The sequence below is a fragment of the Magnolia sinica genome, chromosome 7, assembly GCF_029962835.1.
Source record: "Magnolia sinica isolate HGM2019 chromosome 7, MsV1, whole genome shotgun sequence".
NCBI lineage: Eukaryota > Viridiplantae > Streptophyta > Magnoliopsida > Magnoliales > Magnoliaceae > Magnolia > Magnolia sinica.
The window spans coordinates 32,916,122-33,060,300 of NC_080579.1; the positions used below are offsets into that span (position 1 = coordinate 32,916,122).

General features: G+C 38.6%; 1 protein-coding gene and 1 long non-coding RNA gene across 5 annotated transcripts; both read left to right on the forward strand.

Moving 5' to 3' along the window:
- The first annotated feature begins 10,808 nt into the window (after positions 1-10,808).
- On the forward strand, positions 10,809-16,257 carry LOC131251278 (uncharacterized). The gene is made up of 3 exons (XR_009173713.1): positions 10,809-15,559; positions 15,850-15,899; positions 16,053-16,257. It is a non-coding gene; the product is annotated as an uncharacterized LOC131251278 (long non-coding RNA).
- A 4,171-nt stretch (positions 16,258-20,428) lies between these two features.
- Positions 20,429-94,531, forward strand: LOC131251279 (phosphomethylethanolamine N-methyltransferase-like). 4 transcript variants are annotated; one of them, XM_058251904.1, is made up of 12 exons: positions 20,429-20,496; positions 57,180-57,298; positions 68,291-68,428; positions 68,548-68,685; positions 72,749-72,892; positions 86,660-86,770; positions 86,914-87,055; positions 92,960-93,240; positions 93,624-93,785; positions 93,913-93,966; positions 94,066-94,140; positions 94,239-94,531. In XM_058251904.1, exons 1-12 carry the CDS (start codon positions 20,475-20,477, stop codon positions 94,335-94,337), a joined length of 1,485 nt encoding a protein of 494 aa, XP_058107887.1. In that variant the 5' UTR covers positions 20,429-20,474; the 3' UTR covers positions 94,338-94,531. The 4 variants fall into 4 exon arrangements, with proteins under 4 accessions (XP_058107887.1, XP_058107886.1, XP_058107889.1 ...); XM_058251903.1 differs by lacking the exon at positions 20,429-20,496 and adding an exon at positions 42,210-42,266; XM_058251906.1 differs by lacking the exon at positions 20,429-20,496 and adding an exon at positions 42,210-42,266 and having other exon boundaries at positions 92,960-93,075.
- The last annotated feature ends 49,648 nt before the right edge of the window (positions 94,532-144,179 follow it).

The window sequence follows — 144,179 nt, forward strand, 5'->3', positions numbered from 1 at the left end:
TTTATGTAGTAAATGCATATGTATAATAACATGTTTTATGTGTTTGATAGAATGCTCAAATGAGATTCGTGTTTGAATTGTTTGTTAAATGCTATTATGATTATCACATGTGACTATCTATTGTATTTGAGTGTGATTGGTACTACTACGTAGTCCAGGCAATCGGTAATAGTTTCTGATTAAGTGGCCGAACTAGCCTCGCCACCTTAGGCACGTTCGATGAATCTGAGTCGTACGATGATTGTGGGCAATGGTTAGGTCACATGGAGAGCTTATGCACTCCATGTCAATTAATTCAACGTACGCTCGTACCAATCGAACTTGTCAAATAACCCGATTAGCCTAATGTGTGTTTACCATTTATGTACACTACTGCTTCAATCTAAGGTACCACTTACTAATGCGAAGCCCGTTTAACCATAGTACCAAGATCCGCTAAGACTCATGAGGCAGACATGGTGGTGTATGGGACACCGTGGTCAAGCTGTCGGCCTACAATGGAGTGACGAGCCTCCCTGTAGTAACCAGTGAGCAACCCAAACTCATGAGTCGAATATGGTGATTTATGGGATACCGTATTCGAGTTGTGGCTTACGTTCAGGTGATGAGTCTCCCGTAGTGACCCCGAGTATAAATTTTAGGCCTACACTGAGGTGACGAGCCTCCCCATAGCGACCTCGAGTGTAAACTCATGAACTTACCTATCCACTGCTTTTCATCAAGGATGATGCCTTACAAATTGCCTATCATGTGTGTTTAAATAAGATTGACGACCCTAAATGGATCATTATTTGTGTAAGTGATATAAAAGGAAATACCTTAGCTTCTCGAATTTGCTGTATAAATAAGCCTAATAAATTACTTGGCTAACACGACCATGCACCGCATTGCATGTGCTTTGGCGAGGAAGCGCACGTTTAGGGAGTTTTCCATGCGCGACCGTGAGATGAAGTCGTTGAGGGAGTGCAGGCGAGGGCATGCATCATTACGCATATCATTCCTGTATTAACAAGAGGACTTAGGACATGATTGTTGTATTTCTTTATCATTAGTGCTTGACTAAATTGATAACATGTTAACCTTTGCCTTATAGTACCACTGAGTTGATCACTCACTCCCACTCTGGGACGGTGTTTTAAAACATCAACCAGACTCTGATTTAGATGCAGGTAGTGATGCGGCTTACATGACGGAGCCGGACTTCATGGATGAGGAGGAGGAATTCTCCTATATTCAGCTATCAGGCAGGTCTCTGTAGACCTTGTTCTGATTCGTTGGGATTACAGGGACACATGGATTAGTTAGACAGTTACATTTTGAAATTTTATAAATTTTAGAACAAACACTTGTATATATTTAGCCTGGAATAGATTCATACTCCGGATAGTGAAACACTTTCATGTTTAATTCAAGTACTTAAGTCTTCCACTTGCTTAATTTAATTGCACCTGGAGTATGATATGTTATTTTAGAATAATCTCACTCATGTTTCATGCACTAATATGGAGAACATGTAAACATCATTATCTACGTTGCATAAGTGATGCATCGGATCTCGGGAGTCGAGCCTTTGCTCGACCATCAATTTTCGGGGCGTTATAATTAGTCCATACATTACCCAAATCAATAATCGACACGGGTTAGCATGCATTCATTTATGCATTACACAAATCATTATTCGGGACAAGTTAGCATGCATTCATTCATTCATAACATAAATCATTAATTGTGATATAGGGTTCGATAAACGGAAACATAGGGGTAATGGTCTACACCTTGGGTGTTGCACTAGGTTTTAGGCTTGCTCATAGGGCTAAGGTCCTGAGGAATTTGCTTGCCTGCATCTTGTCCTAAGACGGATGGCTTATAAGGTCTCATGCATTCAATTCTCAAAGGAAAATCTTCATGAAAGGGTTTGTTATTTACCTTAAATCGTTGCCGGGGAGATTCCGGCAATGCGATGTGGTGCGGCGATGTCACCAGCTAGTGGCGGCGAGGAGGATCCTCGAAACCAACTCCTCTCTCACACCTTCTCCCTTCTCTTCTATTCTCCCTCTCCCCTTTCTTACAATAGAAATTCGTATGGGAGTGGGAGTGTGAAAATGAGGGGCTATTTATAGTGCCAGAATGTGCACAAATAGCTCCGGTGTTCCATTAAGGTTGCCCTAGGAGATGTTGTTTTTGACTTACAGAGCCTCATCGGAGGCCCAATGGCTTATCTACACCATGGGGCAAGTGCCCTGCTATAAGATCTACATTTCATCACAACCGAACGGCAATCGGAAGCTCCGATTAGTCGTAGGGACCTCACTTGCGATGAACATTCATCGATGATCGATCGGGGCCACAGCCATATGGATATGTGTGAGGAAATATCCTCAACTGACACTTTGAGTTTGGTTGAAACTCAATGGTCGGAAAGTCGTAAGTTTGCAAAAGAACAGAGAGCCCAATTTACTTAACTTTCAGGTTTCTGCCTAGGGCATTTGCACATCCCATGCACTCGGCCTTGGGTCCAAGTTGAGCGATTCTATACATTATCCCAGATCAACATCCCCGATGGATGTCAAGCCCGGTAAGATGGTCATTATTCTATAGTTTCAAGTCTAGTGGCCCACTAATGAGCAGTATAAAACTTATTCGAATAATCAAGGCATTTTTGGAATGAATTGGGCAATGAGATTTCTTATACACATTAAATGGGGTTTAGATTAGCTAAATTCATAGTAGGATATGTTTGCAATTGGCAAAAATGGTGATTCGGCTCTAATCACTCTAATTAATGACCATAATTCAACTATACTCAAAGCTATCTAAATTAGTAAAATATACTAAAAAATAAAAAATATTAATTTAATTAAATATGAAGATTCCTAGTATGATTAAAAGTAATTCCTAGGAATACATCGAGCACAAGAACTCTAAGATGAAAAAGATATGCGCAGCACGTCGACAATGTGTAGTTGTAGAAATTTTCAGTTTAAATACGTATATTTCATATAATATTTTTGGTATTTTTAGCTAATAGATTATTTTAATTAATTTTTTAGTATTTCATCATCAAGTATATTTTATCCCCACCAAATTTCATCTCATTTCGAATTATAGAAAAATTCTAAAAATTTTGGGAGTACCAGCTGCCTGAAACCAATAATTTTAGTATAGTTTCCAAAACATCCTAAAATTAATATACTTTAAGTTTTTTTATTTTTATTTATTTTTCATAAAACTAGACTCATCAAACTTCAATTTGAATTTTGAATCACCTTAATCGGAGTTGTAGAAAAATTTATATGAATTTTTGAAGTCAATACACTAAAACTGTCAAAATCTAAACATGCAGAATATTTCTAAAACCCTGCTGTCCAGATTTGCTCGGTTGCTCAATGTTTACTGAGTACTACTGAGTAGTGTTGCCCCAGTATGCTCGGTGCAACCGAACCTTACTGTCCATATTCTTCAAAATTCTCAAATTTCACTCAGTCAGGTGGTTTTAGTGGATCCAATGTCACTCCTTTTGGCCCTAAACATGAGTGAATACACACACGGACATACACTCAAGTCTAGAATTCAAATGTAACTACCCAAGGATATCCAATTCCCAACTGGCAAAAAAATCTGGGGTGTTACAACTAACATCCTAGAACAAAAGAAAAATATAAATGACTAAATAAAATTAAATGATTGAAGAAGAAGGACGGCTCCGTGGAAACTCCGCCACCCCTAGGTATTTCTTCTAAGCCCTAATTCTTGTTTAGAACAGCTTAAAGCACCTCCTTAAATAGGAAAAACTCTCACTGACTTGAAACCGACTTCAGAATTTCGCACTTTTGTTCCACTTCAGTCTCACCGACTGTAGCCATCGGTCACACCGAACTTCACTTTGGTCGCACCGAAAGAGTCTCTCGGTTGCAATCAAATTTCTTTTAAAGTCTCTGTCTCCCTCATGTTGCACTAAACCCTCCTTCGGTGGCACCGAATGCACCTTCAGTTGGACCAAGTGTCGAGTCGAATTATCTCTAAAAATCACTATTTATCGTTGGATTGTTCTATGTCAACATTCAGTCGGACCAAACCAACCTCGGGTGGGACCGAACTGTCTGTTTTTTTTTATTGCACATTATGATTTTTTAGCTTTTTATCATCCTTTATCCTTGCTTTTCTTAGATCTTTGATACCTGAAGTCTTCAATATTATCTTCCAAATTTCTAATTCTTCATCACCTTCAGCTTGATCTCTTTTTTAGCTTTAATATATCCTTTTAAGCATGTATTCATCTATCTAAAATCACCTCGCATATAGAAAATATATATAATTAGATCAAATTAACACCTAAATAGAAGAAAATTTAATGCATTTAAGAGAATAAATATGCAATATTTTGGCGTTGTCAGTATCTATCAGATTCGTATTGGCATTGATTGCCAATACAATCTAAAATTAGAATAATTGGAATACATCTTTTCTACATGAGAAACTAGAAGAGTAGATTTACATGAAGCAACCTGAATGGTTTGAGATACAGGGAGCAGAGAATAAGGTTTGAAAGTTGAAGAGGTTGTTGTATTGCCTGAAACAGTTGCCTAGGCAGTAGTATAAAAACATTGATCTTTCAAGTTGAATCAGTGGTTTATCATAAGTGAGTTCGATCACTATGTCTATTTCAGATCACTGAACGATGGGAAATTCATAATTGTGGTATTGTATGTTGATGATATACTTATTGTCAGCTATACTACCAAAAAAATGAGCAAAGGCTGCGGACTATACAGATCTATGGCTACGGCTTTAATCTGTAGCTAAATGGCTACGGATTTAATCCGTAGCTATAGGCTACGACCCACCACCACACTTTTATAAATTGACGGTCGCATAAGGGTCTTTGTGGGGCCCATCGTAATGTATTTGTTTTATCTAAGTTGTCCATCTATTTTGATATTGTATTTTAGGGTATGAACCCAAAAAAAGAAGCATATTGAAGCCTCAAGTGGACCACACAATAGTAAACATTGGAAATTATGTGCATATTATTGAAAGTTATTTTGGAGTGGTGTGGTTGACTTGGGCCTTCAATCTGCCTTATTTTTGATTTCATGTCCTATCCATGATTGCCTAAATGAATGGACTGTGTGGATAAGTCACATCCATCATGGTGGCCCCCACGAAGCCCCCGAGATCACTGTTCAAAATAATAGCCTAAGAAGCGGATTGACTGCTGTCGCACACGCCGCTGATGTGATTTGGTGTGTTAATGTCATCAAGTTTTGTGGGTCCCATTATGACGTATGAGTTATATCCAAACCGTCTGTCCACTTGGCAACCTCGTCGTAAGGCTTGAGATGAAAAATAAGATAGATCAAAAAATCAAGTGGACCACACTGTATAAAGCAGTGGAGGATTGAACGCCTGCCATTGAAACCCTTTTGGCGGTCATGGAAATTTTGGATTCCGCCTAAACCCTATCTCTCTCCTCTCCCTCTCGCTCCAAAAGAAAAGAAAAAATCCCTCTCCCTGTCGCTCTTGCTCTCGCTCTCTCGTGCTCCCTCGCCATCTCCCTCTCCCTCTCGCTCTCTCGTGCTCCCTCTCTCAATCTCGCTGCCACTCTCCCTATAAATAGAAAATAAAAACCCTACCCTCCTTGCCCTCGACTCTCTCCCTGACTCCCCGCCCCCAAAGCTCACCAAACTCTCTCTCTCTCTCTCTCTCTCTCTCTCTCTCTCTCTCTCTCTCTCTCTCTGCAACTTCGCATAACCCATCTTTGTTAGGGGCCTCTGGGCCTTTTGATTTGGTTATTGGGTTACGTTTGAATAAGTCTGCTAGTATTGTTAGCAGTCCGAGTCTTAGGCAATATTGTTAGTAGTCAAAGTCTGTTGGGATGAGTAGGAGACGTGCTGAGGTATGGGGTTGTTAATTGCTTAAAGTTAGCAAGTATTACGGGTGTTGTTAGTCGTCAGAGTCTATTTATATTCTCTTTTTTAATGCAAAGCATCAGAATATTTTTCCAGAAACTTATGTGTTGGAGGATTTAGCCCCCTCGAAGTGGCTGATTATCTATTTCACTTTATCACACGCCTTACAAGTGGTATCAGAGCCGGGGTCCATATGGCTGACGGACAGGGCCATAACACACGCTTTTCCCAACTGGCTGACTCAGTGGCATCATTGCGTACCACCCAGGAGACTCAAAATCAGAATCAACAACTACTGCAGCAAGCAGTGGATGGTCTAGCCCAACAACTCCAACTTGTTGTGGCTAATATGGAGACGTTGGTCCATGCACAACAAAAGTCCAAAGAAGATTCAAACTCAGCTTCAACTTCACATGCGAACCCACTGTTTGAGGAGCACGGAGGCATTCAAACTAGGGTGATTCATCTAGAATTTCTAAAGTTTAATGGAGACAATCCTCATGGCTGGATCTATCGCGCACAACAATTTTTTACATACCATCAGACCAATCCTCACCATAGGGTCCTTTTGGCCTCTTTCCATATGGAGGGGAAGGCACTTATTTGGTTTCAGGATTTGGAGGCATCTGGAGGGATTACTAGCTGGGAAGGATTCACTAAAACTCTCCTCACATGGTTTGGCCCTACTATGTTCGATGATCTTATGGAAGCCATAACTCGGTTGCGGCAGACTACAACTGTGGAGGCCTATAAAACAGAATTTGAAATCCTATCTAACAAACTCAAAGGATTAGTTGAGCCTTACAAGCTCAGTTGCTTCTTAAGTGGGTTACGTGAGGATATCCGTTTTATGGTACGTATGCTTAATCCCTCGAATCTTACAATGGCTTTTGGTATGGCTAAGATGCAGGGGGAAAACGTTGCTGCTTTTCACCAAAATAACCGTTTTGGTTCTGCTCCTACTCGGCCTATTGTTACTTTACCTTCACACCAGGAGGAAAAGGCTATTCTTCCAGTTCAGCGATTAACACCAATACAGATGAAGGAAAGACGAGAGCGAGGACTTTGTTATAACTGTGATGAAAAATGGGGGCCAGGTCATAAGTGCAAATCTGCTCGCCTCTTTATTATGGAATGCACTGAGCCTAGCGATGATGATGAGTTTCAGCCCAGCACGGAACTTCTTAATGAGAATGATATCACTAATTTTGGAACCCTTGACACCGACACTGCTGTGCCCATACCAGGTATTTCCATTCATGCATTATCTGGATCTCCTAGCTCTAAAACCATGCGCATTGTGGGCAAAGTCTGTGGCTGTCCAGTGATGATTTTGTTGGATACGGGCAGTACTCAACTGCTTCATGGATTTATCAATTCAACAACGAGCTCAGTTACATTTAGAACCAATAGACGGACTTCAAGTTAAGGTGGCTAACAGTGACATTTTATTAAGTGAAGGCAGGTGCTTAAATATTTCATTTGTTATGCAGGGTAACACTTATCACACTGATTTTTATCTCTTAACACTGGAGGGTTGTGATATTGTGTTAGGTGTCCAATGGTTGAGTACATTAGGACCTATCTTATGGGATTTTGACAAATTACGAATGGAATTTACTTTGTTTGGGCATAAGAATGTTTTGCAGGGCATCACACCTACCGAGGTGTCTCTAATGGAGGGAGAGGAGTTTGGTCAGGCTTTGAAACAGGACAGGAAGGGTTTGGTTTTACAGCTTCTTGAATCTCATGATCATACTACTTCTTGCTTGGATACAAACCCCCTCATTCTTCCCTTGTTGGATCAATTTCAGCAGGTATTTCTGGAACCCCTTGGCCTACCTCCTAAGCGTGACCATGACCACCATATCACTCTTCAACCAAATGCTAAGCCAGTTTGTGTTGGTCCTTATCGTTACCCATATTTTCAAAAATCTGAAATTGAAAAACTAGTCAATGACATGCTCAAATCTGGAATTATTCGACCTAGTCAAAGCCCTTTTTCCTCACCGGTGATCCTTGTGCGTAAACAAGACAGTAGTTGGCATCTTTGCGTGGATTATCGAGCTCTCAATAAGGAAACAGTCAAAGCTAAATTCCCAATTCCTATTGTAGACGAACTTCTAGATGAACTTCATGGTGCGACTGTTTTTAGTAAATTGGATCTCCGATCCGGTTACCATCAAATTAGGGTGTACCCCGAATATATTCCAAAAACCGCCTTCCAAACTCATGAAGGTCATTACGAATTTCTAGTAATGCCCTTTGGTCTCACAAATGCCCCCGCAACCTTCCAATCTCTCATGAACCACATTTTTAAACCTTACTTGCGTAAATTCATATTAGTCTTTTTTGATGATATTCTTATTTATAGCAAGAGTTTCAATGATCATCTTGAGCATTTACAGGTTGTTTTAGAGATTCTGCAACATCACTAGCTTTTTGCCAAAAAATCCAAGTGTTCATTTGGGAATCCTGAAATTGAATACCTTGGCCATATTATTTCCAAAGATGGTGTTCAGGCAGACCCTAAAAAAATTGAATCCATGTTATCTTGGCCATTTCCTACAACCATTAAATCCTTACGGGGTTTCCTTGGTCTTATGGGCTATTATAGGAAATTTATTAAGGGGTATGGTTCTATTGCTGCTCCTTTGACCTCTTTACTTTAAAAAAATTCATTTGAGTGGACCCAGCCAGCAAAGGAAGCCTTCACTGCCCTTAAAGAAGCTGTGGCCAAACCCCCCATTTTGATTCTTCCTGATTTTACTAACTCTTTCACCATTCAATGTGATGCTTCTGGTTGTGGTGTAGGTGTTGTGTTAATGCAGAATGACAGACCCATTGCTTTTATGAGTTAAGCTCTCCGTGGCAAGGCTCTCCATCTCTCTACTTATGAGAAGGAGCTGATGGCTTTGGTTATGGCTGTTAAGAAGTGGCATTCCTATTTGCTAGGTCAGACTTTTCGCATACAAACTGATCATCAATGTCTTAAGAAGGGGAAAGACAATTTGGTGGCAGATGCCTTATCCAAAAAGTGGGAGGAGGAACCACAGTTGGCTGCACTATCTTTTCCAGTGGCAGGTTGGCTCACTGATCTACGGGCATCCTACTTAGAAGATGCTATGTTGCAAAAGTTGTTAGCTGACTATGACAACCAGTTGTTAAACGAGATAAAATATAAGAAGAAAGATGGGCTACTGTTTTACAAGGACAAGTTATTGATTGGCACATCAGAAAATCTTAAGAATCAATTACTACATTTGGTTCATGGCAGCCCTCAAGCTGGGCACTCCGGTCTGCACAAAACTTTACATCGCGCTCAAGCAAATTTCTACTGGACTGGTATGAAGCGTGATGTCCGCAATTTTATTAAGGAGTGTGAAGTTTGTCAAAGGAATAAAGTTGATACTCTACATCCAGCAGGTTTACTTCAGCCTTTCCCTATTCCTAAGAAGGTTTGGTCTGATATCTCCCTAGATTTCATTGAAGGGTTGCCCCTTTCCTATGGGTTTAGTGTGATTTTTGTGGTTGTGGATCGTTTGAGTAAATGTGCCCATTTTATTCTGGTATCTCGTCCTTATACAGCTCTCAAAATAGCTCAGTTATTTACTGTGAATATTTTCAAACTGCATGGGATGCCTAATTCGATTGTAAGTGACAGAGACCCTACCTTTACCAGTCAATTTTGGCGCGAATTATTTAAGTTACAGGGTACGACGCTTAAATTTAGCTCTTCCTACCATCCTCAGACGGATGGTCAAACGAAGGTAGTGAATAAAAGTGTGGAACATTATTTGAGGTGTTTTTCAGGTGACAAACCGCGGGAGTGGTCTACATGGTTGCCTATGGCGGAATGGTGGTATAATACGAATATGCATGCCTCAACAAAGTTTACTCCGTTTGAAGTGGTTTACGGGTACTCACCGCCAGCCTTGTTGGCACATACCCCAGGAACAGCTTCAGTGCAGTCAGTTGAAGAAGCCCTTCGATCTCGGGATTTAGTATTGCGACGCTTGCGGGAAAATCTGCACATTGCCCAGGAGAGGATGAAAAAATTTGCAGATTTTAAGCGAACTGAACGAAGTTTTGAAGTGGGTGATATGGTTTACCTGCGCCTTCAGCCATATAAACAGCAATCAGTTGTTCAACGCCGATATTTGAAACTTTATGCCAGATTTTTCGGACCCTTCAAGATTTTGGAGCGGATTGGCAGTATAGCTTATCGTTTGGATCTTCCTCCTGATTCTCTCGTGCATCCCGTGTTCCATGTGTCTTGTTTGAAAAAGAAACTAGGGCATAAAAATGTGTTGTACCCTATACTTCCTCCATGCGACACCAGTGGCGCTTTCAAAGCAGAACCTGAAGCAATTTTACAGCGCCGAATGCGTAAGAAGGGCAGTACGGTAGTGAGCGAGTTACTGGTCCAGTGGAAGGGGCTTGGAGTTGAAGATGCTTCGTGGGTGGAGTACGAGAAGCTGTCCAAAGAATTTCCAGACCTTGAGGGCAAGGTCTTCTAATGGGGGGCCTCTAGGCCTTCTGATTTGATTATTGGGTTATGTTTGAATAAGTCTGCTAGTATTGTTAGCAATCCGAGTCTTAGGCAATATTGTTAGTAGTCAAAGTCTATTGGGATGAGTAGGAGACGTGCTGAGGTATGGGGTTATTAGTTGCTTAAAGTTAGCAAGTATTACGGGTGTTGTTAGTCGTCAGAGTTTATTTATATTCTCTTTTTTAATGCAAAGCATCAGAGTATTTTTCCAGAAACTTATGTGTTGGAGGATTTAGCTCCCTCGAAGTGGCTAATTATCTATTTCACTTTATCACACGCCTTACAATCTTCCCCACGGGCGTTGAACTTGGTTAACAAGCTTGACTTAAACTTTGTTCTGAGTGTAATAGATTTGAAGGACAATGACTTAAGAGTAAGGGGATTAGAGATTTCAGTGCCATTTTTGCAAGGTTTATAACTTTAAGAGAGGTGTTTTGTGTGGATGTTGCTGATATTTATAATACAATCTCCCTCCTGTATTTCATGCATGCTAACTATTTGACGAAATGTCTCAACAAGGAATGTTTTGTGTGGGTGTAGCTGATATTTATAATACAATCTCCCTCTTGTATTTGATGCATGCCAACTATTTGATGAAATGGCTCAACAAGGAATGTTTTGTGTGGATGTAGTTGATATTTATAATACAATCTCCCTCTTATATTTCATTCACGCTAATTGTTTGATGAAATGGCTCAACAAGGAATATTTGAGGGTTTGGATTCAACATTGGTCTGATGGAGCCACCATCCAGCTCTTCATATTTGCTGTCCAATCTGAGACTTAATACTTCTAATTTTAGTTGTTCATCATCTTTATCTTTGCTACAACTTCTCCACTTAACTTCCTTCTTGTGCCCACTTAAACTTGTTCCAAGGCTAAGTGAAACAAGTTCATGCTCTTCTTCAATTTCATTGAACTGATTGAAGTGCTTAGAGGTGTTTATGCATCCGTTTGTTTATTGCTCAGGTGTTGCAATCTTGATTTGTGTAAATAACCTAAGGGGCCTTGAAGATTCTCACTGTTCTAGCAGAGGGGTTACAATCTTAGATTCAGCCCAGCTGCTGGATGCTTTCAACAGGCTGACATGTCATAAGATGTCTGTGAAAATTCACAGTGGAGAAACATAATGATACTTTTAGACATAAGATGCAGTCATTTATGAGAATCATCTTTCTTTTCTAAAGTTCATCAAGATTGATAAATTTTCCTTTTGCAACAAACCATCCAAAAAATAACCACCTTTCTTGGTACCCTTGGGAATTGCCAAATGTGTGCATCTAATTCATGATTGAAAGCCTTGATGTGAAGGTCCCATTAGAACCCAACTCCCATCTCCACCTATCTCTCTTCCCCGAGATAGAAACAATGTTGTTGTTGTTTTTTTTTTCTTCTTCTTGTAGTATGACAAACTCCTGAATTTCTGTTTCCATTAGGTTCATGGGAAAACAAGGATTCCATCTAAATGCACCTCCCTCTTAACATAAAACAATCTGCTCTCCTTAAAAATCTCCTGTCCAAGTTTGTACTGTATAAATTTCAGAAGAGGTAATGTATACTACTCAAAGGTAAGTCTTCTTTCATTGCCCATATAAAATTACGTAATTCCTCTTTTAAATTATGAAATTACGATCAGTGAGTTGATTTAGCCTTCACATATTAAGGGCATTAAAGTATTTTTCTTCTTGTACAGGTGTAATTACAAATATTCCCTTTGAAAACAATATTTATGAAATTTATGTTATTGAAATTTATATGCTTTCTATTTTTCCTGCAAGTGTTTTCATTTTCTTATTAGAATTGACTCTTACTGAATCAATGCCTGAGCGGTTAATGGGGACGGATTACAAATTCACTGGCAATATGTCTACATTGCCTCGAATCTAGCTAAGTGTCATTGTCGTGAAGAGAAAACCTTGATACTCTGGAAGAATGTGATGTTTCATACACATGCACACAGAAATTGTGATGTGGTAAAGAGGTAACCAGAACTGAACTGTGCAAATCAGAGCCCACTTTACATGGGTCATGAACAAAAATTTGATGGAACTGATATGTTACCTGGCCAGTTGGTTACTTCTAAATAGAAGGTTGAAATCCAAATAGTCAACTTTCCAAATTTGGCAAACAGATGTGTATCAATACAAGGATTAGTCTCTCCTTTTAAGGTCGTATTCAGCTTTGTCATGGCACTGTATTTTTATAGTTTTTTTTAGTTTTTTGTGTTGTATAGCGGTTCTATATGATGATAGGTGTGGCCTGTTCCTTCTTGAGGAGCCCACCCAAATGATTATACAACATGTTTTTTTTTTTAATAAAAAAGAAAAAAAATTGAAACTCATCTGAAAATCAGGGTGGGAGATGTTCTTCCAGTGGTCCAGTATCATCTGAAGGTTAGGCTGCAAGTTTCAGTTATGTTCCTACAAAGTGTTAGGCAACTAGTCGTTGCCACTTTCAGAACCTGTCTTTCAGCAAACTGGCGTGCCCATAACCATGATGTGAATGTTCTTTTGTTCAGACTGTCGTTCTGTTTTGTTCCCTTGTGTAGCAGTATAGATGGTTGCAGATAGGAGTGGGCTGTTGTGGACTGATGCGCTGCTCTGATCTGCTGATGTTCATAGGGATGGCTATGCTATGCTAATTGAATTTATATATAAGTGTGTGTGTGTGCGTGCATGCGCCTTTGCTGAATTCTTATCTGCGATTCCTTTGTAATTCCCTCTCCTTCTTGCATGCCATGTGTGTGTGCCTTTGCTAAATTCTTATCTGCGATTCCTTTGTAATTCACTCTCCTTCCTGGATGCCATACTTTATGACAATTACTTGTGTTGGTTCTCAAAGGTTCATAACCACTTGCCAATGAGTGCCCAATTAATGATTGTTAAGTCCTTCATGCATATATGACTTTTCTATTGAGGATGGCAGGCTTCCTTCCAATTAACCAAATGATAAGTATTTTGATTGATGACATGGAGTAAATTGGCAAATTTGAGAGAGCTTCCTTTCTTTATAAGAGTGAATGTTCTACCTCCTAATGATCACGATGATGTTGCAGCTTGTATTGTCAGGCTTCGGTCTGCCACAACCCAAACATATGGTATATCAAGAGAGAAGTAGCAACTTCCCCACTGTTTTATATGAAACACACCATAATTTGATTAATTATCCTTTAATTAAACAAAAAGAGGAACATTTCATATTTTATTTACTCTGTTTTCTTTCTTTTCTTCGTAGAGATACAAATTGGGGATTGCAAATCAACCATTCAATTTCAAGCATGGCAAATGTGGCAAGGAGTTCTGTAGTGCCACAAGGTAGAGAAAGAAGGGCTAGACTGGTATGTTAGTTACACACCATTTAAAAATGGCGGTGACTCTTCCAATCTACATATGGCATAGTTGTATTGCTATCCGGACCATGCAAATCAATGACGTAACTGTGGATAGATCATAACAAAACCATAGTGCCAACAAGATGGAAAACCATCTTATTTTTCATTTGAATTTGGATCACTCACTATTTTACTTTTAACCATTCATTTGTTAGCCATTGATTGGATGATTAGGATTGTTTGATTAGTGTCATGTTTACAGATTGATCCATGGGTCAATGAGGAGGATCCATGCCTGCCAAACAGTGGACATCGGAGGCCTTTTTATGATGGGTTGCTGACATCATCATTTGCTAGTGATGTCGGAGCCCATGGGTCTCCAAACAGTATGCACGTGCTGTCTTCTTTTTTTTTTTTTTGCAGCACCCTGCATCATTTCTTTCGTATGCATGTGTCTGCAGTTGGGGAGAGTCATACTTGTGCTCTTTCTCTGGACATACAATAGCATGCATGTGAGATGTTGTTTTCTTGATGTTCTTTTGTTTTCATATGTATTTGAGGGAATGGGTATTGTATGTTGGAACAAAAGGTTGCTGATATCAGGTATCTCTAGAGTCGTTCCATGCATTTCCATTTCATCTCCACTGGGAAAGGCCAACTTTGTTGTAGTGACGGCGCAGAAAATATGCCAAAGATTGGATTGATTTGGGATGAATTTCTTTTTATGCTAGGGGAGGTATTTTGTAAATGGGCTCATATGATAGGCAACATCCCAAGGTTTTAATGGGATCATGCCGGAATGTAGCAGTCTTGTTACAAGTTTGTTAATAAATAAAAAAAAGTTTATGTTGAAAAAAGGAAGAAGAAGAAAAGAAGATAAACCCATGCCTAGCCCATTTCAGGCTGGTCTCGTGTACCATTGGGTTACCATGCCCATAGCGACCCTTACTCTTGACTAAATTTAAGAAATTTGTAATTCTTTTTAATAAATTTTTCTTATTCTTAAAAACACTATAACAGGACAGTATTTTCTTAGTGAAATGTGTAAATTAGCAGCAATACGATGAACTTTACTATGATGTCTTGAAGACCCATTTACGGTTGATATTAGATTTCGAGTTTGTGATGTTATTTTCATTTTTACTACATTTTATCTTTTAATTGGGTGTGATCCAAATTCATTTGAAGGCACTGCATGGGTTCTTTTTCTTTTTCTGTTTTTAAATTCCAATTACCTGTACAAGCCCCATTTTGCTTCTTCTGTAAATCTTGTGGAATTGGGCTCATTTAACATACAATTAGTTTAAATTCTAATAATAGTGTTGAACTTGTCTATGTTCTTTTGCGATTCTCTTTAGATTTTGATTGAATGGTTATGGAATTTAGTCATTTCTTTCTTTCTTTCTTTCTTTTTTTTTTTTTAAAAAGTAAAAATCTGTTTGACCACGAGTAGGATTCTAATCCTACTTGCATGAATTGCCTTCACATTTCTCTTCGCTAGTTTGTCTGCGTCCAACAAAAACAAGGTTAGAGTTCATGTATTTCGGGGACGTTACGCTAAATTAGGATAGTAATCCATGGCCTGATCTGCTTCTCATTTATTCTTGGACTAAACTCCCTAAGTATTATTGCTTTCTTTCTCATTTTAGTTTTTTACTCTTATAGGCTTTAAATTTTGTTTTCTTTTGTGCAGCATTTCAAAAAGTTATGTGTGACACCAGCTTATTAGAGACCCGAAAAAGCGGCTGACCACCTATGAATTTCGGTGTGAGTGTTTTTTTAGCTATATCATGTTTTATAATTTAGAGATCTTGATAGTGGTGAAATATTTATGACTGTGAAAAAGCTTTCAAGGTTAGCTCATTTCTACTTAAAACATTGAATAACTAGATAAATTAGCCAGTATGTACATTGATCAGTTGGTAATTTTTTGGCTTTATCTTGTTAATATTGTATTCATTATATTTTCTAGAGGCAAATCATCTTTCCAACCTGAGTGGATGTTGCAGTTGGATATAGACTCATTGACTTGAAGCTGATTTTTTTCTCTGCCTTAGGTAAAAGATACAATAAAAGTGGATTTTTTATCTCCTTCTCATGATTCCAGGTATTTTCGTCATCTCTCTATAGCTTAATTGATTTTAGAATTTTTCTTCTTTTCATTTCTCTTGCAATTTTATATGATGAACTATCATTCTGTTCATCTTTTCAATTTTGATCGATTTTCTGCTGTTTCTCTACTTGGAATTTGGGAATCAAGGAATATCATCTCTTCTTGAGGTGAATGTAGAAGGACATCAGGTTTCGGCTACTGGATTTCAGAAGGGTGTTGCAGGGAGCATAGATCTATTGCCAAAATATCAGATCTGAGGTTACATGATTGTCTTTTTGAGGATTTTGAGAGTCAGACCGAGTAATTCTCACAACAGAAAACAATCAAGTCCAACCGTTTGATCTGGATCACGACCCCACATCATATAAACTTCAATAGATGGACAGATACTTCCAACATATCTTATCATACCAAGACACTACGCTTACTTTCTTTTGAATAAATGAAGGATTGTAATTGATTGTAATTGAATGAATGAATGATTGTAATCAAATGAATGAATGATTATTGGTAATTGAATGAATGAATGATTGTAATTCTTTTTAAATGTAGGAAACAGCTACGGATATTGACCGTAGATTGTAATCTGACGACCGTAGCTGTTATTAAATTCAGCATATTGCTACGGATCCAGCACTACTTTTAGCTACCAATATTATCTGTAGCTGTAGGTACTTGTAACTACAGAAATGATTGCTACGAATTACATCTGTAGCTATTTTGATCTGTGGCTACGGATTTAATCCGTAGCCATAAGTTTTAGACATATTGGCTCGGCACCTACGACGACGGTCGTGCTACGGACGAAAACCGTAGCCCTAGATCTATGGCTACAGATTAAATCCATAGCCTTTGCCCAGTTTTCTGGTAGTACATGTATGAAATCAATATACTAAAGGCTTAATATCTAGGACATTTAAGATGAAAGATCTGGAGGATGTAAAAAGGATTCTCGACATTGATGTACACATGGATAAAGAAAGGAGCATGCTATAGTTGTCTCAGGAAGAGTATTTTAAAAAGGTCTTGGTCAAGTTCAAACTTGATAAGGCTAAACTGGTTAGCACTCCCCACGCTACTCACTTTCGGTTTTCTTTAGAATAATGTCTGATGTTTGATGAAGAAAAGAAGTATGTCTCGTGTGTCACACTCAAGCGCAGTTGGCAATCTAATATATGTCATGGTCTGTACTAGATCAGATATTTCACATGCAGTAAGTGTTGTGAGAAAATACATGTCAAACGCTGACAAGAGCATTGGGAGGCAGTGAAATGGCTACTTCATTATATACAATGTACAACTGATCACATCTTGTCATTCAGAAAATCTGAGGAGAAACTACTAGGCTATGTGGAGGTCGATTATGCTAGTAATGTGACAATAGAAGGTCAACTTTTGGTTACTCGTTTGTGTTAGCAGGTGGAGCGATCAATTAGATGTCAAAGCTTCTGTCTATAGTTGCGCTTTTCACAACTAAAGTTGAGCATATGGCGGTGACAGAAGCATTCAATGAATCAGTTTTGTTGGGAGGAATGATAAATGAGTTGGGACTTCAACAGGAAGTTGTGCCTGTATATTGAGATAACAAAAGTACGATCAATTTGGCAAAGAACTCGTGTATCACTCCTAGACTAAACACATTGGTGTGCGTCATCACTTTATCTGGCAAATACTAGAGGAAGACATTGTTACTCTTAAGAAGATTCACACTAGTGAAATACGACGGATATGCTTAAGAAAGGGGTTCCCGTAAAGAAGTTTAGGTTTTACTTGACGTCTCTAGACTTGACGAAAGATAATGAAGACGGAGTGTGCATATGAAGTGATGGTGAAGATATATTGACGATTAGAGATGGGAATGCAACTTAGATAAGTGGAGATACAAGATTGAAGCCATAATCAAGATTGTTGATCAAGGTGCCTTCAATCTGGTGAAAATTCATGGTCTTTGATTGATCGACATCCTAGTCGATCGATCAAGAAAATCCTGAATAAATTAGTTTATTCTCTATATAGTTTTGGACATTTCGATTGATCGAACATCAGGGTTGGATCGATTGAGATAATTCGGAAAACCCAAGTTTGGTCTCTAGACACTTTTGAGCATTATCGATCAATCGATAAAATTGAGTCGATTCGATCGAGTGTTCATCGATCGGACTCGATCATTCGAAGGTTCGATTGATGGTACACGCAACTTCTATGTAAGTGCATGGTTTTGTTTCTAATTTTGTAATTGGGTTATATATATTCATGTTTATGCGGGATTAGGGTAAGACAATGTTGTGCTAGAGAGAACTAGGGTTTTGAGAAGGGAAATTCATCTTCAAAGACGAGGGTTTCAAGCTGTAAGTTGTCCATATCTTGTAATTCTCTATTTATAGTGGATCGTTTGTCACTTAGTGCCGTGGTTTTTTCCTTCAAAGGTTTTTCCACATAAAATCGCTATGTTCTCTGTGTTTGCTTGAATTTTTGTTTCTTTATTGCGTGTATGATTCGTTCTAAGGTTGCTTTCGCTCATAACATGGGCAGTTGTGCATAACACTTGTCTTATTCTGGTATTGGGCACTATAATTGACTTCTATCAGTTGTTAAGACTCAAATATTACATATTTATCCTCTCATATGCATTAGTTTTTCATGCATTAAGGTATTAATTTGATCTAATTAGATATGTTTGTTGCATGCAAGGTGATTTTGGACTTAAAGATGAATATGTACTTAAAACGAGGAATTAAGGCCCGAAAGAATACAATTGGAGAGTTGAAGATTTGAAGTTAAAATTGAAGACTTAAAGATCCAAAAACTCAAGAAAAAGAAGTACCAAAGTGAAAAAAGCAACTGAAGATGAAAGGGTGAAGATCAGAAGAAAATTAATAGCCATTGATTGACCGACTAGAGCTTTCGATCAATCGATCGATTGGGATTGATCGAGGGGTATATCAAACTTCACTAAATTATGACTAGAACTTCTGGACACTTTTTGAACCCATCGATCGATTGATGAATGGAGTTCGATCGATCGAGGAAATTAATTCTGAATTTCACAGAAAGCTTGTTGTACATATTCTACCTTCGATTGATCAGCAGACTGGGTTCGATTGATTGACCCGAAATCTGAATTTAAAAATCAGTTACTCAATTATTGGACGCTATTGGGATTCATCGATTGAGCATTGATCGATGGTGTTAGTACATGTGTAAATTCAAGTGTATTCTGAGGCAGTGCGAAAGTTGGGTTTCCAAACTTATAAATTAAGGTGTTTTGGACATCCCTATTCATTATCTAGGGTTTGGAGAGAGAGAGAGAGAGAGAGAGAGAGAGAGAGAGAGAGAGAGAATGCTCAGGTGGAGCACTGACAATGCCCTTCTACTTCAATTTCCTTCCAGGTCATAGTAGTTTTTGTTTTAGTTTTGTTTTATAGATAACTATGTTTAGTTAATCTCTAAGCTAAGATTAAGGAGTGAAGCTTTCTAGTCTATTGCAATGTTATAGTTCATTTTGATTCGTATTTAAAAATTTTATGACGATTATTGAATTGAATTGTATTTGAATTTAATTTAAAGCCTGTAGTTGTTTATTTTTAAATTCGTCGTAAACTTTGGTCACAATGGATGCTTTAATTTAGCAATTCTTGGCTTGATTAGAGAATGAATCAATTTGTAAAGTTTATTTATTTATTGTATACTTTGGGCATAATAGATAGTTGAATTCCCTGCAATTGAAGTTCGAGTGCTTTATGAGAAAATCAGTTCAATTGAAATCATATATTGTTGAATATTTGTGATTGGTTTAAAAGCGTACTCTTCGATGAGTTGAATAAATTGGCATTCGGTTCTAATTGAGTTATAGAAGATGAATCAATAATCTAAATATTATGATTGTTATAAGCGGATCCCTAAATCCTTAGTGTTTATTAATTATTTGTTGAATTCTCAATTTTAGAAGTAGCTTAATTCTTATTGTGTTCTCAACATAATTCTCTGTAGATTGATCTCGGTCTCACTGAGTTAAGACTACATCGCAGCCCTATACTTTGAGTTCTCACCCTTGTGTTCAATCATTAGTCTAAGAGTTGGCTTTCTGTTTTCTACTTTCTTTTCTTTTCTTTTTTTCTTTTTTCTCTTTTTTCATTCTTTTTCTGTTTTTCTTTTCTCCTTTTGGCTCCTTTTATTTTCTTTCTTTTTTTAGGTCTATTTTTCTTTTTGGCTCTCCTTTCAAAAAAAATCTTGCCTTGAAAAAAGAAAAAAACAAAAGGCTTGTTAAAATCTCACGTGGGCTACAGCACCTAAAAACCCCACCTTCACTTTCTCACCTTTCTTGCACACCTATGTTATTCTGGGGATAACTGTTTGCACCCGACCCACTCTTTTCCTCACACGGCCCAACCAAAACGTGAAACTGCCTGTAATTTCTTCTATCACACCAGTAAATTCACTCCACATTCTCACGATCTATATAATAAGCCAACCTCTCTCTCTCTCTCTCTCTCTCTCTCTCTCTCTCTCTCTCTCTTAAGAAGAAGTTTCAAGAAAAGAGGCCTCCCATCTACGTGTGTGAAGTTATCAATGGATGCACCATCACTTCTAAGTATGTTAATCCTCTCCAAATTCTTTCTTTCTTTTTTCTTTTACCAGTAATGGTATGATTTTGCAACCTTAAATATGAACAGTGTCCCGATATTATCAGTGTGTATTGGAACAGCTCATGAAAAGATTGTTCCAAATCACTAGATCTTAAAAGGGCAATGGGGTTAGTGTTGAATGTAGACCGTTGGATGTACGTAATTGTTCACTTGTTAGCTACCATTGAGAAGGCTACGATTATTTGATAGGAGGGACAATAGCCAAGGCCCAGCTTATGATATTGCCCACTAAAAAAATTGCCAGATATGTGGTATCAACCTAGATACATTCCTAAAACGAACATAAATAACATTTTCCATGTAGTCTCTTGGCCTGGCTGTAGATGATGGTGATCATTTGGTAGATGACAACATCCTTCAGTTGGGTCTACGGATTCTTTTGGTACTCTCTACTCTCACAATATGACTACTTGATATGCGTATGGGATTTAGGCTGGTCATTGCATCGGACATAATATCCAAAGTGCAAGTGGACCACACCACAGAAAAAGTGGTGATTCAAAGCTCATTATAAAACACTTCTTTGAGGGCCATTGAAGTTTTGGATCAAGTTAATATTTGTATTGCTCCCTTCATCCAATCATGTGTGATCTTATCAACAGGTTGGATGGCAAATAAGCATTATGGCGAGTCTTCGTAAGTTTTTTAGAGTGGTCATTCAATCACCATTGTTTCCTTTCACGCGGTCCACATGAAATTTGAATCTGTTTTATTTTTCATTCATGCCCTAAAACGAGCATTTAAAAAATTAAAAAACAACAAATGGACTGCATAGACATAAAGCACATACATTATTAATGTGGGCCTCAATAGTCATGGATCCACAGACTCGTTTACCAGATCAACCTGAATCTGCATAGACTAGCATACTCAAGTTACAGTGACAGAGTCATGTGTACCCCCACAATTTTATTTTTATTTTTTCTTTTTTAGGAATTATATGATTTTGCAATCTTAAATATGAACAGTGTCCCTAAATTATCAGTGTTTATTGGTACGGCTCATGAAAATATTGATCTAGATCATTAGATGTTAAAGGGCAATGTTAAAGGAAAATATTGTATGAGGGCCTTTAGTTTTGGATTCACATGATTTTTGGTCTCATTTCTAAAATAATCCAGCAAAACGGCTGAACAAAGTGGATTTCTCACAATATTTTAGGGAAAGGTTGCCTACTATTGAAACCATCCTAAGGTCTGCCTGATGTTTAATCCAAATTATTTGTACGGTCATTTCTACTTCTACTGGGATGAAGTTAAAACACCGAAAACTTAGCCTGATATAAAACTTTAGTCAGCAAATGTTTCAACGGTTGTCACTGAATCCCATTTATTTCCTCTCTAATATGGCCGGCTGCCTTGAGTTTTGTATAACCTTATTTTTGGTCTCTTATTCTAAGATTATATGAAAAACGGATGAAGCGAGTGAATATCTGACAAACACAGTGCCCACCTAGCATCTCAGTAACTTTCTTAGCATCTCAGTAACTTTCTGCTTAACAGGAAATCAGCATCCCAATGAATTTCCAGGAATTATCGGTGAGTACGAGTACGTATTCATTTCTGTCACCTCACGTGAGGCGAAGTCCGTTCAAGAAACAGGGTTTTGCGATAAATCCAAAATTGCAGAGCCTCTTTCTTTTGCATCACGTGGAATCCTGGCTGTGGCAGCAGATGAATCGCTTTCCAGGACCCACGTGGCCTCCCTCTATTTGCGTTATTTGCTAGTCAGCCGCTCCTCCGCCGCACCGATTACGTTTGGCCCGGGACTCATCCGAGACGGTGCGGCCCTTGCCCTAGGCTACATTGATATATGCATTTTATATCCATGCCGTTAATCTGTTTTTCCCATATCATCCTAGGACATGATAAAAAAAAAAAAAAAAGCAGATTTAATCTTCAGCTGAACCACATAATACAAAACAGTAGTTATTGACCCATAATGGGTCACAAAAGTATTAGATTAAGATAATATTTGTTTTTTCTCAGGTTTATTAGACCTTATCAACGGAAACACACTGAGCTCTGGCAACTTTTTAATTGTAAGGCGTTCATCACCACTGCTTCCCATACTATGGTCCACCTGGATTTGGATGCTCTTATTTTTGGGATCATGCCATGTAATGATTTGAAAATTAGAATGGGCTGCATGGATACAGAATAAATACTGCACCACCATTGATTTTTTGGCCCAAATGACCTCGTGCTGTAATGTGGTCATGGTAGGAGCCCATACGAACCGAACTTAAGATTTTGTAATCTTAAAATCACTTTTTTTATTTTTTAGAGGATGAAAATGCCCATCTATCATAATTGCCTCTTGTACAAAAGGCTCTGATATAAAAAAGAGATTTTCTTTTAAAAATGGATGTGGGCCTCACCAAAAACTAAAATTCGGTCCATCTCTTGATCAAAATGATCTATTCATTTTAATTGGATAGTCATGAACCCACAATGGTATTTTTTATGTTTTTGTTTAAAGTTCATTGTGGCTCACAACTACACTAATGTTGTGCATTAATTATGAACTATTTTTCTCACATTTAGTCCGTATGTGATGAGTTTTATTTTCAAACTTACACCAATGACATGAAATTAAAACCACATGAAATTAAAACCCCTTACATGTGAACGGTTGGATTTTCTTAACGATAACCCAGTATGCCCCACATAGATGCGGATGGGTTTAAAACTTGAGCCCCTTCCGCACAAGAGCCATTTTGTCATTTTCTTTTTCCTTATTTTTTCACGGGAGGATGGGGTTTTTTTATTCTATTCCTTCTTCCTTCTTCCATCCTTAATTTCCTTTATAGTTTTTTTTTAAAATTTTTTATTTGGTATAAATAGTGGAAGTTTCTGTAAGGGAAGGTGGCATGGAAGAATACTGTAATGGATAAATTTTTATAATGGAAAGATGTTGTAATGGATCAATTTTATAATTGAAGAATATCATAATGAATGAATATGATGAATGTTGGAATGGGTGAATTTTTGTAATGAAAGAATGTTAAGATAGAAGTATATTATAATCGATGAATGTGGTAGATCATCGATATTTACTGTGGATTGTCAATATTTTCACTACAGATCATCGATATTTAGTGTAGATCGTCGATATTCATTATGGCTCATTAATATTAAGAGTGGACAACTGATGTTAAGAGTATACCACTAATATTTCCAATATGAGACACAAATATTCATCTCATTTGGATCGTCAATATTTTCACTGTGAATCATCGATATTCAGTGTAGATCATCGATATGCATTATGAACCATTAATATTAATAATGAACTACTGATATTAAGAGTATACCACTGATATTTTCACTATGAGACACAAATATTCACTATGGGCCATCAATCTGACAAAAGCAGTCATAACTCACTCGTTGCATGTCCTATTTAGGTGATCTTATACTCGTTGGAAAGGTAATTTGAAAAACTTTCAAATGACATTGAAATCATCTCATTTTAATACCATTTGACTACTCAAAAGTGGGTCCAAATTTCATCAATATCACTATGGATTGCTAATATTTACTATGGACAATTGATCTAATGAAAACAACCATAACTCCCTCGTTACATATTCAATTTGGATAATCTTATGCTCGTTGGAAAGATAATTTATGAAATTTCAAATGAATTTAGAATCATCTCATTTAGACATCATTTTATTACCTAAAAGTGGGTCCAAAATTTATCAAGATCATTGCGAATTGTTGATATTCATTGTGGGTCATTGATTTGACAAAAATGATAATAACTCCTTCGTTACATGTCCGATTTGGGTGATCTTATATTCGTTAAAAATATAATTTGATGAAATTTTAAATGGCTTTAGAATTGCCTCATTTGGAGACCATTTGATTGCCCACAAGTGGGCTCAAAGTTTATCAAGGTCACTATGGATTGGTGATATATTCACTATGGTATCAATCTAACAAAAACATGCATAACTCCCTCGTTATATATCCAATTTTGGTGATCTTATACTTATTATAAATATGATTTGATGATCTTTCAAATGAATTTAGAATTGTCTCATTTAGGTACCATTTGATTTCCTAAAAGTAGGCCTAAAAATTATTATTTATTGTGGATCGTTGATATTCAATGAAGTTCACTTTTGGGCTTACTTTTGGCTAGTAAAATGGTATCTAAATAATATGATTCCAAACTCATTTGAAATTTCATCAAATTGCCTTTCCAACGAGCATAAGATCACCAAATCAAACATGTAATGAGGGAGTTATGGTCATTTTCATTAGATTAATGGCCGATAGTTAATATCAATAATCTATAGTGATCTTGATGAACATTGGGATCACTTGTGGACAATTAAATAGTGTCCAAATGAAATGATTACAAATTTATTTGATAGTTCATCAAATTACTTTTTCGATGGGTATAAGATTACTGAAATGGACATGTAATAAGGGAGTTATGGCCATTTTTGTCAGATCAATGGCCTATAGTGAATATTTGTGATCCATAATGGAAATATCAGTGGTGCATAGTGAATATCAACCGTCCACTCTAATATTAGCGGTCCATAGTGAATATCGATGATCTACACTTAATATCAACGATCCATATTGAAAATATGGGCGATCCACAGTAAATATTAATGATTCACCATACAACATATTTCCATCTCAACATTCCTTCATTATAAAAATTTATCCATTAAAATAGTCATCTATTACAACATTCATCTTTTCCAATGTTTATCATATTCATTAATTACAACATTCTTCCATTACAAAATTCATGCATCATAACATTCTTCTATTTCAAAATTCATCTATTATAACATCATTTCATTATACACAATTCATCTATTATAGCATTCTTCCACACCCTCTTTCTTTTCACAAACTCTCACCATTCATACCAAAAAACTAAAAAACTAAAAAACAACTAAAAAGAAAACTAAGCAACAAAAATAAAGGAATTAAGAAAAGAAGGTTTCCTTAAGCAGCATCCATGTCAACCAGTTGCTTCACCTTCTATCGATCATCATTGAGAAAGGGGCCAATTGGGCATCGACGCAGGAGAAGAATGAGGCTAAGATGCAGGCTCTCCTTGAAGAGTTCGAGGGAATGAAGATCTGAGCTGTTCGGTCGCTTCAAACTTTCTTTCCTTCTTTTTTTTATTATCTTTCCTTCCAAGTGCAATGCGATAATGACCCACAGTATCTTAAATAAACTTTTCTCTATCAATAAAGTTGATATGTTTCGCATGGTGTGGAGTGTACTTTTTTTGTATTGGATCTTAGACCATCAGTCATGGCTAGGGATATGCATAAAATATCAAATGGTGTTTTCTCAGTCGATCGAGACTCCACACTAACAGTCGCCCATTCAATACTTAGCCTTTTTTGTGCATGCTTCGTCACATGTTGACTTAGTAGGAGTAAATGCGGAACATTCCTTGAGAAATATCATTTATTCCACCACATTCTCCCACAATCTAAGAAATGAATCGCCAACCCAGCCGCTGGCTTCGGGTTCTCAATCATCGCACCCTTATCCAATGTGCACATTAATTACTCTTCCCCATGTCTATAAAAGGTACTCCTCTTTCATATTTATAGCATGCTATGAACAGGTGACCCCAGCATCAACAAACCTTGAAGCCATAAGTTCTTCTTCCCTCTTCTCTCAATCTTTATAGATTCTAGAGGAAATTTTTAAAGAAGGGATCGATTCGTTTTCCCGTTCATCTCTTCTCCACGATCCATACCCTTTTCTCATAGATGCGATCAACGCATCTGGGACTGATGGACCCCTCCAAGAGGTCCTTGAGATCATCTCAAAACTCCAACGGCTTGAAGCGGTGTACTCCAAGGCCGACTCTGAACTCGATCGATGCGCTGCTCTAGTGATGGAGCTATCGGCCCTTTGCGCTGAGTCTGCGGCCCTCTCAATTGCTATGATGCAGCCTGGAAGAATCGGTTGCATTGGATTCTCCAACATCGCCTTGATGAAGAGATGTTGTTATCCATTGAGGTTGTACTTTACCACCTCTTTGCCAACCTCACTGAGGGCCAACGGCTCTTTCCAGAACGTGATCGGCCACACAATCAGGACCTGAGAGACTTCATTGAGTCCCAGATTAAACTCTATCGGGCTCAAGCAGAATCCAGTAAATCTAAGAAGTTGATGGCTGAATAAGAGTACACTGCCATCGATCGACGCATCAATCAAGTCAGCAATCTCCACTACAAGTTAACAAACCAGCAACCCTCATGGATAAGTAGGTGCGCACTAGCCTTATAGGCCAAGGAGTCAGCTGTTAGTAGATTTGAAAAACTCTAGCATCTCAACTGTAACTCGGTCGATTGGCTGAGAATATTTTTCATTTCTCCCTTTCTCTTTTTTTTAATCAACCGGCCTCTATTTCAAGGCCTTTATTAAAGAAACTTCTTACTCTATATATTTTTGTTAACTCTTCTCAGCCTATTCCTTGACAACTTTCCATAACGAGAGGATGCGAGGTTTCAAAAATCGGCCGTTTATTGGAGCCTTTGCGATCTTTTCATTCATATCCCTTAAAACATAGGCTCAACCTTTAAGAACTTGAACGATAATGTATGGTTCATCCCATGTGGGAGACCACTTCTTACCGAAAGCTATGTCTTTCTGACCAATTGGTAGTATCATTTTCCATATAATATCTCCTACCCCAAAGGATTTCCGTTTTACCTTTTTATTATAAGCACAAGCAATGACCGCTTTGTGGGCAATGATCAAATCAAGGGCTTTCATTCAAACTTCATTTAGTCCTTCAAACTCGGCCAATATCACCTCTATGAATTTAGGAGGGGTCAATTTGGCTTAATAAGCAGTCTGTAAAAATGGCAAAGTGACTTCCAAAGGCACCACTGCATCATGTCCATATGTCAGTGCAAATAGACTGATTTCCAAATACAGGGTGAATTTCTATAGGCCCGAAGGGCCTCTGATAACTTGGTATGTCATTATTAAGAATTTTCTTCAATCATTTTTCGTAGGATATTTTTTATTACTTTATTATTGGCCTCGGTTTAGCCATTAGCCTATGCATAATATGGTGTCAAGTGTAAAATCTTTATTTTATATTTATCAGTCATTGCTCGTACCTCCTTAGCCGAAAAAGCTGCACATCGATCCATTGTAATGGACCTTAGGATTCCAAATCAGTTAATCATGTTATTCTCGATGAACTCGATAATTTCTTGGTGACCGACCCCTTTCATGAGCTTCTCCTCTACCCACTTAGTGAAATAATCGGTCTCAATAATTATAAATGAATCCATCCATGATAAAGGTGGATGAATTTGTCCTATCAAGTTGATTGTCAAACCTCAAAATGGTCAAGGTTTTATTATGGAATGTATTTCATCGATAGGTACATGCTGGACTAGCCCATTCTTTTGGCAAGCCTCACAGCCCTTAGCATACTGGACACAATTGGCCATCATTGTTAACTAAAAGTATTTGTAACATCTAAACGTGAGCCTCATCTTCCTTCCAGTTTGGTGGGCCCCACATATGCCTTCGTGGACTTCCCCCATTGCTAGCAATGCTTCTTTCTTAGACAAGCTTTGGAGCAAGACTTCATCGGCCCCCTTTACGATACAATTCGTTGTCGATCATGACATAGTTAGTGGATGATCTCCTCACATTTCTGTCAGTTTTGGTACATAGGCTCTGCAAATAGCACATGAGGAGGGCCTTCTAATTCTCTTCCTCTAGCTCTATCTGGTATATTTCCATTATATTCCCTCTCTCAAAAATAGACAGCGAGGATCTTCTTTGGGTGGTGATCATCCTCTTGGCCGACCCTCTCAAGGCGTCAAGCCCTGCAGCGAGCTGTGTCATTTCATTAGCATCCGTGTTATGTTCCTGGTGACATGCATTAACTCCACTTATTTGAAAAGGTCGAGCATTTTGGTTGCTAGAGTATAATATGGCAACAAAGCCATACTAGTACATTTAAACAACCATGCCATTTGATTGATTACCAATTGTGAATCCCCTATAATAGTCACGGTACTTGCGCCCAATTCCAATAATAACTCCAGGCCGATTATCATGACTTCATACTCAGCCTAGTTATTGGTACAACTAAACTCCAATTAGAACACAAATTCTTGTTTGTTTCTATTAGGAGCGATCAAGATTACACTAGCCCCAGATGCATCATGTGTTCTTGACCCATCAAAGATCAATTTTCATGTTGTTAATTGCACATAATATAAATCTAATATGCATATGCTCCTCCATATCAGAGGGGTAGTCTGCCAAAAACTTAGTTATGGTCGGACCCTTTACTGCCTTCTGTGGCACATAACGGAGATCAAACTCAGATAAAGCTACTACCCATTTACCAATTCAGTCATTCAAAATCGGCCGATTTAACATATATTTCACCAAATCAGATATCGTTATTATATTTACTCTCTCGACCAACAAATAATACCTTAGTTTAGTGGCGGGGAAATACAATGACAAAAATAATTTTCTATAGCAGAGTACAATCTTTCGGCATCCAGTAATGTCCGGCTTAAATAATAGATAGCATGCTCTTTTCGCATATCATTATCATGGGCTAAGAGAGCTCCAATTGAGTCTGTCGAAGCCACAATATATAACTTAAGCGGTCGACCCTCGACCGGTTTCATCAGAACAAGTGGACTCATCAGATACTCCTTGATTTTGTCAAAGGCCAATAGGTGTTTTGCCTCTCAAACAAACTCGAACCCCTATTTCAGTTTTATCAGTGGAGAAAAGGTGTTAGTCTTACCTGCATAATTAGATATAAGTTTTCTTGTGAAATTAACTTAGCCTAGGAACCTTTACAGCTCCGATTTGTTCCTTGGTGGCCGAGTGTTAATGATAGCTTAAGCCTTATTTTAATCGACTTTGATTCCTCTCTGGTGTACAAGTAATCCTAGAAAATTACCAGTCGAGACCCTGAAAGCACATTTCAAGGGGTTCATTTTCAATTTGTGGAGTCTTATTTGCTTAAATGACTTACACAATTGGGTCACATGATCTCCTATATTGGTTGATTCGATTACTACATCATGTACATAAACCTCCATGAATCGGTCGATCATATCATGGAAGATGGCATTCATTGTTATTCAATACGTAGCTCCAACATTTTTAAGTCCAAAAGGCATTACAACCCAGCAGTAGGTTCTTAGTGGGCCAGGACATCTGAATGTCATTTCGACGCATCGTCTAATTCAATGTAAATTTGATTATACCCAAAATGCCCATCCATAAAAGATACAATCCTATGGCCAACAGCCTAATCGGTCAGTTGATCGACCACCAACATAGGGTATTTGTCCTTTAATGTAATCAAATTTTAATTCCTAAAGTTAATACAGACTCTCAACTTACCATTCTTTTTTATTATTGGAACTACATTTGATATCCAATTGGCATATTTGACAGGCCGAATAAAACCAGACTTTAAGAGTCGTTCGATTTCTTTTTTGATCTTGTGGGTAACTTCGACAGTCATCCGCCTAGGCGGCTTCTTGTGTTGTCGATATCCTTCCTTTATGGGCAACCTGTGCTCGACTACACACCAATCGAGCCCTGGCATTTCGTGATAATCCCACGTAAAACAATCGACAAACTCATGAAGTAAATTCGTCAATCGTTCCTTCCCACATAAAACAATCAGCAAACTTATGAAATAAATTTGTCAATTGTTCCTTCTCATGAGGCTTCAACAAGTCATTGATGAATGTGGGCTTTAGATCCTATTCAATCCCTAAATTGACTTTGACCAACGGATCTTGGACTTGGGGTCGAGAGTCTTCCATCTTGTCAGGACTCTCCTCAAGCTCGATGATGCCTTCTTCGGCTGAATCCTCAATATCGGCCAGATTCACAAGGCAACAATCATCCATTTCTTTCAAACTCTCCTCAAGCCTTTTTATTCTAGCCTTGAAGTCGGCCTAGTTGACTTCATTCCTTGACATTCTGATCATGGAATCTCTTCGATAGTACAACGCAGAACCGTTCGATAAGGAATGATGTCCCTTGGCAGGGTGTCACTTACTCGCGTTACTTTTGGGATGGCCTGCACAATACTCGTCGAGCTCTTCTTCACTGATATTCTAGTCGAGTAGCCGAATTATTCCTTCCAGTAAACTGATTGAACCAACTTCTTCTCCATAATAATAAGCCTCATTGGCGTTTGAAGTGGCTAAGAAAGGTTTATTGTCGGCCAAAACTATCGACCTTATCTTCATTTCAAAAAATCATGAACTAGTGTAGGGACGATGAGGTGCATGCAAATGAACGAATCCATCCCTTCCTAACAATGCATTATAGCTTGATGAGGTATCGACCATGAAAAACTGTGCTAAGACTGTCTTAGTTCCAACAATCAAATCGACTAATAAAACCTTATCGGTATTCGTGACATGACCAGCGAAATTACTAACGGTCACCTTAGATAGAATCAAATCGGCCAGGATTTTTTCTAATTTAGTCATCATTCTTAATGGCAACAGTTTAACCATAACCCCATTGTCGACCAGAATTCTAGTAACGGGGCACCCTTTAAGGTGAGCTGACATATACAACGGCTTGAGATGTTGCATCATATCGTAGGTAGGTTTGTCGATGATCACCCTTTTAGGTGTAGCCCCTGCCTCTGTGATGTTGTTAATATGCAGGGCTTCGTCAACCTTGGATTTATTTCTAACATCTTCTCAAACTGGAAAAGAAGCAGGCTATATTATTACTAGGGGTGTACTCTTCCACATCGCTCGCCATCCTGTTAGGCTGAGTCGGTCTAACTTGGAAACTAGACAACAATGTGAGAACCATGTTACAATGGAATACAACTGGTGGAAATGTCCCAAACACAATTTCACCATTTGGACATTGCCCCCTTAGTGTTTCAGGGTCCGACTCTTTTAAGACATCTTCCGTCTGACTTGCGCACTCATCAGCCGCAAGCTCGGCTAAAGGACCCATAGGTGAGATGATTTTCAGTGCTTCAATAGTTAATGTAACTCATTATCCAACCATTTATCCCCTAGGAAACACTCCTCGCTAAGGTAGTCAGACGAGTTACCACAATTGTCTTCCTCTTCAAGACTTGTCGATTAATCATTCTGTTCGAGAACATTTGAGTTCCGATTTTGTAACACAGGAGATAGTATTGCTCCTACTGTATTCACTGTCACCTAGCCCTTGGGTACTGGGATCCTCCAGAAAGGCCTAGGCAATCTCACTTCTGATCGAGGTTTTGCGCTCTCCTCTGATTTTCCTTCTTATTGTGGCCTGATGCCTTTGTCATCGGCATTTTTAGGTCCGGGTCAACACTTCTAATACTGCTGGGAATTTCAAGTGTGTGACCCGTTTTCATATCCCTTCTCATGTTGTAGGGGGTTTGACCATCCTTTGTGTTGATGGCTCTATACGTTGGCAATGATTGGGAGTCATTTGTTGCAGTTGGTGATGGTCGTGACTTCTAACTGGCCGAGGGGCCGCGTAGAGACCTCTCCATCTTAGCTCGGGAGGGTCCCACCACCCAGAAATAGTTCTTCGAGCGCATTGGTTGTATAGCTGGGAACTCTGACTAGTTCTCCTAATGGCATTTGACCGACTATCGTTCAAATGAGAGGGCCAACAATGCCCTTGTATTGGTCGATGTGACACTTCCCGTTGATTGCCTGGTTCAAAATTGACCTTCAGCCGCAGATGGTTCCTCAGATTAGCCATGACCATGTTGATTTTGAGGTTGGATGGGAATGGGTCTATATCGATCAACATTGCTTCATCACCCTTATCGGGAAACTTCAGTAATTCGTGATCAATGGAATTACTAAAGCTAAGCACGACACATTTGTTAGTTGAAGGGGACCGAGTTCCATGCCATTTGTAATATTCGGTCTTTTGTAACTCATCGACCAATGGAATCTTTTGATTCATAGGTATTTTGATAAATTTACTGGCTAACAAAATATCAAATATTTCCTCAGCTTTAGTGATGTCAATGGTGTAAACCTTTTGAACCTTCTATGCGGTTGAAGCGATTAATTTCGCTTTGACCAGTGCAGAACATACTAGTGGCTTTTTAGCCACCACTTCAGCAATCGTGATCTCGTAATTTGGGTGATTATAATATGTCTAATGACAAGTTCTTTTGTCTGGTTCCTTCTTATAGGAGTTCTTCATACAAAGATACTTTTTTGGTCAGGTTGTACAAATCTATGAACTCCGTGCCTATGAATTTCTTACAAAGTTTGTATTCAAGGCCGTCTTGTGCAAGTTGCATGAATTCGACTTCAGTCATAACAATCTTACAGTGGCTTTTTGCCCACTTAAACCATGTGATATAACTCTCACATGTTTCTCCACGAAACTATTGAAAAAGTGCAAGATCGGACATGGTAATCTCTCTGTTCGTGGAAAAGAACTGAACATAGAACTTTTCTTTCATATCTTGCCAAGTGTATATTGAGTCTAGCAATAAGTTCGAGTACCATGTGAAAGCTGCTGTCGTTAGTGAATGGCCAAACAACTGTAATTTGTGATATACTTTGTTGGCCAATTCTCCACATTGCATTGTAAATTGGCCAACATGTTCGATGGTTGATTGACCGAACTCACCTAAAATTAAGGCAAAATCTGGTCGATAGTTTCCTGGCATTAGGTGTTGCTGATCTATCCATTCGAGGTATAGTTTATGATACATCAAGATAGTGTTGCGGTTGAGTACTGGGTTAACAACTTCTTAGACGATTTATACAATTTGGTCCTGATCCATCTGCTGAGGATCTAAGACTGGCGGGTGATCTGGACCAAATCGGTTCACATTATCCTAGAATCTAAGGAACTATTGGGAATTGAATCCTCCTGCCAATCCTTTATTCCTATTTTCAGGTATGAAGCTCCTGGTCTCTCACTCCGGTTGCCTAACTTACATAGGAGGTGGTGCGTTTCTCATCTCCTGGACAGGGACATGTGGTGGATTATGTTGCGAAGGTAGCACAGGTAACAGTGGTGTTGCAATGCCGACAAAACTTCATTCGACATTATATTGAGGTACCGATGATGTTCATTCGGCCATCATAGCTATCAATCAATGCATGGCTTCAGTCTGGTTAGCCATATATCGATTGGTATTCTCACCTCAGATACAGAATTACTCTCCTTGAGCCCTTCCATATTCATGTACAAGTTAAATGTTTATATGTACATCTCTGAGCACAACAGCTACCTCGTCTGGAAGAATGGTCCGAGAAGTCAATGATCCTCCTTGATCCCCAGTGGCAGGTGTTGGACTATTGTTTAAATTAAATGCCTCAAGGACCATTAGAACATGCATATCCTCTACTGGAGGTAGTGTGGTTGGCGAGACGGATCAACCCCGGCAATACGAGCACTTCTTCTATTCATAACTGGTAATATTACACCGGTAAGTTAGAGATAGTGTCCCACCAAGTGTGCCAAAAACTTGTTAGTGTCATTTTCGGCACTACGTGTGTGGGAGTGCCAGAATTGAAATTATGGCTTCAATTCAAACTGAACAACAATGACCGCAAGCACCAAGATAGGCAGACACGTAGTGTATGACGGAGATCTGATGAGATTGGTCGCCTATTCAGCTACTCACTCAATTATAAAATTGGATTAGGCGATATTCAGAGGGTGCGGTTTGTCCTCTAATGATGGGTTATTCATTTGCCTTCCGTACAAAAGGACTTTTCGTTACAGATAAATGGAAATGAGGAAGGAATTCTTACAGTCGGTCAGGAAAAGCAGCTGCAAAACACATTTCTGATTGATGAACTGAATCCAGCGTACAAGCGTAGACTCAAATTATAGTTAAAAGTTACTAATTGATTAACATTATGGATTACACTACATAATGTAAACAATAGGCTGGAAGATAAAAGATTACATTAAGAAATGTAACTTGCTTAACAGGGAAAGCAAAGGATTACACTATGGAATGTAAATTAACTGGTAATTAAAAGGATAATTGAAAGATAGATTTGGTTTGTTTGGGTTGGTATGAGACGACTTTTCTTGCTAAATTCATTTGTTATTTATAACATTAATTTATCCATCTAAATCCTTCTCACATTCTGACGGTTACCATAACCATTCGCCACCACTTTAAACTTCTATGTTTCTCCTCTTATCACCTGTCCTTTAACCGCCACACGATTGCTTCTTCATCGGTCACTTAAGCAATACAGGGCACCATCTAAAACGCTCCAGTTACGATTATCTAGAAATATTTCCCGTACATATATATGCAGATCTTCAAATGCATCATGCGGACCCGTACAGGTCACATGTAGTTCTCCCTGATTGGTTCTCGCAGGGAATGGTAATAATAGGGATGAACAAGATCGATCTCGGACTCACTATGCTAAGGCTACATTAAGTCCTACACTTGGGGTTGTCAACACTTGAGTTGTTCATCAGTTTAGGAGTTGGCTTTTCTATTTTCTACTTTCTTTTCTTTCTTTCTTTTTATTTTTTCTCTTTTTTCATTCATTTTTTATTTTTTTCTCCTTTTGGTTACTTTTCTTTTCTTTCTTTTTTCAGTCCTGTTTTTGCTTTTTCTCATTTTTGTTTCTTTTCTTTTCTTTCTTTTTTTTAGTCCTGTTTTTGCTTTTGGTTCTCGTTTCAAAAATATTCTTACCCTTTGGAAAAAAAAAAAGGCTTATTATAATCTCATGTGCGCCACAACACCTAAAAACCCCACCTTCACTTTCTCACCTTTCTCACACACCTATGTGTTGAGGATTTGGGCTGCGAAATCACACAGATTTGGATCTAGGATAGCAATCCAAGAGCACCAAGCAATCACAAGAGAACACAAAGATTTAACTTGGAAAACCCTATTGGGAAAAAACTACAGCACAAAGTGACAGAAATCCACTATGAAAATAAAAATTACAAAGATAGAGTACTTACCCGATTCGAACAACCTCGAATCTCACCCTTGCTACACCCTTTGATAACCCTAGAACCCTTTTAGAAACCCTTGGAATACCTTTAGGAGGCCTTAGAATTATTTAGAAAGGCCCTAGGGACTCCTATTTATAGTTTAAGAAACAGCCCTTACACATCGACTTTGGAAAAGTCCGAAAACCGCCTCAAATTTACGCAGTCTGTGCGTAGTCTACGTGAGCTTCGACTAGTCGAGTTAGGGCTTCGATTGGTCGAAGGAACCCTTCGAATGGTCAAGCATGTCCCTCGACTGGTCAAACATCCTGAAGATCCCAATTACATAGTCGCTGGATTTTGAGTCGAGTGGGCTTCGACCAGTCGAAGGGACCTTTGACTAGTCGAGCCAGTCCCTCGACTGATCGAGCAATAGGAAGATTTAAGGCATCTTTTTTTAACAACAATCTTCACCATGTCTTTAATCTTTAACCGTGTAGCTTCTTGACCTCTTCTCTTATCTTTACATCGCATCATAGCTTTAATTAACGCTTCTCGTACACACTCCGTCCTTCTTTTACACCATCGCCAAGCCCAGAGAAGTTGCATAGAACTTAAACTTCTCTATAGGAAAGACCTTGGTGAGCATGTCTGCTGGATTCATGCTGGTGTGAATCTTCTCCAGTGTTACGCCTCCTTCCTCAAGCACCTGTCGGATAAAGTGATAACAAACATCAATGTGTTTAGTAAGTTAGTGATAAACAAAATTTTTAGCCAAATTGATAACGCTCTCACTATCACAATTAACCGGCACGGCCTCCTCCTGAAGTCTCAACTGATTTATCATGACTCTGACCCAAACATCTTCTTTAAATGCTTCTGTCACTACCATATATTCTGCTTTGGTTGTAGAAAGAGCCACCATGAACTAAAGCTTCGACATACAACTGATTGCTCTACCTACTAGTACAAACGAGTATCCTGAAGTAGACTTTCTAAAATCCACACTGCCTGCATAGTCAAAATCCACATACCCTACCAACTTTGTCCTTGTCTTCTCAAAAGTTAAGACGTAGTCTTTCGTACCTCGAATGTATTGAAGTAGCTATTTCACCCTTCCCAATGTTGCTTGTCAGGGTTTAACATGGATTTGCTTACAACACTGATTGCCTATGAAATATCTGATCTCGTATAAACCATGGCATACATTAAACTGCCAACAACATTCGAATAAGACACATGAAACATAACTTATTTTTCCTCATTTGATTTAGGACATTGTTTTGAGGAAACTTGAAGTGAGCCGCGTGGGGAACGCTCACCGGCTTTACTTGGTCCATCCCATACTTGATCAACACATTTTTAAGGTATTTCTACCTATGATAACCAAAGCATGTTCTGCTCTTCTTCCTGTCTCTATGAATATCTATGCCGAGAACCCTCTTTGCAGTCCCAAGATCTTTCATCTCTAATGTCCCTGATAATTAAGTCTTTAGTACATTGATTTCAGACATATAATGACTGACGATCAACATATTATCAACAGACATTAGTAGGATTATGAATCTGTCATCACTCAGTGTCTTGTAATAAATATAGTGATCATATTCACTCCGAGTAAATTTTTAACTCACCATGAAAAAATAAAATTTTTTATACTGCTGCCTAGGCAACTGTTTCAGGCTGTACAATAACCTCATTAACCTGCAAACCTTTTTCTATCCCTTTAACTTCGTAGCCCTCTGGTTACTTCATGTAAATCTGCTCTTCCAACTCCCCATGCAGGAATGCAGTCTTGAAATCTATCTGTTTCAGCTCGAGATCGTATTGGGCAACTAACGCCAACACGAATCTAATAGACACTTATTTAACCATCGGCGCGAATATCTCCGTAAAATCGATTCCTTCTCTCTGAGTATAACTCTTCGCTACCAACCTTGCTTTGTATCTATCTGTTTCCTTTTAAATAACCACTTGTATCCGATCGCTTTTCGGCCCACTGGTAGCTCCTCCAACTCCCATGTGTGATTTTTATGCAACGAGTCCATCTCATCATCCATAGCCGCCTTCCACTTTTCTGCATCAGGTTCATCAAGAGCCTCTTGAATAGTAAACAAGTCTCCCTCATCTGTAATGAAGACATATGCAATATTAGAGTCGTCTATGTATCTTGCCAGTAACCTACTATCACGTAGTGGGTTCCTTCTCATATGTGGCTGCTCCACCTGATCATGTACCTCTGTCTGTGCATCTGTCTCTGCCTGAGTATCATCTGTGTCAATATGAACATCTACGATCAACCTTTCTGATTCCTCTTGCTCTTCTTAATCATCCTTACGAAATAGAGAGCTTTCATCGAATCTGATGTCACGACTAGTCATAACCTTGCGTGTGACCTTGTCAAATAACCTGTAACCTTTTATACCAATGTCATAGCCAACAAAGATGTACTTTTTAGCTCTATGGTCTAGCTTATCTCTCTCAACTGACGGTACATGAGAATAAGCCTCACAACCAAATATGCATAAGCCTCATAACCAAATATGCGTAGATCTGAGTAGTCAATTTTCTGACCACTCCATACTTCCTCTGAGATTTTACATTCAATTGCCGTTGAACGAGACCGGTTCACTAAATAACAAGCCGTGTTAACGGCCTCTGTCCGTATGTCCTTGCCCAACGCAGCATTACTTAATATACATCTGGCCCTCTCCAGGAGAGTCCGATTCATTCACTCAGTCACACCGTTTTGCTCAGGCGTGTGGCGCACTGTGTTGTGCCTAATGATCCCTTTATCCTTCCAATAATCATTAAACTCAGTGGAAGTAAATTCTCCACCATTGTCAGTCCTTAAAACCTTTATTTTTCGCCCTGACTATTTTTCCACCATTGCCTTCCATTGTTTGAATATGGTGAAAACTTCAAATTTACGTTTCATGAAGTAAACTTAAACTTTCCTGGAGTAGTCATCAATGAAGGAAACAAACCATGACAACCCCCCAATGGAAACTTCTGACGATGGCCCCTATACGTTAGAGTGTACATAATCAAGCACTCCCTTACATACATGTTTTCCAGATTTAAACGACAATTTAGATTGGTTATCATATATACAATGCTTGCATATATCTAAATCAAAATTTTTAAAGGCTGGAATTAAACATCGATCAAAAAGTACCTTCATGCCCCGCTCACTTATACGGCCCAGACGAGCATGCCACATACGTAGAGACATAAAGTCTGTAATAGCTATTGCCGCTCCACCTACTGAAGTGCTCCCAATCAACCTGTAAAGGTTTCTGTACCTTTGCGCTCTCATAACCACAAGTGCTCCTTTTAAAACTTTAAAGATACCATCAATACTGGTGAACTTGCACCCTATAACCTGGAGTGCACCAAGAGAAATCAAACTTTTCTTCATATCAGGAACGTGACTGATATCAATCAAAATACGCTTCATCTCATAAAACATCTTAATGCTCACTGTACCAATAGCCACACATTACACGCATTGTCATTGCCCATAAAAACATGTCTACCATCGCATTCATTGTAACCAGCGAACCAACTCCGATGAGGAGTCATGTAATATGATGCCCCTGTGTTAAGTATTCACTCATCTTTATGATTGTCGTGGAGGTGACTAATCATGAAAACAGACAGAACATCACCACCACTTGTTTCTTCATCAGATGTGACAACATTGGCCTCCTTGAAAGAAACCGTTGAATTTTTTTTCTTCGCTTTAAGATTTCTACAATCCTTCTTCATGTGTCCAGACATCTCACAGTTCTAATACTTTAATTTTCTTTTACCCTTGTCCTTGGATTTATATCTGGGTCTTGAAGATCTTGTACCTCGCTCAGAATCTCTGCCCCTCGTAATTAGTACATCGAAAGATGCCCCCATGTCACCATTTAGATTTCTCATAGCCTTCCCTTGAAGGGCTGAGATAACGGTGTCAACACTCAAGGTTTTATTTACGGTGCATATTGCGTCCCTTAATGACTCATACGATGCAGGAAGAGAATTCAACAATATACATGTCTGTTCCTCATCTTTAACCACTTCCTCCATATCCAGCAATTTACACATCAATTTATTAAAGTTGCTAATGTGGGCTTCTAAATCTCCACCCTCTGCCATCTTAAAGGTATAATACTGTAGCTTCAAGTGTAGGCGATTTTTAGAGGACTAGGCATAGATATTCTCAAATTTCGCCCACAAACTAGACGCAGTTTTCTCCCTCAAAACATTATAGAGAACCTCATAAACATAAACGGATATAGGCTAAAACATTACTATCAAGGTTTTCTCATTCTTCATCTTTCATGGTAGATTTTCGCTCCTCAAGAGCCTTAATCTCGCATTGCTTTGTTAATAGGCTAATCATCTTAACCTTCCATAACTCAAAATTATTTTTGTTTGAGTACTTCTCAATATCAAACTTGTCGTTTCCAATTATTACTAATCCTGCAAATTTAGATATGTGCCCCAATGATAGCTTTGATACAACTTATTGGGAATTTGGGCTGCGGAATCACACAGATTTGGATCTATTATAGCAATCTAAGAGCACCAAGCAATCACAAGAGAACACAGATTTAACGTGAAAAACCCTATTGGGAAAAAACCACGGCACAAAACAACAGAAATCCACTATAAAAATAGAAATTACAAAGAGAAAGTACTTACCCGGTTCGAACAATCTCGAATCTCACCCTTGCTACACCCTTTGATAACCCTAGAACCCTTTTAAAAACCCTTGGAATACCTTTAGGAAGCCTTAGAATTGTTTAGAAAGGCCCTAGGGACTCCTATTTATAGTTTAGGAAACACTCCTTGCGCACTGACATTGGAAAAGTCCGAAAACCGCCTAAAATTTACGCAGTCCGCACATAGTCTACGTAACCTTCAGCTAATCGAGCCAAGGCTTTGACTGGTCTAGCATATCTCTCGACTTGTCGAGCGTCCCGAAGATCCCAAATACATAGTTGCTGGATTTCGAGTTGAGCGAGCTTCGACCAATCAAAGGAACCTTCGACTAGTCAAGCCAGTCCCGAGCAACAGGAAGATTTAAGACATCATTTTTTAACAACACTATGTTATCCCGGGGATAAATGTTTGCACCCGGCCCACTCTTTTCCTCACACGGCCCCACCAAAACGCGAAACTGGCTGTAACTTCTATCACACCGGTAAATTCATTCCACATTCTCAAGATCTATATAAGCCAACCTTTTCCTCACATACTCTTCACTCTCTCTCTCCCTCTCTCATAAGAAAAAAGTTTCACGAAAAGAGGCCTCTCATCTACGTGCGCGAAGTTATCAATCCATGAACCATTACTTCTAAGTATGTTAATCCTCTCCAAATACTTTTCTTTCTTTCTTTTTCCTTTTACAATGAATGGTATGATTTTGCAACCTTAAATATGAACAGCATCTTGAGATCATCGTGTGTATTGGTACGGATCATGGATGATCTTAAAAGGCCAATGGGGCTAGTGTTGAATGTAGACCGTTGGATGTAATTGCACTTGTTAGCTACCATTGGGAAGGCTACGATTATTTGATAAGACGGACAATAGGCAAGGCGCAGCTTATGATATTGCCCACTAGAAAAAATGGCCAGCATGTGGTAAAAACCTAGATCATTCCTAAAACGAATATAAATAACATTTTCCATGTAGTCTCCTGGCCTGGCTGTGGATGATGGTGATCATTTGGCACATGATGTAATATGACAACATCCTTCACTTGGGTCTATGGATTAATCTTTTGGTACTCTCTACTCTCACGATATGGCAACTTGGTATGCGTGTAGGATCTAGGCTGGTCATTGCATCGGACATAATATCCAAAGTGCAAGTGGACCACACCACAGAAAAAATGGTGATTCAATGCTCATAAAAAACTTCTTTGAGGACCATCAAAGTTTTGGATCAAGTTAGTATTTGTATTTTTTCCCTTCATCCAATCATGTATGATCTAATCGATAGGATGGATGACAAATAAGCATTATGATGAGCCTTGATAACTTTTAAAGGGTGGTTATTCAATCACTACTGTTTCCTCTCATGTGGCCCACATGAAATTTGAATCTGTTTCATTTTTTGGCTCATGCCCTACAACGAGCGATAAAAAAAACAAAAAACAACAAATGGACTGCATGGATATAAAGCACAGACATTATGGTGGGCCTCAATAGTCATGGATTCATGACCTATTTCCCAGATCAAACTGAATCTGCGTAGACTAGCAGATTCAAATTATAGTGATATATCATTTGTACTGCATAGTTTTATTTATTTATTTTTCTCATTTTTAAGAATTGTATGAATTTGCAACCTTAAATATGAAGTGTCCCTAAATTATCAGTGTGTATTAGTATGGCTTATGAAAAGATTAATCTAGATCATTGGATCTTAAAGGGCAATGGGGCTAGTGTTGAATGTAGACCATTGGATGTAATTGTTCAGTTGTTCGCCACCATGGAGATGGCCACTACCCACTGGAAAAACAAATGGACAGCATATGGTATCCATCTAAATCATTCCTATATTGGACTGAATAATAATTTCCATGTAGTCTCCTGGCCTGACTGTCGTTGATGGTGATTACTTGGCACTTGGCATGATATAACAACTTCCTTGATTTAGGTCTGGATTCTTTTGGTACCCCTACTCACACACTATGGCAACATGTCACAGGCGTGGGAAACACGCTCATCATCATTTTGGACTCTATCAAAAGCTCATGCCGACAGTTTACATAAACAATGGTGATTGAACGCCTACTACTGATTAAAAATTTCTTAAAAGTTTTAAATCAAACCGATATTTGTGTTTCTCTTTAACCATTAGACAAACAATATAGTTAGCCCAAACGATTTTTAAATGGTGACTGCTTCTTGTCATGTGTTTTCACTCTTTAGCTCATGCTCTAAGATGAGTTGTGGAGCCACGCTGACAACGTGAATGTAAACCACTTATATCACAGTGATCCTCACACCAACCTCGTTCCTTGATTCACCAAATCTACATAGGTAGCGGATTAGGTGAGGCCCTGCCTCACCCGGGATGGTGCAGCCCTTACCATGGGGCTACCTTGATGTATGTTTTTTATATCCACACCTTCAGGCTGTTTTTTCCATATTATTTTAGAGCATTATCTAAAAACGGGAGGAGATCCAATTATTTTTTGACCCGGTCACTGGCAATCCGCTCGCTGCTCCCATAAGCCAGTCACACACATGCAATATGAATTTGGCATGAATGACAATATATATTCTGTCTACCCCCAATAAATTGGACGCTGTGAACTTTGGCAGGAAGTTTCCACTGTGCTGGGATGCTAGGTGGGCATCATTGCAATGTTTGCGCGAAATCCGCTGAGGTCCACCTTGATGTTTAGATGCCATCCAAACCATTTGTATGATCATTTTTTACTTTTTACTTCAATGAAGTGAAAACACCAAAAACTTGGCCGCCTATGAAGATTTTGTCACTGTGTGAATGTTTCAACAGTGGTCACTAAAGGCTATGAAGATTTTGTCACTGTGTGAATGTTTCAACAGTGGTCACTAAATCCTGATGGTTTCTGTAATATGACGGGCTGCCTTGAGTTTTCAATCACCTTATTTTTTGTATCTTAATCAAATAATGTGAAAAATGGATGGACCGAGCGAATTTCTCACAAACACACTGCCCACCCAGCATCTCAGTAACTTCCTACCTAACAGAAAATCAGCATCAGCTCCTCAAGCTCCAAGTTGTACCAACGGTTCGAAGGAGATCAAACTTACATAGCCCCACAGTAATGTATTTATTATATCCACACTGCTCATCCATTCTTCAAGATCGTTTTAGAGTATTATCCAAAAAACGAATCACATCCAAAGATGAAATGGACCACACCACAAATAGTAGCAGGGATAATGATTTTAACCGTTGAAAAATTCATAGGGCCCACCATAACATTTATTTTCCATATAATCCACTCATAAGGTTACAAAGACTTGATGAAGAGGAAACACAAATTTCACATTGATCCAAAACTCTTATGACCCCTAAAAGGGTTTCAATGATAAACGTTCAATCCCCCACTACCTTTTGCAATGTGGTCCGCTTGATATTTAGATTTGCCTTTTTTTTGTCTCAAGCCTTAAGACAAGCTCACCAAATGGATGGACAGTTTAGATATAAGTCATGCCTCATGATTTGACCCACAGAACTTGTTGACGTATAACTGGTGTATTCACATCCGCAAGTTCTATGGGTCTCATCATGAGGTATGTATTATATTCAAACCATCCATCCATTTAGCAAGCTCGTCTTAAGGCTTGAGCCAAGTCTAAAGATCAATTGGACCACACTGCAAAAAAACAATGGGGGATTGAATGTCTACCATTAAAATCCTTTTAGAGGCCATGGAAGTTTCATATCAATATAAATTTTGTTTTTCTTCTTTGTCCATGTATTTTTAACCTTATTAACAAATTAGATGAAAAATAAATGTTATAGTGGGCTCTATAAATTTTTTAATGGTGAACATCATTATCCTTATTGTTATTTTTGGTGTGGTCCATTTGAACTGTTGATATGGTTCTTTTTTTTTTCTAATGCTCTAAAATGATCTCAAAAAATAGATGAATGATATAGATATAATAAATACATCATTGTGGGGCCATGTAACTTTGATCTCATTTGAACCGTTCAAACATCCTAGAGCTCGACGCGCGTCGGCGCTCGTCTTCCCGCGACACGTATCTGCACTAGCTATATACCTGGTGTGTGGTACACCAGCTAACCCGCTTCCATATTAATCACAAGTACATATCTATTTCTGCAACCTCACGTGAAGAAAAGTCCGTTCAATAATCACGGCTCTACGATAAATCCAAAAACTGCGAGTGCCTTTTTCTTTTCCAGCACGTGGAATCCTGACAGTGGCAGCGGATGAATGAATCGCTCTCACGTCACCTACCTCCCTTTGTGTTATTTGCTGGTCACTCGCTCTGCCGCGGATCCGATTACGTTCGGTCCGGGACTCACGCGAGATGGTGCGGCCCTCACCCTGGGCCTACATTGATACATTGATGTATGCATCATGTATCCACACCGTTCATCTTTCTTCTTTTTTTTCCAAATCATCTCAATAACATGATCCAAAAAATGAAGTGGATTTAACTTTCAGGTGTACGATATAATACAAAACAGTGGTGATTGACTCATGATGAGTCACAGAAGTTTTGGATAAAGAAGATATTTGATTTTTCTCATGTTTGTAATACCTTATCAATCGGGTGACAGATAAACATGACGGAAACACACGGAAGCAAATTGCATGGTGATTTATAATATTTTATTCACTTCATTCATAATTTTATGGCTTGAGACTAAAACTGAAGTATATCAAAATCTCAAGTGGACCGCACCATGGGAAACAGTGGGAATTGAAATTCCACTTGAAAATTTTTTGGCGGGCACGGTAGTTTTGGATCAAACTGTTATTTGTTTTTTCCCTTCATTCATGTCTACTAATCTTATTAACAGGTTGGATGCTATGTAATCTTATTTATAAGTTGGATGACAATTAAAAATCACCGTGGCCCTCAAAAGGTTACAACGGTGGAAGTCTGTTCCTGTAGTGTGGTTCACTTGAGAGTTGGATATCTTTAAAATTTTGGCTCAACTATTAGAATGATCTGAAAAAAATGGATGGGCAGAGTAGATAAACTATATACAATCACGACTGGACCAACTGAGTTTACCCAGTGCGACAAAAGCGTACTGTGTAACTCAGCACGCAATCGGATTTCGAAACACACTAGGCTCTACGAACTTTTTAGTTGTAAGGCGTTTATCACACTGTTTCCCATACTACAGTGCACCTGATTTGGATGCTCTTCATTTTTGGGATCATGCCATGGAATGATTTGAAAGATAGGATGGGCGGGATCATGCCATGGAATGATTTGAAAGATGGGATGGGCCGCATGGATATAGAATAGATACTGCACCAGCGATGCAGTATAAATACTGCATCAGCATTGAGTTTTTGGTCCAAATGACCCTGTGCTGTAACGTGGCCAGAGCCCCCAAATTTAAGATTGTTATCTTAAAATCACTTTTTTATTTTTTAGAGGATGAAAATGTTCATTTGCCATGGGCCTCACCAAATATTGAAATTCGGTCCATTTCTTGGCCCATATTATTTATTCATTTTAATTGGATAGTCGTGGACTCACAATGGAATATTTTCTGTTTTCTTTTAAGTTTATTGTGACCCACAACTAAACTACTGTTGTGCGTTAATTATGAATTATTTTTCTCTTGTGTGGTCCATCTGTGATGAGTTTCGCTCTCAAACGTAAACCGATGACATGGAATTGAAACTCCTTACATGTGGACAAGTTGGATTTGCTTCACGAAAACCCAGTAAGTCCCACAAAAAATGCGATGGGTTTAAAACGTGAAGCATTTCCGCACAAGGGTCATTTTGTCGTTTTCTTCTTCCTTCCTTTTTTTTTTTCACATGAGGGGAGGATGGTGTTTTTTTATTCTATTCCTTCTTCCTTTTTTCATCATTGGTTTCCTTTATAGTTGTTTTTTAGTTTTTTAATTTTGTATAAATGGTTGAAGTTTGTGTAAGGGAAGAAGGTTTGGAAGAATACTGTTATTGATAAAATTTTATAATAAAATGATGTTGTAATGAATCAATTTTGTAATGAAAAATTGTTATAATGAATATAATGAACATTGGAATGGGTGAATTTTTGTAATGAAGGAATGTTGAGATGAAAGTGTGTTGTAATGGATGAACGTTGTATTGTAGATCATTGATAATTACTGTGGATCGCCCATATTTACTATGGATCATCGATATTTTCACTTTGGATCACCGACATTCAGTGTAGATTGTCGATATTCATTGTGGACTGCTGATATTAACAATAGACCATTAATATTAAGAGTGGACTGCTAATATTTCCATTGTAAGTCACAAATATTCACTATGGGCCATTGATCTGACAAAAATGGTCATACGTTACATGTCCTATTTAGGTGATCTTTTACTCGTTGGAAATGTAATTTGATAAAATTTTAAATAACTTTGAAATTATCTCATTTTAATATCATTTGACTACCATAGACACCCCACTTAAAACGAGGACAAGTCACTCTTTAAGCTTCAACTTGACTTCAATAAATTGTCTCCTACTGATTTAAAAATCATTAAAAATCCAAACGGATTAAACTTAGAGCATACTCGGCATGTGCCGGAGACAACCAACAGACCCAATCGACTAATACCAAATCCAATAGCGAATCGGTCACGACCGAGTATCCGAACTCTAAAACCTCGGAAACTCTCTGTATATCGCAATCGATGTGTGAAAAAGAATAAAACGAATTCTCTCTACCCATAGATCACTCTCTGTACCACTTAGTCTTCCCGAATAGCGTTGTATTAAGGCATGAGAGGTCATATCTTCAAAATCAAGGAAAGTACAATCGTCCTTGTATATAAAGTGGTCATGGTATTATTAAGGGTAAATTCTGACCAATCAAGATGATTTATGATTCATTGGAAAGGTGGTTAAGTGATCTTCCTAACAAACTTAAGTTTCCTCTAATCCGGATTATGATGAGGAAGATCCGGCCCATTTATCAAAACCACGCATTACCGAGTGACTAAAGCTAGAAAAACTCTGGCCGCACTTTAAACTAGTCAAATGAGATCTGATTAAAGTAATTTTAATTGCATTAAAAAGCTTATCAGGTGACATTTTCAATGATTTTAAGATCATCGAAAACAGACCATATTTCATTTTACAAATAACTAATTTCATATACCGGACGGATTACTTTCAACACGTCAAATGGGATCCAATCGAAATGATTATAATCTTGTTAGAAAACTTATTTGACTATCTTTCCAACAAAATTAAAATTACCGAAAACAGACAAATAACGAAGAAAATACAAGTATTTAACTATTTGGCTGAACGTTTCTATTCTACTCAGGTGTATTGTATTATATAATATAATATGTATATATTATGTTTTATATATATATATATATATATATATATATATATATATATATATATATATATATATATAATATATATATATATATATATACAATCCTATGGAAAAAACACACAACGTTGATCGAGGTATTACGGTCATTGATCGCAGCTTTCGGTTGCCAGCGCCTATATAAGGGATCCAAGGGTCTGAGGAACATAGATAAATACACAGAGAGACATATACATAGATGTAGAGACAAAAAAGAACATAATGAGAAAGAAACAAATAGTAAGAAAGAAAAAAGAGAGTAGAAAGAGAGATAAAAAATACAGGAGTTCATTTAAAGATGCTGCTCATGGTGTCTTAAAGATTTCCAACATGCTAACATGCTGCTTGACATATGAGACAAAAACAGCCATAAAAAAAGTTATTAAAGTTAAGAGTTTATCCAACTTAATTTACTTCGCATTTTACTCCACAGATTCCGATTGCATTAACTATATCTATGTTTCTTTTTATATTATTCTGCATTATTTTTTCTCTTTAATTTTTCACTTTATTTGCCTATCCATGATCTTAAATCCCGTGAAGTATGGCTAGTTGGCATTTTATTTTATTTATTATATTTTTACTTTATTTGCCTACCTGGGGCTGCTTGGCTTTGTAATGTAAGGCTAGGTAGCTTTTCTATTTTCGTCTGCCCAGCCCTTATGGGTTATGCAAAGCACGACCAAATATAAAATACCAAAACTCTGTTGAGTTTCTAAAACTTGCAAATCTTGTGAAGTACATACTACACATTGTACGAGGGAAAAATTGTGCTTAATCCATTTCTTTTCCGTAACCGAGGCCCTTACTCAGAATTTACGGTCGCAAACCAATCGCAAGAGTCACTTGAGTTGGGGAATTGTGAGATCGTGAGATTTCCCAACTCCTAAACGATTCTACGGTTTCTAGCCGGCTGTAAATTTGAAGCTTCATTTGGCTAGCGGTGACTCCGAATCAAATGTATTTTTATACCTGAGTCAACAACATACTTTGCCTACAATAACAAATCAACACCAATGTTAATAAAGTGAGGGCACCACCGCATGCACATGTGTGGAGGGGAGACGTCCACAACTATTTAAAAGTGGGTCCAAAGTTCATCAAGATCACTATGGATTGCTAATATTTACTATGGGCCATCGATCTAATAAAAACGACCATAACTTCTCTGTTACATGCCCGATTTGGGTGATCTTATACTCGTTGTAAAGATAATTTGATGAAATTTCAAATGACTTTGGAATCATATTATCTATACATTATTTTATTGCTCAAGAGTGGGCCCAAAATCCATCAAATCATTGTGGGGCCATTGATGTGACAAAAATGACCATAATTCCCTCATTATATGTCTAATTTGGGTGATCTTGTATTCGTTAAAGATATAATTTGATTAAATTTCAAATGACTTTAAAATCATCTTATTTGAATACCATTTTATTGCCTGGGCTCAAAGTTTATGAAGATCACTATGGATTGATATATATTCACTATGGCCTATTAATTTAATAAAAACATCCATAACTCCCTCGTTATATGTCCAATTAGGGTGGTCTTGTACTGTCATGCCCCAAATTCAGAAACCGGGCTCACAAAATTTCCGATCGCCGAATCCGGCGCCGACAACCTTCGTAGAACCTCATTCTCGGCTCCCAGCGCCCATTCGCCAGGTTCCGATCTTAGGATGCTACGAGGAAGATTTTTCAACATCAGTTTAATTCGTAATAAGCATAACCAAAGGCATAACCCACAAACAACAACCAAAAGCTCCATCACATTTTCACTATGATCAAAAACTTTACAAGTACAATGAGCATAAAGGGAAATACAATGATAATGAACAAAAAGCTCCAAGATGATCTGCAAAGCGCTCCTGCCTCAGCGCTGCTGCGCTCCAACGTCACCTGCACGCAACAGTCATGTATAAACTTATGGAAAGCTTAGAGGGCGGTGAAAATGTGTGCGTAAGGTAGTAGTTATGCAGTATCAGAGTAATGCGAAATATGCTGATGAATCCATGAATGCCATGAGCCATACCAAGGCTATGCGATGCGAGGCATGGATGATGTCGGCCATACCAAGGCCATACGGTGTAAAATACAACTCAAGCATACGAATCCTCATCTAAGTCCACATATCAATATAGTTCAACTCTGGAATATTACCGGGGTCTAGTATACTCCAAACCAGATTGTCGCCCCATTGCGCGCAATAAGGTGAATGGAAAAGACCTCACTATCCCCTTACCAATATCGGGCTCTGCTTGTCGATAGCGGACCCATTCCTCGAGCTGGTCAAACTCAACCTAGCTTTACCCCCTCCTCTCGGGCGGGTAAGGCCGCACCCTCTTCCAACTGACCACGACACAATGGAAAGCGTGACCGTATGGTAATCGATACTCGGCGCTCATGCACCCACTTGGTATAGACGTTGGAGCAACCTCTTGGTACCATAAGGGTTTAGGGACTTTCACCCAAGGATATTTATAGCACCCCATGTAGAACAAGATTTTCAGTATCCAATCCTGCCAACCAAGATACGTCTATGGAGGCTACGACCCTATGTCGCTAGGGTGTACAGTAACCATATCACACAATGCGGATGCATGAATCACACTATCCAGTCATACAACAATCCTGCGCGTATCATGCGCTCATGTAGGGCAACATCGCCTATCCGGGAGCCCCTAAACAATCTGCCCGAAGGCATATACTATGATCAATCACTTCTCATCAAGCATACATATGATGCGTATGATCATGAATCATGAAACTATACTAAACATGTTATATGGTGATGGACACTGTTCATTACGAAGATAGGCCTAGATGGCCTACAAGTATGGGCCTAACAATGGGCCCTAGGGAGAATTATAATGCGGATATTTAACCAACATTATTCTTACAATGTGGATGTCAAACTAACATTGCTCCCAAGGTACGACCGCCATAAACATCATTACTCAAACCATGGTACGGTCACACATTGTAATGGACTTGGGTACATCCAATTGGGCCTCGGTCCATGGGCCTTATATACAACAAATGGGCCACATAACATGGGCCTTATGTATATCAGGTGGGCCTTAATGGATGAGCCATAACTACATCAAGATGGGTCTAATCATATGGGCCTCATATATATATATTAAGGTGGGCTGAATTAAATGGGGCGATCAAATGGGCCGAGTCAAATGGGCTGATTAAATGGGCCGCACCGATGGGCCTCAGGTATATCAATCGGGCCCACTCTTATATACTTTGTGATCTGATCTATTCATAATTTAACATAGAGATAGAAGAAATAAAAATAAATATCAACTTAATCATGAACTACTGTGATTCTTAGGCATTGGAATGGTGGATGTCACTATCTACTATTTAAATGGTGGGATCCACCAGAACTTTAGATCTAACTCACCCATTATCTATGTTATAAAATAATTTCACAATTGGTGGGCATGGATACAAAACATGCATCATGTTGGGCCCTGCCGTTCAAATAGTGGATAGTGTCAATATACATCAATGTGGGGCCTGCTGCCAACAACGGAGCAGCTAGATGGTTGCTGCACTAGGAGGGCAAAGGTAGTCTCACATAGGGCCCACCATCATGTATACATTTTATATATATAATATAATATAATATATCCACGTCCAGGCCCTAGATGGCCTGGACAGTGCTACGTACTGTATGCAATATATATAATATAATATATACCATATATGATATATATACACTATACCATATAATATGGTATATAAAATATAATATAAAAAAATCGTGATCGTCCAGGCGCTGGACGGCATGGCCAGTATACACATCAGCTGTAGCCCCACATGGGGCCCATCGAAATGTTCATTTTCCATCCAAACTGCTGAGAACGAGGACCCAAAAGGGTTTCAATGGCAGACGCTCAACCTCACATTTTTGGAGTGGGCCCACTTCAGGGAGTGGCCCACCCAATGAACGGGTTGGATGACAGATATACCTCATGGTGGGGCCCACGGCAGGGGCCATGGGTTGCTGCCCGTCCACCCGCAGCAGGCGCTGCCTGCGCCTCTGACACAGCAGTGTCAGCTGCTATGTTATGTTATTTTTATTTTTTGTTTTCTAGTTTTCTTGTGATTTTTCACAGGTGGGGTCCACATTTTAAGAATCCACTTCGTCCAATGGCCCTCCATGGCTCAAGACAAGCAAAACAAGCCCAATATTGAGCATATTTCAGTGTATAGAAATATTGGAGGGTGTTTCAACGATAAATACGCTGTTTACTATGCTATGGCTCGCCTGAAAGTCAGATTGGCCCCATTTTTTGGCTCAACGCCTAAAATAATCTGGAGAATGGAATAGACGGCTTGGATTAGAACTATTCATCGAGGTGAGGCCTACACTCGTGGTCCACTCAAAAGCTTGTTGAATCAGGCTTATATTTGGTTCACTTCACGTCCAGCGTCTCTAGACGCTGGACAACTTGGCCATAACACACGCATTCAAGGTGGGCCTTGCTCAGGTGGGCCACCAATGCACAGATGGTGCGGATACAACACATATAAGTGGGCGCCCACCTATGGATCACTTGGATCAAACACATGCCTTATGGCGGGGTCCATCCGGGTGAGCCACACGGCCACATCATCACATGAAAAGAAATGAAAAAGAAAGGGAGAGAGAGAGAGAGAGAAAGAGAGAGTGGGACATGCGTGATGGAGGGCTCCGCCACTATGAGCCCTCCCTTGCACTAAATCATACATTAAGTGGGTCCCTTAACACGTGGGCCCAACAAATCAAAGATCAACGGTGGAGATCCCTTCTCCACAAAAATGGAAGGTCTAGATGACCTCTAGCCATGCAAAAAAAAGAAATAAACATCATGATGAGATTCATGGAGAATGGCCCCATCATAGAATGCTCATGTGGATCAAGGTGGGCCATCGGCCACACCTAGGGTTCAAAGTGAGGTCCATATTATCGATCGGTATGCCTCACTTGGCCCATCATGAAAACAAGAAAAACTAGCCTATAGAAGCACCCACCGTTCGATCTTCTTACTCCCTTGGCTTCCTTTACTCCTTAGCTTCGATCTCAACGGAGGAGATGGAGTTTGGATGGTTGAGATGGGAGATGAGAGGGTAGGAAAGTGGGCCACACTTGTGGCTCTCTTGGAGGGCTTGGAAGGCTTGGATGTATGGTATTTTGGTTGCTTGGAAATGAGTTTGAAAAAGTGAGAGAGTGAGGGTTGTAAAGAGAGAGAGATGGGTGATGGATGTGTTGATGTGGTGAGTGATGGGTGTAAGAGCCCTTTTTTGACTTTTGAGGTAATTTGTGTAAGAAAAGTATGGCTTGTGTAAGAAACTTTTGACTTTGGAGGTTGCTTGGGGAAGGGTTAGAGGTGATGTGTACTTGACATGATGGGATGGATTGATTGATTGATTGAGGTGACATCTTGTAGAGATTCTCTTGTAATTCGCTCACGCGGCGTTTTCCTCGCACCAAACGCTAGCCCACATCTCCTGACCAGAGTATCGGATCAGCGCGCGAGACACGGCATCGGAACCGCGGCGACGGTGCGGTCGCTAGGGTACAAGTCTCGGGTTGATGGCGTTGAATCAGGGTCGCGTGCAAATACCGGTTAAGGGTCGAAGGTTGCCGAAATTTGACCGGAAAGACCGCGGAAGTCCACGGAACGGTACGGTCTAGGATACGTGGCTTACATATACTTTTTAGAAATATAATTTGATGAAATTTCAAATGAATTTAGAATCATCTCATTTAGACACCATTTGATTTCCTAAAAATAGGCCTAAAGTTCATTATTCACTATGGATCATTGATATTAAATGAAGCCCACTTTTAGGCTCACTTTTAGCTAGTATAATGGTATCTAAATAATATGATTTTAAGTTCATTTAAAATTTCATCAATTTACCTTTCCAACAAGTATAATATTACCTAAATCAGACATGTAATGAGGGAGTTATAATTGTTTTCATCAGATCGATAGTAATAAATATCAATGATCGATAGTGATCTTAATGAACATTGGGATTAATTTTGGATAATTAAATATGTACAAATAAAATGATTCTAAATTCATTTGATATTTTTTTAAATTATCCCTCCAACGAGTATAAAATTATCCAAATTGGACATGTAACGGAGAGTTATGACCATTTTTATTATATTGATAGCTCATAGTGAATATTTGTGATCCACAATGAAAATATTAGTGATCTATAGTGAATATCAACGGTCCACTCTTAACATCAGCAGTCCACAGTGAATGTCAATGATTTACATTGAATATTGGCGATCCGTAGTGAAAATATAAGCGATACACGATGAATATGGGCGATCCAAAATAAATACCAATGATCCACTATACAACATTCATCAATTACAACATACTTCCATCTCAACATTCTTTCATTACAAAAAATCATCAATTACAATAGTTATACATTACGGTCACCCTTTACAACATTCATCGTTTCCATCGTTCATCATATTCATTAATTACAACATTATTTCATTATAAAATTCATGCATTATAACATTTTTCTATTTCAAAATTCATTTATTACAACATCATTTCATTATAAAAACTCATCTATTATAGTATTTTTCTACACCCTATTACTTTTTATAAACTCTCACCATTCATATTAAAAAAAAAACAACTAAAAAGGAAACTAATTAACATCTATAAAAGAAACTAAGGAAGGAAGAAGGAAGAATGAGGGAATGGAGTCAAAAATACTATCCTTCCTTCCCATAAAAAAATTAAGGATGGAAGAAGTAAATGATCAAATGGCCATTGTGCGGTAGGGCTCTATGTTTTGAACCTATCCATATCTTGTGTGAGGCCCGCTGAGTTGTCTTCAAGTAAATCCATCCCGTCCATATGTAGGGGTTTTAATTTCATATCGTCAGCCCAAGTTTAATGGCAAAAACTAATCATAGATGGACCATACAAGAGAAAATAGTTCAGAATTAATGCATGACATTAGTGTAATTGTGGGTCATATAATTTCAAACATAGAACTAGAAAAACCCTTCTTTCGGTTCACAACTGTCCGATTAAAATGAATGGATTAGATCAATTAAGAGGTGGGCCAAATAACAATTTTAAGTGGGGCCCACGTCCTTTTTAATATGACATTTCTCTTTCTAAAATGAGATCCCATCATACAAGGCACAATTATGACTTATGACCATTTTCATCCTTAAAAAAATATAAAAAAGTGAATTTAGAGCTGCAAATTTATAAGTTTGATTCGTATGGGCTTTTGCCGCGACCACGTCACAATATTAGACAATTTGGACAAAAAATCCCTCAACACTTTTGCCCACGAATCTCATGCAACACAATACTCCTATGCCTTTACTGGCAAAAGCTGTGGGCCTCATAAAGATTCATATGACAAATCCACTGTGTCCATTAGTTTTGTAATACCACAATAGTATACGAATCTAAAAATTAGTAGATCCAAAACTTAGGTGGGCCACACCAAATGAAATAATGGAAATAGAAATATACATCATTGAAACCTTCTTGGAGTTGACCATGATGTTTATATGCCATCCAAACCTTTCATAAGGTTATTACCACCCAAATAATTTGTAGGAACAAATATAATCTTGATACAAAATTCTATAGCCCTTGCAAAGTTTCCAACGAGCGTTCAATTCCGTTGTCATGTGTATGGCTCAAATGAGTAGCAGATTCGACGAATTTTTAGATTTCTACCTCATTGTGGTCTTAAAAAACTGATGGATGAAGTGGATTTATCATGGGCATCTCTGTAAGCTCCACCCAACTTCTTTAAGCAAAATCAGCATCATTTGTAGAAAATTTTTGTTTTTCTACACGGTGATTAGTTCCATTACTCACGTTGCCAGCACTTTGGATTAAATGTAGCTGTGGGATGGAAATGAATTTTCGGTTCGTGGCTAGCAGAGGATCGGCATTCCTTTTAGCAGAGCACATGAATATCTCTGAACTGGGGTAACGGCCATCCAGTCCCCCTTTACCCAGCCGGTAAAACACGCCACCAGTGTATCCTCCTAAGCGGATTGCCAGTTTTAGATATCTCTGTGCCTGGGGTTGTGTGGGGCCTATAGAGATGCCCACGACAAATTACTTCGTTCATCTTCTTAGAAAGACCATAGTAGGACGTTATTTAAAAAATCAGGAAGATCCAAAAATCAGGTAGAGTACACCGACAAAACAGTGGGAACAATAATGTCCACGGTTGAAACCTTTTTGGAGTTCACCATGATATTTACTAGTCATCCAAACCATTCATAGAATATTACCACTTAAATAAAATGTAAGAAAAAAGTCATACTGATACAAAACTTTTGTCACTGCCAAGCGTTTAATCCCCATTGTTTCGTGCGGTATAGCTCACATGGATCTACCTGATTTTTAGAATACTTTCCTAACCTGGTCTTTCAAAACAGATGGACTGAGTGGATTTGCCATGGACATCTCTATGAATCCCATGAAACCAATCGGCTCCTGTATATTTCATCAGAGCTGTTAATCAGGTATAACCCACAAGGATGGAGTTAAAAAAAAAAGTTGGGCTGATATAAACATTACGTGGCCTAGAACTTGTGAAATTAGAGGGTTCATGAGTAGTTTTACACTGGCACCATTGGTGTTGCTTATGAGATTTTTATTTTTATTTTTAATGGATCTGATAGTTTATTTGTACTGATAAAATAAAATAAGAGTTTTCACCGGATGTATGGAGTAGATTTACGAATGAAACATGGTGGATCCCACAAAGATTGGGTCTCCTCCAGACCTTAAGTTCCACACCACCTGTTTTGGTCCGTCCATCATGTGATAACCAGTATTTGGACCACAAATACAGAAGGTAATCCCAATTAAAGATGGCCACACACTAACAAGAACAATGTATAAAATTGCTCTAAAAAAATGCTAAGTCCACATGGTGTAGCACGCTGGATTATTGTAGCAGGCTTAATTAACGGGTTTGATGAAATCTATACACCATGGTGGGCCACGTATAGTGCGCAACCCATTCCACTGTCCCATGGAGCGTCGCTATCTTGAGTTGGGGTCTAAACGTTTTTCAGTCACAGGGCCTAATGTGGAGGATAAAACATAATGACAGGGTGTATTTTACTGTCACGCAAGACTGGGGGCCCACGTAGTTAGAAGTTTTAGCTGCCGAAGAGGATTCAATCCCTTCCCCTTCTTTTCCGGTCTCTGGCAACCGACTCTCTGTCACGTGGAGTTTATATTTGGGTCTCGAGACTCTCTTGGCTCCAGATCCAAAGGCAAAAACCCTCCCGTCTACCAAGAGAGAGGAATGCAACAGAAGGGAAGAGCTCATAACCGCAGATCCAGGAGCTTTTCTAGATCCCGCATTGCCATTCAAGGCATTTAGCAGGATAAAAAATCCCCTTCTTTCAGATTTTCAACCCCTCTCTTTTGATAGAACACCCCACTCTCCTCTCATTTTCCACTCACATCAACTCCATCCATGGCTCGTCAGGGTAAGATATCCAACCCACTTTCAGTCTGCTTTCCATTTCCCGATCCCTCCTCATCTGCATTCCTTCTTCTTCAGGGGAAGAAGAACGGACGGTCCAGAAGAACTACTGGCTCGAGCATTCCGTCGACTTGACTGTCGAAGCCATGATGCTCGATTCTCGTGCCGCCGATCTCGACAAAGAAGAGCGGCCCGAGGTATCTTATCCACCTTCCGTCCAATCTGCATTTTTCTCTCTTTCTTTACATTTTCTTGTTTACTTCGGCCCTGTTTGGCAGACGATCGCATTTTAGTTAACAGTAATTACTTATTAGTGGTCTCGATCTCAAATGCATAATGATTTCATGTTAACAGTGATTATGTGGTAGAAATCAAGACCTTTACTATGTAATTACTATTAACTAAAATGAGATCGATTCATTTTTAGGCGTCTATTAAAAAGGGCCTTTTGTTTTTGGTTGTTTCGTATGACAATCTGGACTGTCTGAAATCATGATTCTCATTGTGGAATGGCATAGCCTGAAAATTAGTTTAATTGGATGATCTTTACAATGTATTTTGCCCACTTCTTAATTTAGGTTTTAACTATTCATTTGATGGCCACTAATGGAATGGCTAGGATTGCTTGGTTGGTGTGATGTTCAGACCCTGCCGCATCCACAATTTGGATTGGATGGCCTCAGCTTCCGTACATTTTTGTGCCAAATGCGTAGTGTTGTCATACCCTCACTTTTAAAATGGTACAGACTATCATTGTAGACTAGAGCTGTAACTTGGGTTCAGGTTGACCTCACCTGAGTTTGGATCGGGTTGGGTTGGGTTGTCAGGGTCCTCAGGTTGGGTTTTCTGGTTGGAAAATGCCAATCCAATTTGAATTTGAGTGGGTTTGGGTTGAGCAAATTCAGCCCCGGTTGGGAATAATCACACGTATTTGGGTTGGGTTGAGTGGGGATGAGTATAGAGGACTTAGGGTTGTGTTTTGGATGGGCACCTTGTGTCGGGTCGGTTTGTCGGTTGGGCTTGGGTTAACCCTCAACCTGACCCTACCCGTCTGAGTTGCAACCCCTACTGTAGACCAGTGCATGGTAGCCTTGGTTTTAAGATTCAGATCAAGTCGGATGCGACTTGTCCGCGTTGATTCAGACTGGGTGGTTAATAGACCACTGCATAGTAGCCATGGCTTCTAGGCTTGCTGACCTGGTTGTACCCAATCCAGTTCGACACCAAAAGCCACACCAACGATTCAACCCCAACTTGGGAGAGTCAGGCTAATTCGACTCGACACTATGATTTGTCCCAATTCACCGTGTCTTTTAACCATGATAGTGGCAGTACCCATCTTTACCTGAAACATTATTTTATAGTGCTTTTTTCTTAAGAAAAAGATGTGACTGTTTCTTCAAAAGCATAAAGGACCCCACCTTTTGCAATATCAGCAAAAAATGTCTTTTTATGATGTTTTTGTGGAGCTTGAAGTGTCACATGTGAAAAGGTTAAGAAAGGCTGTCGTAAAGAAGAGCTTCCAAGTTATTTGCTTGGTGACCTAGTTGTGGTTATTGCAACTCTACAATAGCCGCTGAATGTTCAATGAATCTAGGACTGTCAATAGGTGGATCCTGCCATGGATTGATCATGTACAAAAGCCACTCAGATTTTATAAAAGCCACTCAGATTTTATAAGTAGAATCCTATTGATGTGCTTTTACCTTTGAAATCTGGACCATTGACAACTCTGTTTTTTGCCATTTATTTGTATCACAAATCGACAACTTTGATTGCATGTCCAAGGTGATTTTTCTACCATGAGTAATCTGCTACAGGACCTGATGGGTGGTCCATAATCATCAATCACACAACCATTCGCATCATGGACAAATGATGAGCCATAACTGGTTCATGGACAACAATTCAATGTTGGCTTCTTAAAGCTTTGGAGGTTCAATGTCAAAGTGTTAGAATTATGATTGGAGTGTGGCTATGGATCCATTACACCAGCATGAATCAACAAAGAGAAGCTGAGGTTGTGAAATGATTCAATGATTTGTGATTCAACCATTATGAAAGTGAACAACATGATTGCACTTCAAATCCGATGGTAGAGACGGTCATTGTGCGTAGAATACTCTTGATTTGATTGCAGCGATGGGCTGAGTGGTAAGGAAAGAGAGGAGTGTTCAGCAACTCTCTCACTTTGCTTTTCTTCTCTCCTCTTCTCTCATTTTTCTCGCCTTCCTTTCTTGTATGCCCACCCCACCCCTTGCCCCCCAACACACACACATACATACTCACACACACACACACACACACACACACACACGTAGAGGTCTTAAGTCCAACTGGTTGGACCACATGGTACAGTCCAACCAGTGGATAACATCCAACTTATTAAGTGCACGTGGCATTCAATCCGTTGAATAGGTTGGTCCCACCAAGAGGATCATCTAAAGCAAAAATCAGCCCTGTCTAGTCATTAGTTGGGCCAAACCATAAAAAAACATTTCTATCCATTGAAAAATGGCAAAAAAGAAGTGTGTACCACTCGAGGAGTAGATATTGCTGATTTTTCCACTCACAGTGGTCGCACAAACATGAAAGGTTGGAAGTTCTTTGGGTGGACCATAACTTATTGTCCAATTGGTTGGACTTGAGACCGTTGACACACACACACATGCGCATATATATTATATATACACAGGGAGAGACTGACATGATTGCCCTTTTGATAAGGTGGTAGAGGTGGTCACTATGTGGATTGTACCCTTTCTTGTGTGTGTACACGCACAAGTGTGTGTGTGTGTGTGTGTGTGTGTGTGTGTGTGTGTGTGTGTGATGGTCAATATTTGTTGAGCAGGAAGGGAAGAGTGGTTAGCAACTGTCTTTCCCTCTGAGGCAGTCACCATGTGGATTACCCTTGCATGTTTACACACAAACACGTGTGTGATTGTTCCCTCTGCTTTCAACTCTCTCATTCTCACTGCTTTTCTTCTCTTGGTCACTCTTGTTTCTTCTTGCTTCTTTCTGAGAGAGCTCATGCAGGCAATGTGAACCATTTTTCAAAAGCAAAAAGAGAAAAAGACAAAAGAAAAAAAAAGGATTGTTCATGAACCATTGATTAGATGTTTACTAATCTGCTGATAAGGATTGTTCATTTAGTGTATTTTTGGCTTATGACCAATCTGAGGTGGAGCTGAAATTTGGATAGTTTTAATTGAGATGTGTGTATTAATGTATGCTAAGTGTACAGTGGCTATGTGATGCCAGCATATCAAATAGCTCAAACAATAAATGCCTCATTGGATCTGTTCTGAATCGCAATTTGCCTTCTAGAGCTTGAGCTCAACGACCTTCAATTCTCGAGAACAATTTGATGACCTATAAAAATAAAAGTTTGTCCTCATATTCACACACACACACACACACACACACACACACACACGTCTCCTGTACCAGTCCACAGAACTTATCTACGGTCTTAAGGTGCGGCTGGCCAAAGTGGGCTTCATCTTGATGTTTAAGCGAAATCCCCCCCCAATCACCAGGTGACTCACCCTATTTTAACTATAATGCGCAAACATCAGCCCGATCTTTGATTCAGGTGGGCCATTCAGGTGGCTACGATGTAGATTAAAGTCTTGCATTTTTAAAACATCCAGCCGAAAACGTCTGCAATGGTTAAAACACCTAACACAGTTAGGCCGTGACTACGGGTCCACCTTGATGTATGTGCTATGTATCCACTTCGTCCATCCGTTTTGCAAGCACATTTTAGGGCATTTACACAAAAATAAACTAGATCCAGATCTTAGGTGGACCACACCACCGGAAACAGTAGTGATTGAACGCTGGTCATTAAAAATTCCTAGGCCCATCCATAATGTTTATTAGCCATCCACCCAGACCATTAGATTCCAAACTAAAATTTAGGCTTGGAGCCCAAAAGTCAGGCCCATCTGTTATACATGTGGGCCATAATAAGAGAAACAATATGGAGGGTAAGTGTTGCCTTACACTGTTTCCAATCTTGTGGTCCACCTGAACCATGGTTGGGGTTGGGTTTTTAGCCCTGGGCATAAAATTAATGCACTCAACTAATGGTTGGAGTTGATTTTTTAAATGCATGATGGTGGCCCCGCTCGAGTTGTACCATCCCTTGTGTAAAAGTCATTTAGGTAGATGTGATAGATGTTGATTGCCTGGTGAGGCGCTCACCACCCTTTTACCTTTGTGTTGAAGATTCTAAAGGCCCACCTTGATGTGTGTGTTTTATCCACGTTGTCCATATGTTTTTCCAGCTCATTTTAGCGTGTGATCCCAAAATTTAAGCATATCCAAGGCTTAGATGGAGCACACCACAAAAAAACTGAGGATAATGATGTCCACCATTGAATCCTTCTTAGAACCCACAATGATGTTTATTTGTCATCCAACCTGTTAATAAGGTCACAAAGACCTGTATGAATGGAAAACACAAATATGAGCTTGATCCAAAACTTCTGTGAGTTCCAAAAATTTTTGGACGGTAAGTGTTCAATTTCCATTGTTTCCTGTGGTCTGGTGAATTGATCTTTGGACATATTTCGATTTTGATCTCCTACCCTAAAATAATTGGCCAAAACAAATGGACAAAATGGATAAAACACATACATTATCGTGGGTTCCACGGAGTCTTCACACCGGGGTAAAGGATGGTGAACACCTCACTACACGATTGGTGAACGGCGATTAAAATGTGTCTATTTTGTGAAGGTCACAGTGGGGCCCATCTGAATCACAGATGTGGCTTATTTTTAAGCCCTAGCGCTAATGTGGGATGTTGTATCTGATGCATGGAGCAAATTTCACGTGCACGTCATGGTGGGACCAACATGTGGCGGTCAGTGGACCAGACCGTAAATTGCTTATTTGCGGTTTGGTGCATAGGAGACCGGTGGGCTATATATATATATATATATATTTGTGTATGTATGTAGGGAAATGGTACTATGAGGTTGACCTCATGGGAACTTCCCATGAGGTCGAGCTGTGTGGGCCCCACCGTGATGTCTGTCGAACGTCAACACCGTGCATTTGATGGGTCTCCTCTAGGTTATCGGATATCCCAAAAATCAGTCGTATACGGAACTCAGGTGGGCCATACCATCTAAAGCTATCTGAAGACATGCCTAAAACATATAAAAGCACTTGGTGGGGCCCACCTGAGTTTTGGATGCGGCTGAAACTTGGTCTGACCTCTCATCTAAGTGGGACACACACAATGGATGGGCTGGATTTTTGAACCACATCTCGGTGGGCCCAATAAATGATTATGAATGTTTTAATGGGAGGGTAACTCCTTTCAACTGTTGTATGTGGTGTGGCCCACCCAAGTCATGGATTGACTTGATTTTTAAGCATGTGGCCTGCCATGGAATGATGCATCTGACTGATGGGGTAGATGTTTGACGCACATCACGATGAGGCCCACATAGCTCGACCTCATACTACCATTTCCCATATATATATATATGTATATGAGAGAGAGAGAGAGAGAGAGAGAGAGAGAGAGAGAGAGAGAGAGAGAGAGAGAGAGAGAGAGAGGAATGCTCACCTACGCACCTTCTTACGTGAGCACTCGTGCGCACCTTTGCACACGTGTCATGGGTGTAGAATCTGAACGGCCCACGTGATGCGGCACCCCCTGAAACTCAATGGGCCCAATTTCAGCCTAATCCAAACTATAGCGGGCCATAGCAAAGAGAAATGCAAATCAAGGGAGGAAACTGTTTCCTTTTGCCATGGCCCACCAACGTTTTGTATCGGGCTGAAAGTTGGGTGTGTGAGGTTTCAAGGGGTGCCGCATCACGTGGACCGTTCAGATTTTGTGCCCATGACACGTGTGCAAAGGTGCGCATAGGTGCTCACGTAAGAAGGTACACAAGTGAGCATTCCTCTTTCTATGTGTGTGAGTGTGTGTGCAATGCAATGCAATGCAAAAAGGTATATGTATACCTTTACTCAAAACTGTGCCAAGCTCAAAATTATCATGTCTTGATTTTTGACGATTCTCATTTCTTTACCTTTTTTTTTATAAAAAAAATAAAAATTCTTTGTTCCTCTTCCTTTTCTTTTCTTTTTTCTTTTTATATGGAAATTGAAACTGGTGCAAATTTGAACCTTAAGGGTTGTAATATGGAAGTTTCTGCAAAAAGGTATATGTATACCTTTACTCAAAACCGTGCCAAGCTCAAACTTATCATGTCCTGATTTTTGACAATTCTCATTTCTTGTCCTTTTTTATTATTATAAATTCTTTTGTTCCTCTTCTTTTTCTCGTGTTCTTTTCTTTTTTCTTTTTATATGGGAATTGAAACTTGAGCAAATTTGAACCTTAAGGGTTGTAATATTGAAGGTTCTGCTTGAACTTGAAGGGTTAAATTATGGGCTTGTTGGAGGGTTCCTCTGATTTTGGTGTGGAAATGGGCTGATTTCTCATCATCCTTCTTCCTTTTCCATCTTTATATCTCCCCTTCTTTCTACTTGATTTTTATAAATGTTTAAGTTTCCATTCAAAACAAAATCAAAGAACTTTTCCAATACCGTTATTTTTCTCCATGGCGTTTTGCCAACTAAGCTGACCCAGTGCCCATCTTTTATTTGATTTGGTCAAGAAATGGTACAAGGTGCTGTGGTGGTTAAGATCTTACAGAATTAATGTTGTGGATATATTTACCAATCTTCTAACGGATTTACTTGCCATGATAAGTTCATGTTTGCCAAGAAAAAGGATCTGCAATGGTAACATGAGTTTTGGTGAAAGTATACTGGTGAATTAGTGACACTTTCAAGTCTAAGGAAACGGTAGCAATGCATAAAGACAAAAAGGTTGATGTCATGGATGGTAATATGTGCTTTCTGCTCCATGTCATCAATTTTCTTGTGCATTGCTAATGCTTTAAATATAGCATAGTCAACTTACATCACAGTTGGCCTCGTGAGGAATCTGCTGTTGCTGACGTTTTATCCTCCCACGATTTCTGCTCTTCATGGCTGTTTATCTGTCCCAACTTTTTTTTTTCCCTTTCTGTTTTCTGTTTTAGGTTGTTTGAAATACTCTTTAGTTTATTGCCCGTGCTATCATGTTCTAGATTCAAGTTGAACATATTGTAGGTTTATAGTGAGATTTGTTGGTAGCTTATGGCTACCTTCCAAGTTCCAAATGATTTTTATCTTTTATTTTTAATTTCATTGGTGATTGTTTCATTCCATCATGTTGCTTTTTTTGCTATTTGATTGGAAGTTTTACAGGTAGGACGAGGAGCCTTTAGAAAGGGTTCAACTCGATCTAACTGTTACAATTGGTGTTTGTTTATGGCTTTACGCTCATATTTATAACTTGATGCTTCAGGTATATCAATGAACAAATGTAGTCCATAGCCACTGACGGTTTCGTTGTTTCTAGTATACGGTCCTTGTCTCTTGCATCTTCATAGTTTGTTAATATGATCTCCCTGTCTCTCTCTTGACTCATCTATAATGTTTTGTTATTTTGAGCACTTCTTTACCTGCTTAGAAGAAATAAAGAAATAAAATGAATGAATGAAGAAGAAAGGAAACTCAGCAATGATTTCATACTGGCTCTGATTTCCTTGTAGTGAATGCGGAAGGCCGGAGGCCCTTTTCTTGATAAATTTGTTATTTGCATGCACTGGACAAAGTTTCAGAAGCCTTAGGGTGCAGTTTGAGAAGAGTGCTTTTGATAAATTTGTTATTTGCATGCACTGGACAAAGTTTCAGAAGCCTTAGGGTGCAGTTTGAGAAGAGTGCTTTTGATAAGCACAGAAGTATAAAAAAAGTGCTTCACAGTTGCTTCAGCTTTTCAGCATTGCTGTTATGGGTAGAAATGCTGTGAAAGGTAACACTTTTCACACCCTTCACTTCCTCAAGAAGAGGCATGACTCTCAACTTCTTTTGCAGTACGTGGAAAAGTAAGATTTGATTTATAAACGATAGAAGTCACCACCTGTGACATTTCATTTGATGCCATTGTGCTACAAAATACTACACTTAATATCTCTCTAACAAATGAGAAGAGAAGCAATCAAACACTTGCACCACTTTTTGTTTTATTTTATCGAACACTTGTGCCGCTGCCCCTTTTGAAGGGCCATTAACCACCTTTTATTGGAGGGAGGTGCTGGTATTTGGGGTCAACTTTGAGAAGTGTGTATCCCATGGACACATTTGCTCTGATGCAGTTTATGATCTGAAAGGAAACTTATTGTTCTCCTTTCTTCTTTTTATTAGTTTGCTTTTCTCTCAGTTTCTCCTATGACTTCTTTTTATTAGTTTGTTTTTCTCTCAGTTTCTCCTATGAAAGCAAGAAAGTTCAACGCAAGGGATGGGAAGTCATTAGACATCTCATTTGATGAATAATTGTCAGCGCTAAGCAATCATATCAATAATTTTAGTTTATGCTATTAGAGATTTGATACAAAGATGACTCGGTGGTCAGTCCATAATGTCAGAAACACCTCCATTCAATTGTTTCCACATTGTTATCGCTTAATGTATCGCACCCTTGGAATACAAATACATATTGGTTATTGCGTGGGATATATCGGTCGTATCACGTAATGTATCACTGTTGTCGGGAAATATATTGTGAAATTGGTTGAATTTTTCAATGAAACATCCAGGGTTATTAAAAAAGACATTGATACACACTTAGAAATCAAAACATCACAAAATACAAGTGCACATAATAGGTTTCCTTTATATGGGCCCCTAATTTATGCGCTATCTGACTAAACAGATGCAAGTATATTCAAAGTTTGTTCATATATTTTATAAATGTAAGAAGACATGTATGGAAATACAAGCAATACATTCAAAAGCAAATGAAGAAGTATAAAACTAGAAATATGCTTGTGAATAATGTGTGGCTGTGGCTCAAAGCCACCAGAGTTGCGTGGTGGCTCAAATCATCATCTTCATCTTGATGGGGTCAAGCATAATACTGTTGCTCCACAAACCAACAATACTATGCCTCGGTCATAGTAGAATGATACCAATGAAAACACACTATAACATAAACGCTAGTACTCATCCTATCTAACTTTTGAAATTTTGCGAAATTTTGAATTTTCCTTAATTTTCCACAAATTGGCCCATCTTCTCTCAAGTCTCAAAATTAGAGTGTATGTGATGATGATTTCATCAAACACTCCAGAAATACTCATCGTTGATCTAATTAAAAAATAATTTTGTCTGAAAAATCCCCAAATTACCAAGAATTACTAGATCAGGTTACATACATGTTTGAGTGCAGATTGCAACTAATTTGCAAGAAACAAGAAATTAGGAAAATTTGATTTTTCCTAATTTTCTGCAACTCGCCCATCTCCCTTAAATCTTGAATTCGAAGTTCTAAATCCATATTTTTTCGTGCAAAACATGATGAATCATAGATTGTAATCATTTGACACCAAGGTGTTTTGTACCCGTTACGATATGGCCGTAAAGGTCGATACGTATAGGTAATGGCTGTGATCATTACGCAATACAGGGGTGTAACGGGACAATTGGTTTTTTGAGACCATATCGGCCGTTACCGGGGCCGTAACAGTCGTTACAGGGCATAATGACCATTAACCCCATAACGGTCGAAAAACAACCACTTCTTTTTTCCATGTTAATCCATTTTTTACCCTTTGTTCCACTTTTCTCATCCTAAAAACTTTCTTACACCATTTTACAACAAATTTCAATCACTCGTACTATAACTTTTAGGATTAAATTAGTAAATCGAAGAATTTGGGTGAATAGAAGCTCCGAGAGTCGGTTTTTTCAAAAAACCCAAAAAAGTGGTATATATGCATTTTTTTTTCTCCGATTTATAATTCTAATGCTTGATTGTGATGTGTAAACATTAGAGACACATAACCATGTTCATAAATTTACTAAACCCAATACAACATTCTCACCAAAGAGTGGACCGTTACGCTACCATAAACATGTTCAAAACAAAAAATGAATACAGATTTGAAATATTTATATAATTCTACATTTTTTAGATATTTTTTCAGAATTTTTTGGGATTAAAAAAAAAAAAAACCGTTATGGGGGTCGTAACGATCGTTATGCCCCTGTATCGGCCGTTACGACCGATACCTATATCGGTAACGATGGTGATGACCACCGTTACTGATACGGAATACCTTGTTTGACACTGATTCAACATGATTTACACACACACAAAAATGATCGAAAATAAAAAAATGCTCACTGGATTGAACAGGCAGCATATATCAGCACTGTGTGTTTCGTATCACATAGGTGGTATACAAGATATATTATGAGATAAATCGGCCGACATCGTCAATACTGAAAACATTGCTGCTATTAGCATGTAACTTTAGGTTCACAGTTTTACGGGACTAAACCACAACTGTTATGCTGCTTATGCAAGAGAGCAGTGTAAGGCACCTAGGTAAACATATCAAATTCCACCCCAAATAAGGAGATTGAATGAGAGCCATGGGTTTTGGGAAGGGACACATATGATCTTCTTCTTCTTGATGAGGTGTGCTTACACTATTTTTTGACTCTCTATGCAAAGTAAATGCCTTTTGCATTCACTTTCATAGAGTTCAAGTACCTTCTTGGACAGGGTTTTGTGTTGCAACAGTGAAGTCTCAGGTTTGGCATACCTAGCAGAAAAACGGAGTTCAACCTGGATTAATCATGTTTTGCAGGAAGGTTGATTTAAATAAGAAAGTATGAGTTTCACTCACTCCAAACAGTTAAGAAATACTGACATGTACAAGGCTTAGTGACCAACACGCTAATACTTTTAGCATGCTCTCTCTCTGCAGGGCATCATCAATGCCTTTCTTCTTTCTTTGAGTTTCTCCTGTATTTCACAAGGCTATTTTTTGTGACCTTGAAACTTATCAATTGGTGATATTTGTGATTGTTGAAGCTGCTTCTTGTCTATCTGATGGAAACAATAGATAGATCCTCAGCTTGAGAAACAATGGAAGTGGAGCCAAATCAATTCTTTTTCTATTTCTGGCAGTGTGTCTCACTAAATGCCATTAGATTCAGAGACACGTTCATATAAACATAGAATTGTCCTAAATATCTTTCTGAACTTGGCGGTAAGATGCCACTTCATCTATGTCAAATTTCAAGCACTGTATTTTGTGCAGGTGCTATCTCTACTTCCAAGTTTTAAGGGAAAGTCTCTATTGGAGCTTGGAGCCGGTATTGGTCGCTTCACAACTGAGTTAGCTAAGGAGGCTGGTCAGGTTCTAGCTGTGGACTTCATTGAAAGTGTGATAAAGAAAGTGTGTATACATTTCCATTCTCGGTCCATGAAAGTTACTTTGGATGCAAGCATGATAGTATCTTTCTTGTGTATCTGTTGATCTCAAACTTACCTTTGCTATTTGTTGGGGTCTTGCAGAATGAAAGTGTTAATGGACATTTTAAGAATGTCAGCTTTATGTGCGCTGATGTAACATCTCCAGACCTGCAAATAGCACCTGAATCTATGGATTTTGTATTCTCAAACTGGCTGCTAATGTATCTGTCAGACAGTGAGGTGATTGCTAACCTACACTAATATGCTTGAACTTTCATACAAATCCTGTGAGTGCATCCATGGTTACCGTTTGTGTTTAGATATCAAAGTCAGCATTGAAATTCCATTTTGAACACATAAATGTCTGTGCACAATTTTGTATGTGAACTTTCACATACGATGATTTTCTTTTCTCCTGACGTGCCATTTTTGTAGAACATCCATCCCCTGCGAAAAGTGGGATCACCAAAAGGATCACCTGCAGGGAAAATAGGACCAATCAACCCTTTAGGTGTGCTACACCCATACATTGAGTCGGGCCATTTGCTATCCTTTGATTTCAATGTAGTAGCTCTCTGATGAGTGGACTGTCCTAGTTTTCTCCCTAGTTAATCTTCACGATGTGTCCCACCTTTCATGACATAGATATTCTATGAAAGTGATATGTTGGTGGGAAAGTAAGTGTTGTATTCGTAAGTTCACAAACAATGTTGTATGTAAACATTTCTCTTTTGACGATCGATGGGCTATTTATCCAAATTCGTTCTAGTTTTTGCTGAAAGGTAGATAATGCTCGCTGCTTTCGCAACTAAGCAGGTCCTTGGGAGGAGGTTGTATGGAAAATCAAGAGCGATGTAACAGAATGGGTAGCAGGGTCTGACAATGTAAATCAATTTCCTCTTTTTGGGTCCAACCTATAATGCAGTCCATGCTTTTTCTCGTTGTATTTGTTGCTGTCTTGGCAGTTGCCATTCAGCTTTTTCAATAAAAATTAATCTTTATCCTTCATTTTTTTTAAAAAAATTATTAAAAAAGAGAAGAAATTACAAAATAGGGAGTTCTCATTCAAAAGACATTGGAGACCAGATCCCTTCCTAGTCAAATCATCTGCCATACCATTAACTTCCCCGGTAGTGTGGATGGAGGATATTGAAATGGCCCCCTTCATCTCCTTTATTTCCTCATGCATCATGAAAGATGCCAAGGATAAGGCACCCAAAGAGTCAGCCCAGCTAATTAGTGGAGTTGCCTTTGGTGACTAAGGGAGGAGCATGCAAACATCACTTCTATCCCATTGAGCGCATTTCACATCTTTCACAAGAAGTCATAGATTCCATTGGTCATCTCTTGTTTGCTCGCTAAAGCTCTCACAACTTCTAGAGGTTCTTGGAAATTCATCTTTGCAAAGAACAATCATGTCTTTGATAGGATCCCTCACCCCGACTACTCTTTCCCTCACCCCGACTACTCTTTCCTCACTCCCATATCTTTAAGAAGCCTATACCATCTCCCCAAGGAAGCCTTGTGTGTTCTTTACTATCTTTTTAAAGCCCATGCTATGGCTATCATCTTCAATGCTCCCCGGTTATCTGCATACCTTTTCCAGATACAACCGGAACACCATCCTCTTTCGGATTCCCAATTGAACACCTCTAAGTGGTTGCAATGGTTCTGCCCTCTGCATGAATGGGAAAAATCTCCTCACAACTCAGCATAGTAGATATGTGTTGATTTCTTTTCACATCTCTAGAGATTTTGTCCTCACTCCTAACGGAAACTATGCACCTGCCGAAGCCCAATCAGAGATTCAAGTATGGTAGCCCTTCAATCTCGCCCGATATCATCAAAACAAAAAAAGGCATGTTTTTTTTTTCTCTCTTTCTAAGCAACATGTTGTGTCTCAACAATGTCCCTTTTGCTTATGTTCCCAGTGAAGTTCCTGAACATCCATTTGCCAACCAACAGTCTCTGAATCCCCGATTCATTGAAAGGCTGGTCACCTTCCTAGAGCATCATAGAAGTGAAGCTGAGGTAAATGACAAACTAGATTCCCCATTGATTGGCATTGGAATCGACCTAGACTCTGATGGCAATCCTCTCCCTTCAGAGTCTGACGATTGATCGAGCATCCTGGCATCAAGGAACAAAATCCCATGGGCCGCACAGTGCAACAACCCGCTAAACTAAAGCAAGATTACTGTACCTAAATATTGATTACTGTTGAAATCCGGTATTGTAGTATAGTACTATTTTGTTGGCAACACTATAGCTAATAGTGTCACTATAACAGTTTGTCCTTATCGTGTCATTGTATTGTCAGTCGAGTCCTATAGAGAATTAAAAAGGTTATGAAATCTGGATCCTTATCCACTGGTCCCTGTATCGGAACTCAAAGGCCCTAAAATCCGAATTTCCCTATTTATAAAAAGGGAGATCCTCTCATTAGCTAGGCAGAGTAAGTCCTCGCTAAGAGTCTTGTAGCTTCTTATTTGAATAATATAGCTATTGTAGCCTCTTGTATGAAAAGGTGTTTGAATGAAGATTTGATGTCCTTACGTGTCCTGGCTAATAATCGGTCTTGTTGGTGTCTTGTTTTTCTTCATTTTGTTCTGATGTATAATTGGTATTATGGCTATAATAGCCATTACGGCCCGTATCATAATGGTAATGGTGGTGGCTGTTACGACCTTCCCCCTCTCCTCGAGGCCTTCGTGATTGCTGTTGATATGATTTCAAGTCCCCAATATTCAACTAATAAGCTACAACTCATTCATTCAAAGATTTCAAGTCTCCACTATTCAACTAATAAGCTATAACTCATTCATCTGAAGATTTCAAGTCTCCAACATTCAACTAACAAGCTACAACTCATTCATCTGAACTTTTAAATGTATCTTTTGCTTTGTTTAGGATTTTGCATGCACATATGATGATATTGTTAAGATCCATGGTAGAGTGACCTTAAAAATGGTTCATGGTAGAGTCTAAAGGAGTATTTAAATAGAGTAACACACAAATACACATTTTCTACATTCCCTCTCAAGTTGGAGCATAGCTATTACGCATGCCCAGCTCACCTAAAATATTATGAAAATGAGAGAATTGCAGGCTTTCATCGTGATACCAACTAATTATCCTGTTGAACTATTCCTTGAGTTAGATTGGGAAGGAGATTGAGAGAATATGAGAAGAATCAAGGGAAGAGAGAGACGGCTTAGAAAGTTGTGAAGCCCTTGGTCGCTCTTCTTATTACATTAGGGCTTTTATAATATATGTGAAAGTACAAAAAATACCCCCATGCTTAAGTTAGTCTATACCCAAAGCCTATATGCTTAAACTCTAACAAAAGGAATAATGAAATGAGACAATAGAAACCATAATCTCATGTGAAGTGGGCCACACTTGTGATCATCATCCTCCACGGTTCGTCGACTGAACCCTCCTCTCAAGCTGGAGCATATATATATATATATATATATATATATCCATAGTATGCTAAAACGGTTACGTAACGGCTGTAACAAAGCGATAATGGTTGTAACTGTTACGCGTTATGGGGCTGCAATGGCCGTTACAGAAAAAATGGCCTATAACGGCTTGTAACGTCAGTGTTCCCAAAAAAAGGGCTTGTAACAGTCCCGTATAGGCCCTGTAACAGTCCGAAACAATTATATTAAAAAAAGGTAATGGTTGTGCTTGTGCTCCCTCCTCTCAACTTTTTAGACTTGCAAATTCTTTGAAATAGGTGATTCCCCTCTCCCACATTTGGATTTGTTGCTGCTTCTTTGCACACTTCATGCAACTATAAATTAAAATTTGACCTCCAACTGTTCTTGTTAAAGTTGCACTCCAAATACTCACGGGGTTTGGGCTAACGACAAGAGTCGTGGGTGTTCTCCCCATAGACACGAGTTTGATTCCCCTCCTCGAGATTACCCGATGCTTGTTGTTTGCAGGTGTGCTCCCCATAGATACGAGTTTAATACCCCTCCCTGGGATTACTCGATGCATGTTGTTTGCGCGTGGTTGCGTGCATCTGTAGGGAATAGTATCACGGGATTAACTCCATCTTGGATCTACCAATTGTCAAGTGTCTAGATTTTAGAGCTTTAGAACCTCTAATTTAGTATTTCTCATTGCATACATTGGATTATTCTAAAGAGAAATCTGTTTTTTTTTTTTGGTTGTTGTTGTGGTTATGCCTGTGACATTGGACCAAAAGCTAGTTATCATCTTGCTAATTATTTATATCTTTCACTATTTAGTGTCAAGCGTTAACTTCATTTATTTTCATTGAGGGTAGGTTGAGAATCTGGCCAAAAGGATGATCAAGTGGTTGAAGCCTGGTGGGTTTATCTTCTTCAGAGAATCTTGTTTTCATCAATCTGGAGATAGTAAGCGAAAAAGCAACCCAACCCACTATAGGGAGCCAAGATTCTATACAAAGGTATGTCCTTTTTACCCGTTTCTTCTAAATCCTTTTCTATACTTTATGTTAGTGCATGATCTGATGCTCGACTCCATATGTCGTTCAACCACTTTCTTGTCTGGAATGAGGATGATTAGTTGTCTTTCAGTTCTTGTTGGGATCGGTTATCACGGTTGTGCATTGACAGCTAGAATTGCGGAATTGATGCCAGATCGCCAAATACAACCATCGATCAAGATATGTGGCCCACAAGCCATCCAACGCATAAATACAACTCTGGGCCAGACATGTTAACAAGTGACATTTCATGAGTGCACTGGTTGACCTGTGAGGCCCTATGAGACCAATGGTTTGGATGGATAAGATAACTATGTGGCCACTGTGATACATGGGTCACAGTTTTCGTACTTCAACTTTTCTATTTTAGTTAAAGGAATCTTTTTCTGCATGTTATTGCTTTACAGATTGGTTTGTAGGAAATTATAGATACTAGAGTTATGAGTCAGAACCAATGTCACGCCCCAAACATGGAAATTGGATTCACAGGAATCCCGATCGCTGTGACAACCAAGGTCTTACATAATGGTAATGGTGGTCGTAATGGCCACCGCCATTACCATTACAAACTGTCACGACCCCCATATCAACTGTTACTATTTTTTTTTTATAGATACTAGAGTTATGAGTCAGAACCAATGTCACGCCCCAAACCTGGAAATCGGATTCACAGGAATCCCGATCGTCGTGACAACCAAGGTCTTACATAATGGTAATGGTGGCCGTAATGGCCACCGCCATTACCATTACAAACTGTCACGACCCCCATATCAACTGTTACTATTTTTTTTTTCTTTTTGAAAAAAGTCAAAAACACTGTCATGTAATGGCTATTACGTATCTGTTTTGGAATACCTTGGTCAGAATGGTAAAAGAGAAGTAAACTCTATCTTATACACCCTATCAACACAATGAAATTTTGGTTTATTCTTCTATAAAATCCTGCATCTAGATCTCTTATATAAAAAAAAAAACTGCATCTGGTTACCATTACAAACTGTTACGGCCCCATATCAACTGTTACTAATTTTTTTAATTACTTTTTGAAAAAAGTAAAAAACACCATTACGTAATGGCTATTATGTAACTGTTTTGGAATACCTTGATCAGAATGGTAAAAGAGAAGTGAACTCTATCTATACACCCTACATATGGGTTCAATCAAGGTGTTCTGTATTCATTACGATACACCCGTAAAGGCCGATACGTATAGGTAACGGCCATGACCGTTATGCAATATAGGGGTGAAATGGGGTAGTTGATTTTTTGGGACCGTATCAGCCGTTACGGTGGCCGTAAAGGCTGTTACGGGCAGTGTTCGAGTTGTCGGTATTGCTACAAGTTTCTCTGGCCGGAGATAAAGATATTATATTGTTATTGCCGATAATATCGCTGATAACCAGAAATGCAAGAAAATGTGGGGTAGTGGAATTTTTTAGTGAAACTCCAGGACATGCCTAAATACACATATTTGCATACTTAGGAATAAAAAAAATTACAAAACGAATGCTTTACATAATAAGTTTTCATTTAATGGAGCCTATTTTAATGTGTTGTATTTCCATGTTCGTCCATCTATTTTTCTGGATCATTTTAATGCACAATCCCACAAATGAAGTTGATCCCAATCTGATGTGGACCATACCATAGGAAACAGTGGTGATTGATCATTGAAAACATATGGTGGGCCACATAAGTTTTGGTTTAAACTGAAATTTGTTTGTTTGTTTGTTATTTATTTATTTTAGGTTCCTCTGAGTTTATGACACCTTATTGACGGTTTGAAGGGTTAACAAAACAATACAATGGACCCTAGAAAGTTTTCCAAGGATAGGGATGTGGGTGGGACCCTGACCATGGGCCCACCTCAATGTATGTGTTGTATATCTACATGGTCCATCCTTTTTGCCAACTCATTTGAGCGCACGACCCAATAATGAAGTAGATCCAAATCTCAGGTGGACCACACCGCGAGAAAAACATACACATGACCTTGATCCAAAACTTTTGTGGCCCCCGAGAGGTTTTCAGCACTAGGCAGTCGGTCCCCACTATTTCCTATGGTGTGGTTCACGTGGGCATTCAATCTGTCCCATTTTTGGGCTCATCACATAAAATGATTTTTCAAAATGGATGGACAACGTGGATAAAAATCATACATTATAGTGGGCCCCACAGCTAGGTGTTGCCCGGGGCTGTACCCCAATCTGCTTCCCTTTGGCAATTCGTGGGGTGATGCAGATTGTACTGACGTTGCCAGTAAAGAGGTGGCTACTGGTCAATGCTCCCTGTGCCCACCATGATTTGTTATATCCAAACCGTCCATCCATTTGGCGAGATCGTCTTAAGGCTTGGGAGAAAAAATAAGATAGATCTAACTATCAAGCAAAAACCAGTGGGGGATTGAACGTCTACCATTGAAACCCTTTTTGGGGTCACAGAAGTTTTGGAACAAGAAATTTGTTTTTCCTCTTCATTTAGGTATTTGTGACCTTATGAACAGATTGGATGTAAAATAAATATTATGGTGGGCTCTAAAAATTGTTTAACGGTGAAAATCATTGTCTCCCCTGCTATTTATGGTGTGGTACAGATGATCTTTGGATATGATTCATCTTTTGCATAATGCTCTAAAATGATATCTAAAAATAGATGAACGGTGTAGATATAATAAATACATCACTGTGGGGCCCATGTAACTTTGATCTCCTTTGAACCGTTTGTACAACTTGGAGCTCGAGGAGCGTTAGTGCTCGTATTCGCATGACATGTACCTACAACAGCTATATAGTTGGTGTGAGGTACACCAGCCATTTCGCTTCCCTCGATATGCAACCGCTTTTACTTCCAAGGCTCTAAGTGTTTTTTTTAATTTTAATTTAAAATTTTTTTTTTATAACACAAAAATATCAGAGCGAGAGGATTTCTCGCTGAGGGGTTTTTGACCGAGGGTTTCAAAACCCTAAATTAGACCCAAATCGAGGGGAAATCCGGCAAAATTTCATATTTTTCGTTGAAATTGCGACATCGATATTCCAATCGGAAAAAAAGTGGAAATTTGTAGGTTTTTCTTACCTAACAGGGCTGTCGATCAAGGCCAAAGGGATTTTGTTCTTTCGAGTTGCGATCAGGTACGAAAATTGTGAAATTGAAAAATATATTTTTTTTCTTTATTTCAGCCACACCATGCCGATATTCTCGGCGAGAACCCATTTTTATCGATGATATCGCTGAAAAATGGGTTCTTGCCGAAAATTTCGCCGATATTCTGTAGAGAAACGAAAACTTGGGGTTTCGGTGTTCGCCAGTACAGTGACACTGATATTATCAGCGATAATATCGACAAATCGTTGACAACACGAACACTGGTTACGGGGCATAACAACCGTTACCCCCGTAACAGTCGAAAAACGGCCACTTTATTTTATTTTATTTATTTAAATCCATTTTTTCTCCCCCCCGTTTTATTTTATTTTATTTTATTTTATTTTATTTTATTACTTTTCTCATTCCAAAAACTCTCCTAAATCATTTTACAATAGATTTTGACCACGCTTACTATAGTTTTTAATATTAAAATCATAGATTGAAGTGATTTGAACGAATAGAAGCTTCGATGGCCTTTTTTTTTTTTTTCAAAAAATTGAAAAAGTAGTATTTATACAAATTTTCTTATTTCTAGTTTTAATTCTTTATTGTGATGTGTAAACATTAGATACATATAATCATGTTCACAAATTCACTAGAGAGCCCGATACAAAACTCTCACCAAAGAGTGGACCATTACACTACCATAAACATGTTCAAAACAAAAAACGAATACATATTTAGAATATTTACATTATTCTTGATTTTTTAAATGTTTTTTCAAAACTTTTCGGGCAAAAGAAAATTTTCAACCATTACGGTGGTAATAGTCGTTACGCCCCCATATCGGCCGTTATAGCCGATACCCGTATCGGTAATGGTGGTGACCGTTACGGCCACTATTACCGATACGGAATACCTTGGGTTCAATACAATGAAATTTTGGTTCATTCTTCTATAAAATCCTGCATCTGGATCTCTAGAAAAAAAAAAAAAAACCTGCATCTGGTTTTCCTCTTTAGACATTGTGCCCAAAATGTGGTGTGACCTGAAGAGATTAAAATTGGTTCAACTTCTGTTATAATCTCTCAAATCTCTCTTATTGCAGTTTGGTTCATGACATTTCAAATTCCAATACTCTATAATAATTGTTGCTCTGTTTTGGGCTGGATGATCAAATTCGAATATAATAATTGTTGCTCTGTTTTGGGCTGGATGATCACCAAAACTCAGATTTGCTTTCGTGTAAGCATCTATTCAAGTTCATAATATTCTTTGGCATCAGTTGTGTAGGTTTCTGCACAATATAATATTGATCACCAAAACTGTTTATCTGGTACTTTGGTGTTCTGGAACTGATTCGGTCTGATTCTACTCTTTAATTTCTGCTATTCTAACTGTAAAATGCATCATCTGTTTGTTCCAACTTCCAGCAAGTGAATCTACTAAAAGAGGGACCAGCCATTGTAGTGATTAGAGGAAAACTCCGATCATTCACCTCAAATGTGACATTTTCTGTCCCAGTTTTATTATCATCTCGATCAGTTGGCTATAGAGTAGGTCTGACTATTCTAGAGGAGCATAGTGAGCTCCACAGTGGAATGATTCACCAGTCATCTGATTTGTTTAGTGAAAGAATTTCTGTCTATACTTATCTGTTCTAACAATGGTGTGATCGAGTTTAATGTTTTGGCATCCAGATGGTACTGATTTCTAGGATGTTCTATTTCAATCTTGTTGGTTAGAAAGAATGCATACTTCCAATTTCCGATTGTTCCAGAGTTCAACCTCTACCACTGTTGAATCAGATACCTATCTTAGTATTCCAGTTGTCTGCTTTGGCTATTAATGGTGCAACTCTCTTTTGTAATTGTGTTTATTGGTTCCATGTCTATGAGAATGGGTCCCACTTCGCATTTTACCTCTCCTTGGGACAACATGCTGGTTAGTATAGTTATTACAAATGTTGATGCATTTTGTAGTAACTCCTACACATGCAAAAGGTGATGCAAACCCAAAAGGAAAAGCAAATAAATCAATAAGAAAATAAAGAAATTGTGGGAAAAGACCCAACAATCCTCTAGCCGAATGCTAGAGATCACAAATGTAAGACTAGAGCAAGCTCAATAGTCCTCTAGTCTAGAACTAGAGACTACTCTCTCCCTTCAACAACCACCATAGAGAAAATAATAAAAATTCATAAATAGAATATTAATCAGCTTTTCTTATTCCATAGGCCATTGGTCCTATTTATAATCAACCTTACAATCTATAATAAAGGATATGGAATCTGCAAAAATAGGAAAGCACCTAAATAACAAAGCATTCTAAATCAGAAAATGCCCAAAATAAGAAGATACTTGTATAAGAAAATATTTAAAATTATTTCTTACCTTAAATAAAGATATGAAAGAAATAGCAGATTTCCTAATCTAGATATTTGAAAGAAATGGGAAGTGGTGATGGGCTGAAAAAGGAAGGTTGTCATTTTTTTGCAAATGTGCGGAGCGTGCACGTGTGGGATGTGGGACGATAGCATCAATTCCCCCCGGCTTGAAAAACTCGGCTCTGTCGAGTTAATGGCAATGTACTCATGGAGTTCTGGGTTGATGCGCCTGAAATCATCTGTTGCAATCCATGCGCCGTTGGACCTTGGTCGGCCCTTCCATTTGACAAGAAACTTTTGATACCCCCTTCCGTGTGTGGAAACTATCTGATCATCGAACACGTCCTCAATGTTTTCTTCGAGCTGTCATGGTACCTTAGGTATCTGGATAGCCTGTTCTTCTGTGCTCTTGTTTTTGTGATGTCCAAGATAAACTGTAAGGTCTTCCACATTAAAAATGGGGTTGATCTTCTTCATTTCAGGTGGTAGCTCGATTAGGTATGCATTATCACTTAGCTTCTTCAAAATGTGGTAAGGACCTACCTTTTTAGAGTGGAGCTTTGTATAAGAGCCTGCTGGAAATAGCTCAGGCTTAAGTTGCACCATGACTCTTATCTCCTTCTTGGAATTGTGCAAAATGTCATCGAACATCTGCATATCCCTTGTAATTTTCATTATTAAGAGTGATCTTTCGCCTAACTTATTCATGTATCTCCTTAACATGACGTGCAAAAGCTTCAGCGTCCTGGCTCGATCGCATCACACTAGGAAGCGGGACTAAATCCATAGGTTGTCGCGGTCACATTCCGGTTGCAATTTTGAAAGAAGAGAGTCCCGTAGTGTGGTTCATGGAACTATTATAAGCGAACTCAGCTTATGATAACACAATGTCCCATGAGTTGATATGATCACCAATTAGGCATCAAAGTAGATTCTCAAGGCTACGGTTTACGACTTTAGTCTGCCAATTTGTTTGCGGATGATAAGCACTTGAGAATTTCAACTTAGTTCTCATCTTAGACCACAAGGTGCGCCAGAAGTAGCTTATAAACTTGACGTCACGATCATATATAATAGTTTTGGGAACACCATTTAGACGAATCACATCTTTAAAGAAAATATTAGCGGTGTGCATGGCGTCCGATTTCTTCTTAGAAGAGACAAAATGAGCCATCTTTGAAGTAGATTCTCAAGGCTACGGTTTACGACTTTAGTCTACCCATTTGTTTGCAGATGATATGCACTTGAGAATTTCAACTTAGTTCTCATCTTAGACCACAAGGTGCGCCAGAAGTAGCTCATAAACTTGATGTCACAATCAGATATAATAGTTTTGGGAACACCATTTAGATGAATCACATCTTTAAAGAAAATATTAGTGATGTGCATGGCGTCCAATTTCTTCTTACAAGAGACAAAATGAGTCATCTTTGAAAAATTGTCAACCACAACATAAATAGTGTCATAGCCACGTTGAGTCTTAGGCAATCCTAAGACGAAATCCATAGTAATGTCTTCCCATGGAGCATTTGGGACAGGTAATGACGTATAAAAACCAATATTCTGCTTGCTACCTTTACTCAACTGATACGCTCGACATTGAAGAATAGCGATCCCAACGTCTTTCTTTAGACCTAGCCAGTTGAAACGATCCTCAACCAGGGCTGTCATTTTATCGATACCAAAGTGACCTCCTAGGCCACCTGAATGAAGCTCTCGTATAACAAGCTCTTGCAAGGAACTCTTAGGAAGACATAACCTCATATCAAAGAATAAATACCCATCGTGCAAGCTATGCCTTGGACACTCGGTGCCTCCACCGGAAATGAGTGCTGAAAATACCTTCCTAAAATCATCATCTGTGGCATAGTCTCGTTTAAGTTCATCAAACCCAACAACAGAAACTAATAAGGTAGACAATCAGTGTGACTTTCGGTTGAGGGCGTCCACTACCTTATTTTTAATACTAGCGCAATGTTTCAGCCTTTTAGGTTGAATGTGAACTCTTGAAGATAAGCACTTAGCATGCGTAACACTCAACTTCTTCTGAGAATTCAAGTAACGTAATGCCTCGTGATCAGAATAGGGCACAAATTCTCGATAAATGAGGTAATGACGCCAATGCTTCAGAGCTTGTACAATATTATAAAACTCAACATCGTATGTAGAATACTTCTTTCATGCCTCATTGAGTTTCTCACTAAAAAAGGCCATTGGATGTCCTTCTTGGCTAAGAACCCCTCCTATGCCTACGCGCAATGTGTCACAGGAAACTTCAAACACCTTTTGAAATCAAGAAGTCTAAGAATTGGAGCTTTTGTCATTTTCTGTGTGATTTCTTGAATTGCCTTTGTTGCTGTTTTAGTCCACTCATATGGACTACTTCATACATACAGTAATTGGTGCCATGATGGAACTAAAGTTCCGAATAAACCTTTGATAAAATGTTGTAAGCCCATGAAAATTGCGAACCTCATGAATTTTTATGGGAGCAGACCATTCAACAATGACCCTTATTTTTTTTGAATCAGTCTTTACGCCATTTGCTGAAACAACGAACTCTAGAAAGACCATGCTGGAACTCATGAAGGTACACTTTTTTCAAATTGATGTAGAGTTTCTCACGGCGTAGTACTCTCATCACTTAGCAAAGACAGTCCAAATGATCTTCTTGTGAATGGCTATAGATAAGGATATCATCGAAGTATACGACGACAAACTTGCCAATGAATGGTTGTAGAATTTGTGTCATCACTCGGTGTTTGTCAAGCCAAAGGGCATAACTAGCTATTCATACAATCCATACTTTGTCTTGAAAGCAGTTTTCCATTCATTGCCAAGACGAATTCTTATCTGGTGGTAACCGCTTCGTAAATCAATCTTCAAAAAAATTGTAGCATTTGCCAACATGTCCAACATGTCATCTAGGCGAATGAGAGAGCGGTACTTTATTGTTATCTTTTTGATGGTGTGACTGTCAACACACATTCTCTAGCTGCCACCTTTCTTTGGTGTCAGCAATGCTGGCATGACACACGGGCTAAGGCTATCACGAATGAACCCCTTTGTTAACAGTTTTTTCACCTATCGACGAAGCTCTGCATGCTTTGTCGGGTTCATTCGATATGCTGGAAGATTTGGTAATGGCGCTTCAGGTACCAAATCAATTGCATGCTGAATGTCGCGCATGGGTGGAAGCTCATTTGGTAGTTCATTAGGGACCAAATCTTGAAATTGGGACAGAATATTCAGAATCTCAGGTGGTTGAATAACAACAATATCAACTGGATTGGTCTTGCATCCTGCCAGTGCATGCATGATTCCACGTTCACGACTCTCCTCCATGAATCGGGCCATACTTAAGACTGTGGAAGCCGACATTGCCTCTTCAAATTCATCCTCCATATGGTTAAGAGTAATGGGCTTTCCTTTGCATATAAAGCTATATGTGTTCTTGCGACCTTTGTGAGTTACATCCCTGTCGTATATATATGGGCACCCCATTAATATATGTGTGACCTTCATTGGAATGATGTCACATCAAAGCGATTCTTTGTAATGACCCAGAGAGAAGTTGACTAAGCACCTCTTAATCACAGGGATGAACATGTCATTCACCAATGCAATCTTGTATGGCTTGGGATACGTTTGAGGTTTTAGTTTCAACTTGTCCACCATGATTTGTGAGATCACGTTTATGATGCTACCTCTGTCAGTAATGACCTTGACAGCCTTTCCACCACATGATACTCATGTATGGAAAATATTCGTTCGCAGCCAGTCTTTTAGGGCCTCTTCCTTTGTGTTGTCAGAATCCTTCTGCCACCAATGATGTTTTCATTTATGCTATCGAGGCCTTCCTCAAGTTCTTGCTCATCATCTTTTGGATAATTTGCGTGTTCTTCTTCCACTTGGTCTGCAATGAAGTCTTCTGTCTCGTAAAATTGGAGATTGCGAGAGGGACACTCAGTCGCATAATGTCCATGACCACTACACTTAAAGCAATTGTTGGTTGACCTCCCTTGCGTTACTGCAACAGACTTTCCCTTTGTATCACTGTTTTGGGAAAGAGGATTGGGCAAAGTTTTGACCAATTTTGTAATCTCAAGGTAAGTGAGTGCGGGGCACGAATGGTTGTGGGTGTGAAGTGGGGCCACTAGTAGTGGGACGGGTGGATGCATAGCCCTTGAGGGTTACCGCGCCTTATCACCAACTTTTGGTCCTGTACTTTTCGGGGGCCATTTGATACGCCTCATCTACACTGTTGAGCCGAACAATTACCAACTCTCTTTGAATCTTGAACCGTAGCCCATTGCGCCACTAGTTGTCTTCCAGTTTCTGTTAAGCGACATCGAATGACTAAGTCATAATAACACCGTGTGTACTCCATAGTCAGTTTGTCCTGTCGAAGTGTGATGAGCTCTTGAAAAGGGGTCTTGTAATCTAGCGGCAGAGACCTTCGCTTAATTTTTGCTTTCATTTTCTCCCAGTTGTACTCCATGGTCAGTTTGTCCTATTGAAGTGTGATGAGCTCTTGAAAAGGGGTCTTATAATCTAGCAGCAGAAACCTTTGCTTAATTTTTGCTTTCATTTCCTCCCAGTTGTTTACGGGAGGAAGGCCACACCGTTGTAGATCTTATTCGATGGCGTACCACTAGTCTTAAGCTGTGCCTTTATGTTTCAAGGTAGCAAAACGCAATTTGACAATTTCCATTTCGTACCAAAGAAAATATCGTTACATTGACTTTAGCTAGTCATTGAACACTTTGGGATCCAAATTACCATCATGGTGTGCCGTAAAGGCCGTTACGTAAAGGTAACGGTGGCAACCGTTACACGTTACGGGGTCATAACGGCCGTAACAGCTGTTATGGAAAAAGTGACTTGTAATTGCTGTAAATGGCATGTTACGTCTGCTATAAAGGCCATAACAGCCTCGTAGTTGTCTGTTATGGGGTAGATACAAGTTTTCTGTACTTTTTAATCAACATTATGGGGCAAATACATGCTTTTCAGGATTTTTTTTTTTTCAATAAAAAAAGAGATCGTAACTGCCGTTATGGGGGCTGAAATAGCCGTTACGACCTGTTTCGTAAAAGTAACGGTGGTGGCCGTCACAGCCACTGTTACCGTTACAGAACACCTTGATTACCATCGTAATATAGAATATCAATCTTGACATACTTGGCAGTATCTGAAGTGTGAATATTTCTTGCTCCTTTAGGATAAATTGGATGATCCCGTCGGAGATTATTCATCCCTCTGGCTCTCGGTTGTGCATAGCGATGTTGTTGGGCCCCATAGCTAGGCTCATATTCTTCTTCTTGAAAATTACCATTCCGACCAGGATGCCTTGAGTCAACATTCCGACTAGGATGTTTGATGGTTTGGATTGATTCCCTTGTTTGCATTTTCGAAAACAATAATACGTCATTTCAAAGCATTCATTCTGGCTATTGAATGGGTCTCTAGGTCATTCACCCATTTTGTGATCAAATCGACCACTTGTTGTAAGGTTGTGACAGTTTCATCTTGAGGTTGTGTGGTCATCTTAGGATTGTAAATCATCCTTCTAGTGCGGTGTGCTAGACAACATGCTTTGGCAAAGCATGCGATATATATATTTTTTTCTTCTTCCCTCTCTCTCTCTCTCTCTCTCTCTCTCTCTCTCTCTCTTTTCTTCTTCTTCTACACTTTTTTTTTTTTTTTTTTTGGGGTAAGGAAAGAAAGGAAGGGCAAGGAATGATATGTTGGAACGGATTAGGATGTGGTAGGGTTGGCAGTGTGTTTTTTTCTTCGTAGAGTTAGGGTTTGGTGATTTTGAGAATGGGGGAAAAAAGGAAAGAAAAGAATATGAAAGATGATGAATGGATGAAGGGGAAAGATGAAAGGTTGGATTGAGATGAAAAAACAATCACCTTCTAGTTTTCCCAAGAGCAGAAATTGCTTTGATACCAATTTGATGCAAACCCGAAAAGAAAAGCAAATAAATAAATAATAAAAAGAAGAGATTGTGGGAAAAGACCCAACAATCCTCTAGTTGAATGCTAGAGATCACAAATGCAAGACCGTGAGCAACTCAATAGTCCTCTAGTCTAGAATTAGAGACCACTCTCCCTCCCTTCAACAACCACCGTAGAGAGAATAAGAAAATTTCATAAAGAAAATATTAATAAGCTTGTCTTATTCCATAGGCCATTGGTCCTATTTATAATCAACCTTACAATCTGTAATAAAGGATGTGGAATTTGCAAAACTAGGAAAGCACCTAAATAACAAAGCATTCGAATTACGAAAATGCCTAAAATAAGAAGATACTTAGATAAGAAAATATTTAAAATTATTCCTTACCTAAAATAAAGAGCAAATTTTCTAATCTAGAGATTTGAAAGAAATGGGAAGTGGTGATGGCTTAAAAAAGGAAGGTGGTCCTTTTCCTTTACACACGTGCGGAGCATGCACGTGTGGGATGTGGGACGATTACATTAAAAGGTTAGCCCCAAAGTGGTTATGGGACTCCCCAAAAATTAGGCGAATCCAATTATAAGGTGGACCCTACCACTTGAATTTGGAAATTTGGATTTTTGGGCATTTTCATTGTTTATATGGTTTGGGCCACCCAATGTTTGGATCAGACTGAATTTTTTTTTTTTTTTAATGTCTGACTGGCACACCATTTGGATGGGTTGGATGTTAAACACATACCATTGGGGACCCACAATAGCCTAGTACTGCTATATGTACGTATGTTTGTGTACATCTGCCTCTCTCTCTCTCTCTCTCTCTCTCTCTCTCTCTCTCCACACACGCGCGCATGAAGGGAAGTTCATGTTCTGTTCAATTGTATGGTTGTGCTGAAGGATCTAAGCCAAGAAATAGAACACTCATTAGGACTTAAACCACGACAATGAATCTAGAATTGCGTAGCAATCAAAGCTTAAAATATTGTCCAAAACTGGTATGTACTGCCAAATACGTGTGATGTGTACTACTATTGGCCTCTAATGATATGATACACCCACCCATTACACTAATATAGCGGCTGACTTGGGTGGAGTCGCTGTCGACTTGTTGTTCCAGGTCAACTCACTCGAGTTGGGGCAATTTGGACAGAGTCTAACCAGTACGACTTGGTGTGCTTCGACAAAAATGTTTAGCTGTTTTGTGGCCCCCTGTAATGTTTCTTTGCCATCCAAACCATGGACCAGGTGTTCCCCAACATTACTATTGGACGTCAAAAAAATCAGGACGGGGCCACATTTATGGTCAACACTCGAGTAGACATGAATAAATCAATCATGACACTAATTTAGATTAAACATTCCAATGACTAAAAGAAGTTGAAGAAACTAATAGAAAAAGAAATGGAAGAATCTATTAAAAAAAGGTTGACAAAACAACTATGGGTTCAGGTTGTGTGAAAGCGCAAGAAAAACCAGTTGGAAGCGGAAGCCCCATAACTTTTTCTTATTTTTCACAAAGGTCTACACCACAACTCATGTTGGACTAGAAGAGTACACAACGTAAATACAAATCATGGTGACGGAGTAGCAAGAAAGTTGAACTCAAGGGCGGGGTTTTTTTTTTTTCAAACTGGGGGTGGGGAGTTGATGTATCCAGAACCCAATCATGGGTAGTTGACGTATCCATAACCCTGTCACGAACTTATCTTAGATTGATCAAGGGAGGGCTAAAATACTATTCCATGCATGAAAACATGGCCAATATCCTATCAGTCAGCCTTTGTAGGCCTCACGTGCCAACCCTGTCCCACTTAAATGGTTGACCTGTGGGACCCACAACACCAATAGGTTGGATTGATAAGCTAACACGGGTCCACATGACTAATAAGGTCAGACATTTGTGCTGTTTAGTCTCTTAATTCCTATTTATGAAGTTTCCTATTTCAATTAGAAGAAGATTCCTTGTTCAGCTTATTTCTTTATAGATTGATTTGTAATTGACTATAATTTGAAACTAGAGTTAGCAGGAAAGGTGAAGGATAAACAAACCTATGCATACTACCTACTGGGTTTCATGATCAGTTAGAAGTTCCATCTTTGCAAAATCAGTTCTGTGCCTCCTGCATCAGAACTTCAAATTTTAACTGTAAAAAATATGTTCTTTTGTTTTCCATCTCTTTTAAGATGAGCAGACATCATTATTTTTATCAGGCTGTTCTTGTGTAAAGGATCTGTAAAATAGAGCTCATCTGTTCAATGATCATCTATGGTTCCTAATTGAGTTTAATGCAGGTTTTCAAAGAATGTCAGATGAATGATGGCTTTGGAAATTCCTTTGAGCTTACCCTTATTACCTGTAAGTGCATTGGAACTTATGTGAGGAGTAAAAAGAATCAAAATCAGGTGCTCTCTCTCTCTCTCTCACACACACACACACACACACACACGCGCGCGCGCGCGCGCGCCTGCAGTTTCTTCCTTGTTGAGACTTAAGCGGTTCCATGAAAAGCAGAATTAGTGCTAATACAAAATTCTATATGATGTAGGTTTGCTGGATATGGGAAAAGGTCAAGTCAACTGATGATAAGGGATTTCAGCGTTTCTTGGATAATGTGCAGTATAAATGCGATGGTATATTGCGCTATGAACGTGTCTTTGGAGAAGGTTTTGTGAGTACAGGGGGAATTGGTACGCGGACTAACATCCCTTATTTATTTTTAATTGAAACTTCAAATGGAGATTTGGGCTATGTGAAGATCCCTTTACCTGCTTTTCATCCAAGGATTTTTGTGGAGTTTTCTGGGTACACTAGGAGATAAAGGGTTGCAATATTTTGGTGGCATTTACAACAAATAATTAATCAAGGATGAAAATTCCTATCAACTGATTGTATTTTCTGAAAATCATTACATTTGATATCAAATTAACGATTAGTCTGTCAGAGATTTGAGGTGCAGAAATTAATTATCTGAACAAAGTTTTTCATCAAATAAATTCTGGTATACCAAATATTTGGGTGCCTTTGGCAGGAGATTGGCTCAAGTTGGGCAATGATGGTATCAATAGCTGGTTATGGATGGTTCCAAATGGAGATAGATAGGTGGCCCTTTACTGTGCTGACCCTTCAGGATTTGAGGTGCAAGGTTCTTAGAGCTCTTTGATAGTAATAGAGGTGGTTTTCCAATTCTCCGCTTTTCATCCATGGATTTTCTTGGAGTTTTCTGGGTACACTGGGAGAAGAAGGGTTGCAATGTTTTGAGAGCGTTTACAACAAAGAACTATTCATGGATGAGAATTCCTATAAACTGATGGTATTTTATGAAAATCATTACATTTTGTATCAAATTAACTATTAGCATGTCAAGGATTTGAGGTGCATAAATTAATTGCCTGAAGATTGGCTTGAGTTGGCAATGATGATAGAAATAGCTCGTTATGGATGATTCTGTCCTGAACCTTCAGGATTTTAGATGCAATGTTCTTAGAGATAGTAATAGAGGTGGTTTTCTAATTATCTGCTTTTCATCCATGGATTTTCTTTGAGTTCTATGGGAGCACTAGGAGATAAAAGGGTTGGAATGTTTTGGTAGCATTTACAACAAATTACTATTCAAGGATGAGAATAAGTTTTGATGAGAATCATCACATTTTATATCAAATTAACTATTACTGTCAAGGATTTGAGGTGCATATATTAATTGTCTGAAGAAAAGTTTTTCATCAGCTAAATTCTGGCATACAATATTTGGATGCCTTAGGCAGGAAATTGACTTAAGTTGGGCAATGATGATAGCAATAGCTGATTATTAATGGCTTCACAATGGAGATAGATAGGTGGCCCTTTGCTTTGCTGACCCTCGAGGATTTCAGATGCAGTGCTCTTAGAGCTCTTTGATAGTAATAAAGGTTGTTTTCCAATGTCAGGACATATGTTATCTTCTATGCAATCTTGTGGCACCTCTTGAAAAGATTTTGGTATAATACCCCTAAATTAGGTTGTTGCAAATGGGAACACCGACTCGTTATGGTATATTAGTGCAAAAACTTCCACATTCATTGCAGAGGATAATTGATGGAGCTGGTTCACTTTCCTGTGCAATTTTTTTTCCCTTCTTGGTATCTTGGTTGTAATATGTCTCTGGATTATTATTCTTGTTTTATGAAGTTTCTATTCTTTATTCATTGGAGCTTTTATTGTATTGATGAAAATATTTCTTTAACATAGTAATGTAGAGTGCAATAGAAAAATATCTATTCTATTTGAATTCAAATGAATTTAGAAAGAATTTACTTAAAGGATGCCTTGTTGTAGGTGGGGTACCATAGTGCTTCTCCCATCCACCAAAATATGAAAATATTTAAACATTTAGACCTGATATTTACAAGAAGAGGTATTGTGGTGCATGTCTCTTGTAGATGACATAGTTGATGGAGCGAGTAAACACAAAAGTTAGAATTGTGGAGTGATGCTTTAGAATCTTAAGTTTTTAAAATTAATTAGATTACGAGTTCTAGTCCCCTCCCCGTGGATTACTCAATGCACGTAGTTGGTGGGTGATTGCGTGCATCCACAGGGTATTGTGGTGCACGTTTCTTGTAGATGACATAGTTGATGGAGCGAGTAAACACAAAGCTAGGATTGTGGAGTGATGCTTTAGAATCTAAAGGTTTTAAAATTAATTGGATTAACGAGTTCGAGTCCCCTCCCAATGGATTACTCGATGCATGTAGTTGGCTGGTGATTGCGTGCATCCACAGGGAATAGTCTCGCCTTAAAAGGGCGGGGACACCTTATCGTCATCAGTACATGGGACCCAATTTTTTAAGGGTTTATGGAATGCAATTTTAGTAACAATAGGAATGGAAAGGGGGAATTAGTTAAGATTGATGAAGATGCCATTGTTCACAAGCCCCTTCACGAGAAGGAAATGTGGCTGTCGTTCCGGCCAGATATTAGTCTAGACAAGATTCTTATGGCAATTGCTATGTTTAGTGAAGGGCCGGTAGTGGCTGTTTGTAGTAGTCTGACTGATCTGTCTTTGGATAGACGGAAGCTTAGTACCCAGTGTGGGAGCTGCTACTAGAACTATGATTTCTAGTACGTTCATGGCTGTTGGCTCCTGCATGGCATATTGAATCTAGTCAATCCAATGATGGAAGGGCGGAGGAGATCATAGTGGTGAGAATTTGTGTTAGGAAGAAGAAGATGGCGATGCTTGAGCGCATTGGGATTTCTGTTCGGGGCAAAAGGGTGTCAGTTCAGGTGGAGAGGGAGGAACTAAGGGGAAAGTTTGGTCAGGTGGAGGAAGTTAGAGGTAGCAAGGATGTTGCTAGTTCCTTGGCAAGATGGTGGTGCACCATTTCGCCAGGAGGCAGTGGGTGTTACCATAGTGCTGGGCGACGTGGCATGCAGAGGTGTAGGTTGTTGCAGTACACGGGAGGTTGGTGAGGTCTAATCACATGTTAATAAATGGTTTGGCAGCCTACCACATAGGGTGGCAGATGTCAGGTTTGGGGGAGACAAATCCTTCGGAAAGGGATACGTGTAGCAAGGAGTAGGTGGGTCAGGGGATAGGTGGCATGAGAAGGGAAGCCGGGGAGTCGCATGTTGGCTCAGGTGGCAAGCAAGTTGCATCCATTTTGGGGCCTTTAGCCATGTATGGGGATGTTGTAAGTTTGGAGGGGGCTGGTAGTGCGGTGGGGATTGAGATGCTGACATGTGCTTTGGACGTTGATCGAGATGCAGGGGCATCTCTCGGGGCTATGGAGATTCATGTGAGTCCCTCATGTAATGGCATTCGCGAGGAGGGGTACTTAAGTCATCACATGAGCAAGAATCTCCCTCTTCTAATTTCGAGCGCCAGCTACATATGCCTCTCTCCCTTGGCTGTGGAGAAGAACAAGGAGAGGGAGGATGGTGGTTGTTGCGCTCTGTCGTCCTCTTCCTTAGAACTTGACTTCTCTTTGTTCAAAGCAAATATTGCCAACTCCTTGTTTCGCGGGCCCCTGCAGAAGGTCGTCCTCAGTTAGATGAAGGGACGATTGGCCATTTAGTGGCTGAGGACGATTGTGCGACTTAGGCCTAGGTTGTGGTAGTTCACGAGAACGATAGCAAGGTAATTGAGGTTATGGTGTGGTAGCTCTGTAGGTGCAGGGGGAGGATCTACTGATGGTGCTTGATGTCCCTCCTCTCTATGCTTCCAAAGATATTGGTGTGGACTTGTGATGCAGGACAATTAACCACTTGCTCTAAAAGCTTGAACTGATAGAGCATGACGAATCAATCCCTTTATTATTATTTTTATGTTAGCTTGTTAGTACACCCCACTGTCAGTTCACACTTCAATGTTAGCCACCCCCACTAGGAAATCGATACCATAACGGTTGTTATAGCCTTTACGACCCCGTAACGTGTAATGGTTGCCACCGTTACCTTTACATAACAGCCTTTATGGCACACCAGGCTTGTGTGAAAATGCGCCTGCATTAATCACCCCCGGTGAGGAGTCCCGAACACGAAACCTCCTGCTCTGATACCACTTTGATGCAAGACAATTAACCACTTGCTCTAAAAGCTCGAACCGATAGAGCGTGGTGAATCAATCCCTTTATCTCATAGCCCAGGCCCCACATCGCATGGGTTAAGACCGCGGCCGACCCCCCTCGTGGGCCCCATATCACATGGGTTCTGCTTCACACGAGCCACTCGCCTCACACCCACCTCACACAAGCCACCCACCCCGAGCGTTTCCTTGCATCCCATAGGCTACCCCACTCGAGTCCAGTGTGTAATTGCCCATGCATTAAACTTGTGTATCAGGTATGACATTCTAGAGTGCTATAATGGGCTTTGACAAAGGATGGGGATAATAGCCTGATGGCCTGGGGTTTATGGTCTATCAATGGCGTGATGGGCCATGTGGGGAGGATGGTTGGTGTCAGTCACCTTTGGTGACTGTGAGGAGAGCTATATTGCTTTGTTTCAGTAAGAGCGGGGAACTTAGAAGACAAATGGCGAATTGGAGGAGGACTTAGAGGTCTCTAAAAGGGTGGAGGGAATTGGATAGATTGGCATTAGTTATCAATTATGATATTCCATGACTTCTTTAGGTGGTGAGAGGTAGGGTAGACGAGGCAAGTTGGTGTCCCAGTGAAGATCTTATGTTGGAATGTTAGGGGTTTGAGGTGCAAGGCGAAAAGGGCTCAAGTGAAAGATCTCTTGAGAAGATTGAAAACTTAGGTGATTAGTCTGATAGAAATGAAGCTTCACTCGATTGATCAGAAGATGATGGAATCTCCATGGGGAGTTGGGAATAAGGGCTGGGTGTCACTCGATGTTGTTGGAATAGTGGAAAAGAAGAGATCGATAGAAGAAATAGAGAAAAAAGGGAAGAAGAGGAAGAAAAGATGAAGAAAATGAGAGGGGGTTTTAGGGTTTGAAAGAGATGTTGTGTTAGGTCTAAATGACTAACATCTTTTACAAGAAGAGAAATATTGCATACTCTGTAGGACTACCAAAGGACTATGCACACGCGCAAACACAATATTCCATCTCCTATAATCCCCCTCACCATGCCCATACGAGTCCATATGTTTTTTTAGCATAATTGATCACTAGAAGGGACGGTCATGGTGGATTTGGGTAGAATAGTTGCATTATTAACAAAATATACATCAACCGTCACTTTCCTATGCCTTGGTGGACTGATATGTTAAATATGCTGCATGGAGCTCAATTCTTTTCAGAAGTAGATCCACAAAGTGAATACACCAAATTCGTATAGGGGCTGTTGATGAATGTGAAATCACTTTGAAACTAATGTGTATGGTTCCTGGATGTACCAGGTGCCCTTTCTTATTTGACAAATTTTGTTTTGAAGACATTGGTTAGAAAATTCTACTTTGACATACTTATCTCATTGGTGAGTAAGATCGATCAATGATGGCACTTGGCCATGTTTATGCGGTGTTTATTGTGGGTTAACGTCATCCCTATTACATTGAGTGTATTGAGCAGATGGATTTTGGTCAAAATTTGTCTGCAATCAAACATTACCTAAGTTAAGATATAAAAAAACTAAAATTCATAAAACTCACTACCAATCATGCCAAAAAGTATTATCTTTTTGTACGGAATTTTATAATCTAGCCTGATCTTAATTGTATTTGTAAATTAGTGCAAAGAGAGATGGAATAGAGAAGAAGAAAGAGAGGAGAAATGGCAGAAGTTAAGAGTTCAACAATCCCCCCCCCCCCTCAATTATGGGAGTTCATAATTACAGAAATGCCATTAATAACAAAAGCAAAAATTACCTGTGTCCTAGACCTAAATAGCCCATCTAGGTGGGCCTATATAGGCCCTAGGCCCATATCACCTTCATTAACAGTATTTATTACTGCATTCTGGACTTCATTCTAAGGATCGAGAATCACCTTTCACTGAGACTAGCAGCTTGTTAGTTGAATGGTCTAGTAACCAACAAGTTCTCCACTGCAGATGCTATCAATAAGTTACTGTTCTAACTAACACATCTAGAATTCTCTTCATCTTTTATTTTTAATTTGTTCTAAATGTAGCCTCATGCTGTGCAGATACAACGAAGGAATTTGTGGCAAAGCTGGAGCTTAAGCCTGGTCACAAGGTCCTTGATGTTGGATGTGGCATTGGGGGAGGTGACTTCTACATGGCTGAAAATTTTGATGCTGAGGTTGTTGGCATTGACCTATCCATAAACATGGTTTCTTTTGCTCTTGAACGTGCCATTGGACGCCAGTGCTCGGTTGAGTTTGAGGTTGCTGACTGCACCCAAAAAAACTATCCTGATAACACATTTGATGTGATATACAGCCGTGACACTATTCTCCACATACAAGTAAACTCCGTCTCTTACTGGAATTTCATAATATTGATATTGCAATGCTTGGTTAGATTTATTCTTGACATGTCATATCTCTTTGGGCATGGCTCCAATTTCATGAATGTTTAGAACTTGTAATTGAAATATATGTAAAAATAGTTCGTTAGGTTACCTTGAATTGATATCCTAATTGGACTCAACCAGTGTCGCTTTCTGACTAACATTGCTGGGTTGCTGGCTTGTTAGCATGCTAGCAAGGTTTTGGACCATGTTTGTAGTGTAGCCTCTATATTAATTGGGACCATGTCTGTAGTGTAGCCTATAGATTAACCATTCTCTTTTCATTTCATGCTGCCTACTGTCACAGGTTTTTAATGCATTTCATGGTGTATTTTCAGGACAAACCTACCTTATTTAGAACCTTCTTTAAGTGGCTGAAGCCAGGTGGCAAAGTTCTAATCACTGATTACTGCAAGAGAGCTGGGCCTCCATCAGCAGAATTTGAGAAGTACATTAGGCAGAGAGGATATGATTTGCATGATGTAGAGGCCTATGGTCAGGTATGCATGTATTCTGCTATTGGTATTCAGTTGTGGCTTTGCCATCTTTCATCCACACACGGGCGCGCACGCGACAGACACAACACGTTAATTTCAGTTTCCTGAATTAATTTGCACCATTGTTCAGATGCTCAAGGATGCTGGTTTTGATGAAGTTACAGCTGAAGATCGAACCGATCAGGTTCCACTAAAACTACCTATTGATCTTCTTATTTAGAATCTAATAACGGTTTTATTTATTTATTTATTTATTTAAATCTTTTTATTTTTCATGTTGCAGTTCATAAAGGTGTTGCAGAGAGAATTAGATGCCGTTGAGAAGAACAAGGATGCCTTCATCCAAGATTTTTCTGAAGTGAGTCATCTTCTTTTGCAGTTCATTTACTTGGCTATCTTCTCATTTTATTCATTTTTGGGTGACGCTTCTGGTGTTCATACAACAATCATCTTCAGGAGGACTACTCTGAAATCGTTGATGGTTGGAAGGCGAAGCTGATGAGGAGCTCGGTTGGTGAGCAGAGGTGGGGCCTGTTTTTTGCCAAGAAAAAATGATTGTTCGAAGAAATTCCATTGTCTGCTTGACTAAGTTGAAGTGAACAAGAAGCACAAATAATAGACAAGACTCAATATGCATCCTGCTGCTATGGTGTTTAAAACTATGGTTTGATCTTAGTTTATAAACTTATTATAAAGTTGGTTTGATCTTAGTTTATAAACTTATTATAAAGTTGGCTTTCCATGTGTCATTGGGTATGGGAAATTATCACATTCTAGGCTCATCTTATCTTAGTAATAATTAATGTTTTAGCCTATGTTAGATATGCATGCGGTGAAAAGCCAATGATAGTTAATGATTGCTGAAGTTGAATGGAATGCATTGTATCTCTAGTGGGTTATAGGAAGTACCTTATGGAATATCTCTTGTCGAACTATGGGGAGATCAGCACCTTAAATTCCATAACCACTATATTGGGTTTGGGCAACCCAAGATTGGTTTCATGATTATCCTGCGTGGCGCAAAACCAAAGATAGATGAGTTGAGATGGGATTAATCTCCACCAACGGGCATCTTGTTGCCTATGCCCTTCACTACATAGGAGTATAAATATTCACTTGTTCATGTGTGCTTATATCAGGCTCGATCGGACATTCGCAATGGAGGATCGTGCGAAGATTGGATTGACTCATCATGCACTAGCTTTGACTTATCTTTAGACCTGAGGTTATGAAAGGATTTCATGATCATCGTATAGTGGGCCTTGATGCACCTTTTGACGTACAGTAGTGGCTGACATACACATGTTTTTGGGTGCACACATTAAGATGTGGTTGAAGCCTTACACGTACCAATGTGGGATCCACTAGTCTTTCTTGTACTCAGTTATGGATGGAACACTTTTAATGGACCATGAATCAGGTGTTTTGTAGCTGGCTAGTGCTCTCAAATGTTTCTAGTGGTTCACCTATTGAGCTTGTAAGGGATTTTGGGTCAAGGATGAACACCACAGATAGTGGAAAGATTTGGATTAATTTGATTCATTAAATATTAAAATACTTACAATAAGGATAAAAGCACATAAAATAGCCAAATGCGGGGGAGGTAGCATGGAAAGACTAGATTACCTATGGTTTAACCGAGGATATGGTCTTTTTGATAGAGTGAAATGGTAGAGTATGATTGGTGTAGTCAACCTTAAGTAGTTGGGATAAGGCTTAGATAATGAAGAGGATAAGGCGTTTCCTCAATGGGTGGATATTGGAGTTTGATACCCACTGTCAGGTTTTTCATTTTATCTCTTTAAAAGCATGAGTCGAGAGCTGAGTCTATAGGTCTTGTTGATTCAAGATGAAGTCATGCTTAGAAGCAATTTTTTTTTCTCTAGTTAGTCAATATTGAAATATGATTAGTGGAGTTGAACATTTTTCAGGCATTTTGTTCTCTTACATAATCCCACCAGACATGGAAGTGTTCCTTTTGTTAGGGCGACAATTAACCATTCAGGATTCAGGTTAAGTACTTGTACACAGGTTTCTTCACGTTACTCTCCAACCCTACCATTAGGAATTGCACTAGGCCCAAATGATCACAGCTGTCCATTCCAACTACTAGAAAATTGGAATTACATCTACTTTCCCATTTTGCATGCTTTACTTTAAATTCAGTCTAGGATGATCCAACAGGCCTGATTTCACTCATTAGGTGGAACACATATCCATGAATACTATGTGTGGTATTTAACTGAAACCTTTCCAACGGTCCCTACGTTAACAGACTTTTGGAGAACAGTGAACGCCAACTTGGTTTTATTTTGAGTTGATTCCTACATAAAACTTACTGTCATCTTTCTAATCAATACGTTTATAGTAAAATATTTCCTTTGATCTTTCTGAGTCTGTCTATGCATACGAACCGTCACATTCTGCCAACAGTATCATGGTTTTTCTCATAGGAATATCTGTGGATGACAACTAGGCCAATTTGGAGGTTTGCTAAACCCATGTGCACATCCTCACTTTGTAGGGAGTGGGTTAGGTGCGGTCCCAGCCTCACCCAAGACGGTGTGACCCTTACCATGGGGCCCACCTTGATCTATGTATTCTATATCCACACCTTTCATCCATTTTGCCAGATCATTTTAGGGCATGTGCCCATAAATGAAACAGATCCAAATCTCCGGGACTATATTATAGGAAACAGTGGTGATTGAATGCCTTACTATTAATTTTTTTTAGGGTCCACTGTAATGTTTACTTGCCATCCAACCTGTTGATAAGGTTACACAAGCTTGGATGAAGGGAAGAAAACTAATATCAAAACAGTATTTAATGGTCAATCACCACTGTTTCTTATGGTATGGTCTACCTGAGAAGATTTGGATCTGTTTCATTTTTGGGCTTCTGCCCTTGAATGATTTGAAAAAACCAATGGACATTGTGGATATAGAATACATAGATCAAATTAGGCCCCACAGTAAGGGCCGCAACGTCTTGGGTGAGGCCGGGGCAGTACCTAATCCACTCTCGTCTTTACATGCCCGTTTACGTACCCATACAACAAGCGTGTGGTGCGTAAGGTGGCCAAAGGAAAATGATATTTGAGTAATATTAGAATCCAAATTACAATTATATAGGAATTTGGAATCCTCAATTGTCTTTGGCATCTATAAGTGAAATCTTGTGGAATCCAACACATAAAAGTTATGTTTGGCAGCCTTATTTAATATATTCACAGAAATTTAAATTTAATTAATTAAATAATCTTGAATACACTTTAATAGTTTGGCTAAACATGAAGTAATTCTAAGCCTCGGGTCACAGAAGTTTGCCTGCTAATTTTATAAGATAGGTCCCACGAAAATGAAGACACGATGCAAAGATACATTGACGAGCCTTTATATAACACATCACAGTCCACGAGGAGCAACACCAGATTAGTGGTCTGAGCGTAAAAGCGTGGCCACCACTAGTACAAATTCAGGACCCAATTTGAATTCCTACAAAATTTCGAGGACCATATCATTGAGAAGCGGGTGCCACTGGTGTCAAAGTGAGTGACGTGCCAATGGCGTCAAAGTGAGTGAGGTGCTCACTGCCCTTTTCCTTGGTGTGAAGACTCTATAGGACTGTAGACACTCTGCCCAAACTAGCAACTTTACGTTGCACCGATTGTCTTCAAAAACCATCATCTTAATTCTAGCTATACCTTAGCCATTCTCCAACCCTATCTAAAGCCTTAGCCATCTCCAAGCCTTATCCATTTCCAAGTCTTAGTCAAGCCTTAACCATTCCCAAGCCAAAGCCACACCATAATCCATTCCTAAGCCATAGCCTATACCTTAGTCTTAAAGCCACTTTCAAGAGCCAAACAACCTATCTGACCAATATTTAGAATAAAGTAAGGGGTGGAGGTAGTTTGATTATCACCAGTGGTAAACGAATTATCACTCCCTCTTGACAAATGTGCCTCAAGCTATAACTGTTTCTCTTCTAGAGAGACAATTGTGCTGGGACTCATCTTACCCCCAGAACTCCTACTATTTACCCTTTTACTAGCCTTGTCCACCAATGAAGGGGTGTCATGTGGCACCTCATTCCCTTCCACCAATCCTACGTTGTCACATCATCATTTACCCTCCATGATCCTTAGAATTACTAAAGAACTCTCCAATAGGGCTATAAATACACAAACCAAAATCAAGAGAATGAGAATGAGAGTAAAAGTGAGAGAGTGAGAAGAGTGAGAGATGAGCATGAGCTTTCAAGCCATCATCCATTGCAGCCCCCTCTTAACCTCCGATAGCCCTCTCCTAACCACTTAGCCCACCTTTGTCAACCCTTTCAAACTATAGTGCCCATACATCATCCAAGCCACATCCAAGTGCAAACTAGAGATCATGACATTCCCATTAGCGTCCATACTTTACGAATGACATCATTATCTCTTTTCTCAACCCTCCTGCTTTTCTAGGTTGCCATTGAATGTATGCTCTTTGACTTGCCGAAACTCTAGATCCTATCACATCAGAAACTCATAGTAGCCTAGTCCTCTTATATACCTTTTTGTCATCATCACATCTCCCCTCAACCCCCTTTCTTTTTTAGACATTCTTGGGACGTATGATCTGTGGCTTGCCAGAATTTCGGACCCAGTCACATTAGAAGTCTAAGTATGCATAGCCCTATTTTAATAATTATATCTATCATTTTATCCCCTAAAATCATTTTACTATACGAAGTAAAACCGTACACTCATACGAGCAGAGAGGGTGCTTAACACCTTCTCTCTCTGTAACCGAGGTCCTTTACTTAGAATCTTATGTTGCAGATTATGAGTTAACTTAGAGTAAGAAAGTTTCCGGATCCTCTAGCTTTTATAGTTTCTGCGGGTTCTATTTGACTGCGGGATTTTGAGCTAACTTGACTAGTGGCGACTCTAAGTTTACTACATCATCAATCTCAATCTGCCCATACGTCTAAAAACCAAAGATAAAAGCATGTGCATGGATTTTTAACGTTCATAGGGGCCCATCGCAATGTATGTATTTTATCCACGCCATTCATCCAATTTTGCAGCTCATCTCAAGGCATGAGCCCAAATTCGAAGCACATTTAAAGATCAAGTCCACTGCACCACAAAAAACAGTGGGGATACCACCGTTGAAAGCTTCCTAAGGCTTGAAATGATTTTTATCTATCATCCAACTTGTTCATAAGGCCACACAGACCTAGATGAAGGCAAACCACAAATATTAGCTTAATCCAAAACTTATATGCCCCTAAGAAGTTTTGAACAGTATGTGTTCAATTCCTACAATTCCTACTATTTCCTATGGTGTGGTCTACTTGAGCTTTGGATATACTTAAATTTTGGTCTCATGCCCTAAAATTAGCTGGAAAATGGGTGGATGTTGTGGATAAAACATATACATTAGGGTGGGCCCCACATAGTCTTCACATTGTGGTAAAGTTACATAATCTGCCATCCGCCATGGCTGCTCTAGGATAGACCAATTCCCTGAAATTATTGCCTAACCTTCCAATTCGTGGCTTGTGCAAAAGAGGAATGCAATAACGACCATTAGGGTTGAAAGTCAGGTGGGTTGGGTCGGGTTGGTGCTCAAACCTAACCCAACCCAAGGTTCCTATACCTCAACCCTAACCCAACCCAACCAAATATCGGGTTGGGAATTCTCAACCCAAGCCCAACCCAAGTGGGCTCGGTTAGGTTAGTCGGGTGGATACATGCTAATATTTTCATTACTACATTAGTTTATTATATTTCAATACACGTCTTATTTTTTGTACCTATGATTTTATTAATTATATATGTAGTTATTTCAATATAGGTCCATCCTTTTTCCCAGATCATTTTAGGGTATTATGAAAAAAAATGAAGATGATCGAATTATCAGGTGGACCATACCATAGGAAACAGTGGTGATTGAACATTAATGGGCCACAAAAGTTTTAGATCAGGCTGATATTTTTTTTTTTCCCTTCATCTAGGCTTATGTGAACTTATCAACTGATTGGATGGCAAATAAAAACTAGGAAAGCATTAATTTATGGGTGTTCAATCACCACTGATTCCTGGACTATAGTCCACCTGATAATTGGATCTTCTTAATTTTTGGGATCATGCTCTAAAATGATATAAAAAAATGGATGAACAGAGTGGATACAAAATATGCACATTAAGGTACGCCCCATAGTAAGGGTTGCAAAGTCTTGGGTGAGGCTGGGGTCTCACCTAATCCGCTCCCCTTCACCACATAACAAGCAACGAAATTTCTTGATGTGTGAAATCTACATGGGTCCCGTGATAATGCATTTATTAAATCCACACCGTCCATCTAAATTTTTAGATCACGATATGAGCACAAAAAAATGCAGACCTAAAGCTAAAATGGACTAAACCACTAAAAAACATTAGGAATTAATGCTACCGTTGAAAACTTTTTAACTTCACGGAAGGCTCTCATCAAGCTGAAATTTGTATTTTAACTTCCTCCAGATATGTGTGATCTTATGAACACAAATGGAAAATAAACCTCATGGCTGGCCCTCGGAAAGTTTCAATGGTAGTTTGTTCAATCCCTACTACTTTCTGTAGTGTGGTCCACTTGAGCTTTGACTGTGCCTCATTTTTTAGGGCATGCTCTAGAATGATCTGTAAAAATTGATGGATAGTGTGGATCTAAAACACAAATCATTGTGGGCTACAAAGAAGTTTTGCACGTTAAAAGTCATGTTGTGTAGCATGTAATCTATTTGGAAAGAGAAATCTGGCATGTCTTGTTAGCTTGAGTCAGTGGAAATGACATGGACCAATGAGACGTGGCAACACTGGAATTTCCTGTGCCTGCAACATAGACGACCCACACTCCATTATAATTTATAAGTAACTTAGATATTGATCGGGTTTGGGTTGGGTCAGGCAACCCAAGACCTCAACTTAAACCCGATTGAAATTTTATCGAGTTGGTGTTTATATAGCCCAAGCCTGAGACCAAACCTGATACATCCTGCTTGATCCCAACCCAATGTTGGGTCAGTCGGGTTGAACCTGCCCAACTCTTAGCCCTAATGGCTATGCTCAACTGAGAAAAGGGCCAAGATTGATGGTTGTGATCTTCATATGAAGCATAATTGGGCGATCAAAAAAATCATTTTTGCCCCTCATCTTTGTCTTCATTTCCAATTTGTCCCCCTTCCATCCCTCAAAATCCCAATCGCATCTCTTCTTCTAACCAACCCTCTTGAAGTGAGAAAAAGGAAAAATGAATAAACATCTGTCACAATGCCTGGTAGAGGTAGTTCAACGCGTGGGTCACCAGACGAGTCACTCGTTGGAATACCTGAGAGGGTTAAGAGAGAGAGAGAGAGAGAGAGAGAGAGAGAGAGAGAGAGAGAGAGAGGACCGTGTATTCTTTTTAATAGAGGAGAGTCGCAATGGACGAACTTTCAACTACTGCGGGGGCTTCCGTTCTAAATCACACCTGTGAGGTTTTTGAATCCAATGGGATTTGGGGGATTCAAATTACCTCCGAATTCAAATACCCCAAAATCTTTCCTCCTAACACACATTTACCTCAAAACTCTTCAAACATAGCCAAATATCTCCAAATCCACACCGCCAATCTCAAATTGGTGAAAAAGTCTTTCTTTTGTTTATTTATATCCATTTTTTATGATGAATTTCTATTTCCAAAAGAAGTTCTTTTTTATGTTGGAATCCTTTAGTTGAGATTAGAGAAGACTTTTACATCCATTATTAGGACTTTGTTAAACTAGGTCTTGTGATTTTTCTCTTTATATGGAAGTATTTTTCATGTAAAAAACCCGTCTCTTATACTCTACTTATTTAATTATTTACATGCTTGTGTTGGAAGTGATTATCATCCATTAATTTTTATATTGCTAATCCCATTGATTTGCATACATAAGAAAAATGTGTGTAGTTTCCTTATGTGTGCAAATCAATGGGATTAACAATATAAAAATTAATGAGTGATAATCACTTCCAACACAAGCATGCAAATAAGTAAATAAGTAGAGTATAAGTGACAAGTTTTTTACATGAAAAATACTTCCATATAAAGAGAAAAATCACAAGACCTAGGAGTATCAGATAGGGTTGGCTTTAATTATTTTCATATGTGAATCTTGGAGACAAGTACAAGTCACATAATTAATTTGAATGATATAATTAGATAATATAGATAGCTAAAATGGAAAACCTATTGTATTGCAATGACTTGTATTTATTCGACAGGGGTAAACCGCAAAACATGTTCAATGATGAATGGAAGAAGCTTGATTAGAAAGTAGTTGGATTTATTCAGCAATGGTTAAGTGACAATGTTTTTCATCATGTATCTACAAAAACCTTAGCACACTCACTTTGGAAGAAATTAGAAGGGTTATATTAAGACAAATGTTGGGTGAAAATTGGTTCGTAAGGATGTGAGACATATACTAAACGTCCATTTGAATTTAATTTTTAGAAGAAATCTAGATGGGGAAGGCCACAAAAATCACTTTGGTAGTGGACAATGGAAGCTTATAAAAGGCCTCTTGTGGTGGCAAGAGAGGAGCTACTACACTTTATACAAGACACAAGCATAACTACACACACAGGGTCAATGTGAACACAACAGAGAATGATTCTTCTACTAATTTATGACATAAGTGGTTGGGTCACATGAGTGAGAAGGGCTTGTAAATCCTCACCAAGACATTACTTATTCACAACATAAAAGGTGTGCATTTAAATAATTACATTCATTGCTTGGTTGGAAAACAACATAAGGTTTCATTTCATAAAAATTTCCCTAAATGGAAAATCATATACTTTGAAATTATTTTATTATGATATATGTGGTTTTATGAAAGTCAAGTCTCTTAGTGGTGCTTTTTTACTTTATTACTTTTATAGATGATACTCCTAGAAAAGTGGAGGAATGTTCTTTGAATACTAAAGATAATCCTAAACGGGATCAAAAGTACACTTGACTTCAGTTTTAGCTTCGGTTAAAAGTATAATATGACTCAATACTCATAATATGGTTGTACAGGATGGACATGGTATGGCTTTAGAGAGATATTAGGTTAGTCAACGGGCTAGATTGATCGATCGAAGGGACAACCAATCCGTTCCCTTTCATGATTGATAGGGTTGTTAATGCATTGATTTATGCACCTTATTTGTTAATCATGTTAGTCCTTGTGTCATGTAGTCGGTTGAGCCCTTGGAAGCTGAAGACTGAAGACACAACTGGACATGAGCATCAAGGAGTAAGAACATGTAAATGCGGTGCCTTGGTGACCTTAACCCTTGACCTGAAGCAACCCATTGAACCTGTAGATGATCTTGACCTAATAGGTAAACCTTATTGATCATCCCTTAGCCTTAGGAGCTTAATTGAAACATGATAAGTAAGGCTATAAGAGGTGCAAAGCTGCTATGAAATTGTATGCCTAAAACAACAGTATTTTAGTGGACTTCGATCCCATCAACAGTTTGTCAATGGATTTTGCTCCATCGAAGACCACTCGATGGAATCGAGTAGGTAACTCAGATATGACTGATGAGTTTTGATTATTTGATCTGAATTTTTCTTTGGAATCAAGGAAACTTTGATTAGATTGAAGTGTCATGTCGATCCCATTGAAGATTACTCGATGACATCGGGTAGAAATGTGTAAAATGTCCAACAACAATTCAACTAAAAACCTAATTTTCTCGATGCCATTGACAAAGCTGTTATCTGTTCATTTTATATTGTTGGAGCTCGAACTCCATATATAAGAATTTAGTTCATAACTATTTTAAAGGGTTTTTGGTGTAATAGAAGCTTAGGTGATTCCATGATCATATCTCTCATCCCAAGCCCTTAAACCAATGAGTTCTAAGTCATCTTCCTTGATATTAACACTCTAATGAGGATTCCAACCTCCACCTTGAAGATGTGTTTGAACTCTACCATTTCTAGAGATTATACTTAACCTTTATAGGTATATTCTTGTCTAAATCCTTTAGAAGACTCTTTTAGTTGAATCTCCTAGGCTTTACAACTTTCCATTAGTTATACGATATTCACCCTTCCTCCCATCACCTTGGTCACTGCATCGAAGCATCACATGCAAGGTAATTGATCTTGGAGCTGAAGTATTGGCAATGCATTGGCATCATAATTGGGGGAGCAATTGAGGAGCGGATTCAAGCATGGGAGAGCTTTGAAGAAGTAACTTAAGAACGCCGCATCAATGAGGCTCAATTCGACAAGTGTCATTGAGTGAGTCCATACTCTCTCTCCCTATGTAGGAATGAGGGTAAGAGTTTGTGACCCAATCTTGACAGGATTGAAATTACGATAGAACCACTATTACTGAAGTATGAAGTATGTCCAAATGTCCTAGAGGGGGGTGAATAGAACTTTTTCAAAATTATTTTCTACTAAGAACAAACAAAGCCTATCTTCAATCGACAGAGTAAGGCAAAGTAACTTTATGGCTTCCAAGCCAATAGAGGGTCCAAATCACTTAAGCTTATACCAGATTTATATATATAACGAACAAACCTATTTGGAATAGTGTATATGATAGTGTGTGGGATGTGATGTCTAACAGTAGTTATACATTAACTAAATCATGCATCATAAAAATATTTAATAATCATAAGCATAATTAGAACAATGCACAAAAAGGAACCCCAAACACAATCATATATAGTGGTTCAACTAGCCTACTCCACTCCTGGCGGACGCACTCTCTTCTAGAGTGTACTGGATTTCACTATTCAATGGTTTTAAATCAGGTTAACCATAAACCTTCACAACGTATACAAGGTTAACTAAGGTACCTACATAAGGTTACCTTAGGCGCCTACACAAGGTGACTTAGTTCTACACAAGGACACAACACTGGGAGCCTACACATGGTAACCCATGCCTATGCAAGGCGAATTTTCCTACATAGGACCATGTATTCTCCCGTCAGAGGCCTATAAATAGGTTTTGGCGAGTTTGTTACTCAAACTCTGAATTCCAATCCTACACAAGGAAAGGGCTTCATACTCAACTGACTCTACATACTTACAAATAAGTGAGTGAGCCCCTTTCTTACACAATCTGAAGATCTTGATGATGACTAAGAGTCTTCAGCTCCCTTGAACCGCAATTGCTTTTGATGATTCGTTGAATGCTCCGAGGTTGTGAGGTTTAGGGTTTTGTTCTTCTCTATTTATATGATATGATCTTTAAATACACATAGAGAAGGTTCCCATGAGCTATGCATTTAAGAGTTCCAACAATAGGATTTACCTAAGAGGTCAATTGAAGACTCAATGAATGCTATAGTTCATAATTTAATCTAAGCAATGAAGATAATGAGATAATGCTTGTGCTAAGATTGAATGATGAACTCTAATGGGAAAGAGGGAATGAGGAAGATGGTATAATCTCTTTGAAATAACTCTCTCAAACTCTCTTAAATTCTACATTGTTTAACAAGAAGCAACACTAGTGTATTTATAAAGTTGAAATCCCAACGGTAAAAAAATGGGCAAAAATCTAGCATTGTTGATGCCATCAAAGGGTATTCGATGTCATCGAAATTTGAATTTTGATTCCATCGAACCTTCTTCGATTGCATCAACTCAAATGGGTGTAGGTCAGAATCTGATCATTCTTATCGAGTATCCTTCGATGTCATCGACGTGCACTTCGATGCCCTCAAGGGACCGTTCGATGCCATCGAGATTTCTTTTAAAAATACACAGAGGTTGTTGAATAGTTTTGTCCCTTGTTCGATTCCATCGATTAGACTTTCGACCCATTGAATTTTGAGTTTCAATGGTATCAAATGGTCTTCGATGGACTCGATGAAAATAGGATTTTTCTTAAAAAGTTTGCTCGACAAAACTTAGTTTCGATGCCATTGAATAGACTTCGATGTCATTGATAACTTACTCTCGATGCCATCGTATCAATGACATCGAAAAGGGATCGCATCGAGGGGCACTTGGAGTATTTTGGTTTTTGGAAGAAGTAAGTCCAAGGTCGATGCAATCGAATACCATTCGATGTCATCGAAACATAGGTTTCGAAGCCATCGAACAACATTCGAGCAATTGATAATTCCAACATTTTTTTTTCATTTTGTTGCTCGATAATATGGACATGTTTTCAATGTAATCGAATGGTGTTCAATGACATCGAAGATGTCCTCGATTGTAGTTCGATGCACTCGATAAGGAGTTAATTTTTTCTATTTTGTTTCTTTCTTCCAATAATACTCAAGGTGCACTTTAACTCATACTTACTAGAATATGTTTTTGAATAGATTGTAGATTGTAGGGTAAGCTGGGTTCATATGGGGGCATATACTTGTTGGGGTTGTGGGTTGATAAGGCTATAAATTACGTGTTAAGTATTATCATGAGCCTTCATCTTTAAGGAGTCTTGGTCTTGATGTCTTCTTATTAGGGATCACTTGATTGACAGACTCAACACTCACAAATATTGAAAAATAAGGGTACTTTCAAGGTTCATGTGTAGGACCTAGGCTTTTGTGTAGCGCTGAATTTACTGGATGTGGGTGTGTACATGCTAGTCTCCGTGAGAGCCTCTGGTGGGAGTAAACGTATGTCCTTGGACTAGGATCGAGGTTGTTGGTTAGTTGATAGAAAACCAACTTAAGTCTCTTACAGGAGCCTTCGACGGGAGTGTATGCCAATAGGTTCTTGTATAAGACCGAAGTTCGTGCGAGCCTATAGAAAACCATGTAGAGCCTCTTGCGGGAGCCGGTCCTTGTGTAGGATTGTAAATGTTATAGGTGAACCTAATTTAAAGCCTCTGATAGTGAAATTCGATACACTCATGGGTTAAATGCGTCCCCTGGGAGTAAATTAGGGATAAAAGTAAGCATCGAGTCGAGTCAGACCAGATTAGGTCAAACTTGACTCGATTTGGTTTTTGTAAGTACCTAACCCGAACTCGATCCATTTTGGGACCGAGTCCAGCAGGGCTGACTTGATCCGAACCGATTCCTTGCTGGCCTAACTCGAATCGAGTCTGACTTGGTCAGGGAAACTGAGTCGGATCGGGTTGGGTACGGTTCAGATCGAGTCTTCTGTTTTTTTTTGAAATATTTAAAAAAATGAAAAAATTCCCAAAAATTGTAAAAAAAGAAGAAATTAAGGGTAACTTTCCTAAGTTAATAAATAACTAATTTTTTATATATTTGAGAGAAATAAAATTAATTAAACAATGAATTAAATAACAAGTGCTTGAATCTTTATCTTCCAACTTCTAAGGGAGGGAATGTAGAGGAGAGAGAGAGAGAGACAGAGAGAGAGAGAGAGACCACTTGAAAATTGGAATTATCAAGTAGGAAATATAAGAGAGAGAGAGAGAGATTAAGACCACTTGGAGCGAAAACATAAGAGAGAGAGAGAGAGAGAGAGAGAGAGAGAGAGAGAGAGAGAGAGAGAGTCCATACATTGCATATGCAATAGCATATTTTTGCATATGTAACATATGCAATCGCATTTTTTCCAGATCCCATATTCACATATGTAACATATGCGATTGTATTTGTGCCAGATCGCGTATGCCATGATCGCATCAGTGCATGATATCAATACATTAGACCAATAAGCTAGGTCATTCAATTGTTAAAAACTTAAAATATCATAGATCCAACTTTCAAAGTAAATAAACTATGTTTATAAAATGAACAAAGTAAATAAACTTTGTCTAAAATTAAAAGTAAATAAACCTAACATGCACAACTTAGATAAAACTTTCATACATTCAATAACCTCTGTATGATGAATGCCTTTGTGGCGTGTAACCAGATGAACCTTGTTCGTAACAGTAACCCCCTCTTCCACCTCTACATTCTTCGCCATCATCATCATTTGGTTCTTTTTTTATGGCTTCAACTGCAAAAGAACTCTAGGCCAACTTCGAGCTGGAGGTGTCTAAAAGATGGTCGTTCACCTCTGTTAAATCAGATGGTGAAGATGTCTTTCCATTGTCTTCATTCATAGATTGAATAAGTTTTTTCAGCCACTTTTTATGATTCGATTTGTACGGGATTCCCAATCGCCTATAAAATGCTGCGAGACTTTTAAGAAACTTTGATAATTTACTCATGCTCATGCCTGCTTCAGCATCATGTTGTCTTGGAAGGGGTGGATGTTGTTGTTTGGTACTCCTGAATGCCATTTTCAATCTTTCTTTTATGACCTCCTTGTAATCGTGTTCTTCTTGTTCCCTTAAAATTCTCTCCTGTTCTTTTTTTCTACTAACTGTGGAGGGCCTAGAGGCAGTTCCTCTGCTTAACCTTTCTTCATTTATAATAGGCCTACTTCTGTATATTTTGTAGCTGGTTGTATTGGCTGTAATTGTAGGGGGAAGGGTGTAGAAAGTCTTTGTATTTGAGTCGAGACTGGCTCGAAATAAATCCTAGACTTCCCGAGGAGCTTGGCTACATGGTGCAGCGTCTCCTCACCGATAAGCCAAATGTAATTTTAACCGATTTGTTTTGTTTACAAATTTCTTTATACATAACTTTCATTGTAACTTTATCTTTTCATCTTGGGAGTAGACTCGAACTCCATAATCCCAAATATCTGTCGATGCATCATCTTATGATGACATATCTACAAGTATATATTTTTAAAGAAAAATATCTGGTTAAGTTAAGGCAACATAAAAAATAAGTTATACTGATGAATGAACGCAATTAGCCAACCATATAATATGAGATTTAAGCAATATTAACTAATCGAATAGTACAAATGAAAGAGAGAAACATCCATCCACCTATAAAATATTACAATTTAAGCCATCAAAAAATAATTACAAATATCCTATTATAACTTGTAAGCAAATGCAAGAGAAATAGAAGGCAGTGTCTTATCCTGCAGGTACTATGTCATCTTACTTGTCACTCTCCTCTTCCTCGAACTCCTCATCAATAGAGTTCTCTTTCCCCTAGATCAGATGTAGCCAATCTTGTTACAAATGAGCGCTTTAACCGATTTTGGTATAAGTGAGCTTCGATATTTATTCACGACCCTACTCCCCATACTAAAAGTAGATTCTGAAGCCACATTTGAAATTGAAATTGAAAATATGTCTCGTGCCATTAATGAGAGCACAGGGTATTGTGTATCATGAGATTTCATCTTCCACCAGTCCAAAACATCAAATTCATTGCTTTTGTATTTTACAAGTGGTTCCTTGAGATAGTTTTCAAGTTCTAATTGGGGTGTCTGTATTTGAGTCTCATGATGTGCCACGAAAGAAATGAAATCATCTACCGTTTCTTCTGGCGGTTCATCAACAGCAGAACTAGAACCTACTTGACGAGTTTCGTCTTTTAGCGGGCATACATAAAAATTGTACAAATCATTGACTATATCACGAATCTTATCGACCTCAGGGGCACTCATCGCACCATATCACTTATTACATATGAATACAATCATGATCATCTTGTATTGGGGATCAATAATGACTGCAACAACCATTACCAGACTACACTCAGACCAATACTTATAAAACTTTAACTGCATACCCATGGTCATTAATTGTAAAAAGTCTGGTCTACTAAAGCATTTGTATAAGACATCTTTTACCTTCCAAAGTTCTGGTAGAAATATATTTATTGTTGGATACTTGCTTCTCGAAAATTCCTTCGTTGTGTTGTAAAAAACTGAAAGGAACTTACAAACTGATTTACCTCTTGACCAATCATCTTGATAAGGTAATCAAAGATACGCACTATCACGCTCCACATAGTGAGAGAATGCATATTTGAAAGCTATCTCCAAATCTAACATTTTTGTAACAACTATGGAAATTTTTATGCTAATCTTTCCTTAAGTAGTTGCTTTTGGGGTAATTAATGCTATACTCGATTGCTTGTGAAATTTGCATCAATCACTTTAAATTCGATCTGCATGACTCAAAACTTATAGATTAGTTAGCGCTATATTACTCTGAAATCTGAGATCCATCGCTAAATCCAGTTGTTCTGGAAAATTTTTGGAAGATCTGGATCGGACCTGGACCGCGCGTCGAAAGTCCGATAGCGATGATCTTAGGCTGTTGCGGTCACCATGTTGGGCTTGACCATCACCTTGAAAATCAAGTCCATCTGATGTTCTGGGTCGATTTGATTGAGTTCGGAGTGAAGAGTGTGAGAACGGTTAGATATTTAATAAGTTTTTATGAATCTGAGTCGTGTCACTTGCGCGATGATTTTAAGCTATCTGACCGTTGGATTCTGACCCAATTTCACCCTTTAATCAGGGAAGGTGGCCCAGGCATATCCTTGTGCTTGTGGACCTGATCGAGATTCCGTGACCGTTGAATTGAGTGTGGTCCGCCACTGCTGATCTGAAGAGCCGGTCGGTATGAAAACTCAGCCTGACCTAGATCCATGGTCAGTGAGCTTAAGTCCGACCTTTCGTGGTTATAGGCCCACCAGAAGTGCTTCGTTGGATCGTAAGAGGCAGGTTTTGGTTATACTTTAAGTATACCTTGGCCCTGGGGTTATTTCCATCAATTTGAGGCCTATTTATAGTCCTTAAACCCTAGCCCTCTTTTCCATACGAATTTTCTCTAACCCTAGCTTGGAAAGAGAGTGGAAAAGAGAGAGAAAGTGAGAGAGATAAGTTGGTGAATCATCTTGGATTCTTTCTTGTTCTTCTTCATCTTTGAACCTTCACTTTGAATCGTTATTCTGACGGTTCTGAGTTCATCTTGGGGTAAGTTAACCTAACCCTAATCTGTGTTGGAGCTTAGATTAGTCTTGGTGTTGTTGTATCTCATTTTTATTCTTGCCTTAGGTTATTCTATCGCCGTTGACGAAGACAACTCGTCTAAATCAGTTCGGTGTTTCTTTCCTTGCTTAAGGTGCAGACTTTAAGTGTATAGGTTATGGTTTTCAAGGCTTTCAATGCCAGTTAGTGATTTATTCTTGTTATGGATGAGATTTCACATGCCAAATGTTGTGTTTACGTTGCTTTCCTGATATGCATGCATTATATTGAGATTTGTGTATTCTATGTGTATGTATAAAGTACCGTATACGTATAAATTATGCACTTGTGTTTGCCATGATTATTTGTCATGTATGTATACTAGATGTATGTATGACAACTCCTTGGTAAAGGGAATTGTCCAAATGCTTATTTTTTTCAACATACGTCATGTATGTTATACCATGTATTCTAAGTGTTTGTAGGAATGCCTAAATGATCTAAAGTGTAACTTATTACACTAATTGCGGGCGTTGAGAAGTAGTTCTCAACACTCCTATTGATGTGCATGATTTCCTTCTTGCTAGTTACATTCCATGTTATTTAAATTCAAGCATTACTTATGCTTACATTTATGTTAAGATGATATTCCTCAAGTGCTTATGTACCATGATTTGAGTTGTTATTCCTTTACTGTTTTTCATTCAATTCATATATCTGTTGTAGTGTAATGTATTTGGGACTATGCATTAGTCCAGGAAATCGGTAATCTGTTTCATGATCGTGGTTGAGGTTGCTTTCGCCACGTAGGACGTATTAGACGAACCCAAGCAGTATTAGAGTTGTCGGTAGTGGTTTGGCCACGCGGAGTGTTTGCGCACTCTATGTCACTCAACTCAACGTGCGCTCGTGCTAGTCGAGTTCATCAAGTAACCCGATTGTCCGATGTACGTTCACCATGTATGGACGCTACTGTTTGAATGTAGGGTACCAAACTTACCAGTGAAATCCTATTAACCATGATACCTTGATCCGCTAAGACTCATGAGCCGGACATGGTGGTATGGGACACCGTGGTCGAGCTATTGGCCTATGCTGGGGTGACGAGCCTCCCTGTAGTGACCAGTGAGCAACTAAACTCGTGAGCCGATTATGGTGGTATGGGACACTATATTCGTACTGTCGGCCTACATTGATTGGTGACGAGCCCTTTGTAGTAACCTCGAGAATACCTGGATACCGCAAGGAGGTGACGAGCCGAACTGTGGTAGTAAAGGTGTGAAAGGCGTGCATTGATTGGTGACGAGCCCTTTGCTACGACCTGAAACTATATGATCGTATGAGACGACTAGGATTGACGACCCTAGAATGGATCACTGTTTGGATGGTGATATGAGGAAGGTATCTTAGCTTCCCCATCCTGCTGTATGAAAAAGGACTAATAACAACTTGGTAATCATATCCATGCACCGCATTTGCATGTGCTTTGTAGATGTGGCGCATTTTGAGGTGGTGTCATGCGTAACGTAAGATGAAGACGCTGAGGGTGTATGCATGAAGGCACGCATCATATTGCATACATCCTTGCATTAACAAGAGTACTTAGGATTTATTTAATTGTTCTGCTTTATGATTACTGCTTGATTGAACTGATAATATGTTAACCAGTGCCTTATTGTTCCACTGAGTTTATCACTCACTCCCACATTTCTGGGGCGGTGTTAAACACCCACCAGACTCTGTCTTAGGTTCTGATGTTGCAGATGTTGATGCGACTTCTGAGGCAGAGCGGGAGATGGATGATTATGAGGCTGCTTTCTCCTATATACAGTTTTCAGAAGGGTTCTAGCGAGCCTTGGTCTGATGCGCGGGATGCTGGGATTATTTTTGGAAATTTAAATGATGTAACTTGATACTTATAATTTTGTTAAGTAACACTTTCCTACGACCTGGTTTGTATATGTACTTCAGGGATTTACACTTGTACACATATTTTTCTATAAGTCTTCCGCTTGCTTTATTCACTTATCCCTGAATCATATCTGTGTTTTTGCTTAATCTATTCCATGTTTTATGCACTAATACAGCCAACATACATCCATCATTAAATATGTTGCATAAGTGATGTTTTGGAACTCGGTAGCTGAGTTATGCTCGACCCCCGAATTTCAGGGCGTTACAATTTTAAAAGTTGAATTACAACGTGTCATGACATCTAGCTTCATCGTTCTCTAAGATGACAAATTCAACCACTTCATGATCTCATTTCATGTATATAATCGTGAATGTGACCCTTGTATGTTCTTCACACACTCTCTGATGTTCTTGATCATTGGCTCAATTGTTTTAAGGCCATCTTGTACAATCAAGTTTAGGATGTGGGTACAATGCTTAACATGAAATATCTTTCCATTAAAATACAAGTCACCGGTGGCCCTAAACTGGTTTCACAAATCGTTATCACACTATCATTTACAAAGACATTGTCTAAAGGTATTGATGAGATTTTCTTCTCAATTTTTCACTCCACAAGACATTTGTACATGTAGTCTGAAATAATCAATCCAGTGTAAGGAGACACAAGATAATGAAAGTTTATGATTCTCTTGTAGAGCCTCCATTCGACATCAACGTAGTAAGTAGTTAACGATATATACCCCTTTCGTTGATTGGATGCCGTTCATAAATCTGATGCCAGGCTAATTCAAGAAGTCAATTCCAACTATCCTTTCGACTTGAGCTTCTCGCTTTTATACATCTTCATGCACACTCTCTTTATTATTGTACGGGAGACCTTCTCGTATCTGGGGTTAAGACATCTGACTAATTCGACAAAAGTAGGACTCTCTACTATCTGAAATGGTCTTTCATGGACAATAATAAATTTGGCCATCAACTCATTCACTTGGTCTTTATTATACTTGTAGATGGACAATGTACCTTGCGACGAATCCACTAAAGATTGGGTAAATGAAAGTGTCTGTTGCCCCGAGGTCTGAGTTCTCACTTTTTTATGACACTTCAAACTATATTTCTTTAGAGTTATGGTCGACCCATCTGCTTGCTTAGAATATTGAGTCTTGTAGTACTTGCATTGTATCTTTACAATGCCGTTCTTAAGGGTTACTTCTTCAAAATCGTCCCACACTACTGATCTTTTTTTTTTTCACTTTTTTCGCAATATGTGACTGTGAGGTACTAGTATCAATGGGCACCTCTTCATCTTCTAGACTTAATCCTTCATCTTCCAAGATCATCAGCGATGTAACTAACAAACCGCTTGGGGTATTGGAAAGACCCTCACTAGCCATCTAATAGTTGAAAGATACTAAATCATATTAGTATTAGCAATCTAATGCTAAAAGAGTTATACTAAATTCTAAATTAATTACCCATCTAAGGTTGGATAGATTATAATACTTTCATATTCCCATTTAACCGCCCACGTTGAAAATCCGACAGCGTTTACCCATTCCTCTCTAGATAACTTGATCTGCCGTTACATTCTGATGCCAAATATCTAAGCAATGTGAAGATATTTGATATTAGAAATGAAAAGGAAGAAACATATCCAGAGAGAAATGAGGAGATTGATTGCAGATCAGGCATGACCATTAGGTTATATGAAAGCATATTATCCATCTAACCTTAAACTGTCCAAAATGGGAGAATTCGAGCGATTTCTATGCCACCAAAAATACACTATATTTATGTATGGCCATATAGAAATCCTCAAATAGGCAACTAATTATCTAACTCATAATCACAAGTCACAACTCACAAGTCACAATAATAATCTAAGCAAAAAAACAATGTAATACATATTAAGCTAACTATACAATGCACAAAAATAAGATAAGCAAAAAAGCAATGTAATACAATTATACAAACATATTAAGCTAGCTAGTAAGTAGTAAGCAATAAGCAATAATCAATGTAAGTGGTAATACCAAAAAACAATGTAAATGGTAATTCTAACAAATTAACTACTAATTCTTTAATTCAAAATTTCAAATAAATTAAACACTTTTGCAATTTAAGAATTAGGGTTTAGGGATTAGGTTTAGGATTTAGGGTTTAGGGTTAGGGAGGGTTAGGCTTTAGGGTTTAGGGTTTAGGGTTAGGTTTAAGGTTTAAGGTTTAGGGTTAAGGACCTTAAGGGGGTTAATGTTAGGGTTATGGTTAAGGGTTTAGGGTTAGGTTTAATGTTTAAGGTTTAGGGTTTAGGGTTAGGGTTAGGTTTAAGGTTCAAGGTTTAGGGTTTAGGTTAGGGTTTGGGTTAGGATTTGGGTTTAAGGTTAGAGTAGGGTTGAGGTAGGGTTTAGGATTAGGGTTAGGTTAGGGTTTGGGGTTAGGGTTACCTTAGCTGGACCATCAACGAGGTCTTGAGCTCGGCAGGACCATCAACAAGCCAGGGCGGGACCCACCATGAAGGCCAGTTGGAGTACAAGGTTGAGCCAGGGTGGGACACTGGTTGCAGCCGAGCCAGCGAGGTCTCGACCTCGGCCGGACCACCAGCGAGCCAGGGTGGGACCCACCGTGAAGTGCGGTCCACCAGCGAGCCAGGGCAGGACCCACCATCATGTTTGGTAGCTAATTCGCATCCGTCTCGATCAAGGGCAGACCATGACCAATGTCCCAAGCCAGGGCGGGCCACCAGCGGCCTGCATGGCTGCACCCGATATCTTGAGCCAGAGCGGTATCTCAAAAATATATAAAAAAATATAATAAATGGAACCTACTTGATGAATGGATGAGGATGAACGATGAAGATGGGTTGCTGGGCTGCTTAGTGGCCTGGATTCGGATCGAGATTGGTGCGACGTCGGCTTGGGTAGGGTTAAGGTTCGGGTAGAAGAAGGGTAAAGATAAAAAAAAGTAAAATGAGGCTTTATACTACCTATTTTCGGATTGGATTGGATCGGTTCAGATCGGATTTGACTGGATCAGATTCCGGATCGGATCGGATCAAGTTGCTACCTGACCTGAACTCGACTCGTTTTGGTGTTGGATCCGAATGGGTCTACTTAATTTGACCCGACCCTGGCTTTTAGTTCGAGTCGGATCGAATCCGACCAGTTCGGTCGAGTCAGATCCAAAGTGTCGGGTCAGATCCTGCCCACCTCTAATTAGGGAAACTAAACCACTATACATGCTTGTGTTTGGGATTGTCTTTGAGCACTTATTTAATTGTGATTATGTGATGAATGTTTAATTATATGTATGTATAATTAGATGAATGCTAGGAGTTGATAGGTAGCACATCCCACACACACATGTACATTATCATGTTTATAGACTAGTTGCTTAATTCCCACATCCTTTATATTCTATGTGATTGGACCCTCTAATAGCTTGGAAGCCTTCAAGTTAATTCCTTAGTTTAATTTGAATATTCGTTTAAGTTAAGAAATTGTGTTTTAATTGGATAAAATTTTATTTGGTCCTAATCACTCCCCTTTAAGACATAGCCATCATTCCTTAGCTCCTCCAAGCTTTTGCACATAGCCCGTGGGCCCACCGAGTGCAATTTCAAGGGTTTTCAGGATGGTCAAACATACGACATTATAACATAGCTTCTCCTAGGATGACCATAAGGCCCTAAAAAAATCCCAAATAGAAAAGCCTGGGAAGGCCATTTACATGACCCAGAGACAATCAACGGGATAGATGGGCAAGACCATGGCCTGTTCAACACGGTCTTAGTTGTTCGACAAGTATATCAGTTGTCGCAAGGCAATAAAAACATATTTCCCCGACTTCACCGGTACTAATAACTTTTGAAAACATAGCTAGAAAGATTCTTGATACCTCTTAGAGATAATTATCGAATCTGACTTGACAATATTGGAGCAAGCAAATGCTGAGACTAAGAGGAACACCATAGCTTCAGAGAATTGTAGAAGCACCGATGCATAAAGGTCTATCTTGAAAAAGGCCCTATCTTGGATTTGCAATATCTTTTGCAAAAGGCTTTGATAGGTTGACATGTAAATTGAAATAATGAGCCAAAAATTGGCCTATGAAGGGCCGTTATTTGGCCTACTCAGCTTATTTTAAGTCACAAAGCCCTATGTGCAATAAATGAGGTAACTCCCTGTATAACAACCTTGATTTTTGAGACCTATATGAGAACCAAAATAACCAAAATAATAAATTAATTTTTGATTATTAACCAAAACTATGCACTTAGACTAGTCGGTAGAAGTAACCTCAGTGGAGGGATAGGTTAGAGGATCGACTCCTAACATGTAAGATTTTTATTTTTATTTGCCAAAACCCATAAAATCCTAGTGGAATATTCTAGAACTAAAGCTCTCTCTCTATTTAAAGGGAAGAACTTGAAATTGCAGTTTATGTTCAATAGCCGCTACGATAAGAGATAAAAAGTAAGGCTAAGTCCTAAAGGGGGGGGGGGGGTTTATGTGTGTGTGTGTGTGTGTGTGTGTGTGTGTGTGTGAATAGGACCTTTAAATTTTTTTTAAATTAAATTGCTAAGGTCCATGTCCAAACCCTTAATCAATCACACAAGATAGAAATATAACAATATAGACATGAGTATATTGAATCATCGTCTGTATAATTAATCAAACATGTACACTACACTAAGGATATACATTCATGAACATTCAATAAAAATGAAACCAATAATAGACAAGACTCATTCAACCCATTGCACACTATGTATAGCAATTCGGGTATGTGCCTACTCCGTTCTCGGCTGACACACTCTCCTAGAGTGTATTGGATTTCACTATCACGATGGTTTTAAATTAGGTTTACTATAAACCTTTACAACATACACAAGGTCTACATGTTTTGCATCCATTGATGGCCTACAAAAGGTATTAGTGAGTTTTGATATCAAACTCAACACAATGTCCTACACAAATACAACACACATATGCTCCCGTCGGAGGCATACACAAGAACTTAGCAAGTTTGGCTTATTAAACTCTAAAATCTAACTTTACAAAAGAATCGGGTTGCAGATAAAATGGATTCATAAATAACTCTCTTACTCAAAGTGGACATTGTTAAAGAGCTTCCTCTATCATGAAAGCTTCTTCTTCAGCTCCCTTAAAAAACAACCTTAGGGTAGATGCGCCTTTATAGTGCCAAGGTGAGGAAGAAGGGTAGGAGAACCTAAATTAAAGGTGAGGGATCTTTAGGGTATATAAGTTAGGGTATTTAAGTACTAACATTCAATGCCCTTTAATACTAAGGATTTTCCATTAAAGATCGGGTTTAGGGCATCAAAGAATGCTGGAGTTCATGTTTCAATCCAAGCTTTGAATGCTTAATAAATGTACCCAATTACAAGGATTGAACAATGAATTCCATAAAGGAAAGAGCTTGGGATGATGGATTTTAGCAAGGGAACACTCTTAAGGCTTTATGTGTTTCTCACCACTTTACATGGAAATATCTCTTTGGTCAAATAGAGGAGCTTGCAATGGTAAAAACAGGCACAAATCTCCCATTTCAATGGCATCAAGGTTCCTTTTGATGGAATCAAGAAAATCTGAATCTCAAATGAGAAGTTACTAGACAATTTATACTTTTTTACTCGATGTCACCAAGTGGTCTTCGGTGACATCAAGGTGACCTTTTGATGTCATCAAAGATCCCTCGATGCCATTGAGAAAATTAGATAAATTTGTCAAAAGTTGCTAGACATATCTGATACAACTACTGGATGCCATTAAGTGGTCTTCGATGCCATCAAAGATCGCTCGATGGGATCGAATCAGACTATAATTTGATGATTTTGATTTGATCTGATTTCTTTGTAAGACCATCTATTTAACTAACAATGGAATAGCTATTACTATTGAGTTTGGGCTAGTTAGAGAAGCATGATTTTGGCACTTACACAGGCATAGGTTTTGAAGAGGTCAAGGCACTTCATCATTTTTTCGTATCTTCAATGCTTTGAACATCGATGATCTTTGAGACTTCAATCTTCAACATTTCAGGCGACTCTCTAAACTCGATGACCCATAAATCACACTAATTAACAAACTATGCACTTACAGAACTACAAAAAATTCTTGTTGAAAATCGTAAACTCATAAGAGCAGCCGTAAGAGGTAGAGATAAGGTCAGTGAAGGAGAAATTCACCAGTAAGTTTCATCGCCATCCATTATTTTTCCTATTTTTCTAGCTAAAACAATCCCTGATCAAAACAATGAGTGGAGTTGATTAATCCCATGATCATTGTTTTGATCTATAGTAAAGTTTTGATGAAAGAAAGTAGTTTTTACACAAGTTCCTATAACATAGAAGATCATCTATGAGAAATCTTGTCGTTTCAATCTAAGAAATCAATTCAAGGGATCTTAAACCAAATCATATTAGGGCCTCAAATCCTAAGGTAATCCGACCGATGAATTTCTTACAGCGATCCCGAGTTTCGTAGATAATAATGGATTTTTACTGAAAGACAGTTTTTATTGACAATGATAGATTCTAAGTATTACAGATTTAAGCGAATCTCTGGTTAATTTGAATTTGATGATGAGGGAAATCATTAGATTGGTTGGGGACATATCTAAGGATCTATTAGAACCATAAAACTAAGAAAGAGTGAGAAACCTAAAGTTGTTTTCAGAAAATCGTATCGTGTAACAGGCAAAACCTATCCGACTTTAATCGATCGATCGAAGGGTTCAATCGATCGATCGAGAGGTCAATTTTCATCAAAAGACCAATAACCATAATTCAGAATACATTTTGATTTATCAAAATCGAAGTTTGATCAATTGATGAGAACCTCAAGTGGTCTCGATTGATCAAACATATTGACCAAGTCTATCATTTTTGTCTAGTGAGCCAACTGATTTAATCTGATCAAGTTTGATTGATTGATGAGTAGGGTTTGATCGATCAAAGGTGGCCAAAAGTATTCAGAGACTTAAGGAACTAAATTTGAATTTTATTGATCTATGGTCGATTGACCAGAAAATTGATCGAAGGCCCTCGAGCTGTCTTGATCGATCGATTGCATTGATTGACAATCCCTATTGTTTTCTAAATTTAAATTAAAGAGTTAATGTTAGGTCATCTTGCTTGAATTAAAGGTGGACTCTGTTAGTGCACTGATTTATGCACCGTGTTTGTCAATCACATTCGTCTACGTGTTAATATGTCGGTTAAGCCCTTTGAAGCTGAAGACCAAAGACACAAGAAGACTTGGAGCATCAAAGAAGTGAATAACAGGTAAATAAGGTGCCTTAGTGACCCTAAACATAATAGGTAAACCCTATTTTGATCATCGTTTAGCCTTCAGAGCCCAATTAGAACATGATAAGTAAGGCCATAAGAGGTGCTAATCTGTTGTGAAATCATATGCCTGAAATAGTAGTTTTTGAGTGGATGTCGATCCTATCGACAGGCTATTGATAGGAATTGATGGGATCGAAGTCACAATCAATGGCATTGAGTAGGTAGCATAAAAACTGCCCAGCAACATTTTCCCTGGAAATTTATTTTGCTCGATCCCATAGAAGGACCTTCGAATCATTTGATCCAATCGACATAGCCGTTAACTAGCCATTTTATATCCATTGACACGGGTTGTTATAAAAGGGCATTCGGTTCTTAGGCTTAATGATGAGTATTTTGTGCATTTAGAGCTTAGGTGATTCCTAAATCATATCTTTCATCCTAGGACTCTAATCCCATGCGATTCAAGACATCTTTCTTGAGATTACCACTCTAATGAGGATTCCAACCTCCATTATGAAGATGCTCTTGATATTCCCTATTCTCTAGAGATTAGACACTAAGACTATTGGTATCTTGTCTAAATCCTCTAAGAGACCTATCTACGTGAATCCCCTACAAAATCAACTATCCATTAGTGGTAGGAGATTCTACCACCTCCATTGCCTTGGTCATATCAGTAGCACATCACATGTAAGGGGAATGATCATAGGAGTTGAATCACCAATGTCATTGATCGGGAGAGCATAAGGGGAGATGATTAAAGAACGGGAAAGCATTGATCAAACAACCCAAGTTAGGCACATCAATGAGGTTCAATCCAACAAGTAAGTTGTTAAGTGTGAGTCCATACACTTCTTCCCTGTATAAGATTGAGTATAAGAGTTTTTGACCCAAACTTGATAAGTTCTTTTATAAGACCTAAGATCTTGTATAGGGAGAAATTCCCTGACATGGGTGTGTACATGGTCCACCAGGCACATGTGTGTACGCGTTAGTCTCTGTGGGAGCCTCTGACGGGAGTGTATGCAAGTTGTTAGATTAAGATCGCTAAGGGTTATTAGTTAGCTAATAGAAAACCAACTTAATCTTCATGGGAGCCATTGACACAGGTGAGTATGTGGGTAAGTCCTTATGTAGGCCTCCAATGGGAGTGTACACTTATAAAGGTTAGATGTGAATCTGATTTAAAACATTCGATAGTGAATACTGGTATACTCGATGAGAGTGCATCTGGTGAGAGTGGAGTAGGAAAACCGAACCACTATATATATACTTGTGTTTGTGATTGTGAATGTATGCAATTCTAATTCATGCTTATATGTTTGATTAATTAAATCATATGAATTCTGGAATTAAGTTGTATGCTAGGAACTTAACTTGTAAGCACACGTAAGCTCACTATTTCCACAAACTAGGTGCTAAATTAGAACATCATTTGTAGTCTATGTGATTGCACCCACTTTGGCTTCGAAGCCTTGGTGTTAACTTGCCTTCTTTGCTTTGAAATTATGCATGGTGGTGGGCCAAGAGCTATGCGTGGAAGCTTGGCAGGGCTATAGAATGAAGGGTATGTCTTAGAGGAGGGTGATTAGGACCAAATAAAAGTTTTGCCAATTCAACACATAATTACTTAAACTAATATGACAATTGAAACTAAGAAAATTAACTACAAGTCTTCTAAGATAATTAGAGGATCCAATCACATAGACTACAAATGATGCAATATGCTAAGCAACTAGTCTATAGTAAATAGTGTACATATGTGTGTGGAATGTGCTAACTATCAATTCCTAACATTCATCTAATCATGTGTACATAAAATTTATCAATTAATCACATAAGCATAATTAAACAAGTGCTCAAAAGATAATCCTAAATACAAGCATGTATAGTAGTTCGCCTTCCCTACTCTACTCTCGATGGACACACTCGACCCATTAGTGTACCAGATTTCACTATCGAAAGTTTTAATTCAGGTTCAATTCTAACCTTTACATCCCTATACAAGGACTGCATTCATATACAAGAACCTATAAGTGCTTATATGTTTATCTGTAACGCCCAGAAATTCGGAGGTCGAGCATAACTCAGCTCCCGAGTTCCAAAACATCACTTATGCAACATATTTAATGATGGATGTATGTTGACTGTATTAGTGCATAAAACATGGAATAGATTAAGCCAAAACACTGATATGATTCAGGGATAAGTGAATAAAGCAAGCGGAAGACTTATAGAAAAATATGTGTACAAGTGTAAATCCCTGAAGTACATATACAAGCCAGGTCGTATGAAAGTGTTATTTAACAAAATTATAAGTATCAAGTTACATCATTTAATCTCAAAAAACGCATAAGACCAAGGCTCACTAGAACCCGTTTAAAAACTTAAGACGAAAAACACCTCATCATCATCCATCTCCCGCTCGCCTCGAAGTCGCATCAACATCTGCAACATCGGAACCTAAGACAGAGTCCGGTGGGTGTTTAACACCGCCTAAACGTGGGAGTGAGTGATCAACTCGTGGAATAATACCGCAAAAGTTAACATGTTATCAATCAATCAAACAGTAATGATAAAGCAGAACAATTAAATAGATCCTAAGTACTCTTGTTAATGCAAGGATGTATGCAATATGATGCGTGCCCTCACGCGTACACCCTCAGCATCTTCATCTTACGTTACGCATGACATCGCCTCAAAGTGCGCCACATCTACAAAGCACATGTAAATGCGGTGCATGGATATGATTACCAAGTTGTTATTAGTCCATTTCACATAGTAAGATTGGGAAGCTAAGATACCTTCCTCATATCACCATCCAAACAGTGATCCATACTAGGGTCGTCAATCCTAGACATCTCATACGATCATATATTTGAGGTCGTAGCAAAGGGCTCGTCACCAATCAATGCACGCCTTTCATACCTTTACTACCACAGTTCGGCTCGTCACCTCCTTGCGGTATCCAGGTATGCTCGAGGTCACTACACCAATCAATGTAGGCCGACAGCACGAATATAGTGTCCCATACCACCATAATCGGCTCACGAGTTTGGTTGCTCACTGGTCACTACGGGGAGGATCGTCACCCCAGCGTAGGCTGACAGCTCGACCACGGTGTCCCATACCACCATGTCCGGCTCATGAGTCTTAGCGGATCAAGGTACCATGGTTATTAAGATTTCACTGGTAAGTTCGGTACCCTAGATTCAAGCAGTAGCGTCCATACATGGTGAACATACATCGGACAATCGGGTTACTTGACGAACTCGACTAGCATGAGCGCATGTTGGGTTGAGCGACATAGAGTGCACAAACACTCCGCATGGCCAAACTACTGCCGACAACTCTAATACGGCTCGGGTTCGTCTAATACGTCCTACGTGGCGAAAGCAATCTCAGCCACGAACATAGGGTCAATTACCGATTTCCTGGACTAATGCATAGTCCCAAGCACATTGCACTACTACAGATGTTCATATCGAATGTAAAACAGTAAAGGAATAATAACTCAAATCATGGTACATAGACATTTGAAGAATCTCAACTTAACATAAATGTAAGCATAAGTAATGCTTGAATTTAAATAACATGGAATGTAACTTGCATAAAGGAAATCATGCACATCAATAGGAGTGTTGAGAATCACTTCTCAACGCCCGCAATTAGTGTAATAAATTACACTTTAGATCATTCATGCATTTCTACAAACACTTAGCATACATGGAACAACATACATGACGTATGTTGAAATACATGCATTTAGACAATTCCTTTTACCAAGGAGTTGTCATACATGCATCTAGCATACATACATGACAAATAATCATGGCAAACACAAGTGCATATTTTATACGTATACGGTACTTTATACATACACATAGAATACACAAATCTCAATATAACACATGCATAACAGGAAAGCAACGTAAACACAGCATTTGGCATGTGAAATCTCATCCATAACAAGAATAAATCATTAATTGGCATTGAAAGCCTTGAAAACCATAACCTAAACACTTAAAGTCCGCACCTTAAGCAAGGAAAGAAACACCGAACTGATTTAGACGAGTTGTCTTCGTCAACGGCGATAGAATACCCTAAATAAAACAAGGATAGAAATGAGATACAACAATACCAAGACTAATCTAAGCTCTAACACAGATTAGGGTTAGATTAACTTACCCCAAAATGAACTCAGAACCGTCAGAATAACGATTCAAAGTGATGGTTCAAAGATGAAGAAGAACAAGGAAGAATCCAAGATGATTCACCAACTTATCTCTCTCACTTTCTCTCTCTTTCCACTCTCTTTCCAAGCTAGGGTTAGAGAAAGTTCGTATGGAAAAGAGAGCTAGGGTTTAAGGACTATAAATAGGCCTAACTTTGATGAAAATAACCCTAGGGACAAGGTATACTTAGGTTATAACCAAAGCATGACTCTCTCGATCCAACGAAGCACTTTTGGTGGGCCTATAACCACGAAAGGTCGGACTTAAGCTCCTTGACCATGGATCTAGGTCAAGCTGAGTTTTCGTACCGACCGGCTCTTCAGATCAGCCGTGGCGGACCACACTTAATTCAACGGTCACAGAATCTCGATCAGGTCCACAAGCACAAGGATATGCCTGGGCCACCTTCCTTGATCAGAGGGTGAAATTGAGTCAGAATCTAACGGTCAGATAGCTTAAAATCGTCGCGCAAGCGACACGACTCAGATTTCATAAAAACTTATTAAATATCCAACCGTTCTCAAACTCTTCACTCCGAACTCAATCAAATCGACTCAGAACATCACATGGACTTGATTTTCGAGGTGATGGTCAAGCCCAACTCGGTGACCGCAACAGCCTAAGATCATCGCTATCGGACTTTCGACGTGCGGTCCAGGTCCGATCCAGATCTTCCAAAAATTCCCCAGAATAACTGAATTTAGCGATGGATCTCAGATTTTAGAGTAATTTAGCGCTAACTAATCTATAAGTTTAGAGCGATGTAGATACAATTTAAAGTGATTGATGCGAATTTCACAAGCAATCGAGTATAGCGCTAATTACCCTAAAAATAACTACTTGAGGAAAGATTAGCACAAAAATTTCCAAGGTCGTTACATTATCACACATAAGGTTGTTAAATTTTATAAGAAAAAGATACACAATGAATTTCGTAAGACAAAGATACACATCGATACCGGTCAGATCGCAACTACACTTCATAAAGATTAGTTCAAGATTGGCTTATCATCTCAAGATGTTGTCGCTCGATGTCAAGTTTATCAAGACTAGATGATCTTTGTTTTTGCTAACCAAACCCTAGAAAGACCTTAGGTTAGGTTCTTTCAAAAATTATATACTTTGGGCTATTTATTGTGTGTTTGCTTTAGAGTTCGGCTAGCCTAACTTTAGGTTCAACCAACTTAACTTCTTCAACTAACCAAACTTCAGGTTCAGGCTAAAAATCAAAATCTATTGAAAATTTGCCCAGCCTAACTTTAGGTTTAGCCTACCTAAACTTGAAGTTTGGTTAGCTCGAGTGAAGTTTGGGTCAAATCCATGTAATGCAATTCTTGAATTTTTGTAAGAATTCGGCTAGCCGAATTTCACCTTGGGCCAACTGAATTTTGGATAAAACTTATCCTGCACAATCCGATAGTAGTTAGAACGAATTTGGTGGAATTCGGCCAGCCGAACCTATTCTTAGGCTAACAGAATTTCCATATCCTTTGGTGATAAATAGGGACCTTCCCTCATTCTAAATAACAATGAAAAATCACTCTAAACCTTTTTTAAGTGAGAGAGAAGCTCAAGCTATCGTCAAGCTAATTGTACGCTATTTACATATTTATTTTAAGCTTATTCAATTCCCTTTCTCAAGCTAATTTCAATTTTATTTTAGAGAGTAGTCTATACTCTACTTGAGAATTAAGAGAATTGAATCTGTAATAGTAGGGTTTTGCATTTTCTGAAATACTTTTGGACCCTATACTATTTCTAGTTGAGCGAATACTGCCTCCTCTACATTCAAGAAAGAAGATCTTCTGCTACAAGCTGCAACTACATCTTCGAATCTACATTTGAAGATAAGTGCACTATTTATTTTATTTCATTTAGGTTTTTCTGAGATAGCATGTGAAAATCTCAATAAGTTTTATTTGTAATAGCCCGTAAAAATCACAAAGTGAGTTTTTGTTTGTGAGCTCATAAAAATCACAAAAGGGGTTTTATTATGGTGAGCCTATGAAAATCATAAGGAACTATATTAGATTATTAAGGTGAACTTGTGAAAACATTGAAATAGTGAAAGCTAAAATTAAAAGAGTAGTAATTTTGAGAGTAGAGTAGGTGTGGTTTCTTAAAGCACCGAACCACTATAACCCCTTGTGCCTTGTAATGAATGCTTATTTCTTTTTGGTTAAGAATGTTATTTATTTAATTATTTGTGGTGAATGTTATATTTATTTTATCTTCTTTTGTTAGTTTGAAAGATTGATTTTAAAGACATTCATAAAATAAGGTTATCCTACGAATTATTTGGAATCAAGGTTTCAATAATTGGGCAATTGAGATAATATATTCCATTTTTATTTTAATTATTTGGCATTGTCATATTCACCCCCCGTCTAGGACATCGATAGCTCGTCTTTTCAGGTGGCATCAAAGCGAGGTTGCTCTTTTTGGGATTTACCTCCTAGAGCTAGATCCAGAGCTATAAGATGTCAAATTTCAAAAGTCTATCTATTACCAGGCCACCTCCCTTTGATGGCTTAAAATATTCATACTGGAAAGCCAGGATGAGGATCTTCCTCAAATTCATTGATGAAAGTTTGTGGCAAGCCACTATGACATAATAGATCCCTCCTATGATGGAAGTAGTAGCTAAAAATGGAAGCATGTCTATGAAAGAAATCACTTATACTTTTAGGATGACTGTTCAAAAAAGTGAAAGCAATGCTAATGTAAAGGGTTTAAATGTAATAACTTGTGCTCTATTGCTAGATAAATTCGAAAGAAGTATTTCGTGCGATACAACAAAACAAGCATGGGATCTGCTTGAAATGAGACATGGAGAAATTAATATTGTAAAAAAAAAAATCTAAGATCCAAATCCTTACAACCAAATTTGAGAAAATTCGTATGGAAGAAAATGAGTCTTTTATGGACTTCTATACAAAATTAAATGATATAGTTAATTCCATGTGGGGTCTTGGAGATAGAATCCCCGAAAGCAAGGTTTGCACAAAAATACTGCGATCACTTTCTAATAGGTTTAATTTGAAAGTTACTGCTATATAGGAATTGAGGGATACCGATACTATGAAGGTTGATGAATTAGTTGGTTCCCTTCAAAACCTACGAGCTGAATTTCAAAGTTCCTATGATCAAGTCAATTGACCTTAAATCCTCTAAATCTAAATCAATTGATTCTAATGTAAATTCTGATATTGAAGAAAATGAGGATGATATGGCTACGTTGGTGAGGAAATTTTATAGAATTTTCAAAAATAAAGAAAGAACAAATTTTTAAAAACTGTTTAACAAAAGAAATGGAAATTCAAACTATTAGAAATCTAAAACAAAAGACACTCAATGTTTCAACTATTCTTAATATGGGCATCTTGCTTTTAAATGCCCTAAAAAGGATAAATCAAGAAGAAAAGGCATGATATCTAATTGGGATGAATCATCAAAAGATGAAACTAATTCAGAAACTGACGAATCAGACTAGGAAAATGCATATCAATTGAAAGTCTGTCATGCCCCAAATCTAGGAATGGACAGCTTCCGTGATGACCCAAATCCAGCACTCGACTTCCATACACTAAGCCCCGAGTTCGGCGCACCACAAGGAAGATTTTTTTACTAAATTATGTATATATAATAATACCTGAGCATGAAGATCCATGATCAAAATACCAAGTAACACTCTCCATTATAAATCCTGATGGTTACAAGTACAACGCTTTCTAAAAGGTACACAACGTCAACATTTTCAGATCGAAAAATAGATACAATGCATCAAGAAAGCTAAGTCTTCCAAGCTACTCTTGCCCTTAAAAAAAAGAAAATAGGAAGCTTAGGCAAAAAGCCTAGTGAGTACACATGTGTGTGCAGTGTGTCCTACATGCAAGCACGATAAATATGCCATGAAGAAATCATGTATGGTGAAAGGTGTGTAGTACGTAAGGTATGATGCCAATGCCAATGCAATGCATATGCATTATAGTAATAGTCTAAGTCAATGCTACCAGCATCACCAAGTCATATTTTCATTTCTCCTATACCATAGCCATAACCGTATTACACGCATCCGTAATCACATCATCATCATCATATTGTCATGCCATATCATAACTGTATATCTTGGAAAAACACCATGGTCGACACCCATGCACTAGACACTAGCAATTGACCTCGCTACCCACCAATGAGGTTACAACCACCATTTTGTATACTAGTAGCGGACCTCATTTGCACTTTTCCTCACCGGTGGGTCAGACCGGTCCCTGTTTGCACCTTAGCCCTTAAGAAGGTTAGACCCACCTCTTCTCAACTTGACCTTGTCAGTGGGAGTTAAATCCATGACCCATGTATCCACTCGGCCTGATGGTGAGGTATCCCTAGCTAGCATCGGGGTTTAGGGACTTTCAACCCAAGGGGCACATCATCCCCTACTATTTCCACACTTCCGATGTCCTACTCATTTTCAGGGATAACCCAAGTCATCATCATAGACGTATATTTCATCGTCAAGATCTAACTCATGTTATATGGTACGACTGTGGTATTTTGATCATCATGTATGCCATGATTATGCATGAATTCAAGCAATTATAAGAAGGCATACATTCAAGGGCATGTGGTATGCATATAATGCCATGAGTTTAGGGTCTGCTTCACCTTTAAGCCAAAAATGACATATAATCATCATATGCCACTATCAACTATATCAATCCATAGTCATGTAACTAAACTGAAGAGGATATATCTTACACATGAATAAATGTATTGAAGTACACTTGCACATACCATCATTCCATGGTGCATGAGTATGATTAATATCAACTTGATTAGGTAGATGATTTTAGTATGCTAGGAAGTGAAACAACATTAATCAAGATATTAAATCATATACTTCTATTAATCATAATCACTAACATCACTAATATCATCCATAACTATCATAATTAGAAGCATTAATTATATTCAAAATTACACCATATCCTTCGCAGGATAGATATTCCATTAGTGGCTTTGGCCCGACATGAGTTTAGGGTCTGCTTCACCTTTAAGCCAAAAATGACATATAATCATCATGTGCCACTATCAACTATATCAATCCATAGTCATGTGACTAAACTGAAGAAGACATATCTTACACATGAATAAATGTATTGAAGTATACTTGCACATTCCATCATTTCATGGTGCATGAGTATGATCAATATCAACATGATTAGGTAGATGAATTTAGTATGCTAGGAAGTGAAACAACATTAATCAAGATATTAAATCATATACTTCTATTAATCATAATCACTAACATCACTAATATCATCCATAGCTATCATAATTAGAAGCATTAATTATATTCAGAATTATACCATATCCTTCGCAAGATAATATTCTATTAGTGGCTTTGGCCCGACATGATTTTCTTCTATTGGAACCACATGGTTATACCCTAACTGGGCCTTTTAGTTAATGAGTGGTGGTGACGTAAAGTACATGCACCAAGTGGTTATGAGATGAAAGGTATAGATATAACATATAGTAAATGAGCCACATGATGGATAGTGTTGATGAAACTCATAAAATGTAGAGGGTTTCACCTTCAAGTGGGTTATTAGTAGGTTGGATTTACAAATAATTATCATAGTAGTTCTACAATGGTTTGGAAGGCACAGGTAAACTCATAAGATACATTGAGCCCTAAGTTGAACGACTTAGTATATAGTATACACATAAGAGTTAGTCATGGTTGGATAACGTGGGTTTGTCTCATACAATGTAGTGGGTCCTACTTCCAAGTGGTATTGCAAGTAGATGGGTCCACACACAAACATTATGGTGCGTCCTAATAAGTAGATAGTATAGGTAATTCACATACATTAAGGTAGTACAAGGAAGAACAGTTCAGATGAACACGTCAGCGGGCTCCATGATCGAACTGTTTGGTTAGTAAAGCAATTGAACAATGTGGACAAAATACGTATATTGAGTGGGTTCACAAGTGTTCGGAAGTTATATGTTCAATTAACAGTATTTCATATCGTCTGACTTATTTAGGAATTGGATTTAGGTCATTTTAGAATCATGTTCTAGAATTAGCTAGCCTAATGGATAAATGGTCAAATATGCAATACTTACATCAAGGTAGGGTCCACAATCAATCTGACACACGTCCTAAGTTCACATACCCAAGAGGTTACACCATCAGCATAGTTCACGAGTTTGAGTAATCATACAATTCTCATATGCCCACATGGTCTTATGGCCACTCCATTATCAGAAGTCCATATGGTTGAATGGCCACACAAATGTCACTCTACTTGCCATTAATAAAGGATTTAAGGTCACATGGTTATTTATTTTTACTACACCATAACTCATGCATCTATGAGCAACCACTTTATTAAGCTCCCACATAGTCAGGTTGTCGATGCCATAATTTCACTTGGTTGAGTGGACATACAATTAGTATCATGATCTAGTGACCACATCTCAAAGCATCTAAGGCATAATCACAAGCATACCCACCATACCCGATTACACTACGTTACACTAACTCTTAAACTATGACCGCCCAATACTTCATACGAAAAATGACTCAGATTCGGTGTCACATGATCAAGAGGCCAAGAACTAGCTTCCATCACATTAGATATAGTTTAGTGGTCTCCGCATCTGCCTCACCTATGAACATAATGTTAGGGTTGTATGTATGTTACATGACATCGAATTGAAGGCTACTCCATTATCAAGTTGTATAATCCAACCTATATCATAATTCTCATGACTAAGAAAATCTGCATGTACAACCCAATTGTTCATGGTTTAGGTGACTATGGCTATGCCCATAAGCATGTGGTCATGTCATTGGGTGGTCACCAATGCCACCTGATTTCATGTAGTTGGTTGGCCTTATGTGGATTTCGCAATCATATGGTTAGACGACCGCATATACTCCACAATTGCATTTGATTAGGTGGCCATACATACGTCACATACCCACATAATTAAGGGGCCAAAGATATATATCACACCCTTACACTGGATTAAGCGGTCATTCACACATCTTACAAACATAAGATTAAAGCCAAAAATCACCATTTTTGTATAGGTGAGTGGGCCATACAAGATCACGAGGTCGCATAGGTAAGTGGGCCGCACAAAATCACCAATTCATTGGTTTAAGTGGGCTAGGGAATTTCAGCTCAAGTGATATCTTCATGTTTTCAGTTTATCTAATAGGGATGATTTTTGTATGGTTTGGATGGTATATAAACATAACAGTGGGGTACACAACTGACCCCAACAAACTTCGATGGCAAATAAACTTTAAAGTGGGTCCCACATGGTGGGCCCACTTAGTTTTGGGTGACAAATAAACATTAAAGTGACCTTAAGGAGGTTGTCCACGTTGGAGGGTCACAATCCGTGCAACATAAATGGAGAGCTTGGATCTCTCCTAAACATTAAAGTGGACCCTTGAAGGTTTCAACTATGGGCAATTTGGGCTCATCCAAGTGGGTGGGTCCCACTGATGTGGCAGGGCCACATTTATAAGGTCTGCAAAAGCCAATAGATGGTGTGGATCTAACACACATATTATGGTGAAATTCTAGGAGGTTTTAATGGCAGACATTACAACAACACTGTTTCTTGTGCTGCTAAAATAGACAAATGGTTTAGATGTAGCCTATACATCATAGTGGGCCCCATTGTCTGGTGGGCCCTGCATGGGTATCAAAAGAAGCACCTGGTTATCCCCCTTTAAAACATTCATAATAATTTGTTGGGCCATTGAGGCGTGGTTCACAAATCCAGCCCATCCATTATGTGTGTCCCACTTGGTTAAGGGGTTAAACCAAGTTTCAGATGCGTCAAAATTTCAAGTGGACCCTAGCAAGTGTTTTTATATGCTCGAGCTCCGAGTTATACAAACGGTTCAAGGAGATCAAAGTTACATGGGTCCCAAAGTGATGTATTTATTATAGAATTATCCAAAAAAAAAAAAAATAATCATATCTAAAGATTATCGGACTGCACCACAAATAGTAGTGGAGATAATGATTTCACCGTTAAGCAATTTATAGGGCACACCATAACGTTTATTTTCCATCAAATCTATTCATAAGGTCACAAGGACCTGAATTAAGAGGAAAATCAAATTTAATATTGGTCCAAAACTTCTATGGCCCAAAAAGGGTTCCAATGGTAAACGTTCAATCCCTTGCTGCTTTTGTAGTGTGGACCACTTGATAGTTAGATCTGTCTTATTTTTCTTCTCAAACCTTAAGACAAGCTCACCAAATGGATGGACGGTTTGGATATAACACATACCTCATGACCAGACCCACAAATTTTGCTGATTTATCCAGCTTCCTATTTTATTATTATTATTATTAATTTTTTTATGGTGTGGGCCACCTGAGTTTCGTGTACGGCTAATTTTTGGGGTATCCCAATTTCTGAAGGGGACCCATCAAATGCACAGTGTAGATGTTTGAAATACATCATGGTGGGACCACTGGTGGGGCCCATCATCCTGCCTGTTCCAAGCAGCAGAAGCTGTAGCGTCCTCTGGACGCTGGACGCCAGCCCTTGGCTGTATATATATATATATATTTGTTTTAGCGTAGTTTTTCATAGGTGGGGCCACATCAGGATGATCCACCCCATTTGTTAGATTCTATGACTCGTGGCAGACCAAGCAAGCCCAATATTTAGCATTTTTTTAGCGCACAGAAACATCACAGCGGGTCCTAATGGTTTATTACCATTAATACGATCTTTTTGATGGTGAGGCCTACCAGAGATTTGGATTGGCTTCATTTTTTGGCTTAATGCTTAAAATGAGCTGAGGAATCAAATGGACGGCATGGATTAAATATATATATCATGAGTGGGGCCCTTTGTGGACCTATAGCCCTGCCCGTTTGAAGCAACTGGGATGCTGGGAGCAACGGCGTCCCTCCCCCCTTTTTTAAAATTTAATTTAATTTAATTAATTAATTAATTTATTATTATTATTATTATTTTTTAGGGTGTGGTGTGCACATGTGTGCATGGGTGTGTGTGTGTGGCCAGCCAAATGGGCCACATTGGACTGTTTGAATGACATACAAAGGTTTTGGTGGGGCCCACTATCAATGGGTCCCACATAAGAACAAATTATTAATTTATTATTTTTTGGCATGAATCCTCCTATGCATCCACACCATTAATCATATCATCACAACTATTAATTATCTTTTTATATGTATTCTCCTATACATCCACACCATTGATCACATCATTATCATCAAATCATCACCACTATTAATTATCCAAATAATCAAAAAGAAAACAAATCATAAGAGTGGAGGGGGTATACTCACCTTGATGGATTAGATGGATGGTTGAGATGGGATGTGATTGATGGAGTTGATGGCCCACTAAGATCACTCCTCTCTCTCTCTCTCTCTCTCTCTCTCTCTCCTTGTTGTACGAAATGGTGAAAATGCTAAGGGATGGAGAGGTATTTGTAGAGAAATGGATAAAAATTTGGTTAGGTTAGGCTAATGTGATTAATGTTAGCTTAGGCTAGGATTATGAAAATTTATGCATGATTAAGAATTAATGGTGGATTAAAGGGGTATGGAATGGCACGGTGTGATGATGTCATGTATAAAGTATGGTATGAAGAGAAGTTGACTTTGGGGAGCACATGAGAGAGGGATGGCATGGGAGGGTGACATTACACACTTGGGTAGAGATTCTCTCACCCATGTGTGGCATGTGCATGTGTGCATGGCATGTGTTGTGCACATGTGTGGAATGGAGTATATGGCGCACGACGTATCTCACTAACGGAACGTCGTACAGACGCACGGGTGGTACCTACGTGATCGCGGCAATGGGACGGTTGATATGAAATCATTTTCGAAGCCTTGGGGTTCCTGTTAGTTGGGTGTGCACTATGCACGACTATTCTAGGTTTGGCTAAGGGCGTCGATCATCGTGCACATAAGCATAGAAAGTGGTATGGAATGGACGAGGTCTTACGAAGCCTATATGACTATAGTTAGAATCACTTCTTCAGATGACTGTGAAATGTCTGATTATGAAACTCCAAGAAGTCACTCTGAAAATGAATATGATCTTCAAGATGGATATGATGCCCTATACAGAGAAAGTTGTAAGATTGCACTGAAAATTCAGAAAGAAAATTTTGTTAAATTACAATTAGAACTTAAAATGTTGTTTTAGAAAAATCTCATTTTGTCAATTGTTTTGAAAAAAACTAAGTTAGATTAGAGTTTAAAAATTTCTAAATTGCAAAAACTTAAATCTAAAAATGAGATATTAAAACTTGAAGTTTTCTCCCCTCAGAGTTCAAAGGACATTTGGAAATATACCCAAGGTGACCAGAAACTTGAAAAACTGTTAACCTCTTTGAAATCTAAGGATTCTGCTCTTACTTTTGTAAAAGGGGAGTCCTCAAACTCTAAAGTAGGAACTTTAAAAGAATCAAACTGTAAAAAAGAATGATTTCAAAAATTTAAAATCCTTTCAAGCCTTTAATATAAAAAAATAGTGCCAACTACCATGGGTTTCAAAGGAAAGAAAATATAAATCCTTTTTTAACTAATAAAATAGTGGACTTGCTTAAAGAGCTATTGAAATCTAACTCAAATAAGAATGGAGTATATAGAAATGGGAGAAAACCTAACTCCCAAAAACATCGAAAAGCTAGAGACCCTCCTAAAGCTAGAACCATAATGAAATGGGTTCCAAAGGTTAATTGTCTTATAATCCTCACAGCTTTCAAAGCACGTAGCCATTCAATATGGTACCTAGATAGTGGATGTTCTAGATACATGACAGGTAATAAAGCTATACTCTCAAACAACAACTAAATTAATGGCGAGTTTGTTACATTTGGAGATGGAAGCAACTGCAAGATTATTGGCCAAAGTAATATACAACTTCCCAACTTACCTCTCTTTGAAATGTTTTATATATTGAAGGGATAAAACATAATCTTCTGAGCATATCTCAAATTTGTGATAACAAACATAGTGTAAAATTTTCAGATCATGGATGCGAGATAGTTAATGATAAATGACATGTAATATTAAATGGTCATAGAACGTCTGAAAATTGCTATAGAATTGATGACTCTTGCTCCACAAATTATTCATGCTACATGGTCCAAACAGACGAGATTGAACTATGACATCAATGTCTTGGACATGTAAATTATAGAGATATATATAAATTGAACAAAAGAGATCACTTACGTGGCTTACCCAAATTGAAAAAGATGGAAAATAAATTATGTGGTGCCTGTCAAATAGGCAAGTAATTTAAGAGTAGTCATAGGAAAGTGAACTCTTTAGCCACTACAAGACTTCTTAAACTACTCTATATGGATTTAGTCGGATCAACTAGAATGGAGAGCAGAGGCAGAAAGAAATATTTCCTAGTTGTAGTTGATGACTACATTAGATATTCTTGGGTAGCCTTTTTAAGAGAAAAATTGGATGCTCTTGATGAAGTCAGAAAACTTATAAAATACATACTGGTTGAAAAAGAGTTATCTATCCTTAGAATAAGGAGTGATCATGGAATTAAATTTGAAAATAGAAATTTTAAAAAATACTACAATGGCCATAAAATACTGCATGAATTTTTTGCTACTAAAACTCCTCAACAAAATGGGGTTGCTGAAAGAAAAAACAGAGTTTTACAAGAAACAATTAGTGTAATGCTAAATAACATGAATTTACCTAAATATTTATGGGCGAAGCTGTTAATATTACATGTTATATAATTAATCATGTCTACATTAGAACAACTAAAAATAGAATTTCTTATGAATTATGGTTTAACAAAAAGCCTACTCTTAAATATTTTTAAACTTTTGGAAGTAATTGCTTTATCTTACGTGATCATGAAAATTTAGAAAATTTTGAAGCCAAAAGCAATAAGAGAATATTCCTTGGTTATGCTTTAAACAATTAAGCATACTGTGTTCTTAACAAAAGAACTGTACAAGAATCGATAAATGTACTAATAGATGATCAACTGTTCACACCTAGTCTTGATCAAGATGCTAATGATAATGATATCGGCTTGGTTAATCAACCAGAATTATCATCTAGTAGATAATATTGAGTTAAGGTTAGTCAAAGACCATCTAACTGATCAAATACTTGGTGACACTTACACTGGTGTTTAGACTAGAAGACAACTTGAAAATATATGCAATCATGTTTGATTCACTTCTCAGATTGAATTGGCTAATGTAAATGAGGCACTAGCTAATGAAAATTGTATATTGGCCATGCAAGATGAGTTAAATTAATTTGTTAGAAACAATGTATGGTATCTGGTTCCTAAACCTTCAGACAAACTTGTGATTGGAACCAAGTGGATTTTCAAAAATAAATATGATAAAATAGGTAAGGTTATAAGAAATAAGGCCCCAGTGGTTGTACAAGATTATACTCAGATTGAAGGTATTGATTACAATGAAACTTTTGCGCCAATTGCGTGACTTGAATCTATCAGATCATTTATTTCCATTGTTTGTTATAAAAAGTTTAAAATATAACAAATGAATGTAAAAAATATTTTCCTAAATAGTGATTTAAATGAGGAAGTTTATGTTAAATAAACAAAGGGTTTTGAGGATCCTAAACTTCCTGATCATGTTTATCGTCTTAAAAAGGCACTGTATGGTTTAAAACAAGCCTTTAGATCATGGTATGAAAAAATTGATTAAAATTTTAATTAGTCATAATTTTGTGATGGGTAGTGTTGATAAAACCCTGTTCGTCAAGAAATATATTGATGATATTCTGATTGTTCAAATTTATGTTAATGATATTATATATTGATTTACGTATGTTAATCTTTCTACTGAGTTTGCAGATCATGTGAAATCCAAATTTGAAATGAGTATGGTCTATGAGTTAAACTATTTCCTTGGATTATAAGTCAAATAACTTGAAGATGGAATATTCATTTCCTAGACAAAATATGCATTAAACCTTGTGAAAAAGGTTGGTTTTGAGAATGGTAGGAATTTTAACACTCTTATGAGTACAACTCTTAAATTATCAAAAGATGAATGAGGTAAGAGTGTTGACTCTCGACTTTAACGCAATATGATTGGTAGTGTACTATATTTAACTGCTAAAAGACCTGATATTTCCTTCAGTGTTGGCATTTGTGCTAGACATTAATTTAACCTTAAGGAATCTCATTTATCTGCTATTAAACAGATAATCAGATATGTTGCAAGCTTTGCTAACTTAGGCTTACAGTATCCACATGATACGTCTGTACAAATCACATGATAGACTAATGCAGACTGCGAAGGTATGTGGATGATAGAAAATCTACAAGTGGATGTTTCTATATTGGAAATTTCCTAGTATAATGGCTAAGCAAGAAACCAAATTCAGTATCTTTATCCACTGTAGAAGTCGAATACATTGCTGCAAGGAATATGCTTGCACTCAGCTAATGTGGATGAAACGAATGTTAGCAGACTATATAATTATGCAAAATACAATAACTTTACATTGCGATAACTCAAGTGTAATAAATATTTTTAAAAAATTTAATTTAACATTCTCATACTAAACATATTGGCATAAGATATCATTACATATGAGAATTAGTTGAAGATAAGACTATTATGCTGGAATACATTCAGACTGAGAAGTAGCTTGCAGATATTTTGACTAAGTCGCTTGATAGTATTAAGTTCTCAAAATTAATTCATGATATTGGATTATGTGTTGTTAAATAATTATTCTGTTTTTATTTTTTCTTTTTATTTTGCATTTATTTTCTATGTTTATATGTAAATAAGATATGCATGAAAAGAAAAATGGAATAATAATAATAATAAATGATGAAAACTATAAATTTGGAGATTTTCAGCTAACCCATTGCAGATCGAGAAATTCAGCCAGCTGAGCACCTCCTCGGGCTAGCTGAACCGCGAGTGAAATCATAAAAAGGGGAAAAATCCCATTTGCTTTCATTTCACACTTTATCTTCTTCGGTCCGTTGGTGCTTCATTCGGCCAACCCATCGTCCCAACTATCTTGTAAGTTAGTTTTTAACAATTTTCTTCTAGATTTAGGTTGTCATTTCCTTGATTATCTACTTTTTGTGATATTTCTTACATTTAAAAACCCTTTTCTTGGTGGGTTTCTTCCAAAATCTGATTTACATTATACTTACATTTTTCTTGTAATTTTTCCTTATGTAATCTCATGGAACTAAGAGTAAGAAGGGCTGTACATAAGGTACAAGCTGGTTCCTCTTCCTGATCAGCTCTTGGTGCACGGACCCTACACTCACCGGAGGATGACTCAAAAAATGTGTGGGATTTTCGCATAAGGAGCATAATCATTGAAAGAACAGTTAATGCTGATCACATTGCTCGATTTGGTCTTGTTGAACTCCTTTCTGAGGTTGGATGGTTTTTTTTTTTTGAATTGGAATGAGACGACTTATCAATCCATTGTGCAAGGCATGTATGCCTCTATTTCTGAAGTCTGTCTTGAGGAATTATTTTTCAAAATTAATTTTTAGAAGAGAATATCACCATAACACCTTCCATCATATCTGGTTTAATGGTGATTGAAATGACAGAAGATGGAATACCTATTGCGACACTTTCAGAAAAAATGTCTAATTCTGAAAAATAGTCACTTACCTAAGCATTATGTGGATTTAATGCTAAATGGAGGTCCGGTAACACCTTACCCATGAACAAATTATTTCCCAAATACTGCGTCTTGCATCGCATCTTCACTTCCAATGTATATCCCAGGGCATGGAATAGGACTGACCTTACTCCCTTTATGCTTCATGTTGTCCATCTCAAGCATGGTTCGATTCCGTTTGGACATCTTATGTCCTCTCTTGCACTTCAATGTCTTATCCAAATTCATTCGTTTGAAGCACCAAAATCCGAACTCCCTTTTAACAATGTTAATCTAAATATAATACGACTTTCTCCCCTTCCTGAGCAAAGAGTATATTAGGAAGAATCTCAAGAAGCAGATATTAACATGGATGACATCCTTGATGACTTGAAAGGTTCAGAAGATGCAACTGACTCTGACTATCACTCCTCTAAATTTCATGATAGGTTGTCTACATTAGAAGAGAAAGTGGATGCTCTGCAAGTGTCCTAAGAATCATTAGTCCAAACTCAAAAATTAACTATGAAGTACATGAAAAAGTATTTTCATCGATTCAATCGAAGTTTCAGAATTAATGATCATTCGATGCCTGTATCATCCTTATCAGAATCAGAGTGAGATATTTTATTTTCTTATTTGACTGGTTCTGTATTAAATTTTTTACTGGTGGTTTGTTTGGATATTTGATTTTGTTACTCTATTATATACATTATTTCCTACAGTGTTTTCTGATTTATATGGTATTATGCTTTACCTTGATCTGTGATATTCCTAAATTTCATTACATCTACATTTTCATTTATTCCTTTGTCAACTTGTGACAAAAGGGGGATAACTATGATATAATATTATCATTCTGATAGGTGTGTGGATTCATGTCAATATGTATATATTTGAAATTATATTTGGATGGCATAGTACATGTTCTATTTTTCAGGGGGAGCTATAAATGAAATACCACTGACTGTTGTGGAGTACAGATGGTTGTTGAATCAGGGCAGCTTCAATCCTGTTGTTGGTTGAGATTATGAGAATTTATGTGTGATATGTATGTATGTATGTTGTTGAATGTGTTGTGTATATTATATATGTATTTTTTCACAAAAATGACAAAGGAGGAGATTGTAAGTGCTTATATGTTTAGCACATATAAAGTTGTCGAATTTTGTAAAATAAAGATACATAATGAATTTCGTAAGACAAAAATACACAATGATACCGATCAGATCACAACTATAAGATCGGCTTATCATCTCAAGATGATGTTGATCAGTTTCAAGTTTATCAAGACTAACTGATCTTTGTATTTGCTAACCAACTTGTGATATGACTTTAGAAAGACCTTAGGTTAGGTGCTTTTAAAAATTGTATACTTTGGGTTATCTATGGTGTGTTTTCTCTGGAGTTTGGCCAGCCTAACATCTGGTTCGCCCAACCTAACTTCTTCGGCTAACCTAATTTTAGGTTCGGCTAGCCTAAACTTGAAGTTCTGCCAGCCCGAGTGAAGTTTGGGTCAAATTAATGCAATGCAATTCTTGAATTTTTATGAGAATTTAGCTAGCCGAATTTTAGATAAAACTTATCTCGCGCAATCCGATAGTCGTTAGAACGAATTCGGTGGAATCCATCTAGCCAAACCTATTCTTAGGCTAGCCGAATTTTCATATCCTTTGGATATAAATAGTGACCTTCTCTCATTCTAAATAACAATGACAAATGACTCTAAACCTTTTGCAAGTGAGAGAGAAGCTCAAGCCATCGTCAAGCTAATTGTATAGTATTTACATATTTATTTTAAGCTTATTCAATTCCTTTTCTCAAGCTAACCTCAAATTTATTCTAGAGAGTAGTCTATACTCTACTTGAGAATTAAGAGAATTGAATCTGTAACAGTAGGGTTTTGCATTTTTCGAAATACTTTAAAACCCTATACTCTTTCTGGTTTAGCGAATACTGCCTCCTCTACATTTAAGAAAGAAGATCTTCTGTTACAAGCTTCGACTGCATCTTCGAATCTACATTTGAAGATAAGTACACTATTTATTTTATTTCATTTAAGTTTTTATGAGATAGCATGTGAAAATCTCAGTGGGTTTTGTTTGTGATAGCCCGTGAAAATCACAAAGTGGGTTTTTGTTTGTGATAGCCTGTTAAAATTTCAAAAGAGGTTTTATTATGGTGAGCCCATGAAAATCACAAGGAACTGTATAAGGTTGTTAAGGTGAACCTGTGAAAACTTTAAAATAGTGAAAGCCAAAATTAAGAGGGTAGTAGTTTTGGGAGTGGAGTAGGTGTGGTTTCTTAAAGCACTGAACCATTATAACCCTTTGTGCCTTTTGGTGAATGCTTATGTAAGCCCTGTATCTTAGTCCATGCCATTCCGTGGACCTCTGTGATCATCCTTGTCGAATTTCGGCAGACCGTGACTTATAATCGGCGTTTGCGCGCGACCTTAAGTCGCATCTCGTATATCAGAGTCGGCTTGACCCGAGACTTGTACCCTGACGACTGCGCTGTCGCCGCGGTTTTGATGCTGTATCTCTCGCGCCGAGGCGATACCCGGGCCAGGAGATGTGGGCCTGCATTCAGTTCGAGGAAAATGGCATGCGTTGCAATTCCTAAGAGAATCTCTAGCCTAAATATCACATCAATCAATCAATCAAGTCAAGTACAACTCTCATCACAACCCATACCCCTCTCTCACCCAAGTCAACACAACCCATACCTAGTTAAGTACACCCATCACACCCATCCCTCTCCTTAATCACTCTCCCTCTCTCTCATTCTCTAACCCATTCCCCATGCACCAAGAGAGGAGCAACCGTCCATGGCTTTCAAGGAGAGAAAGAAGCTATGGTGTGGCCCACTTCCTACCACCCAAAAATCTTCCATCCCAACCCTTCAATCCTCATCTTCCACCATTAAAGTTGAAGCCAAGAAGGAGTGCCATCGGTGGGTGATCTACCATTGATTTTGTTTGTAGGCCCATTTGTAATGGGACCCATTTTGTGATGTGTGTATTGTAATCAAGAGGGGCCCAAAGTGGTGGGGTCCCTCTATCTCACTCACTCTCTCTCTCTCTCTCTCTCCCTCTCTCTCTTGTGATGGGTGTGGCTCACTTGATCCATACAATACAAAGCCGTATGGGCGCACCCAGATGTACATAGCTAGTGGGCCACGTGTATGTGGACCCCACCTTGATGGACGAATTGTATCCACCGTCCAGTCATGGATCATCAGTAGCTAAGGCTGCTGGACTACATGAAGGGAAAATAGTATTAGCTTTATTTACAGCTGAGGTGGGCCACATGTGAGGTCCCATCATTGATGTGCATGTTTCATCTATGCCATCCGTCTATCCTGGACGGTGGGTCCCACGTAGGTCTGAGTTGCTGTTGATGTCAGCATGTTTTGGGGCCCACTATATGTCTCTTATCCACACTGTCCATTGCTTGGACGGTGGGAACCCATTACACGTGGGGCCTGCTTGAATGAAATCGGATTGGCTGGTGTGCGCCGACACCTGATGTGTGGTGTGGGTGTGCGTCTGCACCATCCAAATGGATGGACGGTGGGACCCACTTATGCATGGATCACCTCCACACCGTCCATCCACATAGGGGTCCACCGTGTGGGATGTGTTTCATCCACACCGTCCACTATCAGGACGATGGGACCACTTGATGTGTGGATTTCATCCACGCCATCCGTCCAATGACCTGGACCATGGACCACACTATGATATATGTGCTTTATCTCCATTGTCTAGATTACTAGACAGTGGGTTACTCGGTGATGCAAGTGTTGCATCAACACCGTTCATTTGAGGGTGGACCCCACCATAATGTAACTATTTCATTTATATCGTCCATCTTGGGACCTCGCCAGCCATAGTTGCTGATGACGTCAGCAAGTTCGGTGGGACCCACTGCTGTGATATCGTCAGTAAATTCTGTGGGTCCCACTGATGCTTGTGTTATATCCAAACCGTTCATCCAATTGGCGAGCCCGTCTTAAGGGCTGAGACTAAAATGAGGTAGATCTATCAGGTGGACCACACTACAGAAAATGATGGAGAGATGAACACCTGCCATTGAAATCCTTTTAGGGCTACAACGGTTTTGGATCAAAATGATTTTTTTTTCCTCTCAACCAAGTCTTGGTGACCTTATGAACAGACTAGATGGAAAATAAACGTGATGGTGGGCCTTAGAATTTTTAAACGGTGAAAATCATTATCTTCACTACTATTTGTGGTTTGGTCCAGATGATCTTTCAATATGATTCATTCTTTTGGAAATGCTCTAGAATGATCTCTAATAATAGATGAATAGTGTAGATGGTGCGGCCCATTGATGTGGCCCACTTGATGTATATGAGGCCCATTGGTGTGGCCCACTTGATGTATATGAGTCCCATTGGTGCAGCCCATTGATGCGGCCCACTTGACGTTTATGGGGCCCATTGGTGTGCCCGTTGATGCGGCCCATTTGATGTATATGAGGCCCATTGGTGTGACCTACTTGATGTGTAAGGCCCAGGTGGTGCAACCTATTATGACATGTATTAGGCCCATGAGATGCGGCTCATTGTGATGTGTAAGACCCATGTGATACAGCCCGTTGTGATATTTTCGTAGCCCATTTAGTGAGGCCCATTATGATGTGCATTAGGCCCATAGGTTGTACCCCATATGATGTATTTGAGGTCCATATGTAGTGTCCACCTGTTGTGTATTTGTGGCCTATTTGGTGAGGCCCATTGTTGTGTATTTATGACCCATATGACAAGGCCTGATGTGAGGTATTTAAGGCCCATGTGTAGTGCCCACCTGTTGTGTATTTGAAGCCCATGTGATGAGGCCTATTGTGATCTATTGAGGCCCATGGGTTGTGGCCTATTGTGATGTATTGAGGCCCATGGGTTATGGCCCATTGTGATGTATTCGAGGCCCATGGGTTATAGCCCAATATGACGCATTCGAGGCCCAGGTGGTGCGGCCCATTGTGTTGTATTCGAGGTCTATGCGGCCCACTTAATGTATGAGACCCTTGTGTAAGGCCCATTGAGATTGTATGTGGCCCATTGTGATTATATGAGGTCCGTTGTGATTGTTGAGGCCCATTGGTGTGGCCCATCCATGAGGCCCATCTTGATATATTTGTAGCCCATCCGTTAAGGACCACTTGATGTAATTGCAGCCCATGTGATGAGGCCCATTGTGGTGTATATTAGGCTGTGGGACGTGGCCCATTGTGATATATTTTTGACCCATATGATGAGGCCCATTGTGATGTATTTTCAGCCCATTTGGTAAGGCCCATTGTGATGTATTTCTGGCCCATTTGGTAAAGCCCATTGTGATGTATTTTTAGCTCATTTGGTAAGGCCCAATGAGATGTATTTTTCAGTATGGCCCATTTGACATATATGGGGTCCATG

Bases quoted from the DNA above. Each gene is read 5' to 3' on its own strand.
- LOC131251279 (XM_058251903.1), top strand. From the start codon at position 42,242: ATGCCGACAGTTTACATAAACAATG. The intron at 93,241-93,623 runs GTAAACTCCGTC...GTGTATTTTCAG, and splicing joins ACACTATTCTCCACATACAA to GACAAACCTACCTTATTTAG. The intron at 93,967-94,065 runs GTTCCACTAAAA...TTCATGTTGCAG, and splicing joins CTGAAGATCGAACCGATCAG to TTCATAAAGGTGTTGCAGAG.